The sequence below is a fragment of the Ceratotherium simum genome, chromosome X (genome assembly GCF_057802395.1).
Source record: "Ceratotherium simum simum isolate JZ-2026a chromosome X, ASM5780239v1, whole genome shotgun sequence".
Classification (NCBI taxonomy): domain Eukaryota; kingdom Metazoa; phylum Chordata; class Mammalia; order Perissodactyla; family Rhinocerotidae; genus Ceratotherium; species Ceratotherium simum.
In genome coordinates this window covers 80,808,539-80,952,717 of record NC_141940.1, presented here as the reverse complement: position 1 = coordinate 80,952,717, position 144,179 = coordinate 80,808,539, and the positions used below count along the sequence as shown (strand labels likewise).

Sequence of the window (144,179 nt, the reverse complement as noted above, 5' to 3'; positions counted from 1 at the left end):
GCAGTAATCTCTTTGACATTGGGCTTAGCAGTATCTTTTTGAATACTACATCTTACTAGGCAAGGGAAACAAAAGGAAAAATAAACAAATAGGGCTACATCAAACTAAAAAGTTTCTGCACAACAAAGGAAACCATAAAACCTGTCTTAAAAAGAAAAGCAACACAACAATTTGGAGAAGATATTTGCACATCATATATCTGGTAAGAGGTTGATATATAGAATATATAAAAACTCGTACAACTCAACAACCAAAAAGCAAACAACCCAATTAAAAAATAGACAAAGGAAAATAAACAAATGGGACTACATCAAACTAAAAAGCTTGTGCACAGCAAAGGAAACCATCAACAAAACGAAAAGACAACCTAACAATTGGGAGAAGATATTTGCAAACCATACATCTGATAAGGGCTTAATCTCCAAAATATATAAAGAACTCACGCATCTCAACAACAAAAAAACTACCAACCCAATTAAAAAATGGGCAAAAGACCTGAACAGACATTTCTCCAAAGAAGATATACAGTTGGCCAACAGGTACATGAAAAAGATGTTCAACATCATTAACTATCAGGGAAATGCAAATCAGAACTACAATGAGATATCACCTCACACCCGATAGAATGGCTATAATTAACAAGACAGGAAACACCAAGTGTTGGAGGGGATGTGGAGAGAAGGGAACTCTCATACACTGCTGGTGGGAGTGCAAACTGGTTCAGCCACTGTGGAGAACAGTGTGGAGATTCCGCAAAAAATTAAGGATGGCACTACCATATGATCTAGCTATTCCCCTGATGGGTATTTATCCAAAGAACTTGAAAACACCAATGTGTAAAGATACATGCAGCCCTGCGTTCATTGCAGCATTATTCACAATAGCCAGGACTTGGAGGCAACTTAAGTGCCCATCAAGGGACGAATGGATAAAGAAGATGTGGTATATATACACAAGGGAATACTACTCAGCCATAAGAAATGATGAAATCCAGCCATTTATGACAACGTGGATGGACATCGAGTGTATTATGCTAAGTGAAATAAGTCAGAGGGAGAAGGTCAAATACCATATGATCTCACTCATTAAGAAGTAGATAATAACAACAATAAACAAACACATAGAAACAGAGATTGGATTGGTGGTTACCAGAGGGGAAGGGGGGAGGTAGGAGGGCGAAAGGGATAATTAGGCACATGTGTGTGGTGATGGATTGTAATTAGTATTTGAGTGGTGAACATGAGAACATGATGTAATCCATGCAGAAATACAAGTATAATAATGTACATCTGAAATTTATACAATGTTATAAACCAATGTTACTGCAATAAACAAAAAATTAAAAAAAACAAAAAGTGAAGTTACATACAAAATTACAATAAAAAAGGAATGAAAAGGCAGAAATATAGTCTTCTCTTACTGTACAAATTTAAATGTATACAATTCAATTTGATTGTGTGCACTCTGTAGAGGCATGCAAGCTTAGCTAAAATATTCCATACAGAGACCAGAAATCATATAATGCCTGTAATAATGTAACTTTTACTCTGACAACCATAGGATATATTTTCTTGATTATTAAAGATGTTCAGGAGCCCAGAAATAAACCCAAGCATATATGGTCAATTAATTTACAACAAATGGGCCGAGAATATATAACTGGGAAAGGACAGACTCTTCAATAAATGATGCTGGGAAAACTGGACAGCCACATGCAAAAGAATGAAACTAGACTACTATATTATACCACATACAAAAATTAACTCAAAATGGATCAAAGGCTTGAATGTAAGACCTGAAACCATAAAAGTCCTAGAAGAAACCATAGGTAGTAAGGTCCCTGATATCAGTCTTGGCAATGATTTTTTGGATCTGACTCCAAAAGAAAAGGCAACAAAAGCAAAAATAAATAAGTGAGACTACATCAAATTAAAAAGCTTCTGCACAGCAAAGGAAAGCATCAACAAAATGAAAAGGCAACCTACTGAATGGGAGAAAATATTTGCAAATCATATACTTGCTAAGGGGTTAATATCCAAAATATATAAATAACTCATACAACTCAATAGCAAAAAAAAAATCTGATTAAAAAATGGACAGAGGATCCAAATAGACATTTTTCCAAACAAGATACACAAAGACATACAAATGGCCGACAAGTACATGAAAAGATGCTCAATATCACTAATCATCAGGGAAATGGAAACCAAAACCACAATGAGATATCATCTCACATTGGTGAGAATGTCTACTTTAAAAAAGATGAGAAATAACAAGTGTTGGTGAGGATGTGGAGAAAAGGGCAGCCTTGTGCATTGTTGGTGGGAATGCAAATTGGTGCAGCCACTATGGAAAACAGTATGGTGTTTCCCCAAAGAATTAAAAATAGAACTACCATATGATTCATAGATTCTACTTCTGGGTATTTATCCAAAAACAACTAAAACACTAACTCAAAAGGATATATGCACCCCCATGTTCTCTGCAGCATTATTTACAATAGCCAAGATATGGAAAGAAGCTAAGTGTCCACTGATGGATGAATGGATAAAGAAGATGTGGTATACATACACACACCTATATATATACACACACACACATACATATATATACACATAAATATATATACATACACACAATGAATTACTATGCAGTCATAAAAAAGAATGAAATCTTGCCATTTTCAACAACATGGAGGAACTTTGAAAGCATTATGCTAAGTGAAATAAGAAGACAAAGACAAATACCATATGATCTCACCTGTATGTGGTATTTAAAAAAAAAAAGCTCATAGATTGAGAGAACATATTGGTGTTTGCCAGAGACAGGGGATGGGAAACAGGCAAAATGAATAAAGGGGATCTCAAGGTACAAACTTCTGGTTATGAAATGTCATGGGGATGTAACGTACAGCATGGTGTCTATAGTTTATAATACTGTACTTCATATTTGAAAATTGCTAAAAGAGTAAATCTTAAAAGTCCTCATCACATTAAAACAACTTTTTGTTCCTATGTATGGTGACGGATGTTAACTAGACTTATTGTAGTGATCATTTCACAATATATACAAATATTGAATCATTATGTTGTACATCTGAAATTAATGTAATGTTATATGTGAATTATACCTCAATTTAAAAATGTTTTAATTAAAAAATGGGCAAAGGCTCTAAACAGACATTTTTCTAAAGAAGATATAGGGATGGCCAACACTCACATGAAAAATGTTCAACATCACTAATTATGAGGGAAATGCAAATCAAAACTACAATGCAATATCACCCCACGCCTATCAGAATGGTTATAACTAACATGGTAAGAAATAAGTGTTGGAGAGGATATGGAGAAAAGAGCGCTTTCATACACCGCTGGTGGGAATGTAAACTGGTGCAGACAATATGTAAAACAGTACGGAGATCAAAAAAATAAGAATAGAACTACCATATTATCCAGCTATTCCACTTCTTGGTATATATCCAAAGAACTTGAAAACACTAAGTCAAAAAGATATTTGCACCCTTCTGTTCCTTTCAGCATTATTCGCATTAGCCAAGACTTGGAAGCAACCTAAGTGCCCATCAATGGAAAAATGGATAAAGAAGATGTGGTTTATATAGACAATAAAAGATTAGCCATAAAAAAGATGAAATCTTACCATTTGCAGTAACATGAATGGAACTTGATGGTAATTATGTGAAGGGAAATAAGTCAGACAAAGTTAAATATTGTATGATTTCACTTATAAGTGGAAGGTAAAAACAAAAACAACCATAAACCAGCACATACATACTGAGTTTAGATGGGTGGTTACCAGAGGGGAAGGGGGGAGGAAAGAGGGCAAAAGAGGTGATGGAGCACATGTGTACAGTGACAGATAGAAAATATTCTTTGGGTGGTGAACATGATGTCGTCCACCCAGAAATCAAAATATAATCATGTACATCTGAATTTTATATAATGTTATAAACCAATGTTACCTCAATAAAAAAGAGGTTCTAAAAGAATAAAATGCCTAGGAATAAGTTTAATCAAGGAGGTGAAAGACTTGTACAAAAAAACCTACATGATATTGTTGAAAGAAATTTAAGAACATATAAATAAATGGAAAGGTACACCAGGTTCATATATAGGAAAACAATACTGTTGATATATCAATACTATCCAAAATGATATACAAATTCAATGCAATTCTGATCAAATTTTGAACATCCTTTTTTGCAGAAATGGTAAAGCTGATCTTCAAATTCTTATGTAATCACAAGAAGTCCTGAATTGCCTAAATTTTCTTTAAAGGAGAATGAGCTTGAAGGACACACACCTCCTGATTTCAAAAGTTACTACAAAGTTACAGTAGTCAAAACAGTGTGGTACTGGCATAAAGATAGATGTATAGACCAATGGAATACAATGAAAGTCCAGAAATAAACCTACAAATCTATGGTCAATTGATTTTTGATAAGGGTGCCTAGTCTATTCCATGGAGAGAGAATAGTCTCTTTAATAGATGGTGCTGGGACAACTGGATATCCACATGCAAAAGAATGAAATAGCCTTACCTCACACCATAAACATAATTAACTCAAAATAATCAACCTAAATATAAGATTGTGTGTGTGTCCCAGAAAGTTCTTGGAAAGCAGAAGCCACCAGTTACTCCCCGTTGGCTGACCTTGAAGCCTACTTCGAAAAGAAAGTGAAATGTAAAGCTGTCCCTATAAACTTCCTGAAGTTCAAAGGTGTGCCTCTTCACACAAATAACTGTTCAAATGGCTTAAGACTTACAAGAAAATCATTGAAGAAAATAATCTGACCAATCATCAGCTAACCACTAAGTTATACTGGTCCAGGTATGACTCACAAAGAATCTAGTTTAAATATAAAAACAAGACGTTAAAAGGCAAAAAGCAACCAGAGATCTCATGGCCTTGTAATTCAGGGGTTACATAATCTACATAATTAGTCCAAGCAGGTGACAATAATGCAGCAATAAGAAAAAATAAACAACTTTGGTGGAAATGGAATATAATATCAAACTTTTTACAAGAGATTATCGAAAATGTCCAGCTTTAAACAAAAAAAAAAATTGTGTGACATGCAAAGGAATAGAAAAGTATGTCACATATACAGGAAACAGCAGTAAATTGAAGCTGTCCCTGAGGGTACCCTGATTTTGGACTTACTATACTAATACTTAAATTAGCTATTATGAGTATCCTCAAAGAACTAAATAAAACTACATCTAAAGAATTAAAGCATAAAATGATGTCTCATAAAGTAGATATAATTAAAGAGATCAAATTATCTTTATAAAGAATCAAAAAATAATCCTAGAGTTGAAACATACAATAACTAAAATGAAACAAATTACTAGATTTGTTTAATGACAGATTTGAGTTTACAGAAGAAAGAACTAAAATCAACCAGACCAAACAGAAATCTATAGAACACTCCACTCAACAGTAGAATACACACTCTTCTCAAGTACAAACAGAGCACTCTTCAGGATAGACCATATGTTAGGCCAAAAAGCAAGTGTTAATAAATTTAAAATGGTTGAAATTATGCAATGTGTGTTTTTCAAAAACTTAAAATGAAGTTACGAATCCAGTAACTGAGAAAATGTGGGGAATTCACAAAACCTTTAAAAGTAGACCACAGGCTCCTAAAACCCAGTGGGTCATAGAACAAATCACAAATAAAATAGGAAATATTTTATGAAGAATGAAAATAAAAACACAACATACAAAAACTTGATGCAATGCATGCAGTTTTCAGAGGTAAATTTAAATGTTTATGTGCCCACATTTAGAAGAGAAAGATGTTAAGTATTCTCACCACACAGACAAAAAAAGATAAGTATGTGAGTAATGGATATGTTAATTAGCTTGATTGTGGAAATCATTTCACAATATATACATATATCAAAACATGAAGTTGTATACTTTAAATATATACAATTTTTATTTGCCAATTCTACTTCAATAATGTTGGAAAAAAGCTCAAAAAAAGATATAAAATCAATTAGCTGTCTACCTTAAGAAATTAGAAAAAGAGCAAACTAAACCAAAAACCAAGCTGAAGAGAGACAAAATCAATGAAATAGTGAATAGAAAAACAATAGAGTAGATCGATGAAACCCAAAGTTGGTTCTTTGAAAAGATAAATAAAATTGGCACATGTTTAGCAAGATTGACAACAGAAGAAAGAAGAGTAAAATTACTGATATTAGAAACAAAATTACTAAGGTAAGGGATGAAAGTGGGGACATCACTATTGACCTTACAGAAATTTAAATAATTATGAAGGGATACCATAAACAGCTATATTACAGCAAATTAAGTAACAGATAAAATGAAAAGATTCTGAGAAAGACAGAAACTACTCAAACTGTCAAAACTTGCTGAAGAAAAAGAAATCTCAATAGAACTATAACAAGTAAAGAGATTAAAATTGTAATTTAAAAAACGTCCCACAAGAAAACCCCACTAAGAGCAGGCTTCATTGGTGAAATCCATCAAACCTTTTCAAAAAAAATTAACACTAATTCTTCACAAACTCTTCCATGAAATAGAAAAGGTGAGAAGACTTCCCAACTCATTTTATGAGGCCAGTTGGATCAACATATAAAAATAATTGGAATTAATACAACATATTAATTGAATAAAGGATAAATTGCACACAAATATCTCAATAGAGACAGAAACGGTATAAACGAAATGCTAACAGACCTACTCTACAAGAAATACTAAAAGAAGTTCTTCTGGGGCCAGCCCCATGGCATAGCAGTTAAGTGCATGCGCTCTGCTGCTGGCGGCCTGGGTTCGGCTCCCTGCCAAGCACCAATGCACCACTTCTCTGGCCATGCTGAGGCTGTGTCCCACATACAGCAACTAGAAGGATATGCAGCTATGACATACAACTATCTACTGGGGCTTTGGGGGGGAAATTAAATAAATAAAATTATAAAAAAAAAGAGAAGTTCTTCTAGAAAAAGGAATGTATTGTAGATGAGGAAACAAGACCCACCCCAAAATGAAGAGCATCAAAAACAAAACAAGTGAAGATAAAGTAAAATTTCTTATTTTCTTAATGTTAATTGCCATGAAAGGTAATTGAGCATTTAAAGACTTAATAGTAATGAGTAATGTGTGTCACTACATATGTAAAAGTGAAAGGTATATGTTAACGTGTATATGTAAAGTGGGAAAATGTATTTATAACGGGCCAGCCCAGTGGCATAGTGGTTAAGTTCAAGCACTCTGCTTTGGCAGCCTGGGGTTCGTAGTTTTGGATCCCAGGAGTAGACCTACACACCGCTTGTCAAGCCATGCTGTGGCAGGCATCCCACTTATAAAAACAGAGGAATATTGGTACAGTGTCAGCTCAGTGTGACTCTTCCTCAAGCAAAAGGAGGAAGATTGGCAACAGATGATAGCTCAGGGTCAATCTTCCTCACCAAAAAAAAAAATGTATTTATAAAAGTATAATGTGTAACAGCAGACCTACTGTACAAGAAATTCAAAGGAAGCTAATTGGTCAAAATGAATATGACATAGTCCAAATCTAGGACCTACACAAATAAACGAGTGTTCAGAAATAGAATAAATAAATGTATAATCAAATATTTTTTCTTATTTTTACTTGCTGTAAAATGGACTATTTATAGAAAAAATATATTGTGTTCAAAGTTTATGTGTAATATATGACAAAAATTGGAACATATTGTTATAGAAGTTCTTAAACTATACATGAAACATTATAATACTCTTTCAAAGTAGTTTCAGAGTATTTAAAATGTATATTGAGGGTCGGCCCGGTGGCTTAGTGGTTAAGTGCACTCGCTCTGCTACTGGCGGTCTGGGTTCGGCTCCTGGGCACACACTGATGCACTGCATCTCCGGCCATGCTGAGGCCGCATCCCACATACAGCAACTAGAGGGATGTGCAACTATGACATACAACTATCTACTGGGGCTTTGGGGGAAAATAAAGGAGGAGGATTGGCAATAGACGTTAGCTTAGGGCCAGTCTTCCTCAGCAAAAAGAAGAGGATTAGCATGGATGTTAGCTCAGGGCTGATCTTCCTCACCAAAAAACAAAAAAAAGTTAAAATATATGTTGAAACCTGAGCAAATTTAGAAAATGATTTAATAAGTCAATAGACAGATAAATAGGAAATATAAAAGTGCTCAATGAAAGCTGGAGAAGGTAAGAAGGGAAAGAATTAAAAACCCAAGCACAAAAAATAGTTGCTAGCAAGATGGCAGATTTTAATCCAATTATATCAATAACTACTTTAAAATGAATGCCATTACACCAACTAAAAGACAGATATTATCAGATTAGTTAAAAACAGAACTAACAAGTTGTCTAAGCACAACCAAGCACTGAGTGAACACAGGCCATGCAGCATCAGGGGCAACTCCTAGTAAGCAGGCTTAAAATTAATAGATGATTAAAAAAAGCAGCAAAGAGAATAAGGGCTCCACACTAAGAGAAAAGAGTCTCCACATTATTATTTCAGACAACTCACTAAACAAATAAATGAAGCAATAAAAATCACTCAGACATAGAATCCAGAGTTATCAAAATACATTACCTAAAAGTCCAGTTTCCAACATTATGATAAGCCTAGGACAAATAGGAGAGTGTGCTCCATGCACAGACAACAAAATTCAGTAGAAACTACTCCAGGGGGAATATTAAGATTAACAAAGAATTAAAACAGCTATTACAATATGTTCAAAAAAACTAAAGGAAAGTATGCTTAAATAATTAAGAGAAAGTGTTACAACAATGACGTATAAAACAGAGAATATCAATAAAGAGGCGGACATTATGAAAAAAAAGAACCAAATAGAAATTCTGGACTTGAAATGTATAATAACTGAAAATTTCACTTACGGATCACTACAGCAAACTACTTTTTATAACAGCTTTATTAGGGTATTATTTAAACATAATTTACATATAAAATTCATCTTTTTAAAGTCTATAGATCAGAAGTAAATATATCCACAAAGTTGTACAATGATAACCATGATATGATCTTAGAACATTTCATCACCCCAAAAAGAAATCTTGTACACGTGAGTAGTCACAGTCTCTTATTCCCTACCCCTAGTTCCTGGCACCCACTGAACTAGTTTGGGTTTCAATAGTTTGCCTATTTTGGACATTTCATATAAAGGGAATCATATAATATGTGATCTTTTGTGATAGCTTTGTTCACTAAGTATGTGTTCAAGGTACCGTGGTGCTACGTATCAATAATTCATTCATTTTACTGATGAGTATTTTCTATGAATAGACATACTAAATTGTATTTATTCAATTGACATTTAATGGAAATTTGGGTTGTTTCCACTTACTGGCTATTATGAATAATGCTGCTATGCACATCTTATACTAATATTTTGGAGGATATTTGTTTGAATTTCTCTTTGGTATAGATCTAATGTGTAATTGGTGGTTCATACAGTAACTATGCTTATAATTGTTAATTATGGAAATATACATGTAATGTAAAATTTACCATTGTAACCATATTTAAGTGTACAGTTCAATGGTATTAAGTACATTCATATTGTTGTGTAACTATCACTGCCAATCAACCTCTAGAACTCTTTTTTTGTGTGTGTGTGAGGAAGATTAGCCCTAAGCTAACATCCGTTGCCAATCCTCCTCCTCCTGCTGAGGAAGACTGGCCCTGGGCTAACAACCATGGAAATCCTCCTCCACTTTATATGGGACACTGCCACAGCATGGTTTGACAAGCAGTGCGTTGGTCCACGCCAGGGATGCGAACCTGCGAACCCCCAGTTGCCGAAGCCGAGAGTGCGAACACAACCCCTATGCCACTGGGCCAGCCCCTCCAGCACTTTTTAATTTGCAATACTGAAAATCTTTACCTATTAGTCAATAACTCCCCATTCGACTCTGCCCCCAACCCTGACAACCACTATTCTACTTTCTGTCTCTATGCAATTCACTACTCTATCTAGAAAACTCATATAAGGGGAATCATACAGTATTTGTCTTTTTTTCTGACGGGATCATTTCATTTAGTATAATATCCTCAAGTTTCTTTCACGTTGCAGAATGCATCAGAATTTTCTTCCATTTTCAGGCTAATTTTCCATTGTATGTAATACAACGCATTTTGTTTATCCATTCATGTCATTGGACTCTTGGGTTGCTGCCACTTTTGGCCACAGTGAATAATGCTGCCATGAACATGGATATACAAATATCTTTTTGTCATGCTGCTTTGAATTATCTGTGGTATGTACCCAGAAATAGACTTGTTGGATCTGAATGTAATTCTGTTTCCATTTATTTTTGAGGAATTGCCATACTGTTTTTCACAACAGTTTTACCATTTTACATACCCAGCAACAGCGCACAAGGGTTTCAATTGCTCTAGAATATCACCAACATTTTTTTTATAGGAGCCATCCTAACAGATGTGATTTGGTATCTCACTGCAGTTTTTGTTTGCATTTCCCCGAAGATTAGTGATGTTGAGCATCTTTTCAAGTGCTCATTATCCACTTGTGTATCTTACTTGGAGAAATGTCTATGTGAGCCATTCGCCCATTTTGTTTTTTGTTGTTGAATTATAGGAGTTCTTTATATGCCTTTGATATTAATTGCTTATCAGATATATGATTTGCAAATATTTTGTCCCATTCAAAGGACACACTCTGTTGTGTCCTTTGATGCACAGAATTTTTATTTTGATGCAGCCCATTTTATTTTTTTCTTTTGATGCCTGTGCTTTCTGTGTCATATCCAAGAAATCATTGCCAAATCTAATGTCATGAACATTTTCCCCTATGTTTTCTTCTAGGAATTTTAAAGTTTAGGTCTTACATTTAGATTTTTGATTCATTATAAGTTAATTTTTGTATATAGCATAAGATTAAGTTTCTACTTCATTCATTTGCATATGGATATTGTTTTCCCATCAGCATTTGTTGGAGAGAGTGTTTTCCCCATAAAATAGTCTTGAAATCCGTGTCAAAAAACATTTGACCATATATTCAAGGGTTTATTACTATGTTCTCCATTCTATTCCATTGCTCTATATGCCATTCTTTAGGCTAGTTTCACACTGTTTTGATGACTGTAGCTTTGCAATAAATTTTGAATTGAGGAATTGTAAGAACTCACGTTCTTCTTTTCTCAAGATTGTTTTCACTGTTCAGCATCCTACAAGATTCCACATGAGTTTGTGGACTTGTTTTCTATTTCTGCAAAATAAAGTACTGTTGGGATTTTGATAAGGTTTGCATTGAATCTGTAGATCATTTTGGGCAGTATTGACATCTTAACAGTATTAAGTCTTCCAATTCATTAACACAGCATATCTTTTCATTTATTTGTGTATTCTTTAATATCTCTCAGCAATGTTTTGTAGTATTCAACATACAAATCTATCACCTCCCTGGTTAAGTTTATTCCTAAATATTTTATTATTTTTATGCTATTGTAAATGAAATGTTTTCTTAATTTCCTTTTAATATTGTTCATTGTTATTATATGAAAACACAAACGATTTTGTGTTTCAATTTTATATCCTGCAACGTTTCTGATTTATATATTAATTCCAGCAAAATTTTTTGTGGAAGCTGTATGATTTTCTACATATAAGATCACATCGTCTTCAAACAAATACTTTTACTTCTTACTTTCTAATTTAGACACATTTTATTTCTTTTTCTTACATAATTCCCCTAGCCAGGCCTTCCAGTAGTATGTTGAATATATATAGAAAAAGCATGCATTATTTTCTTGTTCCTGAACTTAGTGGAAAAGCTTTCAGTCTCATCATTGTCATGTTATCTGCGGCCTTTTCATATATGGTCTTTATTACACTGACATAGTTTCTTTCTATGCTTAGTTTATTGACGGTTTTTATTATGAAATAATGTTCAGTTCTGTTAAATGCTTTTTTTCTGCATCCATTGAAATGATTGTGCATTTTTTTCTTTATTCTGTTAACGTAGTGTATTCTTTTTTATTTTATTTTATTTTGTTTTTTTCCCCTGAGGAAGATTAGCCCTGAACTAACACCTGTTGCCAATCCTACTATTTTTTGATGAGGAAGATTGGCCCTGGGTTATCCATGCCCATCTTCCTCTACTTTCTGTGGGATGCCTGCCACAGCATGGCTTCAGGGGCAGTGTGTAGGTCCACCCATATGAACCACGAGCCTGTGAACCCCAGGTCACCAGAAGCAGAGTGTGTGAACTTAACCACTATGCAACCAGGCCATCCTCTATTTTATTTTATTTATTTATTATTTTTTTTGTGAGGAAGATCAGCCCTGAGCTAACATCCATGCTAATCCTCCTCTTTTTGCTGAGGAAGACTGGCTCTGAGCTAACATCTATTGCCAATCCTCCTCCTTTTTCTTTCTTCCCCCAAAGCCCCAGTAGATAGTTGTATGTCATAGTTGCACATCCTTCTAGTTGCTGTATGTGGGACTCGGCCTCAGCATGGTCGGACAAGCGGTGCATCAGTTCACACCCAGGATCCGAACCCCGGCCGCCAGTAGCAGAGCGTGCACACTTATCCGCTAAGCCACAGGGCCGGCCCCTATTTTATTTTTTATTGAAGTATATAGTTATACTTATGTATAAGTGTATAAGTCGACATACAATATTATAAATGTATAGTTGACATATAATATTATATTAGTTTCAGGTGTTTAACACAGTGATTCAACATTTATATACATTACAAAATGATCACCATAGCAAGTCTATTAACCATCTGTCACCATGCAAAGTTATTACAATTTTAATGACTCTATTCCCTGTGTTAAATCCCCATGACTTATTTCTTTTGTACCTTGAAGTCTGTACCTTTTAATCCCCTTCATCTCTTTTGCCCATACCCCCCTCGCCTCCCCTCTGGAAACCACCAGTTTGTTCTTTGTATCTATGAGTTTGTTTCTGTTCTCTTCTTTCTTTTAAGATTCCACATATAAGTGAAATCATACAGTATTCTCCTTTCTCTCTCTGACTTATTTCATGTAGTATAATAACCTCTAGATCTCCAGGTTGTCACAAATGGCAATATTTCATTCTTTTTTATGGCTGCATAATATTTTGTTATATATATATATCTCACATCTTCTTTGTCCATTTTTCTATTGATAGACACATAGGCGGCATCCATAGCTTGGCTATTGTAAATAATGCTGCAATGGACATAGAGGTGCATATGTCTTTTAGAATTAATGTTTTTGTTTTCTTTGTATAAATACCCAGAAATGGAATTGCTGGATTATATGGTAGTTCTATTTTTAATTTTTTGAGAATCTCCATACTGTTTTCCATAGTGGCTGCACCAGTTTACATTCCCACCAACAGTATATGAGGATCCCCTTTTCTCCACATCCTCACTAACACTTATTATTTACTGTTTTTTTATTTTTGATTTTTTATTTATTTTATTTATTTGTTTTTCTTTTTGTGAGGAAGATCAGCTCTGAGCTAACATCCATTGCCAATTCTCCAATTTTTGCTGAGGAAGATTGGCCCTGGGCTAACATCCCTGCCCGTCTTCCTCTACTTTATATGGGACGCCGCCACAGCATGGCTTGACAAGCAGTGGATCAGTACACGCCAGGGATCTGAACCTGAGAACCCCGGGCTGCTGAAGCAGAGCGTGAGCACTTAACTGCTTGCACCAATGGGCTGACCCTGTTGGCTTTTTTAGAATAGTTATTTTCACAGGGGTGAGGTGATATCTCATTGTGTTTTTAATTTGCATTTATCTGATTATTAGTGACGTTGAGCATCTTTTCACGTGTCTGTTGGCCATCTATCTGTATGTCTTATTTGGAAAAACGTCTATTCAGGTTTTCTGTCCATTTTTAACTCATATTTTTTTGTTTTTTGTTTTGATATTGAATCATATGAGTTCTTTACATATTTTAGCTTTTAACCCCTTAACAGATATATCACTAGCAAACATCTTCTTCCATTCAGTAGGCTGCCTTTTCATTTTGTTTATTGTTTCATTCGCTGTGCAAAAGCTTTTTAGTTTTATGTCCGTCTTGTTAATTTTTACTTTTATGGCCTTTGGCTATGGAGACAGATCCAAAATAATATGGCTATGATTGATGTCAAAGTGTTGACTCCCTATGTTTTCTTCTAGGAGTGTCATGATTTCACGTCTAACATTTATCTTTAATCTATTTTTAGTTTTTTTTATATATGGTGTAAGAGAGTAGTGCACCTCATTCTTTTGCTTGTGGCTGTCTAGTTTTCCTAACACCATTTACTGAAGAGACTGTCTTTTCCCCATTGTATATTCATTTTATATTTGACCATACAGATGTGGGTTTGTTTCTGGGATTTCTATTCTACTCCATTGGTCTATGTGTCTGTTTTTGTGCCATTAACATACACTTTGATTACTATAGATTTGTAGTACAGTTTGAAATCAGGGAGCGTAGTACTTCCAGCTTTGACTTCTTTCTCAAGATTGTTCTCACTATTTGGGATCTTTTGTGGTTCCATACAAGTTTTAGAATTACTTCTGCTTCTGTGAAAAATGTCATTGGAATTTTGATAGGGAATGCACTGAATCTGTAGCTTTCTTTGGGTAGTATGGACATTTTAACAATATTATATCTTCCAATCCATGACCATGATATATCTTTCCATTTTGTTGTGTCTGCTTCAATTTCTTTTATCCATGTCTTATGGTTATCATAGTACAAATCGTTCACCTCCTTGGTTAGATATATTCCTGGATATTTTATTCTTTTTTATGCAATTGTAAATGAGATTGTTTTATTAATTTCTCTTCCTGGTTGTTCATTATTAGTGTATAAAAACACATATTTCTGTGTATTGATTTTGTATTCTGCAGCTTTCCTGAATTAATCTATTTGTTCTAATATTCTTTTTGTTGCAGTATTTAGGGTTCTCTATATATAGTACCATGTCATCTTCAAACAGTGACAGTTTTACTTCTTCCTTCCCAATTTAGATGTCTTTTATTTCTTTTTCTTGTCTGATTGCTGTGACTAAGATTCCAAAAAATGTTGAATAAGTGGTGAGAGTGAGCAACCTTGTCTTGTTTATGATTTTAGAATAAATCAATCAAAATTATTTTAGAATAAATGGTTTCAGCTTTTCACCATTGAGTATGATGCTAGCTGTGGGTTTGTCATATATGGCCTTATTATGTTGAACTGTGGTCCTTCTATACCCAATTTATTTAGAGTTTTACTCATAAACGGGTGTTGAATATTGTCAAATGCTTTTTGGATATATTGAGATGATCATATGATTTTTATATTTCATCTTGTTAATGTGTTGTATCACACTGACTGATTTATAGATATTGAACCATCCTTGCAACCCTGGAATAAATTCCACTTGATCATGGTGTAGGATACTTTTAATGTATTGTTGAATTCAGTTTGCTAACATTTTGTTAAGGATTTATGCATCTATGTTCATCAGAGATATGAGTGTGTAATTTTCTTTTTTTGGAAAAGTGTCTTTGTCTGGTTTTGTTGTCAGGGTAAAGTTAGCCTTGTAGAATGAATTGGGAAGTACTCCTTCTTCAATTTTTTGGAATAATTTGAAAACTATAGGCATTAACTCTTCTTTAAATATTTGGTAGAATTCACCTATGAAACCAACTGGACCTGGGCTTTTGTTTGTTGGGAGTTTTTTGATTACTGTTTCAATTTCATTATAAGTAATTGGTCTGTTCAAATTTTCTATTTCTTCCTAATTCAGTCTTGGAAGAATGGATGTTTCTAGGTTTTTACCCATTTCTTCTGGGTTGTCCAATTTGTTTGCATACAATTTTTCATACTAATCTGTTAAGATCCTTTGTATTTCTGTGGTGTTGGTTGTAACTTCTTCTCTTTAATTTCTGATTTTATTTATTTGAGCTCTCTTTCTTTTTCTCCTGATAAGTCTGGCTAAAGATTTATTAATTTCATTTATCATTTCAAAGAACAAGCTCTGACTTTCTTTGATATCTCTATTGTTTTTTAGTCTCTATTTCTTTTATTTCTGCTCTGATCTTTATTATTTCCTTCCTTCTACTAACTTTGGTCTTTATTTGTTCTTTTTCTAGTTCCTTTATGTGTAAGGTTAGACTGTTTTTTTGAGATTTTTTTTCTTTCCAGAGGTAGGCCTGTATCACTATGAACTACCTTCTTAGAACTGCTTTTGCTGCATCCCATATATTTTGGAATATTATGTTTCCATTTTCATCTGTCTCAAGATATTTTTTTAAAATCATTCTTTGTTTAGTAGCATGTTGTTTAGGCTTTATGTGTTTGTGTTTTTTCCAGTTTTCTTCTTGTAATTGATTTCTAGTTTCATACCATTGTGGTTGGAAAAGATGCTTGATATGATTTTATCTTCTTAAATTTATTAAGAATTGTCATGTGGTCTAACATGATCTATCCTTGGAGTATGTTCCATGTGCTCCTGAAAAGAATGTGTATTCTGCTTCAGAATAGAATGCTCTGTATATATCTCTTAAGTTCATCCAGTCTAATGTGTTGCTTAAGCCAATGTTTCTCTGTTGATATTCTGTCTGGATGATCTATCCCTTGATGTAAGTGTAGTGTTATAGTCCTCTATTATTATTGTACTATTGTCAATCACTCCCTTTATGTCTGTTAATATCTGCTTCATATATTTAGGTGCTCCTATGTTGGGTGCATAGATATTTACAAGTGTTACATCCTCTTTTGTGGTTGATTCCTTTATCATTTTTAAATGTTCTTCTTTGTCTCTTGTTGCATTCTTTGTTTTAAAGTTTATTTTGTCTGGTATAAGTATTGCTACCCCAGCACTCTTCATTTTCATTTGCATGGAATATCATTTTCCATCACTCTGCTTTTAGTCCCTGTGTGTTTTTAGATCTGAAGTGAGTCTCTTTTAGGCAGCACATATATAGGTCTTGTTGTTTTATCCATTCAGCCACCCCATGTCTTTTGATTTGAGCATTTAGTCCATTTATATTTAAAATAATTATTGATGAGCACGCACTTATTGCCATTTTTTAAATTGTTTTTGGCTGTTTTCATAATTCTTCTCTGATCCTTTCTTCTTTCACTCTTTTTCCTTGTCATGTGATGACTTTCTTTAGTATTATATTTGTATTTATTTTTATTTATTTTTTGTGTAGCTATTATAAGTTTCTGGTTTGTGGTTACCATAAGGTTCATATATAACAGCTTATGTATATAGCAGTCTATTCTAAGTTGATGGTTGCTTAAGTTTGAGCATATTCTAAAAGCATTACATTTTCACTTCCCCCTTCATGTTTTGTGATTTTGATGTCATATTTTGTTTTTATTTTTTTGCTGAGGAAGATTCACCCTGAGCTAACATCTGTTGCCAATTTTCCTCTTTTTGCTTGAGGAAGATTCACTCTGAGCTAAGATCTGTGCTAATCTTCGTCTGTTTTGTATGTGGGTTACCACCATAGCATGTCCACCAAGTGGTGTAAGTCTGCATCTGGGAACCAAACCCCGGCCACCAAAGCAGAGCATGCCAAACTTAACCAGTAGGCTACAGGACCAGTCCCTACATCTTTTTATTTGTGTATTTCTTAATTAATTATTGCAGATATAGATGATTTTATTACTTTTTTTAACTTCAAATTACCTATATAGATGGTTGATATACTACCTTTACTATATATTTGCCTTGACCAGTGAGATTTTTTTCTTTCATAATTTTCTTACTTTTAGTTATGGCATTTTCTTTTCTATTTAAAGAAGTCCCTTTATCATTTCTTGTGAGTCCACTGTAGTGGTGATAAACTCTTAGTTTTTGCTTGTCTGGGAAACTGTTTATTTCTCTTTCAGTTCTGAATAATAAGCCTGCCAGTTGGAGTATTCAGCACTTTGAATATACTGTGCCAGTCCCTTATAGCCTGTAATGTTTCTTCTAAAAAATCAGCTGATATTATTATGAGAGTTCCCTGTACATAACTAGTTGTATTTCTCATGCTGCTTTTAAAATTCTCTCTTTATTTTTAACTTTTGCCATTTTAATTATAATGTGTCTTGGTGTGAGTCTCTTTGCACTCATCTTTTTTGGGATTCTTTGTGCTTCCTGGACTTGGATGTCTGTTTCCTTCACCAGGTTGGGAATGTTTTCAGCTATCATTTCTTCAAATGGATTTTCTGTCTTTTTTTCTCTCTCTTCTTCTGGGACATTTATAATGTGAATGCTTGTATGTTTAATATTGTCCCAGAGTTCCCTGAAGATGTCCTCATTTTTAAAATTCTTATTTATTTTTTTCTCCTTAGATTGGGAGATTTCCACTGCCTTGTCTGCTAGTTCGCTGTTCCATTCTACTGCATCATCTAATCCGCTGTTGATTGTCTATAGTGGATTTTTCATTTCAGTTATTGTATTCTTCAGCTCTGATTTTTCAGTATTTTTTTGTCTCTTTGTTGAAGTTCTCACTGTGTTCATTCATTCTTCTCTCAAGTACAGTGACATCTTAATGACCATGACTTTGAACTCTACTACTGTTATATTGCTTATCTCCATTTAGTTTCATCCTTTTTTGAAGTTTTGTTCCTTTGTTTGGAACATATTCCTTTGTCTCTTCATTTTACCTAATTTTCTATATTTGTTTCTATCTATTAGGTATATCAGCTACACCTCCCAGTCTTGAAGGGATGGCCTTAAGTAGGTGTCCTGTGTGGCCTAGTAGTGTGATCCCCACTGGTCACCATAGCCAGGTGCTCCAGATATGTAGGCTGTGTGTATGTTCTTGTTGTTCCTGAGCTACAATTGCAGAGACTGTACTTGTGTGTGGTGCTGGCTCCCTGGAGTGGGACCTGCTTTGGAGGGGCTCCGGTGCTGGCCAGGGCCACCCACTGGGTGAAGCAGGCAGGAGATTCACTGGAGAGGCTCTGGTGTCACACAGGCTGCCCACCAGATGGGGTTAAGTAGGAGCCACTTTGGTGGGGCTCTGTTGCTAGCACAACCTACTTGCTGGGTGGGATGGAGTAGAAGCCACTTTGGAGGGGCATCAGTCAGGGTGGATACACAGAGGAATGTCTGGTTGGGGTGAGAAGTGTTTGCAAGTTAGATGAAGCATGTCAGAAATTGCACCCATCAGGGCCGGACCCGCTACATAGGAGAGTTAAAAAATGGCACCTGCTAGCACTTCCATCCTCAGAGAAAGCTCAAATAGATCCCTGTTCCAATGGCATATGCACTAAAATTAGTCAATGAATCTCCATTATATATAATCCAAGCACTTGTCAAACTGCATCTTCTGTGCTGAAACTTAGAATGAGTCAGTTTGTGCACACATTCTTTAAGAGTAGAGTCTCATCTACTCATAGCTTTCTGGGTCTCTTTGATGTAAGCGTCTCTTGTTTTCAAATCCAGACATTATGATGGCTTGTCTTGTGGCAGCCCAATGAGGAGCTGGGAGGACCACCAAAGTTGTGATTTCTGTCCCACTCGTGGGTCATAACACTGGGGCTGTGGGTTCTTATTATACTACATCACTGTCAGTACTACATGTCCCAATGTGGCTTTTTCTTTATATACTTGGTTGTGGAAAATCTGATCTTCTAGGCTTCAGGTCATTCATAGTGATAATTGCACTATATGTAGTTGTAGTTTTGGTATGTCTATGTGAGAAGGTGAGCTAAGGAACTTCCTACTCCACCATCTTGATCTGATTTCTCTGTAGTGCATTATTTTGATCTTTATGTGTTGAACCATCCTTCCATTCCATGAATAAATCCCACCTAGTTGTGTTTTATAATCCTCCTAACATGTTTTGAATTCTGTTTATTAGTATTTTGTTGAGGATTGCTGCACTGTTCATCAGTGTTATTGGTATGCAGTTTTATTTTCTTATAGTATTGTTTTCTGGCTTTTGCATCAAGGTAATGCAACTCTTATAATGAGTCCTTACACACTGTTTGAAAGAGTTTAAATAGATTGGTGTTAATTCTTCTTTAAATGTTAGGTAGAATTTACCAGTCAACCTAATATTCTGGGCTTTTTTGACGTTGTTGGGAGATTTTTTTTATTACTCATTCAATCTCCTTACTAGTTAGAAACTTTGTCAGATTTTCTATTTCTTTATAATTCAGTATTGCTTTTGTGTTTCTAGAAATTTGTCCTTTTTATCTAGTTTATCCAATTTGAAGACAATTTCTCATGGTACTCTCTTATAATCCTTTTATTTATTTATTTATTTATTTATTTATTTATCTATTTTTATTGATTTCTTAATAGTTTTTAACATTGTGAAATTTTGGGTTGTATATTTCTGTTTGTTCATCACCATATATATGTCTCCCTTCACAACTTGTGCCCACTTCCTACCCCCATTGCCCCTGGTAACGACAATAGAGTTTTCTCTGTCCATGGGTTGGTTTATATTCCACGTATGAGTGAGATCATACAGTGTTTGTCTATCTCTTTCTGGCTTATTTCACTTAACATAATACCCTCCAGACCCATCCATGTTTTGCAAATGGGACGATTTTGTCTTTTTATGGCTGAGTAGTATTCCATTGTGTGTGTGTGTGTATATATATATATATATATGTACTTACCACATCTTCTTGATCCAATCATTAGTTGAGGGACACTTGGGTTGCTTCCACTTCTTGGTGATAGTGAATAATGCTGCAATGAACATAAGGGTGCATAAGCCTCTTTGGATTGTTGATTTCAGGTTCAGTGGATAGATTCCCAGTGGTGGGATAGCTGGATCATACAGTATTTCTATTTTTAATTCTTTGAGGAATCTCCATAGCATTTTCCATAGAGGCTGCACCAGTTTGCATTCCCACCAGCTGTATATGAGGGTTCCTGTTTCTCCACATCCTCTCCAATATTTGTTGTTTATTGTCTTGGTGATTATAGAGATTCTAACGGGCGTGAGGTGATATCTTAGTGTTGTTTAGATTTGCATTTCCCTGATGATTGGTGATGTTGAAAATCTTTTCATGTGCCTATTGACCATCTGTATATCTTCTTTGGAGAAGTGTCTGTTCATTTCCTCTGCTCATTTTTTGACCAGGTTGTTTGTTTTTTGTTGTTCAGTTGTGTGAGTTCTTTAGATATTATGGAGATTAACCCCTTGTCAGATATATGTTTTGTAAATATTTTCTCGCAGCTGGTGGGTTGTCTGTTCATCTTGATTCTGGTTTCATTTGTCTTGTAGAAGCTCTTTAATCAGATAAAGTCCCACTTGTTTACTTTTTCTTTAGTTTCCCTAGTCTGGGTAGACACGTCATTCAAAAAGATTCCTGTATGATCAGTGTCGAATAGTGTGTTGCCTATATTTTCTTCTATGAGTTTTAGAGTATCAGGTCCCACCTTTAGGTCTTTGATCCATTTTGAGTTAAATTTTGTGAACGGCGATAGCAGATGGTCCACTTTCATTCTTTTGCCTGTGGCTATCCTGTTTTCTGAACACCATTCATTGAAGAGACATTCTTTACTCCATTGTATGCTCTTAGCTCCTTTGTCAAAAATTAGCTGTCTGTATATTTGTGGTTTTATTTCTGGGCCTTCAATTCTGTTGCATTGATCTGTGTGTCTGTTTTTGTACCAGTACCATGCCGTTTTGATTACTATTGCTTTGTAGTATGTTTTCAAGTCAGGGATTGTGATGCCTCCAGCTTTGCTCTTTGTTCTTAGGGGTGCTTTAGCTATTTGGGGTCTTTTGTTGCCCCATATGAATTTTAGGATTCTTTTTTCTATTTCCATGAAGAATGTCATTGGGATTCTGATTGGGATTGCATTGAATCTGTAAATTGCTTTAGGTAATATAGACATTTTAACTATGTTTATTCTTCTAATCCATGTGCATGGGATATCTTTCCATTTTTTTTATGTCATCTTCGATTTCTTTCAATAATGTCTTGTAGTTTTTATTTTATAGGTCTTTCACCTCCTCGGCAAAATTTATTCCTAGATATTTTATTCTTTTTGATGCAATTGTAAATGGTATTATCTTTTTGAGCTCTCTTTCTATTAGTTTGTTATTAGCATACAGAAATCCAACTAATTTTTGTAGATTCATTTTGTACCCTGTGACTTTGCTTTAGCTATTGATTACGTCTAATAGTTTTCCAATGGATTCTTTAGGGTTTTCTATATATAAAATCATGTCGTCTACAAATAGTGAGAGTTTCCATTCTTCATTGCCTATTTGGATTTCTTTCATTCATTTTTCTTGCCTAATTTCTCTGTCCAAAACTTTCAGTACTATGTTGAATAAGAGTGGTGAGAGTGGGCAGCCTTGTCTTGTTCCTCATCTCAGAGGAATGGCTTTCAGCCTTTCCTCATTGAGTATGATGTTGGTTGTGGGTTTGTCATAAATAGCCTTTATTATGTTGACGTACTTTCCTTCTATACCAATTTTGTTGAGAATTTTTATCATAAATATATGTTGGATCTTGTCAAATGCCTTCTCTGCTTCTATTGAGATGACCATGTGGTTTTTATTCTTTGTTTTGTATCACGTTGATTGATTTGCAGATGATGAACCATCCCTGTGTCCCTGGTATAAATCCCACTTCATCATGGTGTATGATCTTTATAATGTATTGCTGTATTTGGTTTGCCAATATTTTGTTGAGCATTTTTGCATCTATGTTCATCAGTGATATTGGCCTGTAATTTTCCTTCTTTGTATTGTCTTTGTCTGACTTTGGTATCAGGGAGATGTTGTCCTCGTAGAATGATTTAGGAAGTGTTCCATCTTCAGCTATCTTCTTTGAGTGTTTTGTAAAATTCACCAGACAAGCCATCAGGTCCTGGACTTTTATTTTTTGGGAGGTTTTTGATTACTATTTCAATCTCTTTACTTGTGATTGGTCTATTCAGATTATCCATTTCTTCTTGGTTCAGTTTTGGGAGGTCGTATGACTCTAAGAATTTATCCATTTCTTCTAGATTTTCCAATTTGTTGGCATATAATTTCTCATAGTATTCTCTTATAATCCTTTGTATTTCCGTGGTATCCACTGTAACTTCACCTCTTTCATTTCTAATTTTATTTATTTGAGCCTTTTCTCTTATTTTTTCTTAGTAAGTCTGGGTAAGGGTTTGTCAATATGCTTTATCTTCTCAAAGAATCAACTCTTTGTTTCATTAATCCTTTCTACTGTTTTTTTTATCTCAATTTCATTTACTACTGCTCTGATTTTTATTATTTCTCTCTTATGCTGATTTTCTGCTTTGTTTGTTCTTCTTTTACTAGTTCTGTTCAGTGTGATTTAAGGTTGCATATTTGGCCTTTTTTCTGTTTGTTAAGGTGGGCTTGTATTGCTATAATTTTCCCTCTCAGGACCACTTTTGCTGCATCCTATATGATTTGGTATGGTATATTTTCATTTTCATTTGTTTCCAGAGATTTTTTTATTTCACCTTTAATTTCATCAATGATCCATTGATTGTTCAGCAGCATGTTGTTTAATCTCCACATTTTTGTCACTTTTCCAGTTTCTTTCTTGTGGTTGATTTCCAGTTTCATAGTATTATGGTCTGAAAAGATGCTTGTTATGATTTCAATCTTCTTAAATTTATTGAGGCTTGCTTTGTTTCCCAACATATGGTCTACTCTTGAGAGTGTTACATGTGTGCTTGAGAAGAATGTGTAGTCAGCTGTTTTTAGATGGAGTGCTCTGTATATGTCTTCTAGGTCCATCTCATCCAGTTTTTCATTTAAGTCCACAGTTTCTTTATTGACTTTTTGTCTGGATGATCTATCCATCGGTGTAAGTGGGGTATTAAGATCCCCTACTATTATTGTGTTGTTGTTAATGTCTCCTTTTAGGTTTGTTAATAGTTGATTTATGTACTTTGGTGCTCCTATGTTGGGTACATATATGTTTATAATTGATATGTCTTCTTGGTGGAGTCTCCCTTTTATCATTATATATTGCCCTTCTTTGTCTCTTTTACCCTGTTTTATCTTGAAGTCTACTTTGTCTGATATGAGTATGGCAACACCTGCTTTCTTTTGTTTGCCATTAGCTTGGAGTATTGTCTTACATTCTTTCACTGTAAGCCTGTGCTTGACTTTAGAGCAGAGATGTGTTTCCTGGAGGCAGCATATTGTTGGATCTTGCTTTTTAATCCATCCTGCCACTCTGTATCTTTTGATTGGAGAGTTCAATCCATTTACATTTAGGGTAATTATTGATATATGAGGGCTTAATGTTGCTGTTTTGTCACTTAATTTCTGGTTCTTTTGCATTTCCTTTGTTTCTTGTCCCATTTGTTTTGGACTGCCAATTCAATTTGGTTGTTCTGTCTTATGATTCTTCTAGTTTTCTCTTTGTTTATCTTGTGATTTTGTTTTGATTATTTGTTTAGTGGTTACCTTGAGGTTTGTATAAAAAATCTTGTGTATGAGATAGTCCATTATCTGATGGCCTCTTATTTCCTTATACTAAGTCAAGTCAATCTGTTTCCTCTTCTCCTTCTAAGTCGTTCTTGTTATACCTTATTCTATCTTGTGTTGTGGGTGTGTGTTTACAGTGATGAGGTTATATTTATTTTTGGTGAATTCCTTCCTTTGATCTTAGATTTTGGTATTTAAGTGATTGCTAACCTATTGCGGTAAAGATCTACTATTTTTCTGAGTTTATCTACCTATTTTTCTCCTTGCTCCAACCTTTGTATTCCCTTTCTCTTCTTTTTTTCAGGCCTGAGGGCCTTTATTATTTATTATTATTTCCTGTAGTGGGGGTCTCATGGCCATGAACTCCTTTAGCTTTTGTTTATCTGAGAAAGTTACTATTTCTCCATTTTATTTGAAGGCTATTTTTGCTGGATAGAGTATTCTTGGCTGAAAGTGTTTGTCTTTCAGTATTTTGAATATATCATTCCAGTCTCTTCTAGCCTGTAAATTTTCTGTTGAGAAATCTGCTGAGAGCCTGATGGGAGTTCCTTTGTACATTATTTTTTCTTTTAGTCTAGCTGCCCTTAATATTGTTTCTTTGTCATTGACTTTATCCAGCCTTACCACTATATGTCGTGGAGTGGGCCTTTGCCTGTTGACGTATTTAGGTGATCTATTGGTTTCACTTACTGGTATTTTCTGCTCCTTCAGCAGATTTGAGACGTTCACAGCTATTATTTCCTTGAATAGTCTCTCTGTTCCTCTTTCTCTCTCTTCTCCCTCAGGAATACTTATAATTCTTATGTTATATTTCCTAATAGAGTCAGATATTCTCAGAGACTTTCTTCATTTCTTTTTGGTCTTAGTTCTCTCTCCTCTTCCATCTGGAGCATATCTGTATTCCTATCCTCTATAGTGCTAATTCTTTCCTCCATATTGTCAGCTCTGTTCTTTAAAGATTCCAGATTATCTTTTATCGCCTCCATTGTGTTCTTCATGTCTATCTGTACTGATTGGTTTTTCTTTATGATTTCAATCTCTTTTGTGAAAAAACTCCTTATCTCATTGAATTGTTTATCTGTGTTATCTTGTATTTCGTTGAGTTTTTTTATGATAGCTATTTTGAAATTTCTGTTATTTAGGTTATGGATTTCTGTGCCTTCAGGGTTGGTTTCTGGGTGCTTGTGATTTTCCTTTTGGTCTGGAGATTTCACATACCTTTGCATTGTGGTTCCTGTGTTTGCTTTGTTTTTCCTCATCCTGGAAATATCTGGTAGCAATTTCCACCTGCCGCCACTGTGTTGGGGTTAAGGGCTGTATAATCTGAGCCCCCTGCACTCTGACCCGGCTGCTCACTGTGATCAGCCAGCCACTCGGTCTGGTCTGGTCAGCTGAGCTTCAGTGTCAGGCATGGGAGGGCTCTCTCTTTTGCCCACTGGGTCTCTGGAGTGGGGGGCTTCTTGCTCACCCCTCATTATCTGCTCTCCTAGGGTGCTCAGATGTTGATGACACCCCTGCAACAGTTCTGAGTCCTCTGTGTGGGAGTTTCCCACTGGCTCAGAGAGCTATGGTTTCTCCGCAGAGGGCCACCCCTCCCCCTCTCTGGGAGCCACGTGGACCCGGATCACTGATCTGATGGGGTGGGAGAGGATTTCTCTTTACCTCTCCCCACTTCCTCTGGGGGCCCCAGCACGTCCACTCTCAGATGTGCAGCAGTGTGGATCTTTCTGATCTTCCTTTTTGCTGTCTAGGCTTCTGTTGTTGGTCTGTGACTGTTCCTTTTGTTGTATCTTATTGGAGGAAGAGTTTATGGGAAAGCTCACTCCACCATGATGCTGATGTCACACCTCTATTATCCTTTTTATGTCTGTAAAATCAGCTATAATGTCCCCTCTTTCACTTGGGGATGCAAACCCCAAGGCCATTGAGGCAGCCCTTATTTGAGAAACTATGTTCCAGAAAGTGTAGGTAGGAATGCTGTTTGCCCTTTAAAGCATCATTCCACCACTCCCAGTTTCTTATTATAAATGAGTATGAAATCGAGGGGATGAGATTCTTCACCATTGTATTGACACTGCATGTCACAGGAGGGCAGTGGAGTGTAGTTAGGGTTGCTCCTTCAGATACATGACCTGCCTTTCTCTTAGGAACTCATCCCCTAAGGGGGCATCCATCCCCAGGAGGCCTACTCTTAAAGGCTTTGGGATGGGGCATGTCACCTTTCAATGATCCAAACAGAGATAACTGCTAAATTCACATTTTTCAGTCAAGAAAACCAAGTAATATCTGGTAACTGAAGTGAGAGTGAGAGAGAGGAAAGAGGATTAGCCTGGAGGATGTATATTGTTTTTGGTTTTGTTTTTTTAATCAAAATTTTCTGGAGACAGCTCAAACATCTCTCTTTTGTGTCTTAGGTGATATTGTATGGTTCCAGTTGGACTCTTGGTGTTTCCCGTAATTAAGTATGCCTAAATCCTGGAGCAGAAGGGAAACAGTGGAGCAGTCCTGCTCTAAGTTAAATGTATTCACCCCCAGATATGTGCCTCTGTGACCCTTCAATCCCTCCTGCCCTCCACAGCCAACACTCACCAGGTCAACTCCACTCAATGGGTCCTGTCAGGCACCTATAAATGAGCAAGGAATATTATAGATTCCTTAGTCTGGCCCTTTACGTCTTCTATTCCCCCAAAGTAAAGCTTCCATGTCCAGGCTGACCAATCCACTGTCTCCTGATACATACACCTCACACAGCAGGGAGCAGCCTGTGAACCCAACATGTATATACAGAAAACATTTCCTCTCAAGATATTCATGCCTGTTGTTTGGCAAGAAAAGGCATCCAGGAGGGATCTGAATTATTTCCAAGTCATTGCAGGTTTAGTCTCACTTCAAGTCTTCCCCCATTCTCTCCTGGTGCTGTGTTTTAGTGCAAATTCTTATGCTTAGTGATTTGTGGTGCACTCTGCTAGTCTCCAAAGAAGTCAGCTGGTATAGTGGGAAATGCACTGGGCTAGGAGTCTGGAGGAACAACTTCTAGCTGTATGTTGATATGACTTGATCAAATTTGACCTCTGTTTGTGGTGGTTGCTAGATGTAATTTTAAATTCCAGTATCCAAGTAGTGGTTCATTTAGACTGGAACCAACATTGTCAGCATCTGGTTCACCTGTATTTCCTCTCACATCCTGTGCTAATTCCACCCAAGCACTCACTCCACTGTGTAGTCATTGCCAATTATGTCTCCCTCTCCACTAGACTGTGGGCTCCTTGAGAGAAGGGACTATCTTCTTTACCATGATGCAACTCTTAGTGCCTGGCAGAGTGTCTGGCACAAGTGGGCATGAAATATTTGCTGAATGAGTAATCTCTACTGTTTCTATTCGAATTGATTGAGAATATTTAGCCATAATGAATGATTGAATACTCATTCTCCAAATCTCTTATACTAGTTTATAATGTGGTGTAAAATGCCTGAACGTTTAAACAAAGAATGTATTTTGCTTTTACTATTTGATAATCCAATTTCCTTAATCTGTAAAATGAGGTTTTAAAGGTTTGGTTTCAAATTTATTAACAGACAACCCCTTGCCCAAACCCAACCCTTGCCTCCCACTCACCAACTCAACCACATGTTCAAAGGAAAACTAGGATAATGATGACATTCCCAGTCAGAGCTTCTCTGTTTGATGGGAAAGGGGCTCAGCTGGGCTGAACTTCACCTGCTCAGCTTTCCAGGAGTCTTTCACAGGCCCCCTGGATGGACTCAACTATGAAGCACAGATGAAAACTATGGACTAGATGTTTCTCTTCAGCTCCAGAAGTATGCACAACAAACGTTATACCTGCTTCCATGCCCATGTTCTTTTTCTTCAGTTTTTTCTAGCTTTTTGAGATATAATTGACATATAATATTATGTAAGTTTTAAGATGTATGATGAGATGATTTGATACACATATATATTGTGAAATGTTTACCACAATAAGGTTAACACATCCTTCACCTCATATAGTTACCACTTTGTTATTGTTGTCATGGTGAGAACATTAAAGCTCTACTCTCATAGCAACTATCAATACAGTATTGCTAACTATAGTAACTATGCTGTACATTAGGTCCTTGGAACTTATTCACCTTATAACTGAAAGTCTGTACCCTTTGACCAACATCTCATTTTCCATCCCCCCCAGCCCCTTTTGCCCATTTTCTTTTAAATACTTAAATGGTATTACGTCAACTCCATTAAAAGAGAAAAATACAGAGCAGGCAAATTCTGTTTCCAGAGAGCCAAATTTTTTACTTGTCATGATGTTTTGCTCAGCTTTTTGTGTTTTGCCTCATAAAGAACCTAAGCAGTAAGTGTGGATAAGTGGGCCCACCCTCCAGATTTATTGCTCAAATGACAGGGCAGTGAAAGAGGATGAAAAAGAAAGTGATGGAGACACTTCTTCCCTCTTTATGTATTCTAATCCTTTAGAATATCCCTAGAAGTTCAACCCGCAAGTCCAGAATTAGTCTTAAAAGAACAATAGGTATGATGTTTTCTAAAACTGGTTCTGAAAAAGGACTGAAAAGACTTTCTCAATAAAATAATGTGCTGGTAGGCTGAAAAAAAGAGTCAGACAACAGTGATAGATAAAAGCAACATGAAATTATTTATTCAGAAAATGACCACTCAGGTGAATAATATCACACAGAAATGTCAGATAAACTTCACTATCAGATAATTTTCATTGTGTATTAAAAATAAAAATATATTTTTTAAAGTACTTCAAGTAGGTCACCTGGGGACACAGAACAGCAGCTGTGGCCCTGGTTAGATCTTTAAGAAGAATAGATTCAGAGGTGTGCGTGTGAGTGTCTGTGCATGTGTATACAGAAACTACCAAAGCAGATGGTGGTAAGCAGGAATTTAGAAATATATACATCTTATAGTTTATCCTCAAACCTTGGGGAAGGGACATGTATTATTCTCAGGGCATAAATCTAACAGTCAGTGTGGATGTTTGGACTGAGTTGCACCAAAGGTCATCATCTCCTCAAGAGGACATCAGCTACAGCCCAGGGAGTCCCTGGGGAGGAAGGCAGGCTGTTACTCGGTTTAGGCAGCAGAGGGGGCATCTGTGACCACAGCATCCTCCTCATCAGTGGCGCTGCTCTTCTCAGGCACAGCGACAAAAGCGGGCATTTCAGCAGGGCCCTTCCCGATCTCGCTCTCTCTTCCTTCAGGCTCCTGGCCCTGGGAGCCAGGTGCCTGCTGTGGGTGGTGGCACGAGTTGCTGGGGGTGCAGGATCCGTAGCATGGCGGCAGCTTCTGCCGTGGTTCCCTGGCATCGCACCCGCTCTCCTTGTCCTCCTCCTCCAGCTCCTCATACAAGCTGGCAGAGAGTCTTGGACCAGGAGTGGTGGCTCAGCCCAGAAGGCGACTCAGCAGGTAGCTGGAGCCACACTTCCGGCACGGTGCGCCCTTGTGCCTTGTGGCCGGGGCGGCCCAGGGAGGTGGGCGGCCCATGGGCCACTGGTGGGAGTGATGATCAACATGTAGTGGGGCATGGCCGGGCCCCTGCGGCAGATCGAGGAGCACAGCAACCTTTGATCTTAGGGGTGGCTGGACAGGCGGCGCTACCCTCGCCATCCTTGACAGCATCCTCAGCATCCCTGGGACTTCACGGGGGTGGCGCATGGTCGTGGATGTAGAAGTCCCTGCTGATGTAGGGGCGGTTGGCAGCGTAGCAGCTGCCCTTCATTAGGACGCCCGCTGGCCTGGTCACGTTAGCAGCCTCGGTGCCCAGCTCGCCCTGCACCACATCAAACTCCACCGTCTCGCCATCGCCCACACTGCGTTGATACTTGTAAGGGTTGTTCCGTGTGATGGCTGTTGGGTGAACAAACACATCTTCCTGGGTATCCTGCCTGCTGATGAAACCGTACCCATTCTTGACATTAAACCACTTGACAGAGCCTTGCAACTTCTTGGCGATGACCTTCTTGGGCACCTTTCCCTTGGCGCCCACTGCCGCAGTGCCCTTGGGGATCATGTCCCCACTGAGGTTGCCGGCGACTAGGGCCCCGGGAGGATCTCCACCTTCCAAGGACACCAGGTGTTTCTCTGCGGCTTGGGATGGTGACTGAGGCGGCCACCTCTGTGAGGATGGCCTCTCCCGCCTCACTCAAGAGGCCGTCTTTGCACTTGTTTCTCAGAGAATCTGAGGGAAATTTGGCCCTCCGAGATTGGATGGGGGGTGGGGGAGTAGGGGTTGGTCTAGAGGCCGCAGCCTCGCTCTGGAGGGTCGTGGGGTCAGGGCCAAGGACTCTCTGGGTCTGCTCTGAGACTCTTGGAGAGGACTTTGACGTCTCCTGGGGCAAAGGAAGGGAGCAAACAGTGGCTGCCCATGGTGACGTCTCAATGGGCGTCCTGGAGGGAGCTGGAGCTGTGGGCTGGGGACAGATGTGCTCTGCCCAGCGCTCCTGGTGCCACATCACAGCACCTCTTGTTTCCTCCTAAAGAGGGGGCACACTTGAAGCTCTAGGGTATGGTCTTCTTGAAAACTCTCTTGCTTCCTTGAGTGTAATGTGAAGAGAGGACCCACCTTCCATCACTCTCCCTTGGTTGGGGAGATTCACAGCCTTCTAAGAGCACTCTCTAAATACTCTCTCACAAAACCCTGGTCTTCTTCCAACCCCTTGTATGCCCTCTGTGTGGGTTAGGCATTTTGTGTAACTTGAGACAAAATGACAAGCTCATGAAATTAAGACCCAATCATAGAAGCCCACTGTGGTTTTTTGTTTTTTTTGTTTGCTTGTTTGTTTTGTCTTGTTCTCCTGCAGAGGGACAGAGGAAGCCTGCCCAGGCTAGAATGCTAGTACTGAGAGGACACTAAACTAGTACAGGTTTATCCAGACTAGTATTAGGATTGTAAAGTAGTGAAGCTGAGTGGGAACACTTTTGTAACTAGAATATTCTGAAAACCCTATTGAGCTCTGTGTTCTTGCCTACAAAAAGCAAATGATCAGGCAGAGTAAAATAGAGCTGAGGGAAGTTGCCCTTGTGTTTAACTGCAGATCCAAACTTTTTTTCTTTCCTTTTCAAATAGCTTATGTCTGTGATCTTCACCCTAAATTGGGGTTATGACTTAATTATATAGAAACCCTAAGAATTCAGCCTAACTGCATTGCTGCTACAATGCTAAGTTACAGCTAGCTCTCTGAAATAAAACTTTTCTGAAGTGATGACAGAGCATGCTAAATTGGTAGCTTGTAACTGGTCAGAAAACTTGGTTTTCATTTACTAATAAGAAAAATAAAAATAAGCCAAGTTGGCCTACCATTTTAGAGTTTACAGGAGCCTCTCACATGTTGTGCATTTGATCCTTGCAACAACCTACTCTATAGGGAAATGGGACAAGTGCTGTTTTTACTTCACTTTGACAGATGAGGGAACCATGGCCCAGAGATAGGAAGTTGCTTGCTTAAGTTCACATGTTTAGTCTGGGGTGAACTCTAAAATCTGATCTCAGATAGATTTCACTCTGGGTCCAGGTCTCTTTCCACCACATCTCACTAGCCTTCAAGTACACTTTTTTCATCTGTTTCATCTGATGTCAGAGATGAGGGACCTCTTTCAGAGAGATCATGGTCTCATACATTTCAGAAGAGAACTCAAGAAACACCTCTCCTGTGGCTGATCCATCTCCTCTGTGTCCAGGCTCCTGGGCCTGGCCTTCTCCAGGGGCAAAAACTGCATTCATATCAAAGATTTAGAGCCCCCTGTCCCCGCATGCAGTAACCTTCTGCCTGCAGTCGACTAGAAAACAAACTCTACTGTAGACCCAGAAACCATTTCTTCATCATGCTGGTGTATTACACAATGGAAGAAGGGGTCTTGATTTTGACTTTACTGTTTAAAAAAAAACACACTTCTTCAGGTATCATCTCTTTTAGTTTTTACAACAAGCGTGAGAGAGCAGCAGACCACTGTCGGTATCCTTACGTGACAGCAAGTAAACCAGGGCACCAGGGCACAAAGCAGCTAACTGACCTAACCAAGGCCACCCATGTAGTAAGTACAGAGCCAGGATAATACCTTTGGGCCTTCGTGCCCTCTGGTTCCTAGACCATTGTGCCCTCCATGGCCCCATGAGGCCAATTCTATGATGTCATCAACAATTCTTTCTCGCATGTCCTGGTAGCTCTCATTGCTGCCTCCCACGTTTGCTATGCTCATTCCCATCTCTGTGCCTGTGTTCACTTTTTTCCTCATTCTCCTAGGAATACCTTTTCTCCTCCCCTCTAGTCTGTATAAATCTTACCTGCCCTTCTAGTCCTAGTTTTGCAATCTCCTCTCGCCAACTTTCCAAATTCACCTGTCCACCTTGATCTCTTTCTTCTTAGAAATCTAGCTGCACTTACAGCCTGTTGATTAATGGCTACTCTACTTCTTTCCTATGTGTAAGGTTTTCTGTCTCACTATTATTCCCAACTAGATTCTAAACTCACTAAAGCTCACTACAGAGTGAACACTTTAAGTTTCTTCTCTCAGATTCCTTTCTGAGTACCACGGGGCCTGGAACAGTGCTGGCTGTATAAAGAACCACCACAAATGTGTGCTTGTGGATTAAATTTATGGCTTTTTTCCCCTTCGAAGTGGCTACATCATTGAATTCATTATAGTCGCTAGCACAGTGCCATGCACAAAGAAGATGCTAACGAGATTCAGTGAGTGGGACTGGATATGTCTCCTTGAATCTCCTATTGTTGTTTTCATGATATACAGGAAAGTGCTTTGGAGCCATCGTGGAAATCTGTTAAACTTTCTTGGTTTGTGTGTATTTTATACAAAAAGAAAGTCTTTGTGGGGAAAAAAAACAATATGATATGAATTACTAGTTCAAGCTCAAGGTTTAATTTGCTGAGGCTATTGTATTATTTTTATTGAAACCATCAGGTTCTGTCTCTCTCATTTTTTTGTAACTTACACTTCTCTCCATCCATATTGTGAAGCATGTTGTTTAATTTCTATTATTTAAGAGCTGTCAATTAAATGGAGGTTAATTCAGGTTTAAGGTATACTGTCTGATCTTTGGGCTTAACATTTAACAAGTAAAATCTTTGTCTGCTGCTTCAGACACAAAGTGGCACTGAACCCGAGACAGCAGCGTCCATCCAGGCTCATTATAAAAGGTGATAACATTATCTAATGTGAGGCGTAAACAAGATGGCAGCCTTAAGAAGGGAGGAAAATGTTCCAGGCCCCCTTTTCTTACTGACCCACTGGCTCTTCCTGTTTGAAAGGTAAATGGGCTGAATGGAAAGGAAGACCTTATCCATCTTACTCCTTCTGGAACCACACCATCAATTCAAGCATCCCTCGATTGCTGCTAACTGTCCAAGGCAACAGAAAGCTAATATAATACCTGCAGAAATAATGAAAGGGAATCTAGAAAATGGCACTGAGATTGCCCACTCTTGCCCCACACCCTGCAAATGACACATCATAAAAGCTAGGCTGACTCCAGGGATACTATGGATGTCAATAAGAGGTTTAAAATATGGGCACTGTGGCAATCCTCAGTGGGCTCTCAGCTGAGGTTTGGGGAAGTAAAACTCATTAGACAGAGCCAGGAATCTTAAATCAGAAGGTCTAGGTTTGACTCCTGGAATGGCCAAATGTTGGCTGTTTAGCCTTGAGCAGATCATCTCACTTCTCTGAGATGTAGTCTTCTGGCATGTAAAAAGGAAATATAAATGCCTTCTCTATCTAGTTCATAGGGTTGTGGTGGCAGTTACATAGAATATGTGAAAAGAAATATATAAACCATAAGCCATAAACCTCTGGCCATAAAATACTATCTGTGTTAAAAAGAAAAAAAAAAAGAGAAAGAAGGGCATAAAGAAAATGTGATGGTTAATTTTATGTGTCAGTTTGGCTGGGTGCCATATCTGGTGCTCAGATACATGGTCAAACATCATTATGGATGATTCTGTGAGTGTGTTTTTGGATGAGAATAACTTTTAAATCTGTCAATCTTAAGTAAAGCAAATTCCCCTCTATAAGGTGGGTAGGCTTCATCCAATCAAGTGAAGGCCTAGACACAACAAGAGATTGACCTCCCCCAAGTAAGAGGGAATTCTGCAGCAGGTGGCCCTCAGACTTAAACAATAGCATTGGCTCCTCTCTGGGTCTCCAGCTTGACACCCTTTGGGCTTGAAGTGCAGCATTGGCTCTCCCTTTGCTCTCTCTTTGGTCTCTAGTTTTTCAGCCCATCCTGTAGATTTTGGACTTGTTATCCTCCATAATTGCGTGAGCTAATTCCTTGAAATAAATTTCTCTCTCTCTCTTTCTTTCTACACACACACACACACACATTTATACATCCTGTTGGTTCTGTTTCTCTGGAGGCCCTGATTCATGCAGATTTTGGTACCAGGGATGGTTCTAAAGAACAGAATCTTAAGGATGAGTTTTCTGAATTGATTTTGTGGTTCTGGAATTGGCTCTCTAATTTTACTGTATTTAAAGACACTAATGTGGCTATTCAATTCTACCATTTATTTGGTAAGGGTGATCAAAGAATGGTCCATAAAATTAACTCAATTTTTGTCAAGTTCTGAAATGTTGTAAATAAGGGCAACGCAAGCTTACTCTGTTTTCTTTGTAGTGTGGAAGAAATTCTCCAAGGGCCTTCTGATGCACACACTAAAGTTTGCATTTACTTATGCAGCAATGGTATGCTAGAGTCAGCTCAAACAAGCCGGTGATAGTCAATCATGAAAATTTTAGGGAAATTTTGTGAGCCAGTTGGTATGGTTGCATGCCATTAGTAAATATCAAATTTTATAAACTTACAATTAAATAAGTTATATTAAAGCCAAAGATAGTAAACACTGAAAACCCATATTTTCCTAATTATTTTACTACATTTTACAATTAATCTGTGCTATTGAGGTTATTTTCATCTACTAAATCTGCATGGTATGAAAACTACAAATGGTGTTCTATTGCACATCTCTTCCAAAACTCCGCATTCAGTGACATCACATTGATAGCTTGAAACCAGCCATGGTGGGAGAAATTAGATCAAAGCAATTGGCAAGTGTGTGCGCTACAAATTTGTCTTGCTCCCACAGATCTGGTTGTTGAACATCAACAGCACACCATATATGTATGTATATATGTATATATTTATATATGTATGCAGGCATGTTCTTATTTGTAGGGGGGGCAGAGGGTTTAACTGAAGTCACAGCAAGAGAACTAGCTGAAGATATGAGAACAGGAAGGTGGAGTAATGAAAAGAGCACTCCTGTGGGAGTAGGGGGGCTTAAGTCTTAGCTGTTTGACCTCAGGCAAGTCCTGTCATTATTCTCGATGTAAACTGAGGGGTTCAAAGTTGATGATCATAGTACTCCACCCATTTCTAAAACTGTATGAATCCCTGGTCTATAAAATAGCTCTATAGTTACAGTTATTTGTGTGATATATACATGTGTGTGTATATATATATATGTATGATTTTTATGATGATCACATGTATTTTCTTAAATGTTTCACACATACACAAGGGTGTTTAAAACTTTTTTGGGGGGCCCACCCGGTGGCATAGTGGTTAAGTGTGTGTGTTCCGCTTCGGTGGCCCAGGGCTGACAGGTTTGGATCCCAGGTGCAGACTGACGCACCACTCATCAAGCCATGCTGTGGCAGAATCCCATATACGAAATAGAGGAAGATGGTCACAGATGTTAGCTAAGGGCTAATCTTCCCCAACAAAATGAGGAGGATTAGCAATGGATGTTAGCTCAGATCCAGTCTTCCTCACACACAGAAAAAATTATAATTTGCATGTTAAGCAGGCAGAATGTGTGATCACTGCCCTCATTAAGGACCAGAATCTTGTGAGTAACTTGGAGACACCAGTGCAATCCTGCTTCATTGCCCTTTCCTTTCACACACCTGCCTCCAGGGGATAACCACTAATGCGACATTTTGATGTGATGAATTTTCTGCTTCTACTCCTTTGTAATCCCTGCTTCCTGCCTCTCCTCACTCCCTCCAGTCCTCAGGCAACCACTGATCTGTTTTCTGTCAATATATATTAGTTTGCATTTTCCAGAGTTTTACATAAATTTGATCATATATTATTTATTCATTTTCCTCTGGCTTCTTACACTCAGCATATTGAGAATCATTGATGTTGTAGTGTGTATCAATAATAGCTCATTCCCTTTTATTGCTAGGAGTATTCCATTATATGGAAATACCACAGTTTCTTTATCCATTTGTGTGTTGATGGACATTCGGGATGTTTCATTATTTGGCTATTAAAAATCAGCTCTGGGGGCCGGCCCTGTGGAGCAAGCAGTTAAGTGCATGTGCTCTGCTGTGGTGGCCCAGGATTCACCAGTTCAGATCCCGGGCATGCACCGAAGCACTGCTTGTCAAGCCATGCTGTGGCGGCATCCCATATAAAGTGGAGGAAGATGGGCATGGATGTTAGCCCAGAGCCAGTCTTCCTCAGCAAAAAAAAAAAAAAAAAAGAGGATTGGCAGATGTTAGCTCAGGGCCAATCTTCCTCACACACAGAGAAAAAATCAGCTCTGAACATTCATATACATTTCTCTGTTTGTACATGTAGCTTTCCTGTTTCTTGGGTAAATTTCTAGGACTAGAATATCTCAATCATATGGTGTTTGTATGTGTAATATTTTAAGAACCTGCCTGCTATGGTCTGAATGTTTGTATTCCCCCAAAATTCATGTGTTGAAATCCTAATGCCCATGTGATGGTATTAGGAGGTGAGGCCTTTGGTAGGGGATTAGGTCATGATGGCGGAGCTCTCATGAATGACATTAATGCCCTTGTAAAAGAGGCTCCACAGGGCTAGCTCGCCCCTTCCACTATGTGAGAACACAGTGAGAAGGCACCTGGTATGAACCAGGAAGGGGGCCCTCACCAGAACATGACTATGCTGGCTCCTTAGTCTTGGATTTACCAGCCTCCAGAACTGAAAGAAGTATATTTCTGTCGTTTACAAGCCACCCAGTCTGTGGTATTTTACTATAGCAGCCTGATTGGACTAAGACACTGCCAAACACTTTTCCAATTTAGTTTTACCATTTTACATTCTCACCAACAGTGTATTCAAGCTCTAGTTCCTCCACATTCTTTCCGGCACTTGATAAAATCAACATATTTAATTTTAGCCATTCCAATAGGCGTGTAGTAGTATATTATGTGTGTGAGTGTGTGTGTGTGCATAATTTTTAAATTTTTATTTTTTTTAATTATCACACTGCAAATTTTATTTTCTTTTTCCTTTTGGTATAAAGTTCTATGAATTTTAACAAATGTATAGATTAGTGTAACCATCACCACAATCAGGATATGGAACTCTTCCATCACACCACCACCTTGGCCCCAACTCCTGACAACCACTGATGTATTCTCGATCAGCATAATTTTGTCATTTTGAGAATGATATATAAGTGAAATCATATATGACTTATAATCCATCCAAATTGTTGCATGCATCAGTAGTTCATTCAATTTAATTGTATGGATATGCCATAATTTGTTTTATTTGTTCACCATTGAAAGTCATTTGGGTTGTTTCTAGTTTTTGTGAAATATACATAGACCTGCAATAAACATTTGCATACAGGTTTTTTAGTGAACATAACTTTTCAATTTTCTAGGTTAGATACCCAGGAGTTGGATTGCTGGGTCATATGGTAAGTGTAGATTTAAATGTGGAAGAAATTGCCAAACCATGTTCCAGGGTGGCTCCAACTTTTAGCATTCACACCAGCAATGTCTGAGAGTTCCAGTAGCTCCACATCATCCCCAGTACTTGGTAATGCGTGTGTGTGTGTGTGTGTGAGAGAGAGAGAGAGATTTTAGTCATCCGAATAGGTGTGTGTTGGTATCTCATGTTAGTTTTGTTTGCATTTTCCTAATAGCTGATGATGTTGAACACTGTTCATGTGCTTATGTGCCATCCTTATATCATCTTAGTTGAAGTCTCAGTGTCTTTTACTCACTTTACAACCAGGTTATTTATTTACTTATTGTTGAGTTTTAAGAGTTCTTTATATATTCTGTATACAAATCCTTTTCAGATATTTGCAATATTTGATTTGGAAGTATTTCCTTCTAGGCCATAGCTTATCCTTTCCTTCTTTAATAACGTCTTTAGGATAACAGAAGTTTTTAATCTTGAGGTGTCCAGTCTATCAATTATTTCGTTTATGGATCATGATTTTAATGTCACATCTAAGAAGCCCTTGCCTAACCCTAATTTATGAAGATATTATCTTCTGCTTTATTCTAAAAGTCTCATAGTTTTACAGTTAACATTTAGACATTCAATCCACTTTGAGTTAGTTTTTGCATAAGATGTCAGGCTTATGTAGAGGTTAATTGCTTTGCACATGATTAGACATTCCTAACATATAGAAATAAGATTGACATTTGTTTGTTGACCTTGTATCCTGCCACCTTGTTAAACTCCCTTATTGGTTTTAGAAGTTTTTTGTAGATTCTTTTAGGTTTTCTATGTAGACAATCATGTCGACTGTGAGAATCGTTTTACATCTTCCTTTCCAATCTATGCATTTTTCTTTCTTTTTCTTGTCTTATTTCATTGGCTCGGAATTTCAGTGTGATGTTGAATAGCACTGTTAAGAGAGAACTTCTTTACCTTGTTCCTGATCTCGGGGGAAATGCATTCAGTGATTCAACAACCATTAAGTCTAATTTTAGCTGTAGGTTTTTTGTGTGTTTTATCTGTTTGAGGAAGTATTGTTCTATTCCTACTTTTATGAGTTTTAGTCATGAGTGCATCTTACACTTTGTCAGCTGCTTTTTCTGCCTCTATTGTGATGATGATGTATGTTGTTTATCGTCTTTAATATGATAATATGGTGGATTACATTGATTGATTTCCAAATATTGAACCAACCTTGCATTCTCATGATACATTTCTCTTGGTCATGGTGTATCATTCTTTTTAGTATGTTTCTTGATATGATCTGCTAATGTTTTCTTGACAACTTTTTGCATCTATGTTCTTTAGGAGTATTGGACTGTAGATCAATTTTGGTAATGTCTTTCTCTGGTTTTAGTATCAGGGTAATTTCAGCCTCATAAAATGAGTTGTGGTGTTTTGAAGTATTCCTTCCTCTTCAATTTTCTGCATGAGTGTGTATACAGTGTGTATTATTTCTTCTTTAACTGTTTGGAAAGATTTTCCAATGAAATCACGAGTACATGGAGATTTCCTTGTTGGAATGTTTTTGACTACAAATTCAATTTATTTAATAGTTATAGGAACATTCATGCTACCTATTTGATCTTGGAGGCATTTTTGTAGTTTTTGTTCTTTAAGGAGTTAGTTCATCTTTACCTAGACTGTCTAGTTTTCATCTTAGAGTAATTTGTTGTATTTTGTTTTAGTGTTTCCAAGTCTATAGTTATATCTACTTTTTTTATTCTTTGATATTTGTATCTTTACACCTTATATATTTGTCAGTCTTGCCAGAGGTTTATCAATTTATTAATCTTTTCCAAGCCAAGAACAAGTCTTTTGTTTTATTGATTTCCTCTATTGTTTTGCTGTCTCAGTTGCATTAATTTTGACTTTTATCTTATTTCCTTCCTTCTGCTTGATTTGACTTTACTTTGTTTCTCTTTGTCTCCTTTCCTAAAAGTGTATACTAATTTGAGCCCTTCCTACTTTTCTAACATAAGCATTTAATCCTACAAATATATCTATAAGCACTGCCTTAGGTGCTTCCCACAAATTTTGATATATTGTATTTTTATTATTGTTCAGTTCAAAAGAGTTTCTAATTTCAGCTGAGACTTCTTTCTTAACCAAAGTATTATTGTGAGGTGTGCTGCTTAATTCCAAGTGTAAAGAGATTTTTCTGCCATTAATTTCTAGTTTAATTCCATTGTAGTTTGAGAACATACTTCATTTGATTTCCATTCTTTTAAATCTGGTAAGGCTTGTTTCATGAACCAAGGTATGGTCTATTGTGGGGAATGTTCCATATGCTCTTGAATATAATTTGTATTCTTCTTTCCATGGATGAAGTGTTCTATAAATGTCAATACATTTCATTTGATTGATGGCATTGCTCAGTTCTTCTACCTCCTTGCTGATTTTCTGTCTATATATTCTATCTATTACTGAGAGAGGACTGTTGAAATCTATAACTATAATTGTGGATTTTACTATTTCTCCTTGTAATTCCCTCAGTTTTTGCTTCTTGTATGTTGAAGTTCTGTTAGATGCAGAAATGTTTAGGATTTCTATGTCTTCTTGGTGAATTGACCCCTTCATCCTTATGACGCAATCTCCTTTAAACATATTGATATTTTTCATTTTGAGGTCTGTTTAGTCTGAGATTAATATAGCTGCTCCAGGTTTCTTTTGATTACCATTAGAATTATATATATGTATGTTACTTTTTACCTATTTGATTCTTCATATTTGAATTATGTTTCTTTTAGCCAGCACACTGTTTGGTCTTGCTCTTTTATTCAATCTCACGATATCTGCCTTTTATTTGGAGTATTTTGGCCACTTACAGGGGTCTGCAAACAATGCCCACAGGCGTATTTTTACAAGTAAAGTTTATTTTACACCCACGTCCATTCATTGATGTGTTGACTATGACTGCTTTTGAGTCCAATAGCAGATTCGAGCAGTTGTACAGAGAACATAAGGGCTGTGAGTCCAGAATATTTACTATGTGGCCCTTTAAGACAAGGTTTGGCAGGCCTTGACTCAGACCATTTAAATTTAATGTGATTATTGAGATCGTTATGTATTATGCTCCTTGTGTCTTATCTTTCCACCTTTCCTTTGTTACCTTTTCTCTCTTTTTTTTACCTTCTTTTGGATTAATTGAATATTTTTATAATTCCAAGTTCTCTCTTTCATTGGCTTACTAGCTAAAACTATTTATTTTGCTGTTTTCGTGGTTGCTTTAGGGTTTACAATACACAGCCTTACTTTATCATTGTCTTCCTTCAAGTGGCGTTATACCGTTTCAAAAATACTGTTAGAAATTTATAATAGTAAGCTTCTGTTTCTCCCCATATGTCCTTTATGTTATGTTGCCATATACATATTACTATTACATATTTCATAAACTCCACAGCACACATTGTTATCATTTTTGCTTGAAGGCTCAATTATGCTTTATTTTTACTGTGGCAAAATATGCATAACATAAAATTTACCATTTTAACCATTTTTAAGTGTACAGTTCAGTGGCATTAAGTACATTCACATTGCTGTGCAACCACCACTACTATACATCTCCAGAACTTTTTCATCATCATCTACTAAAACTCTGTACCCATTAAACAATAACTCCCCATTCTCTCCTACCCCTGGCCCCTGGTAACTACTGTACTAGTTTCTGTCTCTCTATATTTGACTATTCTATGTACTTCATGTAAGTGGAATCATACAGTATTTGTCTTTTTGTATCTGGTTTATTTCAATTAATGTAGTGTCCTCAAGGTTCATACACATTGCAGCATGTATCAGAATTGTATTCCTTTGTAAGGCTGGATAACATTTCATTGTATGTATATATCACACGTTTTTATTGTGGTACAAACAGTTAACATGAGATCTGCTGTCATAACAAATTTTTAAGTGCACAATATGTTGTTCTTAACTATAGGCACAATGTTGTACAGCAGATCTCTGGAAATTATTAATCTTGTATAAGTGTAACTTTATACCCATTGGACCCCAATTCCCCATTTCCCCCTCCCTCCAGGGCCTGTTAACCACCATCCTTCTCTCTATATGATTTTGACTATTCTAAGTACCTCATATAAGTGGAATCATGCAGTATTTGTCCTATGATTGGATTATTTCACTCAGCATAATGTCCTCTAGGTACATACATGTTGTCAGATATGATAGGGTTTCCTTCTGTTTTTAAAGCTGAATAATATTCCATTGTATGTATATATCAAATTCTCTTTATGCATTCACCTGTTGATGAACATTTTGGTTGTTTCCATATCGTGGGTATTGTGAATAATGCTGCAATTAGCATGGAATGCAGGATATCTCTCTGATATCCTGATTTCAGCTCTTTTGGATATATACTCAGAAGTGGGACTGCAGGACCAAAAGTTATTTCTAGGTTTAAATTTTTGGAAAAACCTATGTTGGGGGAAGAGGGACAATCTCCCTCTGCCCTTTCCCTTAAGGTTCTTCTGGCTGGCCAAATAATCAACAAGACAGGTTAGCAGGAGAAAATAATACCAAGTATAATAACATGTATACATGGGAGAAGCTCAGAAATGAGCAACTTGTCCCTCTGTCTAAGCTGCTTACTTAAGTATTGCAGCTAAAGGCGAGGAGCGTGTTGGGGGTGGGTAGTGGCCTGGGACTTCAGAGGGCAGGAGGACAATTCTTTTTGGGGTCATCTATAGATAATGTGGTCAGGGAGAGACAGAGTTTTTTGATAAAAGAGGCTTGGTGCCTTTGCTATTGTAACCTCTATCCTACATTATCTTTATAGCCATCATGATAGAAGATCTTTTCCAGGAAGGAGCCACCATGTCAAATTTTTTAGGCAGTTAGTAGGGGAGGTCAAATGTCCTTCAGAGAAAACAATCAAGGTAAAGAGATAAATTTCAGGGTGGCCAAATCTTGATCTCCCACACCTACATACCATTTTCCGTAGCAGCTTCACCATTTTACATTCTCACCAACAGTGCACTAAGGTTCAAATTACTCCATAACCTTATGAACACTTATCACTTTTGTTTTATAACAGCATTCTAACAGGTGTGAAGTGATATCTTATTATGGTTTTGATTTGCATTTCCCTGATGATTGGTGATGCCAAACACCCTTTTATATACCTGTTGGTCCTTTATATGTCTTCTTTGGAGAAATGTCTATTCGGAAAGTTCCTTTGCCCATTTTTTAATTGGATTATGTGTTTCTTTGCTATTGAGTTGTAAGAGTTCCTGATATATTTTGGATATTAAGTCCTTTTCAGACATATTGTTTGCAAATATTTTCTGCCTTTCCATAGGTTGCCTTTTCACTTTGTTGATTGTTTCCTTTGCCATGCAGAAACTTTTTAGTTTGTTGTAGTCCCACTTGTCTGTTTTTACTTTTGTTGTTGTGCTTTTGGTGTCATATCCAAGAAATCATTGCCTAGACCAATGTCATGAAGGTTTTTCCCTAAGTTTTCTTCTAGCAGATTTACAGTTTAAGCTCGTACATTTAAATCTTTAATCCATTTTAAGTAGATTTTAGGGTATGGTGTAAGATAAGAGTCTAATTTCATTCTTTTACTTGTGGATATCCATTTTTCCCAACACCATTTATTGGAAAGACTACCCTTTCTGCATGGTGTATTTTTGCCACCCTTGTCAGAGATCAATTGAGCATATGTGTGTGGGTTTATTTCTTGGATTTGTATTCTGTTCCATTGGTCTATATGTCTGTTTTTATGCCAGTGCCATGCTTTTTAAATTATTTTTGCCCTGTAATGTATTTTGAGATCAGGAAGTGCGGTGTTCTCCAGGTAGGGTTTTCCTTTCTCAAGGTTGCTTTGGCTATTCGGGGTATTTTATGGTTCCATATGAATGTTATGATGATTGTTTTCTATTTCTGTGAACAATGCCATTGGGATTTTGATAGGGATTACATTCAATCTATAGATTCCTTTGGATAGTACAGGCATTTTAACAATATCAAGTTTTCCAATCCATGAACATGGGATGTCTTTCCATATATTTGTGTCTTCTTTCATTTTGTAGTTTTCAGTGTCTGTCACCACCTTGATTAAATTTATTCTTAAATATTTTTTCTTTATGTTGCTATTGGAAATGGGATTGTTTTCTTAATTTAATTATCAGAGAGTTCCTTATTCATCTATAGTAACCAACTGATTTTTGTATCTTGATTTTGTATCCTGGTACTTTACTGAATTTATTCATTATTTCTAACAGTGTTTTAGGATTCCTTAAGGTTTTTCTACATATAAGATAATGTCATCTGCAAACAAATAATTTTACTTCTGTCTTTCTGACTTGGATGCCTCTCCTTTCTGTTTTCTTGCTGAAATGCTCTGGCTAGGACTTCCAGTACTATGTTGAACAGAAGTGGTGAAAGTGAGCACTCTTGTTCTTGATCTTAGAGGAGAAGCTTTCTTTTTTTTTTTTTTTTACCATTGAGTAGAATATTAGCTGTGGGCTTGTCATGTATGGCCTTTATTATGTTTGAAGTACAATCCTTCCCAAACTAGTTTGTTGAGAGTTCTTGTCATGAAAGGGTATTGAGTTTTGACAAATGCCCTTTCTGTGTCTATTAACATAGTCATGTGATTTTTCAACCTTCATTCTGGTAATATGATGTATCACATTAGTTGATTTGCATAAGATGAACCATCTTTATGTTCCAGGGATAAATGTCACTTAATCATGCTGTATGATCCTTTTAATGCACTGTTGAATTTGATTTGCTAGTATTTTCTTGAGGATTTTTGCATCTATGTTAATCAGGGATAATTGCCTGTTGTTTTCTTTTCTTGTAGTGTCTTTGTATGTCTTTGGTATCAGAGTAATGTTGACCTCAAAAAATGAGTTTCAAAGTGATCCTTGATCTCCATTTTTTGAAAGATTTTTAAGAAGTGTAGATATTAATTTTTCTTTAAATGTTTGGTGGAATTCACCAGTGAAGCCATGTTGTTCTAGGCTTTATTTGTTAGGAAGGTATTTTTCCCACCAGCTTATTGGGGGTATAATTAACAAATAAAAATTGTATACATTTAAGGTGTACAACGTGATGGTTTGATATACATATACATTGTGAAGTGATTACTATAGTCAAGCTAATTAACACATCGATCACCTCACATAATTACCTTTTTACTCAGCATGGTGAGAACACTTAAAGTCTACTCTCTTAGCAAATTTCAAGGATACAATACAGTGTTATTAACTCTGGTCACTATGCAATACATTGTATTCCTAGAACTTATTCATCGTATAACTGAAATTTTGTACCCTTTGTCCAACTTCTGTCTATTTTCCCCACCCCCCAGCCCCTGGTAACTTTTTCTACTCTCTGGTTCTATGAGTACCATTTTTTATGATTGTACAATTAAGTGAGATCATATAGTATTTGTCCTTCTCTGTATGGTTAATTTCACTTAGCATAATGTCCTCGAGGTTACAGTTGTTATATCACATTGATGAATTGGCACGTTTATCAGTATATAGTGACCTTCTTTGTCTCCTGTGACTGATTTTGAGCGCAATTTTTTTTATCTGAATATATTTTTCCATCCCTTCCCTTTCAGACTATTTGTGTCCTTAAAGCTAAAGTGAGTCTCCTGCATGCAGCATATTGTTGAAACTTGTTTTTACATCCATTCATCCTCACCATGTCTTATGATTGGATAATTTAATTGATTTACCTTTATAGTGATTATTGATAGGTAAGGATTTGCTACTGTCATTTTGTTCATGGTTTTTTGACTGTTTTGACATTCCTTTGTTCCTTTGGTTCTCTCTTGCTGTCTTCCTTTTGGGTTTTTGTCTTGATACATTTTAATTCCTTTCTCCTTACCTTTTGTATATCTACTAGATGCTTTTTCTTTGTGGTTAGGAAGAGGCCTACATTAAACATCTTATAGATATAACAGTTTGATAACAGACTGCTATTTAAGCTGATAACAACTTACCTTTAGTAGCATACAAAAGCTCTACACTTTTACTTCTCCCTCCCCCCACATTTTATGCTATTGATATCACACTTTATATCTTTTTGTATTGTGCATTCATTAACAAATTATTGTAGATATGGTTATATTTAATATCACAGTGTTTTAAATTTTATACTAGAGAAAAAAGTAATTTATGCACCATCATTACAGTATTAGGGTATTTTGAATTTCACTATATATTTACCTTTAACAGCGAGTTCTGTAGTTTTATGTTCTTATAAATATTTTTACACTTTTTATAAGTTTTCATGTTGTTACTTAGCGTCCTTTGATTTCAACTTGAAGAACACCCTTTAGCATTTCTCATAAAGCAGATCTATTTGTGATGAAATCCCTCAGCTTGTGTTTGTCTGGAAAACTGTTTATCTCTCCATTTCTAAAGGACAGTTTTGCTGGGTATCATATTCTTGGTTGGAAGGTTTTTGTTTTTGTTTTTTAATAACTGTATCATCATTCATTTGCATATATCATCTCACTCCCTGCTGGCCTGAAATATTTCTGGTGAGAAATCCACCAAAAGCATTATGGTAGGTTCCCTTGGATGTGATGAGTCATTTCCCTCTAGTTTTCAAATTTCTGTTTATGTCTTTGACATTTAACATTTTGACTATGCTGTGATAATCTTCTTTGTGTTGATCGTTCTGGAAGTCCTATGAGCTTCGTGAAGTTGAATGGCCACATCTCTCTCAACATTTTGGAAGTTTGAGCTATTATTTCTATTCTTTTTTTTATTTTTTGTTTATTGCAGAAACACTGGTTTATAACATTGTATAAATTTCAGGTGTAGATCATTATACTTCTATTTCTGCATAGATTACATCATGTTCACCAGCCAAATACTAATTACAACCCATCACCACACACATGTGCCCAATTATCCCTTTTGCTCTCCTTCCTCCCTCCTTCCACTCTGGTAACCACCAATCCAATCTCTGTCTATATGTGTTTGTTTGTTGTTATTATATACTACTTAATGAAGGAAATCATACAGTATTTGACCTTTTCCATCTGACTTAATTCACTTTGCATAATACCCTCAATATCCATCCATGTTGTCACAAATGGCTGGATTTCATCATTTCTTATAGCTAAGTAGTATTCCATTGTGCATATATACCAAATCTTCCTTATCCATTCATCCTTTGATGGGCACTTAGGTTGCTTCCAAGTCTTGGCTATTGTGAATAACACTGCAATGAACACAGGGGTGCATGTATCTTTACGCATTGGTGTTTTCAAATTCTTTGGATAAATACCCAGCAGTGGGATAGCTGGATCATATGGTAGTTCTATCCTTGATTTTTTGAGGAATCTCCATACTGTTTTCCATAGTGGCTGCACCAGTTTGCACTCCCACCAGCAGTGTATGAGAGTTCCCTTCTCTCCACATCCTCTCCAACACTTGTTGTTTCCTGTCTTGTTAATTATAGCCATTCTGACGGGCGTGAGGTGATATCTCATTGTAATTTTGATTTACATTTCCCTGATAGTTAATGATTTGGAATATCTTTCCATGTGTCTGTTGGTGATCTGTAAATCTTCTTTGAAGAAATATCTCTTCAGGTTTTTTGCCCATTTTTTAATTGGATTGTTAGTTTTTTTGTTGTTGAGATGCATGAGTTCTTTATATATTTTGGAGATAAAGCCCTTATCAGAAGTATGGTTTGCAAATATCTTGTCCCAATTGTTAGGTTGTCTTTTCGTTTTGTTAATGGTTTCCTTTGCTGTGCAGAAGCTTTTTAGTTTGATGTAGTCCCATTTGTTTATTTTTTCTACTGTTTCTCTTGCCCACTCAGACATGGTGCTTGAAAAGATGTTGCTAAGACCGATGTCGAAGAGCGTACTGCCTATGTTTTCTTCTAGAAGTTTCATAGTTTCAGGTCTTACATTCAAGTCTTTAATCCATTTGGAGTTAATTTTTGTGTATGGTGTAATGTAAGGGTCTACTTTCATTTTTTTGCATGTGGCTATCCAGTATTCCCAACACCATTTGTTGAAGAGACTTTCTTTTCTCCATTGTATGTTCTTGGCTCCTTTGTCAAAGATTAGCTGTCCATAGATGTGTGGGTTTATTTCTGGGGTTTTGATTCTATTCCATTGATCTGTGTGTCTGTTTTTGTTCGGGTACCATGCTGTTTTGGTTACTATAGCTTTGTAGTATATTTTGAAATCAGGGAGTGTGATACTTCCAGCTTTGTTCTTTTTTCTCAGCATTCCTTTTTCTATTCGGGGTCTTTTGTTGTTTCATTTAAATTTTAGGATTCTTTGTTCTGTTTCTGTGAAAAGTGTTGTTGGAACATTGATAGGGATTGCATTGAATCTATAGATTGCTTTAGGAAGTATAGACATCTTAACTATGTTAATTCTTCCAATCCAAGAACACGGAATATCTTTCCATTTCTTTGTGTCTTCTTCAAATTCTTTCAGCAATATTTTATAGCTTTCCATGTGCAGCTCTTTCACCTCTTTAGTTAAGTTTATTCCTAGGTATTTTATTGTTTTTGTTTCAATCGTAAATGGGATGGTGTTCTTAATTTCTCTTTCTGTTACTTCGTTGTTAGTGTATAGAAATGCAACTGATTTTTGTATGTTGATTTTGTATCCTGCAACATTACCATATTCGTTTATTACTTCTCAAAGGTTTCTGTTGGGTTCTTTAGGGTTTTCTATATATAAAATCATGTCATCTGCAAATAGTGACACGTTCACTTCTTCCTTTCCAATTTGGCGCCCTTCTATTTCTTTCTCTTGCCTGATTGCTCTGGCTAGGACTTCCAGTACTATGTTAAATAGGAGTGGTTAGAGTGGGCATCCTTGTCTGGTTCCTGTTCTTAGAGGGATAGCTTTCAGTTTTTCACCATTGAAGATGATATTAGCTGTGGGTTTCTCATATATGGTCTTTATTATGTTGAGGTAATTTCCTTCTATACCCATTTTATTCAGAGTTTTTATCATAAATGGATGTTGTATCTTGTCAAATGCTTTCTCTGCATCTATTGAGATGATCATGTTATTTTTATTCTTATTTTATTAATGTGGTGTATCACGTTGATTGATTTGCGAACGTCAAACCATCCCTGCATACCTGGAATAATTCCCACTTGATCATGGTGTATAATCTTTTTAATGTATTGTTGTATTCAATTTGCTAGTATTTTGTTGAGGATTTTTGCATCGATCTTCATAAGTGATATTGGCCTGTAATTTTCTTTTTTTGTGTTGTCCTTGTCTGGTTTTGGTATCAGGGTAATGTCAGCTTGGTAGAATGAGTTACGGAGCTTCCCCCCCTCCTCAATTTTTTGGAAGAGTTTGAGAAGGATAGGTATTAAGTCTTCTTTGAATGTTTGGTAGAATTCACCAGGAAGCCATCTGGTCCTGGACTTTTAATTTTGGGGAGGTTTGTGATTACTGTTTCGATCTCCTTACTGGTGATTGGTCTATTCAAATTCTCTACTTCTTCTTGATCCAGTTTTGGAAGGTTGTATGATTCTAAGAATTTATCCATTTCTTCCAGATTGTCGAATTTGTTCTCATATAGCTTTTCATAGTATTCTCTTATAATCTTTTGTATTTCTGAGGTGTCTGTTATAATTTCTACTCTTTCATTTCTGATTTTACTTATTTGTGCCTTCTCTCTTTTTTTCTTTGTGAGTCTAGCTAAAGATTTGTCGATTTTGTTTATCTTTTCAAAGAACCAGCTCTTGGTTTTATTAATTTTCTCTATTGCTTTTTTGGTCTCTAGTTCATTTATTTCTTCTCTGATTTTCATTATTTCCCTTCTACTACTGATTTTGGGCTTTGTTTGTTCTTCTTTTTCCAGTTACTTTAGGTGCATTTTTAGATTATTTGAGATTTTTCTTGTTTGTTGAGATAGGCTTGCATTGCTATAAACTTCCCTTCTAGATCCGCTTTTGCTATATCCCTTCATTGAGTTTTTAAAGATGACTATTTTGAATTCTTTGTCAGGCAATTCACACATCTCCATTTCTTGGGTGTCAGTTAGTGGAGTTTTCTTATTTTCCCTTGGTGTTGTCTTATTTGCCTCATTCTTCATAATCCATATAGCCTTTCATTGGTGTCTATGTATTTGAAGGAGAAAACACCTCTCCCCATCTTCAAAGACTGGCAGCTAAAGATCTTATCCTATCAGTTCCCTGGGCTGATGGGATTACCTCTGTAATTGCAGTTGTGCTGTGTTGGAGCTGGGTCAAGAAGCTGTTGCTGCATCTGCAGTGGGGTTTGCACTTTCAGGACTTCTTACTAGGGACTTGGGCAACAATAGACCCTGTCTCGTCCCTGGGTGGGCTGCAGTGGCTCCTGGATTTCACTCACTATGGTGGTGCTGGGACAAGTGTCCACTTCAGGAGCCACAGTTGGGTCCTTTGATTGTGTGCCTATTACTAGGTGAGCAGACAGATGTGGCTCCTCTCAGGTCCCTGGGCAGGCAAGACTGCTCCTTGACTGTAGGTGGGAGGGGCTTGAGCCAAGCTACAGGGCCATTTTAGGACCCGTAGTCATATTGAGTTTAGTGGGCTTACCACCAGGGGCCCTGGGCTGCAGCTAAAAGGAGCTAGAGCTGGGTCACAGGCCACTTTAGAGTACAGTCTCAGGACCAAAGTCTTATGGCTTATTACCCTAGACACCAGTGGGTATGACTCCTCTCAGGACCCTTGGTTTATGGTGCTGGTGGCAAGACCAGTGCCAAAATGGGCTGTAGCTGAGTCTACACGAGTATGGAGCTCTTTCCATATATGTAGCCAAGATCACAGTCAGTGTATGAACCACACGGGGGCAGGCCTGACTTCTCAAAGTGGCTCTCCTTGGTGTTGGGATCCACCTGAGCTTCACAGTCTCCTACTTGGAACCAACAGCTCCCACGAATGCACTTCTGTCCCTTAATGGCTGCCGAATTATTGTTGCTGAGGGGGGATATGAATGGGGGACCTTCTATTCTACCATCTAGGTGATGTCACTGCGCTGGCAAGTTTTTTATTACTGATACAATCTCCTCCCTTGCTATAGTTCTGTTCAGATATTTTATTTTTCATGATTCACCCTTGGTAAGTTGTATGTTTTTTGGAACTTATTCATTTTTTTCTAGGTTATCCAATTTGTTGTTCTTTCATTGTTCAAGGTAGTCTTTTTTGATCATTTTTACTTCTCTGTCATCAGTTGTTTATCATTTTTTTGATCTTCTCTGTTTTTTTCTTAGTCTATCTGAGTGTGTCCCTTTTCTTTATCTTTTCAAAAATGAGCTATTATTTTCATTAATTGTTTTTTCTTTTGCTTTTCTATTCTCTATTTCAGTAATTTATGCCCTAATATTTTATTTTCTTCCTTCTTATAATTTTGGTCTTAGTTTATTTTTCTTTCTCTAGTTCTTTGAGGTGTAAAGTTAGGTTATTTATTTGATATCTCTCTTCTTTTTAATGTAGGCATTTATTGCTGTAAACTTCTTTCTTAGAACTTCTTTTGCAGCATCTCAGAAGTTTTGTTATGTTGTGTTTTTATTTTCGCTTGTCTCAATACACTCATGCATCACTTAACAATGTGGATAAGTTCTGAGAAATGCATCATTAGGTGATTTTGCCATTGTGTGAGCATCATAGAGTGCATGTACACAAACCTAGATGGTATAGCCTACTACTTGCCTGGGCTATATGGTATAGCCTATTGTTCCTAGGCTACAAACATGTACAGCACGTTACTGTACTGAATACTGTAGGCAATTGTAACCCAATGATAAGTATTTGTGTATCTAAACATATCTATATATAGAAAAGGTACAGTAAAAATATGGTATAAAAGATAAAAATTAGTACACCTGTATAAAGCACTTACTGTAAAGGGAGCTTGCAGGACTAGAGGTTGTTCTTGGTGAGTCAATGAATGAGAGGTGAGTGAATGTGAAGGCCTAGGACATTTCTTTACACTACTGTACACTTGACAGACACTGTACACTTAGGCTACACTACATTAATATAATATATTTTTCTTTCTTCAATAATAAATAAAACAGAGCTTGCTGTAACTTTCTTTTACTTTATAAACTTTTAAATTTTTTTAAACTTTTTGACTCTTTTGAAATAACACTTACCTTAAAACACAAACACATTGTAGAGCTGTACAAAAATATTTTCTTTATTTATATCCTTATTCTATAAGCTTTTGTCCATTTAATTTTTTTATCATTTTAAACTTTTTTTCGTTGTTGAAAACTGAGACACAAACACACATATTAGCCTAGGGCTACACAGGTTCAGGATCATCAATATCACTGTCTTCCATTTCCACATCTTGTCCCACTGGAAGGCCTTCAGGGGCAATAACACACATGGAGTTGTCATCTCCTATGATAACAATGCCTTCTTCTTGAATACCTCCTGAAGAATCTGCCTGAGGCTCATCTTGAGGAGGTATCACCCTTTTCAGAAATATGTCCATGGTGGTTTGCTTGGTTTGTTTCTTGTGTTCATCATAGATTTCCTTGTAAGCAGATGCTGCATTATGAACATTCCTCTCTATTAATGAAAACGTTTTGGTGTTGGAGTCCATGTTTTCAAACATTTTAAGGAGATTGTGGAGGTCATCAAAAGCTTCTGCTAAACACTTCACTGTCTATTTTCTCAGGGGTTCTTTTTCTTCTCCTGCAGTTTCCTTTTCTCTTGCCTCTTCTTCAGCTATGCATTCCTGTCCCAGTTCCAATGAATCCTCAGCAGCCAATTTTTCAGGAACCCCTTCAGGACCTCCTCAATTCCATCCTCATCCACACCCAGGTTAAAATTGTTTGTCATCTCAACCACAGCTTTGTTGATTTCTGTAATTCCTCATCCTTGTCAAATCCTTTGCAGGCATGGATGAACCACTTGAGTGTCTTCTTCCAGATGCCATTCGTACACTCCCTGGTGACATCACCCCAAGCCCAAGCAAGGTTCTTTATGCAGTCAAAGATGTTGTAATCCTTCCAGACTTGCACCAGTGTCTTCTCGGTGTCTTTCTCAATTGCAGCAATAGCCTGGGCAAATTTCTTTCTCAGGTAGTAGGCCTTAACAGGTGCAATAAATCCTTGATTTATTGGTTGGATCAAAGAAGTGTTGTTTGGAGGGAGAAACACTGCTTTTTTTAATTGAGATATTGGGATGAAGATCACCAATGAAAGGAAGATATCCGACAGCATTATCAACAATAAGCAAAATCTTGAAAGGTACGTCAGTCTCCAAAAAGTACTTTTCAATTTCACTGGCATAGCAATTCAGGAGGGCATCTTGGTAGAGGAGTTGGGTCATCCATGACTTCTTATTGCTCCTATAGCATACTAGCAGTGTGTGCTATCGATATGCTTGAAGGCCCTAGAGTTCTCACTGTGCCAGATCACAAAGGGTTTCAATTTGTAGTCTGCAACATTGCCCCCAAACAAGACTGTTATGCTGTCCTTAAAAGCTTTGAAACCTGGCATTGACTTGGTCTCCTTAAGGATGAGAGTCAATTTAGGCATCTCTTTCCAAAATAGAGAGGTTGTATCCATATTTAATATTTGCTCTGGCAAGTAATTTTTCTCCACAATCAACTTATCTAGAGTTTCCAAAAATTCTTTAGCTGCCTTCACATCAGCAATCACAGACTCACTAGTCGCATTCACGTTATGTAATGAATAACAATTCTTGAATTGTTTAAGCCACACAGTGCTAGCAGTAAACTCAACATCATAGTTGAGTCCAGCCTTTTCTTTCAATATCATGAGCTTTTGGCTTTGGCTGTGATCATCATGGTGCTGAGAGAGATACGCTGTGGTGTCTGGTCTTCAATCCAGGTCATGGGAATTTTTTCCATTTTCAAATTTTTGTTAGTCTCATTGCCTTCAATGAGGCAGGTCCTTTAATGGCTTCTGTCACTTTGTTCTTGTTCTTCAAGATCGTAGCTGTGGTGGAATGAGACATGCCTGAGTGGTGAGCAATAACCATCACTGATTTTCCACTTTCATGGTCCTTAATCACTTTTATTTTCATTTCCAGGTCAATCACTCAATGTGGCATCTTACTGGCAACATTAGCAGTGGATTTTTTACCCTTAGGGGCCACAATGAACAAAACCACAAGATTAAATCAAGCACCAGAGAAAGTGACACACTCAAGAGATGCCGTAAACACGAGATGTATGAGGCTGCATACATATGAGCCGGCATAGCACAGTATACTGTTTATGAGGCGGCATAACACAGTATACTCTTTTATAGTAAACTATTTTTTATAAGCAGAAAGAGTACACTATAAAATAATAAAAAGTAGTATAGTAATTACATAAACCAGTAACACTTAGTTTAATATTATCATGTATTAGTGCTGTACAGAATTGTATGTGCCATACTTTTATACAACTGGCAGCCCAGTAGGCTAGTTTACAGCAGAATCACCACAAACATGTGAGTAATGTGTTGCGCTATGATGTTGCAATGGCTATGACATCAGTAGGTGATAGGAATTTTTCAGCTCCATTATAATCTTATGGGACCATCGTCATATATGTGGTCCATTGTTGACCAAAGTGTCATTATGCAGCACATGACTATATATTCTCTGATTTCCTTTTGATTTTTTCTTGGAATCATTGTGCAAGATTGTGTTGTTTAATTTCCACACATTTGTGAATTCCCCACTATTACTCCTGTTATTTATTTCTAGTTTCATTCTTTTGTGGTCACAAAACATACTTTGTGTGATTTCAATCTTTAAATTTAAGACTTGCTATGTGATCTAACACGTGATCTGTTCTGTAGAATGTTCCATGTGTGTTTGAGAAGAATGTATCTTCTGCTGCTGTTTTGTGGAATGTTCTTTGTATTACTCTTAGTCTCATTTTTACTTTCTGGATTAACTTTTCTCTCTGGGTATTCTGTCTATTGTTGAAAGTGGGAAATTGAAATCTCCTATTATTATTGTATTGCTGTCTGTTTCTTCTATCTGTCCATGTTCGCTTTATATATTTAGCTACTCTGGCAAAATGTATATGGGTGCATATATATTTCTAATTGTTATATCTTCCTGATGATATGTTCCTTTTTTCATTATATAATTATCTTCTTTTTCTCTCGTGATCATTTTTGACTTAAAGACTAATTTCTCTGATGTAAGTTGATGAAGTGATGGAAAAAATAAGAAATTTTCACATATTGAGGTATATGGAGAAGTCATTCTGGTTTAAACCTGATTTGGCCTAGCTTAATTTTCCCAAGAGCAGCCTAACTTATGGCCTGTCAAACATGCATTGTACATCTGCTTTAAACATCAAACATTATCTTAAAGCAAAGAATGCTCTCTTTGAAGATAGGGGTGAATGCCTCCTTTCCTCTGACATGAATACCAATACACTTTTGAAAATGTTTTTCTTCCTAGAAAACAGGGTCAGGTTGACCTGCTGTGCTAAACTGCAGCAAAATATTTCCTTGTGACTTTGAAAAAAATGTATACCTGTCATGCTTATTGTATGTTCTTTGTTCTGAAATGGTATATAATCAAACTGCAAACCACACTTCTCCAGACTGCTTTCTCCCTTGGTAGAGACTGTACTTCCAGGCCATATTCTTCAGCTTGGCTCAAATAAAACTCACCTTATCTTTCCTATATATATATTTGCTGTTGATTACTTGCATTGACAAAGTATAACCATCTATGGCCTCTTTTGTTTACTATTTGCATGGGATATCTTTCTCCATACCTACACTTTCAGCCTATGTGTGTCCTTAAATCTCAAATGCATCTCTTATAGACAGTATATGGCTGTAGCTTGTTGTTTTTTGTTTTTGTTGTTTTATCCATTTTGTGACTCTATGTGTTTAGAATGGGGAGTTTAATAATTCAGGTTTAAAGTAATTATTGATCAGTAAGGACTTACTATTGCCACTTTGTTAGTTGTTTTCTGTCAGTTATGTAGTTCTTTTGTTCCTCTTTTCTTCTGTTATCTTCCTTTGTGATTTCTTGTTTTTTATGTAGTGATATACTGTGATTTTTTTTCTCTTTTAATTTAATGTATATTCTATACTTATTTTCTTTGAGGTTACCACGAGGCTTACATAATATATCTTATAGTTATCACAGTCTATTTTAAGGTGATAGAAATTTAACTTCAATTGAACACAAAAGCTCTATACTTTTATCCTCCTAAACTTTATGTAATAGATGCTGCAATTTACATCATTTTATATGTTTACCTTTTAACAAATCTTTATAGTTATTGTTATTACAACTACTTTTGTATTTTAACTTTTTTAGTAGACTATGTGATTAACAAGCCACCATTAAATTATTACATTTTTCTGAATGTGTCTATATATTTACCTTTCATGATGAGTTTAATACTTTCAAATGTTTTCATGTTGCTGTTTAGCATCCTTTCATTTCAACTTGAACTCCCTTTAGCATTTCTTGTAAGGCAGGTCTAGTGGTGACTAAATCCCTCTGCTTTTGTTTGTTGGGGAAAGTCTTTATCTCTCCTTTATTTCTGAAGGATAGTTTTTCCAGATATCCTATTCTTGATTGGCAGCTTTTTCTTTCAGCTCTTTGAATATATACTAACTCCTTCTGGCCTACAAGGGTTCTGCTGTGATGTCTACTGAAAGTCTTATGGGGGCTCACTTGTACATGTTGTGTCACTTTTCTCTTAATGTTTTCAAAATTATCTTTGTCTTTGACTTTTGAAAATTGAATTATAATATATGTCTGTGTAGCCTTCTTTCCGTTCATCCTGTTTAAGGTTTTTTGTGTTTCATGAGTCTGAATGTCCATTTTCCTCCACCGATTTGGGAAGTTTTCAGTCATTACTTCCTTACAGAAGCTTTTTCTGCCTCTCTAGTCTCCTTCTGGGACCTCTATAATGCATATATTGGTTCCCTTGATGATATCCCATAAGTAGCATAGACTTTGTTTACTCTTTTTGATTCTTCTTCTTTTTCCTCCTCTGACTGGATCATTTCAAATGACTTGGCTTCAAGTTTGCTGATTTTTTTCTTCTGATTGGTTAAGTCTGCTGTTGAAGCTTTATTGTGATTTTTTTCAGTTTATTTATTGCATTCATCAGCTCCAGAATTTTTGTTCTTTTGTGTAGTTTGTATCTCTTAGTTGATATTTTCATTTTGTTCATGGATTGTTTGCCTGACTTGACTTAATTGTCGATTTGTGCTGTCTTCTAACACTCTCAGCTTCTTTAAGACAAATATTTTAAATTTTTTTGTCAGGTATTTCATAGATCTACCTTTCTTTAAGGTTGGTTGCTGGGGGTTTATTTTGTTCTTTTGATTGTGTCAAGTTTCTCTGTTCTTTGTATTTGTTGTAGTTTAACATTGATGTCTGCACATTTGAAGGAACAGCTGCTTGTCATAGTCCTTATGGACTTGCTTTGAGATGGAAAGGCCATCATTCATCAGTCCAGCTTGACACTCTGAGATTCTGTCCAACCTTTTCTATGGATGTTTATGTTCTGGAATTGTGTTTGTAGATTCTTAATTAGAGGAATTTACTGGTTTCTTTTTTTTTCCTGGAGCCCATAATCTTGCTCTCTCTGGTGTCTGACTGCTGTACTGGGGCCAGAATATTGGAGGCACACTCTACTCCTCTCCTCCATTTCCTGTGGAGAAACCTTGAGTTCCAAGCTTTCTCCCGATCTCATAGAGCTGTGTTAGGTACAGCACATCATCCACTCCTTTTCCTTTGTATTTGGCTAACCCCACCAAATTATGCCAGTTTTGTCAACACTTCAAGTGAGGTGTCATAGAAACTGTCCCCTTGCACCAGTTTCTACCACACTGAGATTTCCTGAGATTTCACTGAAATCTCAGGACATTGGAGGCATGCTCTATTCCCCACCATCCTTTCTTGGGGAGAAGTTTGAGGTTCTGAAGTTTCTCAGTCTCACAAAATCCATGTCAGCTTCAACAAGCTAGCTGCCTCTTTTCCTTTATTCTTCCCTGCCCCCAGGCATATGAACTAAGCCAGTTGCATCAGCATTCACATTCTGGTGAGATAGGAACCGGCCCCTTGGACAGCACAAAGAAAGGACAGGATGACGGAGGTACACTTCACTCTTTCTCTCCTCATGAGGGAAAAGTCGCGCTTCTTTGTCTCTTTTTAGCATTTTTACTTTAAAGTCAATTTTGTCTGATATAAGTATAGCTACCCTCTCTTTTCTTTTTTTGGTTACCATTTGCTTGAGTTATCTTTTCCTATCACTTCACTCTCAGTCTATGTGTGTCTTTAAGGCTAAAGTGAGTCTTTTGTAGACAGCATATCATTGGATCTTGTATTTTTATCCATTATGCCCCTCTATGCCTTTTTTTCTGTGTGTGAGATCAGCCCTGTGCTAACATCCGCCAATCCTCCTCTTTTTTTGCTGAGGAAGACGGCCCTGGGCTAACATCTGTGCCCATCTTCCTCCACTTTATATGGGACGCCACCACAGCATGGCTTGCCAAGCAGTGCGTCGGTGCGCGCCCGGGATCCGAACCAGCGAACCCCGGGCCGCCGCAGCAGAGCGCGCGCACTTAACCGCTTGCGCCACCGGGCCGGCCCCCCTTCTATGCCTTTTGATTGAAGAAATTAATTTGTTTAGGTTTAATGTAATTATTGATAAGTAAAAACTTACTATTGCCACTTTGAAAAGTGTTGTCTGACTGTTTTGTAGATCCATTGACCCGTGTTTCTTATCTTGCTGTCTTTTTGTGTGTTTTGACGCCTTGTGGTGTCAGTATGCTATGACTTCTTTATTATCTTCTTCTGCGTACTTGCTACAGGTTTTTCTCTTGTGGCTACCGTGAGACTTATGTAAAATATCTTAAAATTTTAACATCTTATTTTGAACTAATATCAAACTTCAATAGAATTCCTACACTTACACTTTTACTTTTCTTCTTCCTTACATTTTAGCTTATTGAGGTTACAATTTATATGGTTTTTTTTAAATATTGTGTAGCTAGTAACAGATTAATGTAGTTATGGTTATTTTTACTATGTTTGTTTTTTAACTTAAAATAGAGTTGTAAGTGAATTATGCACCACCATTATCATATTACAGAATCTAGCTTTGACTATATATTTACCATTACCAGTGAGCTTTACACTGTCTTCTGTTGGTTTCATGATGTTAATTTGTGTACTTCTATTTCCATTCAAAGAGCACCCTTTAGCTTTTCCTGTAAACCAGGTCTAGTAGTGATGAATTCCCACAGCTTTTGTGTTTTCAGGAATGTTTTTATCCCTCCTTCATTTCTGAAGGACAGCTTCACCAGGTAGAGTATTCTTGGTAAACAGCACTTTTCTTTAAATATTTTGGATATGTCATCCCATTCTTTTCTGACAGTTAAAGTTTCTATTGAGAAATCCACTGATAGTTTTATGGGGTTTTCCTTGTATGTAACTTCTCTCCTTTCTCTTGCTGCTTTTACGATTTATTTTTTGTCTGTGACTTCTGACAATTTAATTATAATGTGTCTCTGTGTAGCCTAATTTAAGTACACTCTATTTGTGCTCTTGGATCTGTATATCTATTTGTCTCCCCAGGTTTGGGTGGTTTTCAGCCACTATTTCTTTAAATATAGTTTCTGTCCCTTTCTCTCTCTCTTCTCCTTCTGGAATTCCCATAATATGAATATTGTTTCTTTTGACTGTTTCTCATACGTCCCATAGACTTTCTACAATCTTTTTCATTCTTTTTTTTCTTTTTGCTCCTCTGATTGAATCATTCACTGATTCTTTATTCTGCAAGATGGAGTCTGCTTTTGAAGCTCTGTATTGAATTTTTAGTTCAGTTATTACATTTTTCAGCTATAGGATTTCTGTTTTTTTGTACTGTTTCTATTTCTTTGTTGAACTTGTTGTTTTGTTCATGCATTTTTTTCTTAATTTTGTTTAGTTGTCTGTCTGTGTGTTCTTGTGGTTCTCTAAATTCCTTTAAGGGAATTATTCTGATTTCTTTGTCTGATGGTTCATAGATCTCTACTTCTTTATTGTCCATTATTAGAGCTTTATTAGTTTCCTCTGATAGTGTCATATTTATATGATTTTTTCTGATCCTTGATTTCTTACATTGGTATCTGCATATTTAAGTGATCTCCTCTTCCATATATTGCAGGCTTGCCTTGACCAAGACAGTTTCTCCCCTATCAATCAGCTCAGTTTGCATTTCTAGATGTGTCTTCTGGTAGCATGCTTGGGCAAGTGGGCCTGGTATGAGGGTCTGTTTTTCAATGAGGCAACTGTTTGAGCTCTGAGTTCAGAGGTAGGGAGGTGTGCCACTGGCTGAGACCAGCTGTGTTTAGGACTGCTAACGTGATTCCCTGCCCAAGTGAGGCTTTAGGATGGGCTCTGCATTTGCCCAGTTTCTCTGGTCAAGCTTAATAAATTGTGAGAACCAGGTACTATACTCAGCAGTAGGCTGGGTTACAAATTAGCCTCCCTGCCCTGGCAGGGCAGCAAGAGGATACTCAGGGTCTGGATGGCTCATTGTTTGTGGACTCAAATGAGGCAAGAGTGTACAATTGATATTCTAGACAGGTGAAGCTACCAGTTTTCCTCTGTAGACAGGTAAAGCCACAGGCTGTGCTTTCTTTTCACATGCCACTGTAAGTAGAGATTTTGGTTGGGCTATTCAGCTTTTCATGTACTGTGGTGTGGTTCACTGATTGAGCAGGCTGAAGTGTGTTTTAAGCAAGAATGGAGCTGGGAGTTAGTTTTCCTTCTCAGGCATAGCAGGAGAAGCAACTCCAAGGCCACTAATGCTCTTTGTTTGTGGTCTTGACTCAAGTTGACCAATGCTCCCAAGTTTTCTGGCTAAACAGGACCACTTACTATGCTCTTTGAGCAATCAGCTGTGCCTTCCTGGTTCTCAGCTCAAGTATTGCCAGGTTATATAGCTGTCAGTTGTTCCCGCCAGCCCTTCCTGTCAGATGGGGCTGGGGTCCATGGTCCACAGCAGGTAGGACTATGACTGGGCTCTCCTGCCTGGGAAAGGATTGGGAGGCTCCACTTTAGACAACTCCCAAGTTTTCCCCAAACAGGTTTTCTTGTTGGGATGGCTGCCAGCTACCTTCTGCAGCAGGTGGGGCTATGACTCAGCTCTTCTTTTGGGCATGGGCAGACCAGGCTCTAGGGCCTGCAAAACTCCCTGTTTGAGGACCTGAATCAGGCAGATCTGCACCCCACCGAGTTCCCTGTTAAGACTGCACCACTGACTTGTTTCTGCTGATAAGCAAAGCCACTAGTTGGAACCACTACTTGGGCTCTGCAGTTCTGCCATATCCAAGTGCCAGTTGTTGGAAACCCCTTCCCACTTATCCATCACAATCAAATTCTCAGTGGTTGAGTCCTGAAGATTTCCCTGGGGAAATCTCCATGGGGCAAGAGCTGAGTAGGTGCTCCCACAAAGTGACCCTCACTGCTGGGGTTCTGGATGGCACCATTAGGCTCTTTTTTCCCCACTGGAGTAACCATAGAATCAGGGCATTGAATCAGGCCATAGAATCAGTGCCATTCTTGGCATTGTGCTGCACCACCCTGGGGGAGGTGCAACGCAGTAAGCATGTAGCCATTCCTCTTCCTCTTCTAATGTAATCTGTCTTGGTCTCTGTAGTGCAGGGAGTGCTTCAGCCTCACGCCCATGTTTTGGTATTCTCTCAGTGATTTCTTGCCTGTGAATATTTGTTACTTGTTCTTCTTGTGAGGGGGAGCAAAGTCAGGAATGACCTATGCCACTATCTTGGTGACATCACTCCTGGAAATTCTTAACTGCATCATAGACTTCTCTTTTTGGGAATGAAGGCTCAGACATCTTTTTCCACTATCTTGCTGATGTCTCTCTCAATAGACCATTTGTTGTTAATCAGTTCATCCATCAAAGAATGTTTTGGTTGTTTCCAACTTTTGGCTCTTGTGAATAAGGCTTCTGTGCATACGGGTGTGTAAATATCTGTTAGAAAGCCTGCTTTCTATTGTGTGGGTATATACCTATAAGCAAAGTTGCTGCATCACATGGTAATTCTAAGTTTAATTTTTTGAGTAATCACCATACTGTTTCCCACAGCTGCTGTGCCTGTTTACATTCCCACCAGCAATGCACAAGGGCTTCATTTTCTGCACATCAATAGTTCTTTTTCCATATAATTGGCTTCCTAAATGTTGTGAGGTGGTCTCTCACTGTGTTTTTGATTTAAAGTTCCTTAATTATTAATGATGACGATTATTGTATCATTTGGTTATTGATCATTTATATATCTTCTTTAGAAAAATGGCTATTCAAGTCCTTTGCTCATTTCAGTATTAAGATGTTTGTTTTCTGTAATTGTTGAGTTTTAGGATTTCTTTAAAATAACAGTAATGTCAACAAACCTTAAGTAGGAATAATTTTTTTTCAGGGTGACCACAATGCATTATTTAAATTTCCATTTTTAAAGAAAAACATGATTCATGCAGAGAAACAGAAAAGTAATTCCCATCCATAAGATAAAAAATAACAAGTAGAAACTGTTCCTCAGAAGTCTTAGACAGTGGATCTACCAGACAAAGATTTTAGTTTATTTTATAAATTTTTGGGGTTTTTTTGTTTTTCCAGTTTTATTGAGATATATTTGCCATTCAGCACCATATAGTTTTATGGTTTACAGTATAATGACTTACATGTATCTTGAAATGATTACCATGATAAGTTTAGTTAACATCCGTCACCTCACATAGATACAAAAAAAAGGCATAAAATGTTTTTTTTCCACATGATGAGAACTTTTAGGATTTACTCTCTTAGCAACATTCATATATACTAAACAAGCAGTAACTATAGTCATCAAGTTGCACATTACATTCCCAGTACTTATTTATCTGATAACTGGAAGTTTTTACCTTTTGAATACCTTCATCCAATGTCGCCCCACACACCACCTCGGATAACCACAAACCTGATCTCTTTTTCTATGAATTTTGGTTTTATTGTTGCTTCTAGATTTCACGTATAAGTGAGATCATACAGTATTTTTCTTTCTCTGTCTGACTTATTGCACTTAGCATAAAGCCCTCAACTGCCATCCATGTTGTTACCAATGGAAATACAGCTCGTCTTTCACTGACCCATCTCACTTAGCATAAAGTGCTCAAAGTCCATCTATATTTTCACAAAAGGCAAGATATCCTCCTTTCCCATGGCTGAATAATATTCCTTTGAGCATACATACCACATCTTATTTGTTTGCTAGGATGATCAACCCTGAGATAACATCCATGCCAATCCTCCTCTTTTTGCTGAGGAAGACTGGCCATGAGGTAACATCCGTGCCCATCTTCCTCCACTTTATATGGGACGCCACCACAGCATGGCATGTCAAGCAGTGCGTTGGTGCACACCCGGGATCCGAACCCAGGCCACCAGCAGCAGAGCATGTGCACTTAACCGATATGCCACAGGGATGGCCCCTACATACCACATCTTCTTTATCCATTCATCTATTGATGGGCATTCAAGTTATTTCCATATCTTGGCTATTGTGAATAACGCTGCAATAAACATGGAAGTGCAGGTATCTCTTTGGAATCCTGTTTTAATTTCCTTTGGGTATATACCCAGAAGTGAAATTGCTGGATCATATGGGAGGCCTATTTTCAATTTTTTAAGGAACCTCCATATTATTTTCCCTAGTGGTTGGACCAATTTATATTCCCACCAACAGTGTATAAGGGTTCCCTTTTCATCACAGCCTTTCCAGCACCTGTTGTTTCTTGTCTTCTTCATGATAGCTATTCTAACAGGTGTGAGGTGATATTTCACTGTGGTTTTGAGTTACATTGCCCTGATGAGTAGTGACGTTGAGCATCGTTTCATGTGTCTGTTGGCCATTTTGAGGTCCTCTTTGGAAAAATGTTTATTTAGTTATTCTGCTCATTTTTTAATTGGATTGTTTGCTTTTTTGTTTTTAAGCTGCATGAGTTCTTTATATATTTTGGGTATTACCCCATTATCAGATATGTGATTTGCAACAGTGTTGTCCTATTCTGTAGGTTGTATTTTCATTTTGTTAATTATTTTTTGCTGTGAAAAAATTTTTGAAATTGATGTAGTCCCATTTTTTTGGTTTTTGCTTTTGTTGTTTTTACTTTTGACATCATGTCAAAAAAAATCATTGGCAAGTCCCACATTAAGGAGATTATATCTTACATTTTATTCTAGGAGTTTCATGGTATCATGTCTTATGTTTAATTGTTTGATACATTTCTTGTTAAGTTTTGTGAGTGGTGTGAGGTAAGCATCCAATTTCATTGTTTTGCACATATATCTCCAGTTTTCCCAGCACCATTTGTTGAAGAGACTATCCTTTCCCTATTGCGTGTTCTTGGCTCTCTTATTGAATATTAGTTGAATGTATAGGCTAGCATTGAATTCTAGGCTCTCTATTCTGTTTCATTAATCTATATGTCTCTTTTTGTGCTGGTACCAGATTGTTTTTTATTACTATGGTTTTGTACTATAGTTTGAAACCAGGAACTGTGATACCTCTGTTCTTTTTTCTCAGGATTGCTTTGGCTATTTGGGGCCTTTTTTGTTCCACACAAATTTTAGGATTCTTCTATTTCTGTGAAGAATGCCTTTGGCATTTTCACGGGGATTGTGTCAAATCTGTCGATGGCTTTGGATTGTATGGACATTTTAATAACACTAATTTTTCCAATCCATTAACATAAAATGTCTTTCCATTTCTTTGTGTGTTCTGTTTCTTTCAGCAAAGTTTTGTGGTTTTCATTGTACAGCTCTTCCACTTCCTTTATTAAATTTATTTTAACTATTTTATTGTTTTTGATGCTATTGTGAATGGGATAGTTTTCTTTATATTTTTCAGATCTTTTATCATTAATGTAAAGGAATGCAAGTGATTTCTGTTAGTTGATTTTGTATTCTGCAACTTTTCTAAAATTGTTCGTTTGTTCCAACAGATTTTGATTGACTTTTTGGGATTTTGTTTTTATGAGATTTTGTCATCAGTGATTACTGACAATTTTACTTTTTCTTTTCTGATTTGGGTGCCTTTTATTTCTTTGTCTTGCCTCATATTGCTCTACCTAGGACTCCCTGTACTATATTGAATAGGAGTAGTAAGAGTGGGCATCCTTGTTTTGTTTCTGATCTTAGAAGAAAAGCTTTCAGTTTTTCTCCATCGAGTTTAATGTTAGATGAGGGCTTGTCACAATCGTCTTTATTATATTGAGATATATTTCTTTTATACCCAATCTGTTAAGAGTTTTTATTATGAAAGAATCCTTTTTTTTGCATCTACTGAGATGATCATGTGATACTTATCCTCATTTTGTTAATATGATGTATCACATTGATTGATTTGCAGATGTTGAACCATTCTTTCATCTCTGGAAAAAATGCCTCTTCTTCATATTGTATGATCCTTTCAATGGGTTCTTGAATTTGTTTTCCCAATATTGTGCTCAGAATTTTGATCTATATTTATTGGGGATATTGGCCTGTGTTTTCTATTCTTATGGTATCCTTACCTGGTTTTGGTAGCAGGGTAATGCGGGCCTTGTAAAATGAGTTTGGAAATGTTCTCTTGTTTTAAATTTTTGAAAGAGTTTGAGAGGGATTGATGTTAATTCTTCTTCGATTGTTTGGTAGAATTCACCAATAAAGCCATCTGATCCTAGGCTTTTGTTTGTTGGGAGTGTTTTGATTACTGATTCAATTTCTTTACTCATTAATGTCTGTTCAGATTTCTGTTTCTTCCTGATTCATTCTTGGAAGCTTCTTTATTTCTAAAAAGGTATCCATTTCTTCTGGGCATATAATATTTTATAGTAGTCTCTTGTGATGCTATATATTTCTGTGGTATCAATTGTAATGTCTCCTATTTCATTTCTAATTTTATTCAAGTTCTTTCTCATTTTTCCTAGTGAGTCTCACTGAACTTTAGTCAATTTTGTTTATCTTTTCAAAGAACCAGCTCCCATTTTTGTTGATCTTTCTATTGTTTTCCTCATCCATTTCATTTATTTCCACTCCAATCTTTTTTATTTGCTTCTATCTACTAACTTTGGTGTTTGTTCTTCTTGTAAAACCTTGAAGTTTAAAGTTAAGTTGTTTATTTGAGAATTTTCTTACTTCTTTGTGTAGGAATTTATTGCTATGAACTTCTTTCTTAGAACTGCTATTGCTACAGCCCATGAATTTTGGTATGTTTTATATCTATTTTCATTTATGTCAAAGTAGTTTTTGTTTTCTGTTGATTTCTTTGTTGACCCAGTGTTTCTTCAGTAGCATGTTGTTTAAACTCCATATGTGTGTGAATTTTCCTGTTTTCTTCTTTTAATTAATTTCTAGTTTCATACCATTGTGATCAGAAAAAATGCTTGTTATTATTTCAGTCTTCTTAAATTTATTATGACTTGTTTTATGGCTTAACATATGATCTATTCTGGACAATATTCCATGTGCACTTTAGAAGAATGTATATTCTGCTGTTTTCAGATAGCACGCTATCTATATATCATTTAAGTCCATCTGATCGAATCTGTCATTTAGGGCTGATGTTTCTTATTGACTTTCTGCCTCTATTATCTACACTTTGATGTAAGTGGGGTATTAAATTCCCCTACTATTATTGAATTGATGTCTATTTCTCTCTTTAGATCTGTTATTATTTGCTTTATATATTTAGGTGCTCCTACATTGGGTGCATAAATATTTACAAATGATATTGTATTCTTTTTTTGAACTGACATTTTTATCATTATGTAATGCACTTCTTTATCTCCTTTTGCAGTTATTGTTTTAAAGTCTATTTTGTCTGATATAAGCATAGCTACCCCAGCATTCTTTTGATTTTTATTTGAATTGAATACATTATTCCATCCCTTTACTTTCAAGCTTTGTTTGTGTTCTTATACTTGAAGTGAGTCCTTGCAGACAGCACATAAATGAGTCTTGTTTTTTTATTAACATTCAGTCTCTCTGTATTTTCATTGCAGAATTTATTGCATTTACATTTAATCTAATTACTGCTATGTTTTTACTTATTGCCATTTTGTTTATTGTTTTCTGGCTGTGTTTTTATTGCCTCTTTTTTTTCTCTTTTTCTTTTTTTGGTGGTTTGATGACTTTTTTTTAGTGAAATGTTTAAATTCATTTCTCATTATCTTTTGTGTATTTACTAAATGTGTTTTTGCTTCGTGGTTACCATGAGGCTTACATATAAGAACATGTATTTATATGTTTATTTTAAGTTGATAACAACATGTGTTTTAAAACATTCTAAAGTTCTGAATTTTTACCCATCACCTTCCATATTTTATGCTTTTGATGTCACATTTTACATTTTTTAATATTTTTATCCCTTAACTAATCATTGTAGTTATACCTATTTTTACTACCTTTGCTTTTTAACCTTCATACTAGCTTTAGAAGTGATTAATCCACTACATTACTATATATTTATGTTTACAAGTGAGATTTATACTTTCATATGTTTTCCTCTTACTAATTAGTGTCTTTTCTTTTCAGCTTAAGGTAATTTCTTTAAGATTTCTTGTAAGGCCATTTTAGTGGTGATGAACTTCTTTAGCTTTTTGTGTGTGTGTGTTTGTGTGTGAGGAAGATTAGCCCTGAGCTAACATCTGTTGCCAATCCTCCTCTTTTTGCTGAGGAAGATTGGCCCTAGACTAACATCTATGGCCATCTCCCTCTACTTTATATGGGATGTCGCCACAGCATGGCTTGACAAGCAGTGCATTGGCCCATGCCCAGTATCTGAACCCAGGAACCCTGGGCCACTGAAGCAGAGTGCACAAACTTAACCACTATGCCAACAGGCCAGTCACTGTACTTCTTTAGCTTTTATTTGTCTCCAAAACCCTTTGTCTCTATTGAAATTCTGAATGTGCCAGGTAGAGTATTCTTGGTTGGAAGTTTTTTCCATCAACACATTGAATATATTGTGCCACTTCCTTCTGGCCTGCAAAATTTCTGCTAAAATATCTGCTTGTTGTCTTATAGGGGTTCCCTTGTACGTAACAAGTTGTTTTTCTCTTGCTGCTTTTAAGAGTCTCGCCTTGTATTTAACTTTTGTAGTTTGAATTATAATGTGTCTTTGTGTGGGTCTTTTTGGTTTCATCTTATTTGGAACACTGTGGGCTTCCTGGACCTGTAAGTGTGTTTTCTTCTACCCAGTTAGAGAAATTTTCAGGCATTATTTCTTCAGGAAAGTTTTCTGCACCTTTCTCTCTCTTCTGCTTCTGGAACCTCTATAATGCAAATGTTATTCTTTCTGATGTTGTCCCATAAGTCCTTTAACCTACCTTTAGTTTTTAAATTCGTTTTTTCTTTTTAATTTTTTCCCTCAATTGGGTTTATTCTGCTGCCCTACCTTCTGGTTCAGTGATCCTTCTGCTTCATGTATTCTGCTGTTGAACCCCTCTAATGTATTTTTCAGTTTGGTTATTGTATTCGTCAGCTCTTTGACTTCTTTTTGGTACTTTATTATATTTTCTATTCCTTTGTTGACGTTCTCACTGTGTACATCCATTCTTCTCTCAAGGTCAATGAGCAACTTTATGACAATTACTTTATTTATCAGGTAAATTACTTATCTCTGTCATTAAAGTTTCTTCTGAGGTCTTGTTATTTTGTTTGGAACATATTGCTTTGTTTCATCATTTTTGCTTGACTTTGTGTGTTTTTTTCTATGTATTAGATGAAACAGCCATCACTCATGGTCCTAAAGGAATTGCTTCATGTTGATGATAAACTTGAGTAATTAACCCTGTTCTAGCTTTTGCTTGTCTCTTGAGCCTTTGTGATTGTCTGAGCAGCCTCATTTATTTTTAATAGCTCTCAGATGTTGAGGGTGTGCCAAGACGTGTCAGTGTCCCAAAGGGATGAATCTCAGCCAGTACCTAGTTTCAGGGTTGTTGGAATCTAGAACTTCAGGCATCAGCTTTTAAAGTATGGTTATATCCAGAGGCTTGAGTCAAGATGGTGGCGTAAGCAGACTCGGAACTCACCTCCTCCCGTGGACACAGCCAATTTACAACTACACGTGGAAAAGTTACCCCTGAGACAGAACTGAAAACTGATAAGAGGAACTCCTGCAACAACGACAATCCTAACTGAGGTAGAAGAGGCAGAGACTCCCTTCTGGAGAGGAAAAACGCCACATTCACAAGCCACTGGCAACAGCTCACAGGTACGCTGCCCTCCCTGGAGGCATGGGGCCCTGAACCAGGGAGAGCCCCCACTTGGGGATTTTGTGGACCAAGCACAATCGAGACAAGTGGCATAATATCTGACTTTGCTGCTACTAAAACACTGGGGAGCACCCCCAGAAAACCCAGTTCACAAAGAAACTAAAACCAGCTCTTAAAGGGCACACGCGCAAACTCACCAGTATCAGAAAGCACCCTAAAATCACCAGAAAGAAAGGTGCAGAGTGCTGTGGTGAAAAGAGACTCACCTAATAGGCCCTGAGTGCATCTCGGTGAGGGGTGAGACCTCTCCATGGACTGGGACATTGGTGGCGGCCCTTGTTGTGGCCTGGTGTGGGGGTGCTGACACAGACGCCATTGGAGTTCTCCCTGGGGCCTGCTAGCCCAGAGTCTGCCCCACCCGCTAGAGCACCAATTTAATCCAGCTCAACCAGGGCAGGCAGCCCAACCTAGAGACTGGCCCCACCCGACAACAAGCCCTCAGGCAACTTGTGGGACTGCATATATTGGTGACCGGATTCTCTGCAGCCTGGCAACTGATCTGACTTTAGCAGGGCAGGGTGTGCACAAGGAGCAGGTGGAGAGTGTGGGGCGGTGGCAGAGTATGTGGGGCTCCCGCCGTGGAGAGACTGGGTCCGCTTCAGGAGGTCAGGGCGCACACATGGGGCAGGACTGTGTTGACTGTGTTTGCGGACCTGTGGGCGGCAGGACTTGTCAGCTGCAGAAGACTTGTGCTTCTCAAAGACCCACATAGGGGGTTTGCCCCACCTTCCAAAGCCTGAAACAATTGGGTGCTCTTGTGACTGAGGCCAGCCTCACAGAGCTGCAATCCTCAGAGAGCTGACAAGAGACCTAATAGGCTAGAGGCTTACAGCAATTGTAAGGCCCTGAGCCTAACAACCTACCACACTGGGGGCCTACTCACTTAAAAGAAATACTGCAACACAAATGTGGTATTAGAACTTGCAGCCAACTGTGCTGGGGCTCCCCACACCTGATAAAGAGACTGAAGAGACTGAAGGGCCCACAACAACTACAAGCAGGTGAGCATTACAACAGCTGGCCAGGAGCATAACTCGGCCTCCCAGGGTGCCTACAGGGAGAGAAAGCAGGGCACAACAGAAGGACACATGTAGCCCACATAGGGGTCACCCCTGGAACATTGAGAACTGATGGAATCACACTGCAGGTCTCCTAAGATATCACTTACATAAGGTCACCTATCCAAGAGCAGGAGACGTAGCTGACCTACCTAATACGTAGACACTAGCACAGGGAAAGAGGCAAAATGAGGCGGCAAAAGAAAACATTCCAAGGAAGGGAACAGGACAAAACCCCAGAAAAGGAACTAAGTGAAACAGAAATGAGCAACCTAACTGATAGTTCAAACCAAGAGTGTTAAGGATGCTCACTGATCTGGGGAGAAGAATAGATGAACTCAGTGAGAATGTCAACAAAGAAATGGAAGATATAAAAAAGAACCAATCACAAATGAAGAATACAATACTGGAAATGAAAAATTCATTCGAGGGACTCAAAAGCAGAGTAGAGGATACAGAAGAACGGATCTGTGAGCTCGATGAAAGACTAGAAGAAATTACCCAAGCTGAACAGGTAAAAGAGAAAAGAATTGAAAAGAGTGAGGACAGTCCAAGGAACCTCTGTGCCAACATCAAGTGCTCTGACATCCGTGTTATAGGTATCCGGGAAGGAATAGAGAGAGACAAGGGGGCAAGGAATCTATTTCAAGAAATAATAGATGAAAACTTCCCTAACCTAAGGAAGGAAACAGACATCCAGGTACAGGAAGAACAGAGAGCCCCAAACAAGATAAACCTAAGGAGGCCCACAGCAAGACACATCATAATCAAAATGTCCAGAATTGAAGATAAAGAGAGAATCCTAAAAGCCGCAAGAGAATGTCAAGTTACATACAGAGGAAACCCGATAAGGCTATCAGCTGACTTCTCAGCAGAAACCTTACAGGCTAGAAGAGAATGGCACGATATATTTAAAGTGCTAAAAGGAAAAAACTTACAGCCAGGAATACTCTACCCAGCAATGTTATCATTCAAAACGGAAGGACAGATCAAAATTTTCCCAGAAAAGCAAAATTTAAAGGAGTATGTCACCAAGAAACCAGTGCTACAAGAAATGTTAAAGGGACTGATTTAAGGGGAAAAGAGAGCACGACAAATATGAAAAATTATCTATTTCCATGATAAGAACGTAATGGATACAAATGCACAAAAAAGAGGTTAGATATGATAGCAAAAACATAAAAGGAGGGAGGAGGGGAGTTACAGAGTACAGCTTTCAGACAGAGGTCAAACTAAAGTGACCATCAATTCTGTATAGAATAAGAAAGGAACAGAGAAAGACTACTAAAACACTGAGAAAAAAAAAGTTAAAAAATGGCAGTAAGTACATACATCAATAGCTACTTTAAATGTCAATGAACTAAATGCTCCAATTAAAAGGCATAGGGTGGGTGACTGGATAAAAAAACAAGACCCATATATATGCTGCATACAAGAGACACACATCAGACCTAAAGACAATCACAAACTGAAAGTGAAGGGATGGAAAAAGATACTCCACTCAAATGGCAATGAAAAGAAAGCTCGGGTAGCAGTACTCATATCAGATAAAATAGACTTTAAAACAAAAACTGTTAAAGGAGACAAAGAAGGGCATTACATAATGATCAAGGGAACAATCCAACAAGAGGATATAACACTTGTAAATATCTACACATCCAATGTAGGTGCACCTAGATATATAAAGCAATTATTAACAGACATAAAAAGAGAAATAGACAGTAACACAATAATAGTAGGGGACTTTAACACTCCACTTACACCAACGGATAGATCATCCAAACAGAAAATCAATAAGGAAACATTGGCCTTAAATGACACACTAGAACATATGGACCTAGTAGATATATACAGAGCATTCCATCCAAAAACCGAAGAATACATGTTCTTTTCAAATGCACATGGAACATTCTCCAGGACTAATCACATATTAGGCCACAAAACAAGTCTCCATAAATTTAAGAAGATTGAAACAATACCAGGCATCTTTTCTGACTACAACGGTATGAAACTAGAAATCAACTATAGGAAGAAAATCAGAAAAGCCACAAATACGTGTAGATTAAACAAAATGCTACTGAATAACGACTGGGTCAATGAAGAAATCAAAGAAGAAATCAAAAAATACCTGGAGAGAAATGAAAATGAAAATACCACATGCCACAATTTATGGGATACAGGAAAAGCGGTTCTAAGAGGGAAGTTTATAGCGATACAGGCATATCTCTACAAACAAGAAAAATCTAACAATGCACCTAAAGGAACTGGAAAAAGAAGAACAAACAAATCCCCAAATCAATAGAAGAAGGGAAATAAGAAAATCAGAGCAGAAATAAATGAAATAGAGACTAAAAAAAAATAGAAAAATTCAATAAAACCAAGAGCTGGTTCTTCGAAAAGATCAACAAAATTGACAAACCCTTAGCTAGACTCACCAAGAAAAAAAGAGAGAAGGCACAAATAAGTAAAATCGGAAATGAAAGAGGAGAGGTTACAACAGACACCTCAGAAATACAAAAGATTATAAGAGAATACTATGAAAAGCTATATGCGAACCAATTCGACAGTCTGGAAGAAATGGATAAATTCTTAGAATCATACAACCTTCCAAAACTGGATCAAGAAGAAGTAGAGTATTTGAATAGACCAATCACCATAAGGAGATCGAGACAGTAATCACAAACCTCCCCAAAAATAAAAGTCCAGGACCAGACGGCTTGCCTGGTGAATTCTACCAAACATTCAAAGAAGACTTAATACCTATCCTTCTCAAACTCTTCCAAAAAATTGAGGAGGTGGGGAAGCTCCCTAAGTCATTCTACTAAGCTGAAATTACCCTGATACCAAAACCAGACAAGGACAACACAATAAAAGAAAATTACAGGCCAATATCACTGATGAACATTGATGCGAAAATCCTCAACAAAATACTAGAAAATCGCATACAAACAATACGTTAAAAAGATTATACACCATGATCAAGTGGGATTTATTCCAGCTATGCAGGGATGGTTCAACATTCGCAAATCAATCAACGTAATACACCACATTAATAAAATGAAGAATAAAAATCACATGATCATCTCAATATATACAGAGAAAGCATTTGACAAGATACAGCATCCATTTATGATAAAAACTCTGAATAAAATGGGTATAGAAGCAAAGTAGCTCAACATAATAAAGACCATATATGACAAACCCACAGCTAATATCATCCTCAATGGTGAAAAACTGAAAGCTATCCCTCTAAGAACAGGAACCAGAGAAGAATGCCCACTGTCACCACTCCTATTTAACATAGTACTGGAAGTCCTAGCCAGAGCAATCGGGCAAGAGAAAGAAATAGAATGGATCCAAATTGGAAAGGAAGAAGTGAAACTGTCACTATTTGCAGATGACATGATTTTATATATAGAAAACCCTAAAGAATCCACCAGAAAACTTTGAGAAGTAATAAACGAGTATGGTAAAGTTGCAGGATACAAAATCAACATACAAAAATCAGTTGCATTTCTGTACACTAACAATGAAGTAGCAGAAAGAGAAATTAAGAATACCATCCCATTTACAGTTTCAACAAAAAGAATAAAATACCTAGGAATAAACTTAACCAAAGAGGTGCAAGATCTATACACTGAAAACTATAAAACATTTCTGAAAGAAATTGAAGAAGAGACAAAGAAATGGAAAGATATTCCGTGCACTTGGACTGGAAGAATTAACATAGTTAAGACGTCCATTCTTCCTAAAGCCATCTATAGATTCAATGCAATCCCTATCAAAGTTGCAACAACATTTTTCACAGAAATAGAACAAAAAATCCTAAAAGACCCCAAATAGCTAAAGGAATCCTGAGAAAAAGGAACAAAGCTGGAGGTATCACACTCCCTGATTTCAAAATATACTACAAAGATATAGTAACCAAAACAGTATGGTACTGGCACAAAGACAGACACACAGATCAATGGAATAGAATCAAAAGCCCAGAAATAAACCCACACATCTATGGACAGCTAATCTTTGACAAAGGAGCCAAGAACATACAATAGAGAAAAGAAAGTCTCTTCAACAAATGGTGTTGGGAAAACTGGATAGCCACATGCAAAAAAATGAAAGTAGACCCTTACATTACACCATACACAAAAATTAACTCCAATTGGATTAAAGACTTGAATGTAAGACCTGAAACTATGAAACTTCCTGAAGAAAACATAGGCAGTACGCTCTTCGACATCGATCTTAGCAACATATTTTCAAACACCATGTCTGACCGGGCAAGAGAAACAATAGAAAAAATAAACAAATGGGACTACATCAAACTAAAAAGCTTCTGCACAACAAAGGAAACCATCAACAAAACGAAAAGACAACCTAACAATTGGGAGAAGATATTTAAAAACCGTACTTCTGATAAGGGCTTAATCTCCAAAATATATAAAGATCTCATGCATCTGAACAACAAAAAAACTACCAACCCAATTAAAAAATGGGCAAAAGACCTGAACAGACATTTCTCCAAAGAAGATATACAGATGGCCAACAGACACATGAAAAGATGTTCATAATCACTAACTATCAGGGAAATGCAAATCAAAACTACAATGAGATAGCACCTCACGCCTGTCAGAATGGCTATAGTTAACAAGACAGGAAACAACATGTGTTGGAGAGGATGTGGAGAGAAGGGAACTCTCATACACAGCTGGTGGGAGTGCAAACTGGTTCAGCCACTATGGAAAACAGTATGGAGATTCCTCAAAAAATCAAGGATAGAACTACCATATGATCCGGCTATTCCACTGTTGTGTATTTAGCCAAAGAACTTGAAAACACCAATTTGTAAATGTACATGCACCCCTGTGTTCATTGCAGTGTTATTCACAATAGCCAAGACTTGGAAGCAACCTAAGTGCCAATCAAGTGACGAATGGATAAAGAAGATGTGGTATATATACACAATGGAATACTACTCAGCCATAAAAAATGATGAAATCCAGCCATTTGTGACAACATGGATGGACATTGAGGGTATAATGCAAAGTGAAATAAGTCAGAGGGAGAAGGTCAAATACCGTATGGTTTCCTTCATTAAGTAGTAGATAATAACAATGATAAACAAACACATAGGGACAGAGATTGGATTGGTGGTTACCAGAGGGGAAGGGGGGAGGGAGGTGGGTGAAATGGATAATTCCGTACATGTGTGTGGTGATGGGTTGTAATTAGTATTTTGGTGGTGAACATGAAGTAATCTATGCATAAATAGAAGTATAATGATGTACACCTGAAATTTTTGCAATGTTATGAACAAATGTTACTGCAATAAACAAAAAATTTAAAAAAAAATGTATGCCGTCCTTTGGGATTGGAATTATGAGCCCTGCCACCTACTAGACTGGGTGATCCGGAGGTGTCCCATGGTTGACAGTTGCAGAAATTCAGGCTCCTTATGAGTGTATATGTTCTTTTCTGGGAGGTAGTATTAAGCTATATTAAGGCAGAGAGAGAGCACAAAAATGGTGTCCCCAAACTTATATTCCCTGAAAGCACCTCCTTAGGCCTCTACATGTGTTCCATGTCTAAATCCTAGTTCTCAGACTGAGACTTCAGGACAAAAAAATAAGCTTCTTTCATAGAAATATGGGTTATGTTTCAGTCTGCTTTCTGTGTAGTGCCCTGGGGGCGGTAGTCTGCCAAGAAGTGTCTCTCTTATTTTTACAGTCCTGTGGATCCCTGGAACACTACTCCCCCGGCCTCCAGAGCCAGGCAATCAAGGGGTTACTCCTGGAATGTAGCTGCAAAAACCAGGGCACCAGAAATGTGCAAAAGCTCCCTTCTGGGAGATAATCATGCTGTGGATCATACCAGAGGGAGACTGTAAAAATGTGACTTGCTAGTTGGAGACTAATGATGGCATCCAGTGAGAAAAAAAAAGTTTAGAGTAAAAAAAAATATGTTGTCTACCAGCTTTAGTAAGGTAGAGGGAGAGCATGAAAATGGCACCTGCCTGTACTTCAGTCCTCAGAGAGGATCCCAACAGGCTCCTGTCCCCCAGGCCAACACTTTAAGATTAGCAAGTGAATTTCTTTCACATAAAGTCTGAGTGCTTTTCAAATGGCTGCTTCAACCTTGAGCTTTGAGGTGAGTGAGTCTACACATAAACCCTTTAAGAGATGTTTCTTAGTTTGCTACAGCCCTTTGGGTCTCATAAATGTGACATCTGTTGGTTTTCAAAGCTAGATGTTTTGAGGGCTTTTCTCGTAGATGCATGTCTTAAAAGTTGGGGTGCCTGATGTGAAGTTAAAACCTTTCACTCCTCAGGGAGAAGGTCCAGGTTTGTGAATTCTCTTCTGTTTGTAGGTTATTGCTTTAGGGATCAGGTTTATTGTGAAACCACATCTTAGTCTCTCGTCATTTGCCAATGTAAAGGAGCTGCTCAGATAGTTTTCAGTTCTTCCTCAGAGGAAATTTTTCTATATGTAGCTGTAGATTCAGTGTGTCCATGGGAGTAGGTGAGTTCAGGAACTTAAAGAAGGGCTGTCACCATCTTTGACAGCCTTCCTTCACTTTATAAATTGGGAAGAAGTATCAGTATCAATCTAATTTCTTTTTTTTAATTTAATAACATTTTATTTAACCCAATATATCCAAAATGTTATCATTTCAACATGAGGTACTGGCTACTTTTCAAGTGCTCAGTTGTCACAAGTGGCTAGTGCTCTCACATTGACAGCACGGGATAAAGCATCAGGGCCTCACTGCTGTTGTGACAGAGGACGTATTACACCACACGTCGGTTATGATAATTCGGAGATTTGCATTTGCACTTAGAACCCGTGGCACAGGATATTTAGACTTCCGCCCGTGTCTCCCTTCCTTTGCACCCACACCAGCCCAACCTCTGTGTCCTTGAACTTGGTCATTTGTCGTATTTCTTTCAGTATTTTTTTCAGAAGGGAAACATGAGTGGAATACTTTCCAAGCTCTTGCTTATGTGAAAATACATTGGTGTTATCTTTACTTGAGGAAGATGTAATAATTTGAAAAAGAAAAGCTCACCCTTAGTGCCGGACATTCCCCTAGAAGCTCTGTGTCTTTCTCTGTTTGCTGGAGGAGGGGTCCAGGGTCAGTCCAGCATTGGTGCATTTCCGGAGAGCATGCCATTTCTTCCTGCGTGGCGATGGGACTGTTCTTAATTCTTTTCATTTAAAAACTTGCCCGGATACGTCTAGGGTGGGCTCTAAAGACCTGATTCTCTTGAAATTTGTGAACTCTTTCCACTCCAGATGCACACATCTTTGTCCAATCAGCTCAGAGTGGTTCACGCTGAGTTATCCAATTTGGTGTCAGCTAAACACACCATCTGTTTACTATATTGTCTCTCATTGCGTTTGTGGGTGTCATCTTTTACCTCTGTGCTTTGGAGGAACTAGCAGTGTTCGTCCTTAATACCATTGAATTGATTCTCCGTGTTGTTAATTTTGCTCCTTCCTGCCTCTGTAGTGAATTTTTTTTATTGAGGTTTTAATGGTTTTTAACATTGTGAAATTTTGGGTTGTGCATTTTTGTTTGTCCATCACCATATATATGACTCCCTTCACCCCTTGTGCCCACCCCCCAGCCCCACTGCCCCTGGTAACCACAGTACAGTTTTCTCTGTCCATGTGTTGGTTTATATTCCACATATGAGTGAGATCATACAGTGTTTGTCTTTCTCTTTCTGGCTTATTTCACTTAACATAATACGCTCCAGGCCCATCCATGTTGTTGCAAATGGGACGATTTTGTCTTGTTTTATGGCTGAGTAGTAGTCCATTGTATATATATACCACATTTTCTTTATCCAATCGTCAGTCAAGGGACACTTAGGTTGCTTCCACTTCTTGGCTATGGTGAATAATGCTGCAATGAACATAGGGGTGCATAAGCCTCTTTGGATTGTTGATTTCAGGTTCGTGGGATAGATTCCCAGTAATGGGATGGCTGGGTCATAGGGTATCTCTATTTTTAAGTCTTTGAGGATTCTCCATACCATTTTCCATAAAGGCTGCACCAGTTTGCATTCCCACCAGCTGTGTATGAGGGTTCCTGTTTCTCCACATCCTCTCCAACACGTTGTTTTTTCTATATGTAGCTGTAGATTCAGTGTGTCTATGGGAGTAGGTGAGTTCAGGGACTTCAAGAAGGGCTGTCACCATCTTGCACAGCCTTCCTTCACTTTATAAATTGGGAAGAAGTATCAGTATCAATCTAATATCTTATTCCCTTATTAAAAGTTGACGGGACAGAGAAGATCTTATTTATAATATTCTAACTTGTCTGGAGACTGCCTGAAGAAGTCGTCTATTTTTTGCCTAACTCAGATCAGGTGAAGAGATGCAGTAAGTGCTGCTCTGGAAAACTACAGCGGAACCAAGACTGAATATAAAAGGCAGGAAATTACAGAAAGAGGTTGTTTGTGTCCCCCCCAAATTCATATGTTGAAATCCTGATTCCCAAGGTGATGGTATTAGAAGGTGGGGCCTTTAGAAGGTGATTAGGTCATGATGGCAGAGCCCTCATGAGTGGGATTAGTGCCCTTAGAAAAAAGGCTTGAGAGAGACTTTCCTTTGGAACTAGGTAATGCATAAAGTCTGGAAGAGTTTTTTGGTGTATGCTATAAAAAGCCTACATTGCTTTGAATGGATCTTTCAAGGTGATTGTTGTTAGGTCTCCAAAAGAAAAGAAGAGTTCTTTAGAGAAAGCCTCAAGCTTCTTAGAGAAAATATAAAAATTCCTGAAAAGAATGTGGTAGAAATATGGATGGTAAAGGCTATTCTGACAAAGTCTCATATGGAAATGTGGAACATGTTACTGGACAATTGAGGATAATCCATCTTTTTTATAAAGTGGCAAATAACTTGACTGAATTGTGTTTGAGTCCTAGTGTTTTGTGTAGGGCAGAACTTGAAAGCAATGAAATTGAATATTTAGGTAATGCAATTTCTAAGCACAGTGTTGAAGGAGGAGCCTGGTTTCTTTTGACTGCTTATAGTATAATATGAGAAGAGAGAAATGACTTATAATGACAAAATTGTCAGTCAAAAGGGCAGCAAAACATAAAGGTTTGGATTATTCTTACCATACCCATATTGAAAAGAATGAGAAAGTCTTCTGAGGAGCCAACATGAAAGGTGTGGTCAAATAACTATTTGATAAAATTAGTCAACCATCTAAACAGAAGGCAGGAGTTATTGTCTAAGACAATGGAAGAATGACCACAGAGGCCATTCAGAGATCATCAGGGCTGCCCCTCCCATCATAGGCTCAGGGTGAAAGGGCTTTTAGGCATAAAAATTGCAAAGGAAGGGCCTCCTGTGCACACAGAACCTCAGATAACTCTGCCTTGTTCCATGCTCCTTGGCCACCCCAGATACTGCACCAGTGGGCCCTGTTGCAGCATGGGCTGCACCCAACAGACCTGTGGTGACATGTCTGCTTCCACCTAGAATTTGAATGATGGAACCACTTGGAGTTGGAGGCTTGTGACCTAGGCAGAGGGCTTCCACAAAGGTGAAGCTCAAAGAAAGCTACAGGTAGTGCAATGCCCAGTAGAGCCATGGAGTCAAGACCACCCAAAGCCATGGAAGCAGGGCTATCCAAAGAAATGAGTGCCCAATTCCTGCCTGGTAAAGCTGAGGGCGAAGAACTCTCTGCCCCCAGTGGGTATGCAATGTTGGACTCCAGCCCCGGTGTGTCTGGAAGGTGAGACCTCCACCCCAGTAGGCCTAGATGGCAGAACATCCAGTCAAAGATTATTTTTGAGGCTTAAGGTTTAATGTTATTTGCTCTGTTTGGTTTAGACTTTCTCAGGACCTCTCCTTGATTTTTACCAATTTGTCCCTTTCAAAATTGGATTATCTATCCTATGCCTGTCCCATCATTGTATTTTAGCAGTACATAACTTCCATTATGTGTACAGAACACTATGTGTTTTTTTATGTTATTGTTTTGTTTTGTTTTTTGCTGAGAAAGATTTACCCCATGCTCACATCTGTTGCCAGTCTTCCTCTTTTTTTGCTTGAGGAAGATCTACCCTGAGCTAACATCTGTGCCAATCTTCCTCTATCTTTTGTATGTGGGACACCACCACAGCATGGCTGGTGAGTGACGTAGGTCCATGCCCAAGATCTAAACCAGTGAACCCCAGCTTCCAAAGCAGAGCACACAGAACTTTAACCACTCGGACACAGAGCTGGCCCCAGAACGCAATGTTTGATTTCAAACTTCCACAGTTGGAAAATAATTTGCCTCAGGTTGAAACATGCCTTGACTCCCATTCATATTTGATTTAGATATTTAGATTAGACTTGGGAATTTAGAATTTTGTGTTAATGCTGGAGTATGTTAAGACTTTTGGGATTCTTGGAAAGCAATGAATGTATTTTCCATGTGAGAAAGACATAAATTTTGAGACCCAGGAGTGAAATGCCATAGACTAAATGTTGGTATCCTCCCAAGATTTATATGTTGAAATTCTAACCCCCAAGGTGATAGTTTTAGGAAGTAGCACCTTCAGAAGATGATTAGATCATGAGAGCAAGTAGGATTATTGCCCTTTTAAAAGAGGACTGAGAGAACCCCTTTCTCCTCTGTCATGTGAGAACACACAAAGATGGCCTTCTACAAATCAGAAAGCAGTCTTTCACCAGACACTGAATCTGCTAACACCTTGATCTTGGACTTCCAGCCTCCAGAACTGTGTTAAATAAGTATTTGCTGTTTATGAGCCATTCAGTCTATGATATTTTTTATAGCAGCTAGAAAAGACTTAGAGAAATAAAATAGAACATCTAAACCTGGGAGGAGAACCTGTGATAAGATTCTTTGGGAAATTTTCATTCAAAAGCAGTAATTAAAATGGGGGAATTAAAAAACCACACATGCCCAGAAAAGATAAATATTCAGAAAACACCTGAGACATCCTTAAGCTTTAACCTTAAGTTGATCTAAAAGCTCACAGCATGGACACCTAATTAGTGAAAGAATTCCCCAACACAGAAGCATCTGCAAAGACTGAGAAAGGTGGATGTAGTTTTCAAATGTGTATTTAAACAACAACAACAACAAAAATTACAAGGCATAAAAAGAAATAGGAATTGTGAACCACTCAAAGAAAGAAAGTAAAGTGGCAAAAACCATCCTTGAGGAATCACAGACATTAAACTTAATGGACAAAGACTTTCAAATAACTGTCTTAAATATGCTCAAAGAGCTAAAGGAAAACACAGACCAAGAACTAAAGAAATTAGGAAAACAAGATATGAAAACAATAAGAATATCAACAAAGACATTAAAATTATAAAGGAACCAAACAAAAATTCTTCAGGTAAAAATACAATAACTGAATTAAAAATTTTACTAGAGTTGCAATAGCAGATTTGAACAGCAAAATAAATAATTAGTGAATATAAGTATAGGAAATTTGAAATTATTGAGTTTGAGAAACCAAATATAAAAAACAAAAGAAAGAATAGAGCCTATGGGACTTTTAGGAAAGTTGAAGTTAATCAATATATGCATTATGAGTGTCCCAGAATGAGAAGAGAGAAAATTCCAGAGAGATTATTTAAAGAAACAACAGCCAAATCTTCTCAAATATGAAGAAATACATGTATCTAAAAATGAAAGTTCACAAATCCAAAAAGTCTCACACTGAGACATATTTTAATGAAAGTATGAAAACACAAAGACAAAGAATTTTGTAAACAACAAGAGTAACACAACCCATCATGCACAACGGACAGGAGCCCAGAAGTCAATGAAATGATATATTTAAAGTGCTGAAAGTAAAAACCATCAAGCAAGAATCCTGTACCCATCAAAAGTGTTTCTCCAATATGAGTTAGAAATTAAGACTTTCCAGGATAAACAAAATCCATAGAAGTTCATTACCCCTAAACCTACCCTACAAGAAATGATGATAAAGATATTCATCAGGAAGAAATGAAAGGATTCTAGACAGTAACTCAAAGCCATATGAGGATATAAATATCATCAGAAAAGTAAATGTATGGCCAAATATAAATATAAGTATTATTGTAGTTTTGGTTTGTAACTACAATTTTTATTCTCAGCGGGAAACAAATAAAATGTATAAAAATAATTTTAAATCTATATTAATGGGTACACAATGTATAAATGTGTAATATGTGAAATCAATAGCAAAATGTGGGGTGTAAGAGCTGTAGAGTTATAAATTTAGGACATTATATATAATCCCCATAGTAACTAGAAAGAAAATATCTGTAAAATATACACAAAAGGGCATAAGAATTAATCAAAACATGTCACAACAAAAAATCAACTGGACAGAAAAAAGGCAGTAATTCAGGAAATGAAGGACAAAAATCTATGACATATAAAGGAAACAAATAACAAAAGCAAGTCTTCCCCTATTGATAATTACTTTAAATGTAAATGAATTAAATTCAACAATTATAAATTCAACCATCAGAAGACATAGATTGGCAAAATGGGTAAAAAAAATCATGATTCAACTACATTCTGTCTACAAGAGATTCACTTTAGATCTAAAGATATGAATAGGTTAAAAGTGAAATGATGGAAATATACTATCAATGCAAATAGTAACCGAATGTGAGCAGGGATGGTATACTAATATCAGACAAAATAGACTTTAATTCAAAAACTATCACAAGATATAAAGAAGCTCATTACATATTGATAAATTTCAATTCACCAAGATGATATAACAATAATAAATGCATATGCACCAAACAGCAGAGTTCCAAAATACATGAGGGAAACACTGATAGTATTTAAATGGAAAACAGCCAGCTCTACAATAATAGCAGGAGCTTTCAATACCTTATTTTCCATATGGATAATATGTACACTAAAGATCATAAGAAATAGAGGACTTGAGCAACACTATAAACCTATTGGACCTAACAGGTATAAACAGAATACTACCTACCAAAGTAGAATGCAGTTTTTTTTTAAGTGCACATGAAACACTCACCATGATAGACCATTTTTCAGGCCACAAAACAAGTTAATATATATTGAAAGAACAAAGTTGGAGGACTAACACTTTCTGATTTCAAAACGTACTGTAAAGCTATAATAATCAAAACATTGTAATACTGGCATAAAGACAGACATACAGGCCAACTTAACTGAAAAGAGAGGTCAGAAATAAACTCTGCCATATATGGTCTAAAATACGGGTGACAACACCATTCAATGGGCAAGAACTGTACTTTCAACAAATAGTCTTTGCATGGATGTTGAAAAATCAGTATCCTTTTGTATTGCTAGTGAGAATGTAAAATAGCACAGCCACTGTAGAAAACAGCATGGCAGTTTCTCAAATAATTAAACATAAAATTACCATATGATCCAGCAAATCTACTTCTGGGTATACACCCAAAAGAATTGAAAATAGACGTGAACAGATATTTTTACACAAATGATCAATTGAAATATTATAGTATTATATGTATACACATATATAAGCAATCTTGCAGTAAGAGGGTATGTTCTCCACTTGATAGAAGTGTGTAATATTGAATGGTGAGAAACTGAACAGTTTACTCTTGAAACAAAAACAAAGCAAGTATTTTTTATTGTTATATATATTATTATACATGTAGAATGTAAGTTGGATTTTGCCACATTTTTGCTTTATTTAAGATAGTCTTATTTTTTCTATATTAGTCTATTAAAATGATCAATAAACTTTATTGAATTTTGAAAGTTAAATAAACCTTTTATTCCAGGGATTGTTTCTACTTGGTCATGAGTAGTTTTTTCTTATATGTGGTTATGATGATTTCTACTTATCTAATGCTGGCTTAAATTTTATAATATTTGGTTGAGGATTTTTGTCCCCATTATCTTGAGGGATATTTGTGTGTATTTTTCTTACCTTTACTTGCAATGTTTTTGCCTGATTTGGGTAGCAGGGTAATGGTAGTTTCATGAAATGCTTTGTGAAGCATTCTCTTCCTGTCAACATTCTCTAAATATTTATGTACAATTGTATTATTTTTTCCATGAATGCTTCATAAATTAATCAGTGAATACATCTTGGCCTACAATTTTCTTTAAGAGATAATGTTTAATAATAAATTTAATTTGTATAATAGATATAAGGCTATTCATGTTATATTTTTCTTGAGTGAGCTTTGTTACTTTGTGCCATTCAAGGATTATCCTTATTTAAGTGAAGTTGTTTAATTCATTAGCATAGAATGGCTAATAATATTTACATATTATCTTTTTTTTTTTGCTGAGGAAGATTAGCCCTGAGCTTACATCCATGCCAATCTTCATCTACTTTATATGTGAGTTGCAGCCACAGCATAGTTGATGCATGGTGTATATCTGCGCCTGGGATCTGAACCCGTGAACACAGGCCACCAAAGCAGAGTATGCCAAGCCCAACCACCATTCCGTGGGTCCAGCTCCCTTATTATCCTTTCAAAACCTGTAGAATATTCAGTAATGTCATCTCTTGCATTCCTGATAGTGTAATTTGTGTCTCTTTTCTTTTTTGTTGCCTGACCAATCCAGCTGGAAGTTTTAAGGCTGAAGCATATACTGTTGTATGTACATAGCACATTTTCTTTCTTTATTTATCTATCAAAGGACTTTTGGGGTTGTTTACATATCGTGACTGTTGTGAATATTGTTGCAATGAACATGATACCACAGATATGTCTTTAATATCCTGATTTCAATACTTTTAGATATGTACCCAGAAGTTGGATTGCTGGATCATATGGTAGTTCTATTTATAATTTTTTGAAAAACATCCACACTTTATATTCCATCAACAGTGTAAAAGGGTTCAAATTTCTCCACATACTCATCAATATCTTCTATTTTTTGTTTTGTTTTGTTTTTGATGATAGCGATCCTAAAAGGTGTGAGGCCGTGTATCATTGTAGTTTTAATTTTCATTTCCCTGATTATTAGTTATGTTGAGCATCTTTTCATACATTTGTTAGCCGTTTGTATGTCTTCGTTGGAGAACGATCTGTTCAAGTCGTGTGCTCATTTTTTAAATAGGGTTATTTGGGTTTTTATAATCGAGTTATAGAAGTTTCTTATATGAGTTGGATATTAACTTTTGTCTGATATATGGTTTACAAAGATTTCTCTCATTCTGCAGGATTCCTTTTGATTCTATTGTTTCCTTTGCTGTAGAGGAGCTTTTTAGTTTAATGTAGTTCCATTTCTCTATTTCACGTTTGTTGTCTGTGCTTTTAGTGTCATATCTATGAAATCATTGCCAAGACCAATGTCTAAAAGATTTTCCCCAATGTTTTCTTCTAGAAGTTTTACAGTTTCAGGTCTTAGAAAAAATCCTTTTTGAGTAGACTTTTGTGTATGGTTTAAGATAGGGGCCAATTTCATTTTTTTTCTTGTGGATATCTAATTTTCCTAACACTAAGAAACTATCCTTATTCTATTGTGTATTTTTAGCATCCTTGCTGAAGATGAATTGACTGTTACTGCATGCGTTTAATTCTGGGCTCTCTATACCCGTGAATTGGTCTGTGGGTCTGTCTTTATGCCAATAACATACTGTTTTAACTACTGAAACTTTGTAATATATTACAGGAAGTGTAACACCTCCCTCTTTCTGCTTCTTTCTCAAGATTGCTTTGGCCATACTCAGTCTTTTGTGGTTCCAGAAGAATTTCAGAATTGTTTTTCCTATTTCTGTAAAAAAATGTTATTGGGATTTTCCTAGGGATTCCACTGAGCCTGTAGATCTCTTCAGATATCATGGACATTTTAGTAATGTTAAGTCTTCTAATCCGTGAACATGGGATATATTGCCATTTATTTGTGTCTTCTTTAATTTTGTCAATATTTTGCAGTTTTTAAACAATTCTTTCACTGGCTTGGTTAAAATTAGTCCTAAGTGTTTTATTACTTTTGGTGCTGCTGTAAATGGGAGTGTTTTATTAATTTTATTTTCAGATTGTTTATTGCTAGTGTATAGAATCACAACTAATTTTTATGTAGTGATTTAGTATCCTGGAACTGAATTCCTTCATTATTTCTAACAGATATTTTTCCTGTGTAATATTTAGGATTTTCTACATGTAAGATCATATAATCATCAAAGAAGGATAATTTCACACTTACTTTCTGATTTGGATGCCTTTTGTTTCTTTACCTTGATTAACTGCTTTGGCTAGGATATCCAGTACCATTGAAGAGAAGTGTGAGTAGCTCTTCTTGTCATGTTCCTGATTTTAAAGGAAAGGTTTCAGATTTTCACCATTGAATATGGTGTTAGCTATGGGCTTCTCATGTATAGCCTTTATTATGTTAAGATATACTCCTTCTATACTTAGTTTGTTGAGTGTTTTTATCATGAAAGGATGTTGAATTATGTCAAATAATTTTTCTGCATCTATTGAGATCATCATGTAATCTTTATCATTGACTCTATTAATGTGGTGTATTACATTGACTGATTTGCTTATGAGGAACCAACTTTACATCACGGATAATTCCCATTTAATTTAATGTGCTGTTTAATTTGATTTGCTAGTATTTTGTTGAAAAATTTTGAATCTGTTCATCGAGAATATTAGCGTGTGGTTTTCTTTTCTTATAGTGTCTTTGTCTGGCTTGGTGTTAGGATAATACTCACTTCACAAAATGAGTTTGAAAGTGTTCTATGTCTTTAATATTTTAGAAGAATTTGAAAAGGATTGGCATTAATTATTCTTTAAATGTTTGCTAGAATTTATGACTGAAGCCATCTGATCTTTGGCTTTTCCTTGTTGATTGGTTTTTGATTACTGTTTTAATCTACTTACCCATTATTAGTCTGCCTAGATTTACTATAACTTCATGATTCAGTCTTGGCATGTTGTGTTTCTAGGAATTTATACTTTTCTTCTAGGTTATCTACATAGTTGGTGTACAATTGTTTATAGTATTCTCTTATGACTCTTTTTATTTCAATAGCATCAGTTGTAATGTCTACTCTTTTATTTCTGTTTTTATTTGAAAATTTTTCCTTTTTTTAGCTTGTCTAATGTGTCAATTTTGTATATATTTTTTAAAAACTAGCTCATAGTTTTGTTGACAATTTCTATTATTTTTAATCTGTATTTTGCTTATTTCTGTGCTAATATTTATTATATCCTGCCTTTTTCTTACTTGGGGCTTTTTTCTTCTTTTTCTCATTTTTGAGGTCAACATTCAGTTGTTTTTTTGAGATCTTCATTTTTTCCAGCTTTAGTAAGACACATTGACATATAACACTGTGTAACTTAAATATGTAAAATGTGATGAATATATATGTGTGATTATATCAATAAGTTTAGTTAACTCATCCATCACCTCACATAATCACGTTTTTCTTTGTAGTGAGAAGTTTTAAGATAAACTTTTATCAGCTTTGCGTCTACAATACAATGTTGTTAACTATTGTTTCTATGCTCTTCATTAGATCCTCAGAATTGATTGATCTTATAAACTGATGGCTGTACCCTTTGACCAACCTCACCCATTTCCCTCGCCACCCCACCCCTGCCAACCACAAATCTACTCTCTGTATCTATGAGGTTTTTTTTTTAGATTCCACATATAAGTGACATTATATAGATAAATACTATATACTTTCTCTGTCTGACATTTTTTACTTAACATAATGTCCTCAAGGTCCATCCATGTCATTGCAAATGGCAGTATTTCCTTTTTGATAGCTGAATAATATTCCAAAGTATGTATATATACCACATTTTCTTTATCCCTTCATTCATCAGTGGACATTTAGGTTGTTTCCATGTCTTGGCAATTGTGAGCAATTCTGCAATGAACTTGGGTGTATAGATACCTCTTTGAGATAGTGATTTTATTTCCTGCAGATATATTCCAAGAAGTGGGATTGCTGTATCATATGGTAGTTCTATTTTTATTTTTTTGAGAAACCTCTCTATTGTTTTCCATAGTGGCTGTAACAATTTACACTTCCACCAACAGTAAACAAGATTTCCCTTTTATCCACATCCTAGTCAACTTTTGTTATATTTTGACTCTTTGATGATAACCATTCTTACAGGTGTGATGTGATATCTTATCGTGGTTTTGATTTGCATTTCCTTGATGATTATTGATGTTGAACATCTTTTCATGTACCTGTTGGCCATTTGTATATTGCAAAGACCAATTTCAAGAATGTTATTTTCTCTGCTTTTTTTAAAGAAGTTATATGGTTTTAGTTCTTAAGTTTATATCTTTAACCCATTTTGAGTTTATTTTTTGTGTATGGTGTAAGATAGAGGTTTATTATCATTCTTTTTCATGTGGCTGTTCATATTTCTCAGCACCATATATTGAAGAGACTGTCTTTGTCCCATTGAGTGTTATTTCCTCCCCTGTCGAATATTAGTTGACTGTATATGCACGGGTGTTTATCTGAGCTCTTGATTCTGTTCCACTGGTCTTTGTGTCCATATCTTGGCCAGTACAGTACTGTTTTGTATAGTATAGTTTTGTAGTATAGTTTGAAATTAGGAAGTGTGATAACTCCAGTTTTGTTTTTCTTTCTCAAGGTTGCTGTGGCTATTTGGGTCTTTTGTGGTTCCATAAAAAGTGTAGGATTGTTTTTACTGTTTCTGTAAAAACCGTCATTGGATATTTGATAGACATTGCATTGAATATATAGATGGATTTGGGTAGTATGGATATTTATGCAATATTAATTCTGATTCATGAAAATGAGATATTTTTTCCATTTATGTGTTTCTTCTTGAATTTATTTCATCAATGTCTTAATGTTTTCAGGGAACAAATCTTTCACTACCCCAGTTAAATTTATTCCTAAGTATGGTAATGTTTTTAATGCTATTGTGAATGGGATAGTTTTCTTTATTTTTTTAGACAGTTTGTTAGTATATAGAAATACAATTGATTGTTGTATGTTGCATTTGTATCCTGCCATTTTTCTGAATTCATTTCTTAATTGCAACAGTTTTCTGATGGAGTCTTTAGGGTTTTCTATGTAAGGACATGTCATCTGCAAACAGAGACAATTTTACTTCTTTTCCAATTTGGATGCCTTTTATATATTTTCCTTGCCTGTTTTATGTGGCCAAAAGTTCCAATACTATGTTGAGTAGGAGGGGTAAGAGTGGGAAGACTTGGCTTGTTCCTTATCTTAGAGGTAAAGCTTTCAACCTAACACTGTTGAGTACGATGTTAGCTCTGGGTTTGTCATATATGACTTTTATTATAGTGATTTTCATTCCTTCTATATCAGATTTGTTGAGAGTTATCATAAAAAGATGTTGAATTCTCTCAAGTGTTCTTTCTGAACCTTTTGAGATGTTCATATGATTTTTATCTTTCATTCTATTAATGTGATGTGTCACATTTATTGATTTGCATTTGTTGAACCATTCTTGCATCCCAAGGATGAATATCACTTGATCATGGTGTATGATCCTTTTAATGTGCTATTGAATTTGGTTTGCTAGTATTTTGTTGAGAAATTTTTTCTCTATATTAATCAGGGATATTATCCTGCAGTTTTCTTCTCTTGTAGTGTCCCTATCTGGCTTTTCTATGAGGATAATGCTGGGAGTTTGGGAGTGTAACTTACTCTTCAATTTTTTGGAAGTGTTTGAGAAGGATTGGCATTAATTCCTCTTTAAATGTTTGGTAGAATTCACCAATAAGACATTCTCTTCCTGGGCTTTTATTTCTTGGGAGATAGTTGCTTACTAACAAAATCTCTATACTCATTATTAGTCTGTTTTTATTCTCTGTTTTCTTCATGATTCAGTTTTGATAAGTCATATATTACAAGGAATTTATCCATTCCTTTTAGGTTATCAAATTTATTGGTATATAATTGTTTATACTAGTCTATATGATCCTTTATATTTCTGTGATGTAAGTTAATGTCTCCTTTTTTATTTTGAAGTATATCTGAGTTCTTTTTGTTGGCTTGGTCTAGCTAAATTTGGTTAATTTTGTTAATCTTTTCAAAGAATCTACTCCTACTTTTGTTAATCTTTTTTACTGTTTTCTTATTCTCTATTTTATATACTTCTACTGTAATATTTATTATTACTTTCCTTCAGTTAACGTTGGGCTGTTTGTTCTTCTTGTTCTAGGCCCTCAAGGTGTAAGCTCAGATTGTCTATTTGAGACTTTATCTTTTTTCTTAAAGTATGTATCTCTATAAACTTCTCTCTTAAAACATAAAATTTCGTATTTGTGTTTTTACTTTTATTTGTCTCAAGATATATTCTGATTCCTTCTTAATTTCTTCTTTGAACCATTGGATTTTAAGGAGGATGTTGTTTAATTTCCACTTACTTGTGATTTTTCCAACTTTCCTCTTGTTATTCATTTATAGCTTCATGCTGTTGTGGCTAGAAAAGATACTTGATATTATTTCTATCTTCTTGAATTTGTTGAGACTTGTTTTCTGGCCTAAAATTCACCTATCCTAGAAAGTGTTCTGTATGTGTTTGAGATTAATATGTATTCTGCTGCTGTTGGATGAAATGTTCCGTAGGTGTCTGTTAAATTCATTTGCTCTACAGTGTTATTCATGTCTGCTGTCTCCTTATTGATTCTCTGTCTGGATGTTCTATGCACTACTGTGACTGGAGTATTAAAGTCTCCAAATACTATTTTACAGGTATTTATTTCTCCTTTTACTTACGTATTATTTGCCATATATATTTATGTGTCCATTGTTGGGTGAATAAATATTTAAACTTATTTGTTTTTGATTAATTGACCTCTTTGTCATTATATAATAATTTTCTTTATCTCTTATCATTTTTTCTTAAAATCTATTTTGCCTGATACAATTATAGCTATCCTGGCTCTCTTTTGTGTACCAATAACTTGGAATATCTATTTTTATCCCTTCACTCTCAGCCTATGTGTGTCCTTAAAGCTAAAGTTCGTCTCTTGTAGGCGGCATATCCATTGATTCTTGTTTTTTTATTTCATTCAGCCATTCTACGTCTTTTAATTGGAGAATTTAATCCACTTACTTTAAAATAATTATTAATAGTTAAGGACATACAATTGCTATTTTGTTCATTGTTTCTGATTTTTTGGAGAGCCTTATTTCCCCTTTCTAGTTGTTGTTTGTCTAGATTTTCTATAACTTCGTGGTTCAGTCTTGGCATTTTGTATCTTTGTGGGAAGATATATTTTCTAGGTTAACCAATGTGTTGGCTTATAATTTTCACAGTACTTTTATATGATCTCTTTTGTTTCTGTAGTTAAATTGCAATATCTCATCTTTAATTTTGATTTTATTGCCTTCTATTTTTTTTCTTAGTCTTCTAAAAGTTTGTCAATTTACCTTATACTTTCAAAAAACTAACTCTTGGGGCCGGCACCGTGGCTTAGCAGTAAAGTGTGCATTCTCTGCTACTGATGATCCGGGTTCAGATTCTGGGCGTGCATTAATGCACCACTTGTCCAGCCATGCTGAGGTGGCCTCCCACATACAGAAACCAGAAGGATGTGCAACTATGACATACAATTATCTACTGGGACTTTGGGGAGAAAAGGGGAAAAAAACAGAAGGATTGGCAATAGATGTTAGCTCAGGGCCACTCTTTCTCAGCAAAAAGAGGAGGATTGGCATGAATGTTAGCTCAGGGCTGATATTCCACAAAAAAAAAAAGAATAAAAAACATGTAACTCTTCATTTCATTGATTTTTTCGATTATTTTTTTTTAATTTTTTGTTTATTGAAGTAACATTGGTTTATAACATTGTATAAATTTCAGGTGTACATCATTATACTTCTATTTCTGCATAGATTACATCATGTTCACCACCCAAATACTAATTACAACCCATCACCACACACACGTGCCAAATTATCCCTTTTGCCCACCTCCCTCCACCTTTCCCCCGGTAAACACCAATCCAATCTCTGTCTATATGTGTTTGTTTATTGTTGTTATTATCTACTACTTAATGAAGGAAATCATATGGTATTTGACCTTCTCCCTCTGACTTATTTCACTTTGCATAATACCCTCAATATCCACTCATGTTGTCACAAATGGCTGGATTTCATCGTTTCTTATGACTGAGTAGTATTCCGTTGTGTATATATACCAAGCTTCTTTATCCATTCGTTCCTTGATGGGCACTTAGGATGTTTCCAAGTCTTGGCTATTGTGAATAACACTACAATGAACACAGGGGTGCATGTATCTTTACGCATTGGTGTTTTCAAGTTCTTTGGATAAATACCGAGCAGTGGAATAGCTGGATCATATGGTAGTTCTATCCTTGATTTTTTGAGGAATCTCCATACTGTTTTCCATAGTGGCTGCACCAGTTTGCACTCCCACCAGCAGTGTATGAGAATTCCCTTCACTCCACATCCTCTCCAACACATGTTGTTTCCTGTTTTGTTAATTATAGCCATTCTGATGGGCGTGAGGTGATATCTCATTGTAGTTTTGATTTGCATTTCACTGATAGTTAATGATTTTGAACATCTTTTCATGTATCTGTTGGCCATCTGTATATCTTCTTTGGAGAAATATCTATTCAGGTCTTTTGCCCATTTTTTTTTGTTTTTGTTTTATTTATTTATATTTTCCTCCCAAAGCCCCAGTAGATAGTTGTATGCCATAGCTGCACATCCCTCTAGTCGCTGCACGTGGGACGCGGCCTCAGCATGGCCGGAGAAGCGGCGCGTGGGTGCGCGCGCAGGATCCGAACCCGGACTGCCAGCAGCTGAGCACGTGCACTTAACTGCTAAGCCACGGGGCCGGCCCCTGCCCATTTTTTAATTGGGTTGTTAGTTTTTTTGTTGTTGAGATGCATGAGTTCTTTATATATTTTGGAGATTAACTCCTTATCAGATGTATGGTTTGCAAATATCTTCTCCCAATTGTTGGGTTGTCTTTTCGTTTTGTTGATGGTTTCCTTTGCTGTGCAGAAGCTTTTTAGTTTGATGTATACCCATTTGTTTATTTTTTCTACTGTTTCTCTTGCCCGGTCACACATGGTGCTTGAAAATATGTTGCTAAGACCGATGTCGAAGAGCGTACTGCCCAAGTTTTCTTCTAGAAGTTTCATAGTTTCAGGTCTTACATTCAAGTCTTTAATCCATTTGGAGTTAATTTTTGTGTATGGTGTAATGTAAGGGTCTACTTTCATTTTTTTGCATGTGGCTATCCAGTTTTCCCAACACCATTTGTTGAAGAGACTTTCTTTTCTCCATTGTATGTTCTTGGCTCCTTTGTCAAAGATTAGCTGTCCATAGATGTGTGGGTTTATTTCTGGGCTTTCGAATCTATTCCATTGATCTGTGTGTCTGTCTTTGTGCCAGTACCATGCTGTTTTGGTTACTATAGCTTTGTAGTATATTTTGAAATCAGGGAGTGTGATACCTCCAGCTTTGTTCTTTTTCCTCAGGATTCCTTTTGCTATTAGAGGTCTTTGGTTGTTCCATATAAATTTTAGGATCCTTTGTTCTATTTCTGTGAAAAATGTTGTTGGAACATTGACAGGGATTGCATTGAATCTATAGATTGCTTTAGGAAGTATGGACACCTTAACTATGTTAATTCTTCCAATCCAAGAGCATGGAATATCTTTCCATTTCTTTGTATCTTCAACTTCTTTCAGCAATGTTTTATAGTTTTCAGTGTACACCTCGTTCACCTCTTTGGTTAAGTTTATTCCTAGGTATTTTATTAATTTTGTTGCAATTTTAAGTGGCATTGTATTCTTAATTTCTCTTTCTGCTACTTTGTTGTCAGTGTATAGAAATGCAACTGATTTTTGTATGTTGATTTTGTATCCTGCAACATTACTAAATTCCTTTATTAATTCTAAAAGTTTTCTGGTGGATTCTTTATGGTTTTCTAGATGTAAAACCATGTCATCTGCAAATAGTGACAGTTTCACTTCTTCCTTTCCAATTTGGATCCCTTTTATTTCTTTCTCTTGCCTGATTGCTCTGGCTAGGACTTCCAGTACTATGTTAAATAGGAGTGGTGACAGTGGGCATCCTTGTCTGGTTCCTGTTCTTAGAGGGATAGCTTTCAGTTTTTCACCATTAAGCATGATATGAGATGCGGGTTTGTCATATATGGTATTTATTATGTTGAGGTACTTTCCTTCTATACCAATTTTATTCAGAGTTTTTATCATAAATGGATGCTGTATCTTGTCAAATGCTTTCTCTGCATCTATTGAGATGATCATGTGATTTTTATTCTTAATTTTATTAATGTGGTTTATTACAGTGATTGATTTGTGAATGTTGAACCATCCCTGCATACCTGGAATAAATCCCACTTCATCATGGTGTATAATCCTTTTAACGTATTGTTGTATGCGATCTGCCAGTATTTTGTTGAGGATTTTTGCATCGATGGTCATCAGTGATATTGGCCTGTAATTTTCTTTTTTTTTGTGTTGTCCTTCTCTGGTTTTGGTATCAGGGTAATGTCAGCTTCGTAGTATGAGTTAGGGAGCTTACCCCCCTCCTCGATTTTTTGGAAGAGTTTGAGAAGGATAGGTATTAAGTCTTCTTTGAATGTTTGGTAGAATTCACCAGGAAGCCGTCTGGTCCTGGACTTTTATTTTTGGGGAGGTTTGTGATTACTGTTTCGATCTCCTTACTGGTGATTTGTCTATTCAAATTCTCTACTTCTTCTTGATCCCGTTTTGGAAGGTTGTATGATTCTAAGAATTTATCCATTTCTTCCAGATTGTCGAATTTGTTCTCATATAGCTTTTCATAGTGTTCTCTTATAAGCTTTAGTATTTCTGAGGTGTCTGTTGTAATTTCTCCTCTTTCATTTCTGATTTTACTTATTTGTGTCTTATCTCTTTTTTCTTGGTGAGTCTAGCTAAAGGTTTGTCAATTTTGTTTATCTTTTCAAAGAACCATCTCTTGGTTTTATTAATTTTTTTTATTTTTATTTTTTTGGTCTCTATTTCATTTATTTCTGCTCTCATTTTTATTATTTCCCTTCTTCTACAGATTTTGGGCTTTGTTTGTTCTTCTTTCTCCAGTTCCTTTAGGTGCATTCTTAGATTGTTTATGTGAGATTTTTCTTGTTTGTTGAGATATGCCTGTATTGCTATAAACTTCCCTCTTAGAACCGCTTTTGATGTATCCCATAAATTCTGGCATGTCGCATTTTCATTTTCATTTGTCTCCAGGTATTTTTTGATTTCTTCTTTGATTTCTACATTGACCCAGTCATTGTTCAGTAGCATTTTGTTTAATCTCCACGTATTTGTGGCTTTTCTGATTTTCTTCCTATAGTTGATTTCTAGTTTCATACCGTTCTGGTCAGAAAACATGCTTGGTATTATTTCAAACTTCTTAAATTTATGGAGAATTGTTTTGTGGCCTAATATGTGATCAATCCTGGAGAATGTTCCATGTGCATTTGAAAAGAACATGTATTCTTCGGTTTTTGGATGGAATGCTTTGTATATGTCTACTAGGTCCATCTGTTCTAGTGTGTCATTTAAGGCCAATATGTCCTTATTGATCTTCTGTTTGGATGATCTATCCGTTGGTGTAAGTGGAGTGTTAAAGTCCCCTACACTTATTGTGTTACTGTCTATTTCTGTTTTTATGTTTGTTAATAACTGCTTTATATATTTAGCTGCACCTACATTGGGTGTGTAGATATTTAGAAGTGTTATATTCTCTTGTTGGATTGTTCCGTTGATCATTAGGTAGTGCCCTTCTTTGTCTCTTTTTACAGTTTTTCTTTTAAACTCTATTTTGTCTGATATGATTACTGCTACCCCAGCTTTCTTTTCATTGCTGTTTGCATGGAGTATCTTTTTCCATCCCTTCACTTTCAGTTTGTGAGTTTATTTAGGTTGAAGTGTGTCTCTTGTATGCAGCATATATATGGGTCTTTTTTTTCATCCAATCAGCCACCCTATGACTTTTATTTGGAGGATTTAGACCATTGACGTTTAAAGTAGCTATTAATAAGTTTGTACTTGTTGCCATTTTTTAACTTTTTTTTCTTCTTCTTTTTTCTTTTTTCTCAGTGTTTTAGTAGTCCATCTCTGTTCCTTTCTTCTTCTATACAGAATTGATGGTCTCTTTAGTTTGATCTCTGTCTGAAAGCTAAAGTCTTTAACTCCCCTCCTCCCTCCTTTTATATTTTGGTATCATATCTAACCTCTTTTTTTTGCATTTGTATCCATTACCTTCTCATCATGGAAATAGATAATTCTTCCTATTTGTGGTCTTCTCTTTTCCCATTAAATCAGTCCCTTAACAATTCTTGTAGCACTGGTTTCTTGGTGACAAACTCCTTTAATTTTGGTTGTCTGGGCAATTTTTGATCTCTCCTTCCATTTTGAATGATAACCTTGCTGGGTAGAGTATTCTTGGCTGTAAGTTTTTTCCTTCTAGCATTTTAAATATATTGTGCCACTCTCTTCTAGCCTATAAGATTTCTGCTGAGAAGTCAGCTGATAGCCTTATGGGGCTTCTTTTGTATGTAACTTGACTTTCTCTTGTGGCTTTTAGGATTCTCACTTTATCTTTAATTCTGGACATTTTGATTATGATGTGTCTTTGTGTGGGCCTCTTTGGGTTTATCTTATTTGGGGCTCTCTGTGCTTCCTGTACCTGGATGTCTGTTTCCTTCCTTAGGTTAGGGATGTTTGCTTCTATTATTTCTTGAAATAGATCCTCTGCCCCTCTGTCTCGCTCTTCTCCTTCCAGGACACCTATAACATGGATGTTAGTGTGCTTAATGTTGTTCCAGAGGTCCTTTAGACTGTCCTCACTCTTTTTAATTCTTTTCTCTTTTACCTGTTCTGCTTGGGTAATTTCCTCTAGTCTTTCGTCCAGCTCGCAGATCTGTTTTTCTGTGTCCTCTAGTCTGCTTTTGAGTCCCTGTAGTGAATTTCTCATTTCCAGTATTGTATTCTTCATTTCTGATTGGTTCTTTTTTATATCGTCCATCTCTTTATTGACATTCTCACTGAGTTCATCTATTCTTCTCCCCAGATCAGTGAGCATCCTTAACACTCTTAGTTTGAACTCTCTGTCAGGTAGGTTGCTCATTTCTCTTTCACTTTGTTCCTTTTCTGGGGTTTTGTCCTGTTCCCTTACTTGGAATGTATTCCTTTGCCTCCTCATTTTGCCTCTTTCCCTGTGCTTGTGTCTACATATTAGGTAGGTCAGCTAAGTCTCCTGTTCTTGGATAGATGACCTTATGTAAGTGATGCCTTAGGGGGCTTTCAGTGTGCTTCCCTCAGTTCTGAGTGTTCCACGGGTGACCCCTATGTGGGCTACGGTTGTTCTTCTATTGTGGCCTGTTTACTCTCCCTGTAGGTGCCTAGGGAGGCCGAGTTATGCTCCTGGCAAACTGTTGTAATGTTCAGCTGCTTGTAGTTGTTGTGGGCCCTTCAGTCTCTTTATCAGGTGTGAGGAGCCCCTGTACAGTTGGCTGCAAGTTCTAATACCACATTTCTGTTACAGTATATCTTTTGAGTGAGTAGGCCCCCAGCGTGCAGGTTGTTAGGCTCAGGGCCTTACAATTGCTATAAGCCTCCAGCCTTTAGGTCTCTTGTCAGCTCTCTGAAGAGTGCAGCTGTGTGGGGCTGGCCTCAGGCATGGGAGCACCCAATTGTTTCAGGCTTTCGAAGGTGGGGCACACCCCCTATGTGCGTCTTTGAGAAGCACAAGTCTTCTGCAGCTGACAAGTCCTGCCGCCCACAAGTCCACCCTCACAGTCAACACAGTCCTGCCCCATGTGAACGCCCCGACCTCCCAAAGCGGACCCAGTCCTTCCACGGCAGGAGCCCCACACACTCCACCACCACCCCACACTATCCTCCCCCTCCTTGTGCCCGCCCTGCCCCACTGAAGTGGGCTCAGTTGCCAGGCTGCAGAGAATCAAGTCACCAATCTATGCAGGCCCACAAGTTGCCTGTGGGCTTGTTGTTGGGTGTGGCCAGTCTCTAGGGTGGGCTGCCTGCCCTGGCTGAGCTGGATTAAATCAGTGCTCTAGCAGGTGGGGCAGAACCTGGGCTAGCAGGCCTCAGGGAGTACTCCAATGGTGTCTGCATCAGCACGCCCACACCAGGCCACAACAATGGCCACTGCCAATGTCCCAGTCCCTGGAGAGGTCTCACCCCTCACTGAGATGCACTCAGGGCCTAACAGGTGTGTCTCTTTTCACTAAAGCACTGTGCACCTTTCTTTCTGGTGATTTTTGGTTGCTTTCTGAATCCAGGTGAGTTTGCATGTGGGCCCTTTAAGAGCCAGTTTTAATTTCTTTGTGAACCAGCTTTTCTGGGGGTACTCCCTGTTGTTTTAGTAGCAGGCAAAGTCAGATATTATGCCACTCGTCTCAATTGTGTTGGGTCCACAAAATGCCAACCGTGGGGGCGCTCTCCAGCTCGGGGCCCGCACCTCCAGGGATGGCTGTGTACCTGTGGGCTGCTCCTGGGCGGCCGTGAAGCTGGCGGCTTATGAAGGTGGCATTTATCCTCTCCAGATGTGAGTTTCTGCCTCTTCTACCTTAATTAGGATTGTGCTTTGTTGCAGGAGTTCCTCTTATCCAGTTTTCAGTTCTGTCTCAGGGGTAATTTTTCCATGAGTACTTGTAAATTGGCTGTGTCCGCAGAATGAGGTGAGTTCAGAGTCTGCCTATGCCGCCATCTTGACTTCATCCTCGATTGTTTTTTCAGTCTGTATATCATTTATTTTTGTTCTAATCTTTACTATGTCCTGCCTTCTCCTAACTTCAGGCTTAGTTTGCTATTTTTTAATTTTTCCTTTTGGTGTAAAGTTAGGTTGTTTGAGATCTTCCTTTTTAGTGTAGGTGTTTATTGCCATAAATTTCCATTTCATATTGCATCCCGTAAGTTTTGGTATTTTGTGTTTTTATTTTCATTTGTATCCATACATATTCTGATTTTCCTCATGATTTCTTCTTTGACTTATTAGTTGTTTGGAAGGGTGTTGTTTAATTTTCACATATTTGTGATTTTTTTCAATTTTCCTTCTGTTTTTCATTTCAACTTTTATATCATTGTAGTTGGAAAAGATACTTGGTATGATTTTAGTCTTCTTCAATATGTTTAGATTTGTTTTGTGACCTAACAAGTGATATTTTACAGGGAATGTGATCTGTGCTCTTAAGAAGAAGGTGTATTCTGCTGCTCTTGGGTAAATTGTTTTGTATATGTGTGTTAATTCCATCTGGTCTATAGTGTTGTTCAAGTATACTTGTTCCTTGTTGAATTTTTTGTCTGGATGTTCTATCTGTTTTTGAAAGTGAAGTATTGAAGTATCCTATTATTATTGTATTGCTGTCCATTTGCCCATGCAGCTCTGTCATGTTTGCTTTATTTATATGTTTAGATGCTCTGATATTGGGTGCACATATAGTCAATTTTTTTTATATTTCTGATGAGTTAATCTTTATATAGTGCCCTTCTTTGTCTCTTGTCCATTTTTGACTTAAAGACTATTATGTTGGACATAAATATAGCCAGCCCTACTCTCTTATGCTTACCAGTGTGTGGAATATCTTTTTCCATCCTTTCACTTTCAGCCTATGTGTGTCCTTAAATGTAAAGTATTTCTTTTGTAGATAGCCTATAGTTGTGTCCAGTTTTTTTCTTATTATTCTGCCATTCTGTGACTTTTGATTTGAGACTTCAGTCTATTTACATTTAAATCAATAATTGATAGCAAAGGACTTATTATAACCATTTATCTTTAGTCTTATTGTTATTTTGTTTCTCTTCTCCTGACTTGCTGTCTTCCTTTGTGTTTCATTGATTTTTTTTTGTAATGTTTTTTAAAATTCTTTTCTGTTTTTCTTTTGTGTATCTTTTGTAGGTATTATATTTTTGGTTACCATTCAGTATATATACTACAACTTACAGTTATAATTGTCTATTTCAACCTGAGAATATGTTCAGTCACATAGAAAAGTTCTACACTTTTATTTCTCCTCTCCCACGCATTGTCTTAATATCACAATTTTCATTTTTTACACTGTGTATCTTTTAATAAATTTTGTAGTTGTAATTACTCATAATGTTTTTCTTTTAACTTTTATACTAAAATTAAAATATTTTACTCAACCCATTACAGTATTACAGTATTTTGTACTTTATTTATTTACTTTTAGCTATTAGTTTTATTGTTTCATATGCTTTTGTATTATTGTTTTGCATCCTTTTGCTTCAACTTGAAGAACTCTAGCATTTCTTGTTAGACAAGTCTTCTAGTGATAAATTCCCTTAGCTATTATTTGTCTGGGAACAGCTTTATCTCTTCTTCATTTTTTTTTGTTTTTTGTGAGGAAGAATAACCCTGAGCTGACATCTGTTGCCAATCATCCCCTATTTGCTGAGGAAAATTAGGCCTGAGCTAAAATCCATGCCCATCTTCCTCTACTTTATAAAGGATGCCGCCACAGGATGGCTTGACAAGTGGTGCATCAGTCCATGCCCTGGATCTGAACCCTCGAACCCTGGGCCTCTGAAGTGGAGCATGCAAACTTAACCCCTATGCCACCGGGCCAGCCCCTCTTCTTCATTTTTGAAGTACACTTTTCCACAGTATGGTATTATTCTTTGGCAGGGTATTTTTTTTGTTTCAGCCCTTTGAATATATCTTGCCGTCCTTTCTGACATAACAGGTTTCTGCTGAGAAATCTGCTTATAGTATTATGGGGCTCCCTTATACATGGCGAATTACTTTTATCTTGCAGCTTTTAAAATTCTCTCTGTTTTAACTTTTGACAGTTTTGTTATATCTCAGTGTAGACTTTTTGTAATCATCTTATTGGTGGATATTATGGGCTTTAGGAACCTGAATATCTATTTTGCTCCCCTGATTTAGGAAGTTTTCCATAATTATTTAATTAAGCTTTCTGCCCCCTTACATTCTCTTTTCTTCCTCTGGAACTCCCATAATGCTTATATTGGTCTTATTAATGATTTACTATAAGTTCTATAGGCTTTTCTTCACCATTTTTTTATTCTTCTTTCTTTTCCTCTGACTGTATAGTTTCAAATCACATGTTCAAGTTCTCCAATTCTTTCTTCTGTTTGATTGATTATGCTTTTGAAGCTCTCTATTGACTATTTCAGTTTAGTTATTCTATTCTTTAGCTCCCAAATTTTTGTTTCATTTGTTTTCATGGTTTCTCTTTCTTTGTTTATATTCCCATTTTGTTCATGTATAATTTTCCTGATTTCATTTACTTGTCTATCTGTGTTCTGTTGTAGCTCACTGAGCTTCTTTAGATAATTATTTTGTATTCTTTCTTGGGGAATTCATAGATCACCATTTATATAATGTTGAGTACTGGAGATTTGTTTTGTTCCTTTGATTGAATTATATGTTCCTGACTTCATGATCTGTGTAGCTTTGTGCTATTATGCACATTTGAAGAAGTAGCCATTTCTTCCAGTATTCACAAACTAGCTTCTGGCTAGAGATTCTGGGGACCTCTCAATAGTTTTCTATGGCTATTCGTACTCTACTCCTCTCCTTCCTTCCTCAGGGAGAAGTTTCAGGTTTGTGTGTCTTCTCCCAATTTCACAGGACCATACTGGCTGCTGAAAGCCACTCTCCTCTTTTTCCTAGAGCAGTGCAGCAAAAGACTAAGATGTTGAATGCACATTTCACTCCTCACCCTTCCCCCTGAAGGAGAACTCTCAGTATTACATGCCATCTCACAACGCTGCAAATTCATGTGGTTCTCTGTAAACAACCCACCCAATTTACCTAGGGAAATACACTGAAACACTGAACAGTAAAGGCCAGAACACTGGGTGCAAGGCCCACTCCTCTCCCTCACTCCTAAAAGAATCTAAGGATTTTGCACCTTCTCCAAGTCTTGTAGAGCTGTGAGGGCTTTATAAACCACCTACCCCTTTTCCCTAGGTCAGTGCACTGAGAGTCTGGGGTTATTGATGTCGGTTCCACTTCCCCCTCTTCCTCTTGAAGGAGAAGTATCAAGGTTGTACACTTTCTTATTTTACAGAGTTGTGCTAGCTACTGAGAGCCACCTGCTCCTTTTCACTAAGGCAGTATACTGAAATGCTGAGGCCTTGGGTGCTTCCTCCACTCCTCTCCCTCCCTCCTTAAACAGAAGTCTCGGGGTTGTGAACTTTCTCCCAATCTCACACAGCTGCATTGGCTGTGAAGAGAGACTTGCCCCTTTTCTTTGTTCTTAGCTGTTCCAAGGCTTTTAAAATATGACAGTTTGCTCAGCACTCTGGGTGAGATGAGACAGAAATAGGTCACTGGTGTAGTGCCTCAAAAACCTAAGGATGTTGGATGCATGCTTTACTTTCTCTTTTCCCCAGAGGAGAAATTGTGGGCTGAGGGGATGTCTCTTGGTGCTGAGCTGTGTCAGCTTGGAGGAGAGGCTGACATGGATCAAGTTAAACTGCTGTTTTTCCCAGTTTCACTATGGTTTTTTTCAGATATGTGCTCATTTGGAGTGCTGCAACATTTTTACTGGGTTCTGGAGTTCTCATGTAGGTATTTTGTCCATATATCTATGGTAAATCAATATTTCTTTTGGGGGACAAGGGCTGAGACTTCCTATTCAAAAATGTTGTTGACACCACTACCTCTTTTAATTATTTTGATTTATAAATTTGCATCTATGTATTGCATTAACTGCATACCACACAGTTTGATATGTTGCATTTTCATTTTCATTTAGTTAAAAATATATTCTAATTTCAATTCTGATTTCTTTTTAGGCCAATGTGCTAATTTTTTTATGATGGTAACAATGGTTTATAACATTGTATAAATTTCAGGTGTACATCATTATACTTCTATTTCTGCATAGATTACATCATTTTTCATGGTCACCACTCAAATACTAATTACACTCCATCACCACACGTATGTGCCTAATTATCCCTTTCACACTCCTCCCTCCCCTCTTCCCCTCTAATAACCACCAATTCGATCTCTATCTATCTATGTGTTTGTTGTTGTTTTTATCTACTACTTAATGAGTGAGATCATGTGATATTTGACCTTCTCTCTCTGACTTATTTCACTTAGCGTAATACCCTCAATGTCCACCCATGTTGTCACAAATGGCTGGATTTCATCATTTCTTATGGCTGGGTAGCATTCCACTGTGTATATATACCACATCTTCTTCATCCATTCGTCCCTTGATGGGTACTTAGGTTGCTTCCAAGTCTTGGCTAATGTGAATAATGCTGCAATGAACAAAGAGGCGCATGCATGTTTATGCATTGGTGTTTTCATGTTCTTCAGATGAATGCCCGGCAGTAGAATAACTGGATCGTATGGTAGTTCTATCCTTAATTTTTTGAGGAATCTCCATACTGTTTTCCATAGTGGCTGCACCATTTTGCACTCCCCACAGCAGTGTATGAGAGCTCCGTTCTCTCCATGTCCTCTCCAAAACTTGTTGTTTCATGTCTTGTTCATCATAGTCATTCTGACAGGTGTGAGGTGATATCTCATTGCAGTTTTGATTTGCATTTCCCTAATAGTTAATGATGTTGAACATCTTTTCATGTGCCTGTTGGTCAACTGTATATCTTCTTTGGAGAGATATCTCTTCAGATCTTTTGCCCATTTTTTAATCAGGTTTTTATTGTTGAGATACATGAGTTCTTTATATATTTTGGAGATAAACCCCTTATCAGGTTTATAGTTTGCAAATATCTTCTCCCAATTGTTAGGTTGTCTTTTCGTTTTGTTGATGATTTCCTTTCCTGTGCAGAAGCTTTTAGTTTCGTGTAGTTCCATTTGTTTATTTTTCTATTGTTTCTCATGCCCGGTCAGACATGGTGTTTCAAAATATGTGGCTAAGACCAATGTCTAAGAACATACTGTCTGTTTTCATCTAGAAGTCTCAGGGTTTCAGTTCTTACCTTCAGGTCTTTAATCCATTTTGAGTTAATTTTTGTGTGTAGTGTAAGATAATGGTCTACTTTCATTTTTTTCCATGAGGCTGTCCAGTTTTCCCAACACTATTTGTTGAAGAGACTTTCCTTCCTCCATTGTATTTTCTTGGCTCCTTTGTTGAAGATTAGCTGTCCATAGATGTATGGGTTTATTTCTGGGCTTTCGATTCTATTCCATTGATCTGTGTGTCTGTTTTTGTGCCAGTACCATGCTGTTTTGGTTACTATAGCTTTGTAGTATGTTATGAAATCAGGGAGTGTGATACCTCTAGGTTTGTTCTTTTTTCTCAGGATTCCATTAGCTATTTGTGGTCTTTTGTTGTTCCATATAAATTTTAGGGTTCTTTGTTCTATTTCTGTGAAAAATTATTTTGGAACTGTGATAGGGATTGCACTGAATTTATAGATTTCTTTAGGAAGTATGGACATCTTAACTATGTTAATTCTTCTAATCCAAGAGCATGGAATATCTTTCCATTTCTTTGTGTACCTTCAATTTTTTTCAACAATGTTTTCTAGTTTTCAGTAGACAGATCTTTCACCTCTTTGGTTAAGTTTATTCCTAGATATTTTATTCTTTCTGTTGCAATTGTAAATAGGATTGTATTCTTAATTTCTCTTTTTGCCACTTCATTGTTAAAGTATAGAAATGCAACTGATTTTTGTATGTTAATTTTGTATCCTGCAACTTTACCATAGTCATTTATTATTTCTAAAAGTATTTTTGGAGGATTCTTTAGTGTTTTCTATATATAAAATCCTGTCATCTGCAAATAGTGACAATTTCACTTCTTCCTTTCCAATCTGGATCCCTTTTATTTCTTTTTCTTTTCTGACTTCTCTGGCTACGACTTCCAATACTATGTTAAATAGGAGTGGTGAGAGTGGGCATCCTTGACCAGTTCCTGTTCTTAGAGGGATAGCTTTCAATTTTTCACCATGAGGATGATATTTGCTGTGGGTTTGTCATATATGGTCTTTATTATATTGAGGTGCTTTCCTTCTATATCCATTTTCTTCTGAGCTTTTATCATAAATGGATGCTATATCATGTGAAATGCTTTCTTTGCATCTATTGAGATAATCATGTGATTTTTATTCTTCATTTTATTAATGTGGTGTGTCATCTTGATTGATTTGCGACTGTTGAGCCATCCCTGCATCCCTGAAATAAATCCCACTTGATCATGGTGTATGATCTTTTTAATGTATCATTGTATGAGATTTGTTAGTATTTTGTTGAGGATTTTTGATCAATGTTCATCAGTGATATTGGCCTATAATTTTGTTTTTTGTGATGTCCTTGTCTGGTTTTGGTATCATGGTAATGTTGGCTTCAGAGAATGAATTAGGGAGCTTCCCTTTCTCTTCAATTAATTGGAAGAGTTTGAGAAGGGTAGGTATTAAGTCTTCTTTTAATGTTTGGTAGAATTCACCAGAAAAGCTGTCTGGTCATGGACTTATATTTTTAGGGAGGTTTTTGATTACCATTTCAATCTCCTTACTGGTAATTGGTATATTCAAATTCCCTAATTCTTTTTGATTCAGTTTTGGAAGGTTGTCTGATTCTAAGAATTTATCGATTTCTTCAAGATTGTCCAAGTGTCGGCATATAGCTTTTCATAGTATTCTCTAATAATCTTTTGTATTTCTGAGGTTTCCATTGTAATTTCTCCTCTTTCGTTTCTGATTTTACTTATTTGAGCCTTCTCTCTTTTTTCTTGGTGAGTCTAGCTAAAGGTTTGTGAATTTTGTTTATCTTTTCAAAGAACCAGCTCTTGATTTTATTATATTTTTCTATATTTTTTGTCTCTATTTCATTTATTTCTTCTCTGATTTTTATTATTTCCCTTCTTCTACTGATTTGGTGCTTCATTTGTTCTTCTTTCTCCAGTTCCTTTAGCTGCACTTTTAGATTATTTGAGAATTTTTGGTTTGTTGATATAGGCCTGTATTGCTATAAACATCCCACTTAGAAATGCTTTTGCTGTATCCCATAAATTCTGGCGTGTCGTATTTTCATTTTCATTTGTCTGCAAGTATTTTTTGATGTCTCCCTTGATTTCTTCATTGACTCAATCGTTGTTGAGTAGCATTTTGTTTAATCTCCACGTATCTGTGGCTTTTCTGATTTTCTTCCTACAGTTGCTTTCCAGTTTCATACCATTGTGGTCAGAAAGTATGCTTGGTATTATTTTAATCTGCTGAAATTTATGTAGACTTTTTTGTGGTCTAATATGTGATCGATCCTGGAGAATGTTCCATGTGCATTTGAAAAGAATGTGTAGTGTTTGGTTTTTGGATGGAATGTTCTGTATATATCTACTAGGTCCGTCTGTTCTAGTGTGTCATTAAAGGCCAATGTTTCCTTATTGATCTTCTGTTTGGATGATCTATCCATTGGTGTAAATGGAGTGTTAAAGTCCCCTACTATTATTGTGTTACTGTCTATTTCTCTTTTTATGTCTGTTAATAACTGCTTTATATATTTAGATGCTCCTACATTGGCTTCATAAATATTTACAAGTGTTATATCCTCTTGTTGGATTGTTCCCTTGATCATTCAGTGGTGTCCTTCTTTGTCTCTTGTTACAGTTTTCGTTTTAAAGTCTATTTTGTCTGGTATGACTATTGCTACCCCAGTATTCTTTAATTGCCATTTGCATGGAGTTTCTTTTTCCATCCCTTCACTTTCAGTTTGTGTGTGTTTTCAAGTCTGAAGCATGTCTCTTGTATGCAGCATATTTATGGGTCTTATTTTTTTATCCAATCAGCCACCCTCTCCCTTTTAATTGGAGTATTTAGTCCACTGACATTTAAAGTAGCTATTGATAAGTATGTACTTACTGCCATTTTTTAACACTTTTTCTTGGTGTTTTAGTAGTTCTTCTCTGTTCCTTTGTTCTTCTCTTGCTCACCTCCCTTGTGGTTAGATGGCTTTGTTTAATATTATGTTTGGGTTCCTTTCTCTTAGATTTTGTGTATTTATTATAGGTTTCTGGTTTATGATTACCATCGGGTTCATATATGGTAACGTACGTGTATAGCAATCTATATTAAGTTGATGGTCTCTTTAGTTTGACGTCTATCTGAAAGCTCTAGTCTTTAACTCCCCTCCTTCCACATTTTATGTTTTTGATGCCATATCTAACTTGTCTTTTGTACGTTTGTATCCATTAGCCTCTTATCATGGAAATCGATAATTTTTCCTATTTGGGGACCAAATTTTTCCTATTTGGTCTTTTCTTTTCCCCTTAAATGATTCCCTTTAGCATTTCTTGTAGTACTAGTTTCTTGGTGACAAAATCCTTTAACTTTTGCTTGTCTGGGAAACTTTTTATCTCTCCTTCCATTTTGAATGATACCCTTGCCGGGTAGAGTATTCTTGGCTGTAGGTTTTTTCCTTCTAGCACTTTAAATATATCATGCCACACTCTTTTAGCCTGTAAGGTTTCTGCTGAGAAGTCAGCTGATAGCATTATGGGGTTTCCTATGTATGTAACTTGTTTTTCTCTTGTGGCTTTTAGGATTCTCTCTTTATCTTTAATTCTGGACATTTATATTATGTTATGTCTTGGTGTGGGCCTCTTTGGGTTTATCTTGTTTTGTTCTCTCTGTGCTTCCTGTACCTATATTTCTCTTTCTTTTCTTAGATTACAGAAGTTTTCAGCTATTATTTATTCAAATAGATTCTCTGCTCCTTTCTCTCGCTCTTCTCCTTCTGGGACATGTATAACATGGATGTTAGTTTGCTTGATGTTATCCCAGGTGTCCCTTAGACTGTCCTCACTCTTTTTAATTTTTTTTTCTTTTATCTGTTCAGCTTGAGTGATTTCTTCTAGTCTTTCATCCAGATCGCTGATCCATTATTCTGTATCCTCTATTCTGCTTTTCAGTCCTTTTAGTGAATTTTTCATTTCCAGTATTGTATTCTTCATTTCTGTATGGTTCTTTTTTATATCTTCTGTTTATTTGTTGATGTTCTCACTGAGTTCATCCCTTCTTCTCCCAAGATCAGTGAGCATCCTTAACAATCTTTGTTTGAACTCTCTGTTGGGTATGTTGCTCATTTCTTTTAGTTCCTTTTCTGGGGTTTTGTCCTGTTCCCCTACTTGGAATGTATTCCTGTCCCTCCTCATTTTGCCTCTTTCCCTGTTCTTGTGTCTAATTATTAGGTAGGTCAGCTACATCTCCTGATCTGGGAGAGGTGACCTTATATCAGTGATGCCATATGAGGCCATGCAGTGTGCTTCCCTCAGTTCCGAATATTCCAGGAGTGACCCGTATTGGGGCTATGTGTGTCCTTCTGTTGTGGCGAGGTTGCTCTTCCTGTAGGTGCCCAGGGGGGCTGAGCTGTCTTCCTTGTCAACTGTTGTAATGCTCAGCTGCTTGTAGTTGTTGTGGTCCCTTCAGTCTCTTTACCGGGGCTTGGGAACCCAGCACAGTTTGCTGTAAGGTCTAATAACACATTGCTGTTGCATTATTTCTATTAAGTGATTTAGCCCTCAGCATGGGAGGTTGTTAGGTTCAAGGACATACAATTGCTATAAGTCTCCAGCCTTTAGGTCTCTTGTCATCTCTCTGAGGATTGCAGCTGAGAGGGGTTGGCCCTAGGCACAGGAGCACCTAATTGCTTCAGGCTTTGGAAGGTGAGGCCAATCCTCTATGTGGCTCTTTGAGAAGCCCAGGTCTTCTACACTGACAAGCCCCACCTCCCACAGGTCCACATACACAATCAACACAGTCCTGCCCCATGCGAACACCCCAACCTCCTGAAGTGGACCCAGTTTCTCCAAGGCAGCAGCCCCACACACTCTACCACCACCCCACATTCTCCACCCCTCCTTGTGCAAGTCCAACCCCACAGATGTGAGACCACTCACTAGGCTGCAGAGAATGCAAGCAGTTCACTTATCAGGCCCACAAGTTGCCCAAGGGCTTGTTGGGATGGCCCAGTCCCTAGGGTAGGCTGCCTGCCCTGGCTGATCTGGATTAAATTGGTGCTCTAGTGGGTGGGGCAGACCCTGGGTCTGCCAGCATCTGTGTCAGCACGCCCACACCATGTCAGAATAATGGCCACCGCCAATGTCTCAATGAGACCCTGGAGAGGTCTCACCTCTCACTGAGATGCACTCAAAGCGTATCAGGTGAGTCCCTTCACCAAAGGACTGTGTACCTTTCTTTCTGGTGTTTTTGGTTTGCTTTCTGAAATGGGTGAATTTGTGCATGGGCCCTTTAAGAGCCAGCTTTAATTTCTTTGTGAATCAGCTTTCCTGGGGGTATTCTCCAATGTTGTTAGTAGCAAGCAAAGTCATATATTATGCCACTTGTCTCAGTTGTGCTGGGTCCAAAAAATGCCTATAGCGGGCACACTCCCTGGCTCAGGTTCCCCACTCCTCCAGGGAAGGCTGCATACCTTTGGGTTGCTCCCGGGTGGCCCTGAAGCATTGCAGATTGTGAAGTTGTAGTTTTTTCTCACCAGAAGGGAATTTCTGCCTCTTCCACCGCAATTAGGATTGTCGTTTGCTGTAGGAGTTCCTCTTATCCGGGTTTCAATTCTCTCTCATGGGTAATTTTTCCAAGAGTAGTTGTAAATTGTCTGTGTCCATGGGAGGAGGTGAGTTCAGATTCTGCTTACACCATCATCTTGACTTCTCTCTCCAATGTGCTGTTTAGAAGTGTGCTATTTAGTTCTTAAATATGTGTTATTTGTAAGGTATATAGGTTATTTTTACTTTGATTCCACTCTATGAAGTGAATTTGCTTTATATGATCTGAATTCTCTAAACTTATCAAGACGTTTTATGTTCAAGAATATGGTCTATTTTTATAAATGTAATGTAAGTACTTGGAAGGTGTATGTGTTCTCCTGTTGAGGAAGTATTCTATATGTGTCAATTAGGTCAAATATATTTATAGTATGGTTCAAGTCTTCTATAATGAGATTTTGTTGCTGATTATGTCAATGATTGAGCAAGGGGAATTGAAATATCTTAATATAATCCTGGTTTTGTCAATTTCTCCTTGTAATTATATCAGTTTCTGCTTCGTGTAATTTGAAGCTCTGTTATCAGGTCTTAAACATCTCAAATTGGTTTGTCTTCTTGATGAATTGGACGCTTTATCATAGTGAAATAAACATATATATTTCTGGTAATACATTTTTTTCTCTGAAATCTATTTTGTCTGACATTAATATTGCCCTCCAGTTGCCTCTTTACTAGTGTTAGCATAGTATACCTTTTCCCACAGTTTTACTTTTAACTTTCTTGTGTTTTTATATTTAAAGTATATTTCTTTAGACAGCATATATTTAGGTACTGCTTTTTTATCAAATCTCACAATCACTACCATTTAATTGAGGTATTTATGCCTTTTAAATTTAACCTGTTTTTTGAAATAATTAGGTTAAAATCTGTCTTGCTATTTGTTTTCTTTTTGTCCTGTTTGTTGTTCTAGTTTTCTCTTTTTTCTTCCTTATTTTGGATTAATTGAATACTTTATATGATTTTAATTTTTAATCCTTTTTTGCCTTGTTAGCTAAAATATTTATTTCTTATTTTTCATGTTTGCTTTTGGGTATTTATATACACCTTTAACTTATCACACTCAGCTGTTGATTTATTTTATACAATTTACTTCCTGACTAGGAATCTTACAATAGTATATTGTTGTTTTTTTCTTTCCAACCCTTATGTTATCATTTTCATACATTTTTCTTCTAAATTTGTAATAAATTCCACTATACATTGTTATAATTTTTGCTTTAAACAATCATTGTTAATGTGTATTACATAATAAGAAAAAATATTTTATATTTACCAATGTAGTTTTAATTTCTGGTGTTCTGTATTCTTTTGTGTGTATCAATATTTCCATCTGGTATCGTTTCCTTTCTGCAAGAAGGACTTTTAACATTTTTTATAGTGCAGGTCTACAGCTGATGAATACATTCAGCATTTCTATAACAGCAAATATCCTTATTTTGTCTTTATTTTCAGATCTTTCCCTGGTTAAATAATTATAGATTGATACTTTTTATTCCTTCTGGTGATTTAAATATGTTGCTCCTCTATCTTCCTCCTTGCTTTGTTTCAAAGTAAACCATTCTCTCATCTTTATCTTTGTTCCTCCATATGTTGCATGTCTTTTTTATTTGGCTTCTTTTAAGATATTCTCTTTACTAATTCTTTTGAGGAATTGTATTATATGCCTTGGTTTAGTTTTCTTCCTGTTCTTTATGCTTGGAATTTATAGAAATTCTTGGGACTGTGGCCTTATAGATTTATCAAATTAAAAAAATTATTGTTCTTTATTTATTCAAACATTTTCTGTTCTTACCTACTCCTTTGGAAATCAATTACACATATTTTACTGCTTGAAGTTGTTCCACAGCATACTAATGTTCTGATCTCTTTTTTTTCTCTGTATATTTAACTTTTAATAGTTCCTATTGCCACATTCTCATGTTCGCAAATCTTTTCCTCTGCAATGTCTATAATGCCATCAACCGCATCCAGTGTATTTGTCATCTCAAACATTGTAGGTTTATATCTCTGAACATTTAATTTGGGTCTTTTTTTTATCTTTAAATACTCTACTTAACATGTTTGATCTTTCCTTTATCTTTCTGGAAATATGGAATATCATTATAACTTCTTTCGTTTCCTTATCTACTACTTCTAACAGCTGCATCAGTCCTGGAACCTTCTCAGTAGATTGATTTTTCTCATTATGAGTTTTATTTTCATACTTCTTTGAATACCTGATACTTTTTTATTAGGTGCAAGACATTGTGAATTTTCCTTTCTTGGTGCTGGATATTTTTGTATTCCTATAAGCATTCTTGAGCTTTATATGTAAATATTAACACTGGCCTGGAAAATTATAAGTGCATAATAAAGGGTAAATACTGTCATTCTTAAGGGGGGACAAGGGGATTTTGTCTGAACACTGAAAATTTGAACTCCTAAACAAAGTTGTAAATGCAATAGTGCTCGTAAGTTGTTATATTTCTAAAAGTGTTATAATGTTAGTAATAATTTTATAAGATAGGTGAGTTGTTTGAAAGTGTTTAGTCTTTCTTGGTTAAGAGCTATGACTAACTCTATTAGTCTCACAAAAGCAGAAGCTGTCTAATCATCCTCCAGGGACAGATTGAATGTCTCCTTTCCCATGTCTCTGCATTTAGTGGGAACCACACACTGCCTGCAAAAGTTATAGATTTAAGCATTACTCTCCTATGACTCAGTTGTGTTTGCATTTTTCTCCAGTGGAGTTAGGGGCTGACAGAAAACCATCTGTTTCCACTGGTAGAGATCCACTGTAAGAGGGTAGAAATTTTGCTCTTTCCTTCTAGAATAGTGGTTAGCAAACTGTTGCCAAATTAGACCCAATATCTGTTTTGTAAATAAAGTTTTATTGGAGCACAGCCATGCTCATTCATTTATGCATTGTCTATGGCTGATTGTACACTACAGCAGCAGAACTGAGCAGTAGCAACTGAGACCATATGCACCATAAACCTTAAAATATTTACTATATGGCTCTTTACAGAAAATATTGGGTCACTTCTGTTCTAGTGAAAGCATATTTTGTGTTTTACTGGCTCAGGCATTACATCCAACTTATTGAAATTCTGGTTCTTCTACTTATTAGCTGTGTATTTTTGAGCACCTATATATTCCTTCTGTGTTTCAGCTACCTCATCTAAAAAATGGGATTATTTTTTACCCACTTGCACATTGACATCTTAAAGATATCAACAGGTTTAAATGAGATGAAAGATGTAAATCCCTTGGAGAAAGCCTGGCACAGTGTAAATACCCAAGAAACATAAGCAATTATTTGTTCCACTCGTCTCTAGGAAATTAGTCTTTAACCAAATAAATGGGCCTATTTGGGATTTTAATATTACTTCTATATGAGGAGTTGACTTGCTTCAGTCTACAGCCCAACCAAAGGGGATGAGGAATCCCAGAAAACCTGAATACTTCGTTTGGAATTGCAGAATTGCTTATAATAGCAGTATTAGTCCCATAATGGCCCAAAACTTAACACAGATATTTATCAACAGTAATATACAAAGATAATTTGAGATATATTTACAAAATGCAATACTATGAAACAATAAAAATGAGTGAATCCCCCAAGTAAGAATACGGATAAATTTCACATGCATAATGTGGAGTGAAAGAAGCTAGATGGTAAAATATATAGACTATATGATTCTATTTATTTAAAGTTCAAAAACATAAAAATCATATCTATGGTTTTAGAGAGCAGGATTCTTGTCACTTTTGGGTGATGGGAGCTTGGGTTGCTGGTAATGCTCAATTTTTCATTTGAATGCTGGTTACACACGTGTTTGCACTTTGTGATAACTTATTGAGCTGTAAACCCATGATGTTTGCATTTTTGTCCAAAAAATTATCCATTTCAATTCAAATATTTATTTAAAATATGTATAGTTTTTTACTACTAATATTTATTTGAATAAAATTCCTAATACAAAAGGAATAAATAATACCATATCGACACAGGTATGAAATTGAAGAACTTTTTTCATTAATATATTCATACATGAATCCATATTCAGTGCCTCTATGGTTCAATGTCAAACTCCAAAAGTATTTTCTCTTTATCTCAGACAAAGGCATGGACCTACATTAAGAGTATTAATTTGGCTTCCTAGACTGATGGAGTAGTTGGCAGGAGTACAGACTTTAGGATCAAATATTTTTAAATAATAATAACATACCCTACACTAAAAAATTACCATTTATTTACTAAAGTTGGAATTATTCATAAATAATAGAAAGGCAGAAGTAATTATAGGTATGTCAGTTAAACCAGTTCTGTGCATGCTTATGATTTGAATCACAGTCAGATGGTCCTGGGATTCCCTTTATCCTGGAGGTGAAGGAGAGCAACAGGGCTTAGACTTGTGAAATTTTGACAGTGATATTAAAACCATACAGCAAAGGCATCTATAGAGAAATAATATGACTAATTTAAATATAATGAGTATTATTTTGAACAAGTAATGTTTTTATTCCCTTGAGAAAATTACAATAATAATGGAGAACCAGGACAGTGTCTGCAGATGGTACAGCTAATTTAGCAGTATCCACAATGGCTCACAAACACTGGGGAAAAGTGTTGGCAAAAAAATCAAATATATGCTTAGGTAAGTGCTGCACATATTAGAAAAACTAGCGCGATTGCCAAAAATAACCCATTAACTCCAAGGAACCCTTTGATTTTCTGTCAGTAGTTAGTTTTGCTCATTTTTAAATTATTTCAATTTATGAAGATGACAAGATATGAGTTTTGGTCAAAAATTTATTGCTGATCTAGACAATGGAGATTTTCTTGGCAGAATTGCAGTCTCTGTAAGCTTTATATCTTTTTTTGTATTAACATGGTAAATATAGACTCTACTTGAGAATAAATACATTTGCTCAACATAACGTCAAATTGTCTACATATGGGATGAAGGTTAAACCTACTTGAATGCTTAAAATCATGAAAAAAATTACACCAGAACTACAATTAGATTAATTAAATGTTGAAAATCTCCCCAAAGTAAATTTCCAAGTAAAATCACTAGCTCAAAGTTCAGAAATTACAAAACTCAGAAGATTAACGGTACCATGAATGAAAGCCAACAGAAACAATAGTTAGCAAAAACAGACATTCAACAGCTTTCATTTTTTAGAATTATCATAAAACCAAATAAATAATTTATTTAATTTAAAAATATAAACAAGAAGGTCAAAAATAAGAGCAAGAGTAGAGTAGATAGAAAAAAAGCAACTATATTTTTTAAAAAGTAGAACCTACAGAAATGAAAAAACAAAATAAGTAACACTAAATACAACAGATAAATAGTGGATTAAGGATGTGAAAAATATTTCTGAAAAAATACTTATCATACAGTATAGAAAACAATGATAGAAAATATGAGTTTAAGAACATGGAGAATCCAATGAGAAGGTAAAACATACATTTCTGGTATATTTGTTCTTGTAACATAAAAAAAGAAGGAGAGGGGCCGGCCCAGTGGTGTAGTGGTTAAGTTTGTGTGATCCACTTCGGCAGCCCAAGGTTCACAGGTTCAGATCGCAGGCAAGGACCTATGCCCTGCTTATCAAACCATGCTGTGGCAGTCATCCCACATATAAAGTAGAGGAAGATGGGCACAGATGTTAACCCAGGGCCAATCTTCCTCAGCAAAAAGAGGAGGATTGGCAACAGATGTTAGCTGAGGGCTAATCTTCCTCACCCAAAAAAAAAAAAGGAGAACAATGTAATATTCAAAGAAATAATGGAAAAGAACTTTGCAAAATTTTGAAAGCCATCAATCCTCAGATATGGGACGATCAACAAATCTTAGGGATAAATAATAAAATAAAAGTAAGTCTAAATCTTCACACATTACCTTGATACTTCATAAGGCCAAACACACAAAAAAATGTTATTGAAAGTAGAGTGTCACATAGCATACAACTACCAAAATAAAAAATTCCAAGCAGATTGAGCAACTTATCAACATGCAGAGTTCCAAAATGAAATGAGAAAAAGAAAGAAGATAATTATTTAAAAAAAAAAAGGAAGGACAAATGACCTCAGTGAAATCATGGGGTAGACAGCTGCAAGCTCTTATTGTACAGAAACAATGAAAAACAAGAAAACTGTCAGAAACAACTTTTTCAGAATTCTGGAAAATAGTCAAATATTTACAGCAACCAAGAAATTCTGAATCAAGAAAGGGGCAAATTAAAAAAAGTTATAAAAGATTTGTAGCAATTTTACATGCCTTTGCTTCACCTTTTTCCTGGCATGAAGGTAGTGTAGGTAACCCATTTTCACAGAGTGAGACACCAGTCCTTGGTTTCAGAGGAGGAAGAGCAAGCCTTTGGAAATTATTATGCATATTTTTTCTAACTTATCTGGGGTTACCTGAAGGACTGAAGCAAAGTGCTCATCTCAGTTTTTCATAACCCAGAACTAAGACCAATAAAGTGGTTAGCATTACTTGAAAATACTGCAAGTTAAAAGTAACAACCTGAATATGCCTGGTGCAAGAGATTACAGTTGCTACATACAATAGACTGCCTAACTGGTGAGGAAAAATGGGATTTCTTTTGGAAATTAGGACATTCAAAAGCACCCATGTATACAGAGAAATTTAGAAAGCCAGGCATAACTCCAAGGAAAGATGTATGCTCAAAAAAGACTAGAGACAACCCTAAGCTTTTCTCTCAGGCTGACCTCTAGGCTTAGTGTAAGCCTGACTAATTGTTGGAATGCCACAGCAGAGAGCAAATCAGCAATGACTGGGAAAGATAGTGGTCTTTTATATATCTTGTGTGTCTGTGTATGTTTTAATGTGTGTTTTAGTGAGAGATAAAGAGAGAATTTAGCTCCAGGCATCAAATGAATTCTTTCTAAAATCTTTGAACATTAGCTAAAGGAAAAGAGGATTCAGTGACCACACATGGAAAAGAATACAATCTTTGCAAAAATAGATTGAAAAAGTCACTAAACAAATAAACATCAACAATAAAATAAAAAATCAATCCCGAGGGAAGAGAAAAGCTGCTTTCTAGACTTTAAATATTATGCTGTACAAATTTCCAGTTTTCAAAAAAAATCACATAGCATCAAAGAAACAGGAAATTAAGACCAATACAAAGGGGAAATATAAATTGATAGAAACCATTCTTGAGGAAACCCAGACATCAGAGTTACTAGACAAAATCATTAAAACTACCGCCTAAAATATACTCAAGGAGATAAAAGGAAACATGCAAAAAGAACTAAAGGAAATCAAGAAACGAGTATATGACCAAATGAGAATATCAATAAAAAGATAAATGTTATGAAATGTGCTAAACAGAAAATCTGGAGCTCAAAAGTACTATAGCTGAAGGGAAAATTTGTTAAAGATCTCAACAATAGATTCAAGCAGACAGAAGAAAGACTCAAGTGAATTTGAAGATAAGACAATTGAAATTATGAAGCATGAGGGACAGAAAGTAAAAAGAGTTAAAGAAAATGAATGGAACTTAAGGACTCTCTGGGATACTATAACGTGGAACAACATAGAAATTATGGGAGTCCCAGGAGAAGGAGAGATAGAAAGGCAAAAAAATATTTGCAGAAATAATACCAACTTACAAAATTTGATATGACATAATTCTATAAATACAAGAAGTTCAATGAACTCCAAGTATGATAAACTCAGAGATCAACACTGAGACACATTGTAATCAAAGAGTGGAAAGACAAAGAAAAAGAGAAAATCTTGAAAGCAGTGAGAGAGGAGAAATAAAAGATCCTCAAGAAATTAATGGCCAATTTTTTATAAAAATTCATGGCGATCAGAAGGTAGTGGGGTGACATTTCAATGCCAGAAGAAAACTGTCAACCAAGAAATCAATATTTGGCAAAATTGTCCTTCAAAAATGGGGAAGACATTAAGACATTCCCAGACAAAAGTGGAAGGAGTTTGATACCAGCTAAAGCAGCCCTACCAAAAAATGCTGGAGTGTTCTTCAAATTGAAATGAAAGGACACTAGAATAATGTAAAGCTGTATAAAGAAATCTGGTAAAGGTAAATAGATGAAAAAATTTTAAAGCAGGTATTATAATTCTAGCTTTTAATTTGAAATCTTTTATTTAGAACATGATTTTAAAGACAAATGCATGGAGAAAGGTCCTGTATGTGGGTACCGTGAAAACCTGCAGCAAGAAAGGTTTGGGAGGGGAATGGCCAAATTAAAATAACTGTAGAAAGCAGAGAGAACACTGAGCTCTTTAACTTCCCTTGGCTGGCTGGGACAAAGAGAGGAAATCTTACCTGCCAGTAGCCATAAGTGAGGAGGACCATGGAAATGGGGACGGTGGCACTAGAAAACATGAGTGGAGGGCATGCTATACTTAGAGTTGTAAGAGACCTTTACCATAGGAAGCAAGGTGGGCAGTAGCCAGGGGATGATGTCCTTCCAGTGGAAGTACAGGATGTAAAAGTGTTCCTTGCTCAGCTCAGTGCTGACACAGAACAGGCTGAAGTTACCAGCTTCCTTCTGTTGAATATTGACTTGGAGAGGCCATGATCCTGGTGCAAGCTTTGGTAGCGCCAGTTGTCAAGCACTGGATATGTTGTTGGCACAGAATCAAATGGTGAATGGTGAATAAAGGCAAAGTAAGCATGTATCCAGAATCATTTGACTCAAGTAATTACAACACTCTCTTATGATGATTGATGTCCCAAAAGCCACGTGCCAATTCACCAGTGGTGGCAAGACTAGATGTAGATCTCAGGACAATACTGCGTCAATTGATCAAATATCTTGGTATAAGAAAAAAGATCATGGTTATTCTTAATGTAAATGTAGAATATCCTTTTAATAAATTCTAATAGCTAGGGGGCTTGCAGAGAAGAAATGTTATTGGTGGCTTAATGCTGTATGTAGATTTTTCATTTAATAAGGCTGATTTAGAGACTTAACTTCAATGTCTCACAGGTTAAAACTTGACTTTTAGAAAGAATAGTTTTTATTAGGTCTCTGAACTCTAATTCCAAAAGTTTATTTCAGGTAAAGTGAATGTCTATAATTAAAGAATTTGAAATTCCTCCAAGAAACAGGCTAGAAAATTCCCTTGCTTTTATGTCATTAGAAATATTTTTATTTCCCATGCAGGGTTATTCTCCTACTACTACTCCACTTGTTAGGCTGTGGCCATAGAAGAATGAATAAATTGTCATCCCTGACTCAAGTTGTACAGAGTATAAATGAGAGACAGAGATAGGTTCACTTCTAGATAACAGAGCAGATGGGTAAGTGCAAAAATAGAGACATAACATTCCTTGGAAAAGAGAAGAAAAGTTCATTGTGGATAGCAAGAAAGATGTTCAGGAACGATCCTATTGAGCTGGATTTTAATTAAAGACAAAGATATACATAGATATAGCAGCCCATCATAGGAAAAGAGATAATGAATAAATACAGGGGAGGGGAATGTGCAAAGATGTGTTTTGTAAATAATTAATACCTCATAGAATACAGAGTTGGAAAGGTAAGTGATTGGAATGGGGTTAGAAAGGGAAGATACTACCAGATTTTATAGACCTTGAATGCCAAGCTGAAGATTTTCTTTTTTAGGCAGTGGGGAGCCATGGAAGTCTTCTAAGCAAAGAAGTGACACCATTAGAACTGTGTTTTAGAAAGATAACTGGGAAGGAAATCACAGATGAATTGCCAGAGGTCAGAAACCAAAGGCCAGGAAAATAATTTCAGTAATCAAGTGAGAGAGGATGAGGGCTTGAACTAGAACCATGGTTCTGAGTATTGGAAGGAAGTGGATAGATTTGAACAGGATTTTGGAACTAGAAAAAAGTTAAAGCATTTCATTTAAATTTATATGTCTGCAGGCAAATACTAGTCCATCGCTAATTGGAACACATTGTTTCTAATATTGAGGAATTTACAATGTAGTAAAGGAGACAAAACATGAGAAAAACATGCAAGTATATGCAAAGAAGATGTAAAGCCAGGTATACCAACCAGCACTAGGAAATGAGACACAAGCATTCACTACATGGAATAAGCAGGGAGATGGTATTGAGTTATCTATGAATAGTTTTGTGAAATAAATGACTGGTTGACATTTGAAAACAAGAAGCTACTTGATTTGTAAAGAAAAGGAAGGGAACATCTTTGATGACTCAGTTCACACGTGCTTTTCCATCAAAAAAATTTGTTTGCAAGGGAATTTTTCACCCAAGAAATTTCCAATTCTGGGGGCTATTTAGCTCAAAGATAGCAGAGAAAGAGGAAAGTATGTAAAACAAAGTAGAAGGTGATCTTTACATTCCATGGCTAAATTATGACTACTTCAGCACTGGCATAATTCATCAGAAAACAATATTCTTTTTAAAGATAATGTGGAGAAAGATGATGGGAACAAAGGAATTTGATCTATGACTGAACTAAAGAGAAAAACAGAACATGAGATGACAACACTTGAAGGGGTGTCAACTAGTACTGCTGGTGCAATAAATCTTAATAATGAGAAGAATTTAGCTATAAACCAAAGAATCATGGTAAAAATATTAGTAGCTCAAGATGGTGGCATAGGCAGACTCTGAACTCACCTCCTCTGATGGACACAGCAGACTTACATCTACTCTTGGAAAAATTACCCCTGAGAGAGAATTGAAAATTGGATAAGAGGAACCCCTGCAACAAACAACAGTCCTGACTGAGGTGGAAGGGGGAGAAATTCCCTTCTGGAGAGAAAAACACCACCTGCACAAGCCACAACACTTCATGGCCATCCAGGAGCAATCCAAAGGTACGCAGCTTTCCCTGGAGGACTGGGGGTCCTGAGCCAAGGAGCATTGCCACTATAGGCATTTTTTGGACCCAGCACAACTGAGACAACTGCCATAATATCTGGCTTTGCTGGCTACTAACGACAATGGGGAGTACCCTCAGAAGGGCTGAGACATAAGGGAATTAAAGCCAGCTCTTAAAGGGCCCATGCACAAATTCACCCATTTCAGAAAGCAACCTAAAATCACCAGAAAGAAAGGTGAACAGTCCTTTGGTCAAAAGAGACTCATCTGATAGTCTCTGGGTGCATCTCAGTGAGAAGTGAGACCTCTCCATGGACAAGGACATTGGCAGTGGTCATTGTTGTGACCTGGTGTGGGTGTGCTGACACAGACACTGGCAGACTCCATTGGAGTTCCCCCTGTGACCTGCTAGCCCAGGGTCTGCCCCATCCACTAGAGCACGTATTTAACCCAGCTCAGCCAAGGAAAGCAGGCTGCCCAAGGGACTGTCCCCACTCAACAACAAGCCCTCGGGCAACTTGTGGGGCTACATAAGCAACCTGCCTGGAATCTCTGCAGCTTGGCAAGTAGGTCAACCTGTGTGGGGCAGGACATGCCTGAGGAGAAGATGGAGAGTACTGGGCATTGGTGGAGTGTACGGGGCTTCTGCTGTGGGGCAACTTGGTCCACATCAGGGGGCCAGGCAGATGCACAGGGCAGGACTGTGTTGCCTGTGTGTGTGGCCCTGTGGGTAGTGGGGTTTGTTAGCTACAAAAGACTTGTGCTTCTCAAACAGCCACATAGGGGATCAGCACCACTTTCCAAAGCCTGAAACAATTGGGTGCTCCCATGCCTGGGGCCAACCCCATAAGGCTGCAATCCTCAGAGAGCTGACAAGAGCCTTATAGGTTGGAGGCCTATAGCAAATGTAAACCCCTGAGGCAAACAGCCAGTCTCACTGGGGGCCTACTCAATAGAAAAACTGCAACAAGAATGTGCTAGTAGACCCTGCAGCAAATTGTGCTGGTGCTCCCCACAACTGATAAGGAGACTGGAGGGCTCACAACAACCACACACAGCTGAGCATCACAACAAGCAGGCCAGGGGGACAGCTCAGCCTCCCTGGGCAGCTATGGCAAGAACAACCCAGTCACAAGAGAAGGACACACACAGCCCACACAGAGGTCACTCCTGCAACATTTGGAACTGGTGACTAGAGGGAAGCACACTGCTGGGCCTCATAAGGCATCACTTACATAAGGTGAGCTCTCCAAGATCAGGAGATGTAGGTGAACTATCTAATACATCGATACAGGCACAGAGAAAGAGGTAAAATGAGGAGGCAAAGGAACATGTTCCAAGTAAGGGAATAGGACAAAAGCTCAGAGAAGGAACTAAATATAACAGAAATGAGCTATCTGCCTGACAGAGAGTTTAAACAAAGAGTCATAAGGATCCTCAATGATCTTAGGAGAAGAATGGATGAACTCAGTGAGAACATCAATAAATAAATGGAAGATACAAAAAAGAAACAATCAGAAATGAAGAATACAATACTGGAAATGAAAAATTCACTAGAGGGACTCAAAAGCAGAGTAGAAGATACAGAATAATGCGTCAGCAATTTGGATGAAAGACTAGAGGAAGTCATCCAAGCTGAACATATAAAAGAAAAAAGAATTTAAATGAGTGAAGACAGCCTAAGGGACCACTGGGACAACATCAAGTGCACTAACAACCGTGTTAGAGGTTTCCAAGAAGGAGAAGAGAGAGACAAACGGGCAGGGAAACTATTTGAAGAAATAATAGCTGAAAACTTCCCTAATCTAAGGAAGGAAACAGACATCCAGGTACAGGAACCACAGAGAGCACCAAACAAGATAAACCCAAAGAGGCCCACACCAAGATACATCATAATTAAAATGTCCAGAATTAAAGATAAAGAGAGAATCTTAAAAGCAACAAGAGAAAAACAAGTTACATACAAAGGAAACTCCATAAATATATCAGCTGACTTCTCAGCAGAAACCATACAGGCTAGATGAGAGTGGCATGATATATTTAAAATGCTAAGAGGAAAAAAACGTACAGCCAAAAATACTCTACCTGGTGAGGTTATCATTCAGAATGGAAGGAGAGATAAAGAGTTTCCCAGAAAAGCAAAAATCAAAGGGATTTATCACCAAGAAACTAGTCCTACAAGAACTGCTAAAGGGACTTTTTAAGGGGAAAAAGAAGATCACAAATAGGAAAAATTATCTATTTACATGATAAGAGGGTAACAGATGCAAACATACAAAAAGAGGTTATATATGATATCAAAAACATAAAATGTGGGAGGAGGGGAACAAAATAGTACAGCTTTTAGAAAGAGGTCAAACTAAAGAGGTGATAAACTTAATATAGATTTCTATATTCATATGTTACTATACATGAACCTCATGGTAATCACAAACCAGAGGCCTATATTATGTACACAAAAATCTAAGAGAAAGGAACCCAAACATAATACTAAAGAAAGCCATCAAACCACAAGGGAAGAGAGCGAGAAGAAGAAAGGAACAGAGAGAACTACTAAAATGCCCAGAAAAAAAGGAAAAAAAAATGGCAGAAAGTACATACTTATCAATAGCTACTTTAAATAAGTCAATGGACTGAATACTCCAATCAAAAGACATAGGGTGGCTGATTGGATAAAAAACAAGAGCCATATACTGCATACAAGAGACACCCTTCAGACTTAAAGATGCTCACAAACTGAAAGTGAAGGGATGGAAAAAGATAGTCCACGCAAATGACAATGAAAAGAAAGCTGGGGTAGCAATACTCATATCAGACAAAATAGACTTTAAAACAAATACTGTAACAAAAGACAAAGAGAGATATGACATAATGATCAAGGGAACAATCCAACAAGAGGATATAACACTCATAAATATCTATGCATCAACATAGGAGCACCTAAATATGTACAACTATTATTAACAGACATAAAAGGAAAAATAAACAGTAAGACAATAATAGTAGGGGACTTTAACACTCCACTTACACGAATGGATAAATCATCCAAACAGAAGTCCAGTAAGGAAACATTGGCCTTAAATGACACACTAGAACAGATAGACTTACTTGATATGTATAGAACATTCCATCCAAAAATCGAAGAATACACATTGTTTTCAAATGCACATGGAAAATTCTCCAGGATTGATCACATATTAGGCCACAAAACAAGTCTCCATAAATTTAAGAAGATTGAAATACTACCAAGCATCTTTTCTGACCACAACAGTATGAAACTAGAAATCAACAACAGAATAAAATCAGAGAAGCAACAAATATGTGGAGATTAAACAAAATGCTACTGAACAACGATTGGGTCCAAAGGAGACATCAAAAAATATCTGGAGACAAATGAAAATGAAAATATGACATGCCAGAATTTATGGGTTACAAAAAAATCAATTCTAAGAGGGAAATTTAAAGCAATACAAGCCTACCTCAACAAAAAAGAAAAATCTCAAATAAACAATCTAACAGTGCACCTAAAGGAATTGGAAAAAGAATAAACATACCAAAATTTGTAGAAAGAGGGATAGAATAAAAATCAGAGCAGAAATAAATAGAGACTAAAAAAACACAGAAAAAATCAATGAAACCAAGAGATGGTTCTCTGAAAGATAAAGAAAACAGACAAACTTTAGCTAGACTCACCGTGAAAAAAAGCAAGAGGCTCAAATAAGTAAAATCAGAAATGAAAGAGGAGAAATTAACATGGACACCTCAGAAATGCAAAATATTATAAGAGAATAATATGAAATATTATATGCCAACAAATTGGATAACCTAGAAGAAATGGATAAATTCTTAGAATCATACAACCTTCCAAAACTGAATCAAGAAGAAATAGAGAATTTGAATAGACCAATCACCAGTAAGGAGATCGAAAGAGTAATCAAAAACCTCTCCAAAATAAAAGTCCATGACCAGATGGCTTCCCTGGTGAATTCTACCAAACATTCTAAGAAGACTTAATACCTATCCTTCTCAAACTCTTCCAAAAATTGAAGAGGAAGGGAAGCTTCCTAACTCATTCTATGAAGCCAGCATTACCATGATATAAAACCAGACAAGGACAACATAAAGACAGAAAATTACAGGCCAATATCACTGGTGAACATCAATGCAAAAATCGTCAACAAAATACTAGCAAATCAAATACAGCAATACGTTAAAAAGATTATACACCATGATCAACTGGGATTTATTCCATGGATCCAAGTGTGGTTCAACATCCGCAAATCAATCAACATGATACACCACATTAACAAAATGAGGAAAAAAAAAACATATGTTCATCTTAATAGATGTAGAGAAAGCATTTGACAAGATGCAGCATCCATTTGTGATAAAAACTATCAACAAAATGGGCAGAGAAGGAAAACACCTCAACATAGTAAAGGCCATGTATGACAAACCCAGAGCCAACATCATTCTTGATGGGGAAAAACTGAAAGCCATCCCTCTGAAAACAGGAAAAGACAAGGCTGCCCACTCTCCCCAGTCTTATTCAACATAACACGGGTGGCTGTGGCCAGAGCAATTAGGCAAGAAAAAGAAATAAACGGGATCCAAATTGGCAAGGAAGACGTGACACTCTTGCTGTTTGCATATGATGTGATTTTATATATAGAAAACCCTAAATAATCCGTTAGAAAACTCTTAGAAAACTCTTTGCTGCAGCTACAGCAAAGTTGCAGGTTAAAAAATCAACTTACAAAAATCAGTTGCATTTCTCTACTCTAGTCATAAACTAAGATAAAGACAACTCAAGAATACAATCCCATTTACATTCATAGCAAAAAGAATAAAATATATAGGAATAAACTTAACCAAAGAGGTGATGTTCTGTACACTGAAAACTATAAAACATTGTTGAAAGAAATTGAAGAAGATACAAAGAAATGGAAAGATATTCCATGCTCAAGGATTGGAATAATTAACATAGTTAAAACATCCATACTTCCTAAAGCTATCTATGGATTCAATGCAATCCCTATCAAAGTTCCAACAACATTTTTCACAGAAATAGAATAAAGAATCCTAAAATTTTATGGAACAACAAAAGAGCCCAAAGAGGCAAAGGAATCCTGAGAATAAAATAACTAAGCTGCAATTATCACACTCCCTGATTTCAAAATATACTACAAAGCTATTGTAGCCAAAACAGCATGGTACTGGAACAAAAAGAGACACACAGATCAATAGAACAGAATCTAGAGCCCAGAAAGAAACCCACATATCTATGGACAGCTAATTTTGACCAGGGAGCCAAGAACATAAAATGGAGAAAGGAAAGTCTCTTCAATAAATGATGTTGGGAAAACTGGACAGCCACATGCAAAAAAATGAAAGTAGATTATTTTCTTACACCATACACAAAAATTAACTCGAAATGGATTAAAGACTTGAATGTAATACCAGAAACCATGAAACTTCTAGAAGAAAACATAGGCTGTACACTCTTCGACATTGGTCTTAGCAACATATTTTCAAGCACCATGACATGGTCATGGGCAGGCCCTAGTCTGGGCCAGGTAAACAATAGAAAAAATAAACAATTGGGACTACATCAAACTGAAAAGCTTCTGCACAGCAAAGGAAACCATCAACAAAATGACAACCTAACAAATGGGAGAAGATATTTGCAAACCATATATCTGATAAGAGGTTAATCTCCAAAATATATAAAGAACACATACATCTCAACAACAAGAAAACTAACAACCCAATTAAAAAATGGGCAAAAGATCTGAACAGACATTCCTCCAAAGAAGATATACAGATGGCCAACAGGCACATGAAGAGATGTTCAACATCATACACTATCAGGGAAATGCAAATCAAAACTACAATGAGATATCACCTCATGCCCATCAGAATGGATATAATGAACAAGACAGGAAACAACAAGTGTTGGAGAGGATGTGGAGAGAAGGGAACCCTCATACACTGCTGGTGGGAATGCAAACTGGTGCAGCCACTATGGAAAACAGTATGGATGTACCTCAAAAAATTAAGACTAGAACTACCATACAATCCAGCTATTCCACTGCTGGTACTTATCCAAAGAAAATGAAAACACTATTGCATAAGGGTACATGCACCCCTGTGTTCATTGTGGCATTATCCACAATAGCCAAGACTTGGAAGCAACCTATGTGCCCATCAAGGGAAGAATGGTTAATGATGTGGTATATATACACAATGGAATACTACTCAGGAATAAGAAATAATGAAATCCAGCCATTTGTGACAACAGGGATGGACATTGAGGGTGTCATGCTAAGAAAAATAAGTCAGAGGGAGAAGGTCAAATATCATATGATCTCACTCATAAGTAGAAGATAAAAACAACAACAAACAATCACATAGAGACAGAGATTGGATTGGTGGTTACCAGAGGGGAAGGGGATAGGGAGGAGGGTGAAAGGGATGATTAGGCACATGTGTGTGGTGATGGATTGTAATTAGTATTTGCGTGGTGAACATGATGTAATCTATGTAGAAATAGAAGTATAATGATGTTCATCTGAAATTTATACAATGTTATAAACAAATGTTTCCACAGTAAAAAAGAAGAGTATTAAAAATAATAATAATTTTTCATGTCCAGACTAATAAAAATGTTAATTCTGAAAGTATTCTGTCAAAACTTATCTTCACATTTAGAAATAATAAATTAATACATTGTCTTAAAAAATATCGAGTAGTCCTATTGACATTCACTCTGATTTTTCCATAACAGAATCTCTTAAAACTTAATAGAAATTTAACTATATCAAATGATTCAAATATAAACAGTTTGTGACAGTAATTTTTATAACAAATCACAATTTTTTTGTGTGTGTGAGGAAGATCAGCCCTGAGCTAACATGCGACGCCAATCCTCCTCTTTTTGTTGTGGAAGATTGGGCCGGGACTAATATCCATGCCCATCTTTCTCTACTTTATATGGGACACCACCACAGCATGGCTCGACATGTGGTGCATCCGTGCATGCCAGGGATCCGAACCTGTGAAGCCCGGGCCATCAAAGTCGAGCGTGTGTACTTAACCATTATGCCACTGGGCTGGCCCCAAAGCATAAACATTTTTAAAAGAAAAAATATTACTGCCAGCTAAGTATATGACTATCCCGGTGTGATTCAACGTCTTGCCTGCAAAGCCAAATGTCTTAGTCCCTGCTTCATAATTAGGAAGTTAAATACATTTTGTTATATCTTTTACGTATAATAAAAGAAACAAATGCATAGAAGTAATTATAAAACTATAATATTGAACACAAAATGTATAAAGATTTAATTTGTGATAACAATAATTAAAAAGTGGTGGAGGAGTAGAGAAGGAGAGCATTTTTATGGTATTAAAGTTAAATTAGTATCAATTAAAATTAGATTGTTATAAATTGAGGATAAGTGCAATCCTCATGGTAACCACAAAGAATATACTTAAAATATATATATGAAAAGAAATGTGGAAAAAAATCAAAATTTTCACTACAAAAGGCAATTAAACACAAAAGAAGGCACTAATGGAGGAAACAAAGGACAAAAAAGGTATAAGATATATGTAAACATATAGCAAAGTGGCAGAGGAAATGCTTATTATTAATGATTATTTTAAATGTAAATTGGTTAAAGTCTTCAATCGAAAGGGAGAGATTGGCAGAATGGATAAAAAATGATCAAACTGTATGCTGTCTACAAGAGACTCACTTTATTTCTTTTTTCTTTCAGTTTTGTTGAGATATAATTGATATACTACACTTTATAAGTTTAATGTGTACAGCATAATGAGATGCATATATTGTGAAATGATTACCACAATAAATTTAGTTAACATCCATCACCTCATATAGTTCTAAATTTTTGGAATGAGAAATTTTAGGATTTACTCTCTTAGCAACTATCACATACACCAGACAGCAGTGTTAACTATACTCATCATGTTGTACATTACATCCCCATTGCTTATTTATCTTAAAACTGGAAGTTTGAACTTTTTGACAACGTTCACACAATTTCACCACCTCCAATTTTGCATGTTTGGCAACCAAAAATTTGATCCATGTTACTATGAGTTTTTTTCTTAATTCCACACATAAATTTGATCATACGGTATTTGTCTTGCTCTGTCTAACATTTCACTTATCATTATATCCTCAAAGTCCATCCATCTTATCAGAAATGGCAGGATTTCCTTATGTTTTTTAGCTGGATAGTATTCCTTCCAGTAGCGCCCAAAGGTTTCCTTTTTCTCCACATCCTCACTAGCATTAGTTATCTTTTGCTTTTTTTGACGATAGCCATTCTAACAGTAGTGAGGTGATATCTCATTGCAGTTTTGATCTGCATTTCCCTAATGATTAGTGATGTTGAGAACCTTTTCGTTCACTTGTTGATCATTTAAATATATTCCTTCAAAAATATCTATTCAGGTGTTTTTCTTCCATTTTTAATTCGATTATTTATTTTGCCATTGAGTTTTATAAGTTCTTTATATATTTTTGATATTAACTCTTTATCAGATACAAGAATGGCAAATGTCTCTCCCCTTTTGTAGGTTGACGTTTCATTTCATTGATGTTTCATTTGCTGTGCAGAATCATTTTACTTTGATGTAGTCTCACTTGCTGATTTTTGATTTTGTTGCTTGTGCTTTAGGTGTCATATATAAAAAATCACTAAGACCCATGTCAAGAAGCTTTTGCTCTGTTTTCTTCTATAAATTTTATAGATTCAGGTTTTACGTTTAAGTCCTTAATCAATTTTCAGTCAATTTTTGTGAGTGGTGTAACATAGGAATCTAGTTTATTTCTTTTACATGTGAATATCCAATTTTCCCAGCACCATTTATTGAAGAGACTGTCTCTTCTCCATTGAGTATACTTGGCTTCCTTGTCAAATATTAGTTGACCATACATGCCTGGGTTTATTTCTGGGCTCACAATTCTGTTCAGGCAGTTTATGTGTCTGTTTTTATTCCAGTACCATACTGTCTTGATTATATTGCTTTATAATATAGCTTAAAATCAGGAAATGTGATGCTTCCCACTTTGTTCTTCTTTCTCAAGATTGCTTTGGCTATTCAGGGTCTTATGGTTTCATGTAAATTATAGGATTGTTTTTTCTACTTCTGTAAAAAAAATGCCATTGAAATCTTGACAGGGATTTCATTGAATCCAAGGTGGCTTTAGATAATGTGAACATTTTAACAATATTAAGTCTTCTGAGCCATGATCATGGTATAAATTTTGATTCATTTGTATTTTCTTCAATTTCTTTTATTAATGTCTTGTAGTTTTCAGTGTAGAGATGTTTCACCTCCTTGGTTAAATTTATTTCTAGATATTTTATCTTTTTGAGGCAATTATAAATAAGATCATTTTATTATTTTTTTAGTTAATACATTGTTATTGTATAGGAACATAATTGATTATTTAATGTTGAATTTTTATCTTGCTGTTTTCCTAAATTTGTTTCTTAATTATAACTGTTTTTTGATAGAGTCTTTGGGATTTCTATATATAAGGCCATGTTATCTGCAGAGACAATTTTATTTCTTTTCCATTTTAGGTGCTTTTCATATATTTTTCTTGCCTGATTGCCATGTCTAAGACACCCAATACTATATTGAAAAGGAGTAGTAAGAGTGGGAAAACTTCTCTTGAGCCTAATCTTAGAGGAAAATCTTTCAGCCTTTCACCATTGAGTATAATGATAGCTTTTGGCTTGTTGTATATGGCATTTATTATGTTTAATTATGTTCCTTTTATAACTGATTTGTTGAGCTTTTTTTATGACTAAATGTTGAGCTTTGTCAAAAGCTTTTTCTGCATCTATGTTGATGTTTATATTAATTTGTCTTTCATTCTATTAATTTGATATGTCACAGGTATTGATTTGCATATGTTGAACCATCCTTGAATCCCAAGGATGAATGCCACTTGATCATGGTGTATGATTCTGTTAATCTATTAATTCGGTTTGCCAGTATTTTGTTGATAATTTTTTCATCTATATTCATCAAGGATATTTGCTTGTAGTTTTCTTTTCTTGTAGTATCCTTCTCTGGCTTTGGTATCAGGGTAATGCTGGCCTTGTAAAATCAGTTTGGAAGTGTTTCCTCCATTTTGATTTTTTGGAAGAGATTGAGAAGGATTACTATTCTACTTCTTTAAATGCACTTCTACCACTTCTTTAAATGTTTGGTAAAATTCACTAGTGTAACCATCTGGTCCTTGGCTTTTCTTTATTGGAAGATTTTGATTACTGGTTCATTCTCATTACTAGCAATTGGTCTGTTCACATTTTCTGTTTCTTCCTGGTTCTGTCTTGGTTTGTTTTTAGGAATTTATCCATTTCTTCTAGATTTCTCAGTTTGTTGGTGTGTAGTTGTTCATAGTAGCTGCTCATAATCCTTTGTATTTTTACAGTATCAGTTGTAATGTCTACTCTGTCACTTCTAATTTTATTGATTTTGGTTTTCTATCTTTTTCTTGATTAGTCTAGCTAAAGGTTAGTAAATTTTGTTTATCTTTTCAAAGAACCAACTCATTTTGTTAATTTTTATATTGTTTTCCTTTCATCTATTTATTTATTTCTGCTCTAATTATCATTATTTCCTTCTTTCTGTTAACTTTGGGCTTAGTTTGTTTTTCTTTTTCTAGTACCTTGTGGTGTAAAGCTAGGTTGTTTATTTAAGATCTTTCTATTTTCTTGATGTATGCCTTTATAGCTATAAACATTCTTCTTAGAACTGCTTTTGTTTTGTTTTATCTCATATTTTGGAATGTTGCTTTTTTTCCATTTTTGTTAGTCTCAAGATACTTTTTGTTCCCCTTTTAATTTTTTCTTTGATTCATTGGTTGTTCAGGAAAGTGTTGTGTAATTTCTATGTATTCATGAATTTTCTAGTTTTCCTCTTGTTATTGATTTCTAGTTTTGTACCATTTTGGTCAAAGAAGATATATGGTATGATTTCCATGATATTGAATTTGCTAAGACTTGTTTTGTGGCCTAACATATGATCTATTCTAGAAAATGTTCCATGTGTGTTGAGAAAAATGTGTATCATGCTGTTTTTGAATAGAATTTTCTGTATATGTCAGTTAGGTATATTTAGTCCTTGTCATTCAAAGCCGCTGTTTCCTTATTGATTCTCTGTCTGGATGATGTAGCCATTGTTGAGAGTGGGGTATTAAAGTCCCCAACAGTTATTGTATTGCAGTTTATTTCTCTTTTTAGTTCTGTTAATATTTGCTTTATATATTTAGGCACTCCAAATTTGGGTGTGTATTTACAATAGTTATATCTTTCTGGTGGATTGACCTGTTTATTATTATATAATGACCTTTGTTACTTTTGACTATTTTTATCTTAAAGTCTATTTTGTCTAATATAAGAATAGCTATCCCTGATTTTTTCTTCCTATTTGCTTGAAGTATCTTTTCCATCCCTCCACTCTCAGTCCATCTGTGTCTTTAAGGCTACAATGAGTCTCTTGTAGGCAGCATATGTTGGACCTTGTTTTTTTATTCATTCAGCCATTTATGATTTGATTGGATAATTTAATCTATTTATGTTAAATTAATTATTAATAGGTATGGACTTACTATTGCCATTTTGTTAATTGTTTTCTGACTGTTTAGTAGGTCCATTGTTCCTTACATCTTATCCTGCTTCCTTCTTTTGTGATTTGATTATTCGTTGTGTTACATCTTATCCTGCTTCCTTCTTTTGTGATTTGATTATTCGTTGTGTTAGTATACTTTGACTTTATCATTATAATCTTTTGTGTAACTACTACTGGTTTTTCCTTTGTGATTTCCATGAGTCTTACATAAAATATGCTAAAATTATAACACCCTCTTTTAAGCTGATAACAATTTAGCTATAATAGCATGCTTAAACTTATAGCTTTTACTTCTCTACCTCTCACATTTTATGTTTTTTATGTTTATATATTTTTTATATTGTGTACCCAATAATAGATTTGTTAGTTATGGTTATTTTTAATACATTTGTTTTTTAACTTTTAAACTATAGATGTAAATAAATTATGCACCATATTTACTATATTAGCATCTGACTTTGACTATATATTTACCATTACCAGTGAGTTTGACAGCACCATCATATGTTTTTATGATGTTAATTAGCATTCATTTATTTCTGCTTGTACAACTCCCTTTAACATTTATTGTAAGGTAGGTCTAGTGGTAATGAACTCCCTCAGTTTTGGTTTCTTTGGGAAAGTCTTTATCTTCTCTTCATTTCTGAAGGACAGCTTTGCCAGATATAGTATTCTTGGTTGAGAGGTTCTTTTTTCTTTTAATATTTTGAATATTTCATAACATTCTCTTCTGGCTTGAAAAGCTTCTCTTGAGAAATCCATCATTAGTCTTATGGGTATTCCCTTGTAAGTAATTTATCTTTTTTCTCTTGCTTCTTTCAAACTTCTTTCTCTGTCTGTGACTTGTGAAAATATAATTATAATATGTCTTGATATAGCCCTATTCAGTTTCAAACTATTTGAGTTCTTTTGGGCCTCATGGATCTGGACATCCATTTCTCTCCCCAGGTTTGGGACATTTTCAACCACTATTGTTTTAAATATACTCTCCTGTACTTTTATTTTTCTCTTCTCCCTCTGGAAGTCCAATCATGTGTATATTGTTTCTCCACATGATGTTCCATAAGTCCCTGGGTTTTCTTCACTCTATTTCATTATTTTTACTTTTTGCTACTAGGACTGGATAATTTTAAATGCCATATTATCTAGATCACTTATTCTTTCTTCTGCATGGTGAAGTCTGCCTCTGAAGCTCTCTATTGAATTCTTCAGTGCAGTCATCGTATTCTTCAGCTCTAGAATTTGTTTGATTTTCTCTGATATCTTTTTCTTTGTTGAACTACTTTTTGTTTATGCATTGTTTTTCTAATTTCATTTAGTTGTCTGTGTGTTCTTGTCGTTCACTAAACTTTAGGAGGATTATTCTGAATTCTTTGTCTGACAGTTCCTTGATCTCCATTTCTTCATGGCCAATCATTGGAGTTTTATTAGTTCCCTTTGGTGATTTCATGTTTACCTTATTTTTTGTGATTCTTGATTTCTTACATTGGTATCTTCACATTTGAGTAAACAATCTCCCCTTCCAGTCTTTACAGGTTTACTTTGGCAGAGACAGTTCTTCACAGGTCCACTCAGCTGGGTTCAGGACCAGGTTTCTAGATGGGTCAGTTGGTAGTATTCCTGGGCAGCAGGGGTTGCTATTAGTGTCTATTTTGGGCAAGAGAACTGCCCAAGTTCTGAGGTTGGGGGGATGACACTGTCTGAGAACCATTGGATTGGATTATTAGCTTGGTTCCCTGCACAAGTGCACCTGTAAAATGGGTTCTGTGGTTGCCTGGATTTTCTGGTTAGGCTTCCTAAGTGAGTAGAACTGGGTACCTTACTCAACAGTAGGCAGGGCTATAAATTAGCTTGTCTGGGCAGGGAAGGAAAATGGCTCCCAAGTCCAGAATAGGTAGCTGTTTGGGGATACAAATATGACAGAACCTTGCTCTAAATTTCCTGGTCAGACAAGGCCACAAGTTTTGCTCTGCAGATAGGTAAAGCCAGTGGCTGTGCTCTGTGCTCATGTGCCACTGTAAGCAATGTTGTAGGATGAGCAATGCAGCTTCCTGTGTACTCTGGTTAGGTCCCTAGTCAGGCAGGTTGGAGGCTGTATTTAGCAGTGAGCAGGGCTATAAATTGGCTTCCCTGCCCAGACAGGACCACAGAACAGACTCTAGGGCCCACAAGGTTATTTGGGGACAAAAACCAGGCAGAACCACACACTAAGCTCCCTGGCCAGATGGAACCATCATCATGGCTCTGCAGATGCAGGGCTGCAGGCTGGGCCACAACAATCAAGGTTTCAAAATGAGCTACACGGATTCCCAGGAGCATTGGTTATACTTCTTGGTTGGCAGTGTTGGGTGCTGTATTCAATAGTTTGCATGGCTATAAATTAGCTTCCTAGCCCAGGGAGGGCCACAGAACAGGCACTGAGGCTGTCAAGGCTCTTCTGTGGGGAGCAAATCAGGCAGAACTGTGCACCAAGATCTCTGTGCAGACAGGGCTTCTGGCTTGGCTCTGAGACAAGCAGCACTGCCAGCTGGGCTCTCTCCTCAAATGTCTTGCCCATGAATAGTTGTTACTTGGTCTTCTTTTGAGATGGACTCTTACTGGGAATGATCTATGTCACCATCTTGATGATGTCATTCCCAAGAGACTTTTACATTAGATCTAAGGACACCAATAAGTTGACAGTGAAATATTAGCAAAATATATCTCATGTAAATAGCAACCAAAAGAGAATTTGGATGGTGTATTAGTCAGGTTTCTCTAGAGAAACGAGAATTATATATATTTTTTGTGTGTGTATGTGTGTATATATATATATATATGTATATATATGTGTGTGTATTTATATATATATATGCAAACATACGAAAAAGGGAGAAATACTCATAATAACAATCATATGGTATTTATAATTACCTTCTTCCACTGCCTATTCCATATTTCCTTTGTGTTCATCAAGCAACTCAGCAGACTGTGGTTCTTTACCAAGTGAGGTGATACAAACCTGTATCCTGAGTGGTCTCGGCCGTTAGTATTCCTGCCTTTTGGTTTTTGTAGTTTAGCATTGACTGTTATCACAGAGTATGATAATACTAAGAGACACCTTAAGGTATCTGCTGTATTCCAGACTTCCACTTTCTCACCTCTATTATGGAGTAGCTGTCCAATTTCTGTGTGGTAGTCAAAATCAGTAACCTCAGCCAGCACTGTACCTTCCTTCTTTGCCTGTTGATTCAGAGGCATGATGAGCCCAAAGTGGGAAGTTGGCAGTCTTAACTTTCAGTTCAGTGGAATTATTGTTGTGTCCTCTGGAGGAAACTTTCTTCGCTTCAGATCAAAGACTTCTAGGCCAGAATAATACAAGGTTGTGAGATCAGGAAGAAAAAATTTTGCCAGTGATACACTAGGGGTAACATTCCTGTTTCCACTCCCACTCCCATTTCCATCTTTTATTCCTGGACCCATGAATCTTAGTTATGCAAGAAATAGAATCATATATTAGACACTGATTCAGAGCATATAGATCTTCTTGGAGAACTTTGCCCCAACCCTCCAAGGTATTGCCACCTAGCTGACACTGTGACTGAGTTTTCAAAATGCCAATCCACTGTTCTATCAAGCCATATACTTCAGGATGGTAGAGAACATGGTAAGACCACTACATCCCATGGGCATGGGCCCATCAGAGCAATGATGTATGGAATATCATGATGCTGGAAAAGGCATGCTGTATATACATGGATGGTAGTTTTGGCAGAAGCATTGTAGGCAGGGAAGTCAAATATGTATACAGAATATGCCTATTCCAATAAGAAACAAATACTGCCCTTTTCCTGATAGAAGTGGTCCAATGTAATCAACCTGCCACCAAGTAGCTAGCTGATTACCCCAGGGGGTGGTTCCATATTAGGAATACAGCGTTGGTCTCTACTTCTGGTCAATTGGGCACTCAACAGTGGCTGTAGCCATGTCTGCCTTGGTAAGCAGAAGTCCATATTGATAAGCCCATGCATAAATAACCTCTAACCCTGCCACCATGACTACTTTGTTTATGGGTTCATTGAGCAAGGACAGAGATAGCTGAAGAAAAAGGCTCAGTGATATCCACAGAATGGGTTTCTCTATTTATTTTATTATTAAAATCCTCCTATACTGAGGATAAATAAGCGTTTACATGGGACACAAATATCTTCAGGTTTTTCATCAATTCAGAGGTCTATCCATATACCACTGCCTAGAACTACTTGTCACAAATATCCTAATTATATTCTTTCCAAGTCCCTGACCAGCCAGCCAAAACATTGGCCACAGCCCATGATACAGCATATAATTTCATGTCTGGCCATTTATCCTCCCAAGTGAAGTGAACAACCAGGTGCACTGCTTGATGTTCTGCCCACTGGGAAGATTTCCTTTCACCACTGTCCTTCAAGGATGCCCCAGAAAGGGGCTTTAGTGCTACAGCTGCCTACTTTTTAATGGTGCCTGAATATCTTGCAGTGTCGTCTGTAAACCAGGTCAAATTTTTCTCTTCCTCTATCAATTGGTCTTATGGAACTGCACATGATGTCGTCAGCGCAGGCTCAGAAAAAGAAAGTAGTGTATCTTGAGTGGGGACCATGGGTATTTGGGCCACATTTTCCTGTAAATTACTTGTGCCTCAGGGCCTACTTGGACCCGATCTCATATATTCTACTTCAGTTTGATGATAGAGTGTTGCTATGCATGCCCAAATTTGTGGCTTCATGGGTCAGATAACACCCAGTTTGTGGTGGGCAGCTCGGGTCATGTGGTAAATTGTTGGTCATGGTTAAGTGTTCAGTCTCCACTAATACGCAGTAGCAGACAAAGAGCTGTTTCTCAAAAGGATAGTAGTTATCTGCAGAGGATGGCAGAGCTTTTATCCAAAATCCTGTCTGTGCTGCAGTTCCCTCAGAGGGGCCTATCAAAAGCTCCAAACAGCATCCCTATCTGCCACTGCCACTCAAAACACAATTGGATGTTCTGGATTATATGGCCCAAGTGGCAGAGAAGCTTGCACAGCAGCTGGGACCTGTTTCAGAGTCTTCTCTTGTTCTGGACCCTACTCAAAACCAGCAACTTCTCAGATCACTAGATAAATGGGCCAGAATAACACACTAAAAGGAATATGTTGCCTCCAAAATCCAAATAGGCCCACTATGTATCGTACCACTTTCTTAGTTGTAGGAGACCCCAAATGCAACAATTTATCCTTCATCTTAAAAACAATATCATAACATGTCCCACACCACTGGACATCTAGAAATATCACTGAGGTAGAAAGCCCGTGAATTTTGGCAGACTTATTAACTACCTTTTGACACACAAATGTCTTGCCAACTACCTTAGATTAATTGTTGCTTCTTTCTCACCAAGTCGAATCAGCATAATGTCATCAATGTAATAGATCAGTATGATATCTTGTGGAAGGTAAAGGTAATCAAGATCTCTGCAAACTAAATCATGAAAAAGGGCTGGATAGTTGATATACCCTTGAGGTAGGACAGTGAAGGTGTATTTCTGGCCTTGCCAACTGAAAGCAAACTGTTTATAGCGATCCTTATTAGCAGAAATGAAGAAAAAATAATTTTCCAGTTTAGTAGCTTGATAATAGGTACTGAGGGAAGTGTTAATTTGCTCAATGAAATCACATCTGATACAGGAGCTACAATTGGAGTCACCACCTTGCTAAGGTTATAATTATCCACTGTCATTCTCCAAGATCCATCTGTCTTCACACAGGCCAAATAGGTGAGTTCTATGGGGATGTGGTGGGAATTAGCACCCCTGCATCTTTCAAGTCCATAATGGTGGCAAGTATCTCTGCAGTTTCTCCTGAAACACAGTATTGCTTTTAGTTTACTAGTTTTCTAGGTAGAGGGAGTTATAGTGGCTTACACTTGACATTTCCCACCATAGTACCCCTCACTCCATGGGACAGGAAACCAATGTGAGAATTCTGCCAGTTACTAAGTATGTCTATTCCAATTGTGCATTTCAGAACTGGGGAAATAACCACAGGATAGGTTCAGGGACCCATTTTGCCAACTGAAAGATGGACCAAAGCTATAATTACATTGATCACCTGACCTCCACAACCCCTACTCTGACTGGTGGACCACAGCAACATTTTGGGTCTCCTGGAATTAGTATCATTTCAGAGCATATGTCTAGTAATCTCTCAAAGAGCTGATTATTTCCTTTTCCTCAATGCATAGCCACCCTGGTGAAAAGGCTGAAGGCCCTTTTGGGGAAGCTGGGAGAAACAGGAACAGTGTAAATTTTAGCAACGTACCATGATCATTCCTCAAAGGGACCAGACTCCCCTGCATTCAAGGAGTTTTATGTCTGTTCACTAGCTCATCTAGGAATTAATTGAAGGATGTGTGAGTGTGTTTTTATGATACAAATGAGATTTTTTATTTGATTTAGAAATTTCTGCTTATGCAAATTAAGAATTTAGTGAGCTTCCTATATATTTTACTTCTATGAACACCATGATCAACTAGCCAATACCATAGGTCTCTGTGAATCAGTGTTCTAATTTCTGCTTTAATTCTGTTATCAATTACAATAGCCATGTCCTCTTTGCCCTTGGAAGATGAGTGCCGTCACTTGGCCCCTGTCAACCCAGGATAAAATTACTACCATAGCATTTAAGTTTCCCTAGTTAATGGCAGCAGTTCCCACTGTAAGTTCTGATCTAGAAAGGAGTGATCATAGAACCTTTCAAAATATGGAGGTTCCACCTCATAAATTTATTTCTCACAGCCATAGTGAAAGTTGTTTCCTGCAGAACCTCCCGTTGTGAGTGAGTATGTCTTAAATGAGAAAACCATTCTAACAATCCAGTCTCCTTAAACCTTTGTATCCCTTCCTCTACAGTAAATCAAAGCAGGTCTGGTATTTCTTGTTCACTTACTATGTGCCATATTTTGGTCTATGTTTCAGCCAAGACAACAAACTCTTAGAGCCCTTTCTAACTTCTTGAATTGCAACATTAAGAGCAGAATCCGTGCTTAGTGGGTCCATATAAATAAATTTAGACTCAACAAACTTTATTTTCTTTCCATCATTATCCAATACTCTTAATATCCATTTCCACATATTTTATCCAGAATTATGTTTGTCTCATTTAGAAGAACCAAGTATTTCTTTTGTAATGTAATGAACCTCCTCATGGATTACACTTTGTACCTCATTTTAGGGGCCTTCTGGTATTTAAGTCTAGTTATAGGGTTAGAAGCAAAAAGGGATGTTAGGAGTGGGTCCTGTGGAGAATCAGTAGTTTCTTGTGAAACAACTACCTCACAGGATGCCATTACATTCTCCTCAGGCAATGTAAGGTTACTCTCAGACAAGGGTAGAAAGGCTCCTTCTACTGGCAAAGATTCATCAGAATTTAGGGGTTCAGTGTCTCCAGACTTATCAGAGTCTTCATATATGCCTCCATTCCAATTTTCAGGATCCCATTTCTTTCCAACAATTGTTTTTACTTTAATTGTATAAAACTTGTGATGTTGGGAATTCAATTTTCATTGTATCTCAGCTACTCACTGAATGAAAGTCTGGTTTTGGTTTTCAGCAATCTCAACTCTGAGGCTATAGGAGATAAGAGTATCTTTCAAGGCAAACTGAAAAACTTTAGATCATTTATGAAAACTTCAGATGAAAATTCAAATCCCTGAGCATATCCTTTCCTTTCTCATTTTGTCCAGCAACATTCAGAGCAACAAGCCAATCTCATTATACTCATTAGTTTGACAAAAATATTTGAAAGTATCATATACATGGTGAGATCCTTGTCTCCTATAAGTGTTTGAATGAGAATATCCAATGGTGATATTTTTTCATATCTCTATTGCCACATTACAGCATGGAATATCACTGTTCTCTTTATTACTAGAAGCAGAGTCATCAGTGTCTTTAAATATAAACAGAAAAGATAGCCAATTCTAGAACACCATAACCAATTAAGAAAACACCGTAAAGTTTCTATTTCTCTAGAATCACTCCTGGTACTAAAATCTATATTAGGTTTCTCTGAGAGAGAGAGAGAGAGACAGAGACAGAGAGAGAGAGAGAGAGAGAGAGATTTTAAGAGATTGACTCACACAATTGAGGATACTTGGCGAGTCTAAAATCTACCCGGTTAGCAGGCAAGCTGAAGATCTGGAGAATAGTTGCAAAACTCTTGTACTCAAGTCCCAAGGCAGTCTGCTGGCAGAATCCCTTCTTGTTTAGGAGATATTTTCTTTGTTCTCTTAAGGTCTTCAACTGATGGGTTATTCCCACCCATGTTATGGAGAGTAATCTGCTTTACTCAAAGTACACTGATTTAAATGTTAATCTCATTCTAAGAACATCTTCACAGAAACATCCAAAATAACTTGTGATCAAACACCTGGGCACCATGGCTCAACCAAGTTGACACATAAAATTAACCATCTTTGGTGGTTACATGACTATCAAACAATATTGACTGTAAGTTAAAAACGGTTACAAACCACATAAAAGACATTATATACTGATAAAAGTGTCAGTGCATCAAAAATATATAACTGATATGAACAGGAGTGACACAGTGAAATGGCAGAAGAAGCCCCAGCAATTGTCCCTATCAGAAACACTAATTTAAAACCATTACATGGACCAGAATATATTTTTGAGAACATCAGAATCAAGTTAAGTTGAATTCTGAAGATTAAGAAGTAGCATCAAACCATAGGAACACAAAGCTGAGAACAACCACATTGAAACAGGTAAGAAGAGCAGTTTTACTTTATCTATATTTCCCCTTCCCCTAAGTTGATACAACTCAGCACTGAGAAATACCACCTTGGCCCATGAATTCCCCCATGGGGAAAAGGGGAATAAGGAATGCATTCAAAGTCCCCAGGTTTCTGGAGCACTGTATGAGAAACTACTGTCTTGTCTCAGAATGCTCAGCAACGTAGCATGATTCTAACACATCAAATTAGCTATGAAGAAGGAAGGAAACAGAAGACTCTCAGCATTTAGTTCAGCCTCCAGTAGTCCATCAAGCCCCCAGGAGCTTACATGGATTACAGTTGCTGGTGCAAATTGAAACAGTTGGCACAGCCCCCGGCAGCCAGAGCAAATCCCAGTGGTCAGTAATACTATCAGCAGCAGGTGTGGAACTCAGCGGCTAATGAAGATAACACCAGGGTGACTAAGCTCTGCAGGATTGGGAGAAGGTAAACATTCCTGAGACTTATCAGGAGGGAGAAAGAAAAGTGAAGCTTATAGTCAACACCCTGTATGTCTGTTCACTATCCTATTTCAAAGGGGATGATATCTCCCCATACCCAGGACTGCTCAGCAAGATTGTGTGAACGTACACAATTCTGGGTTTTCTCCTACAGGAGGGGGAGAGGGAAATGGAGCTTACACTCAACACCATGACATTTAGGTTAAATTTAGTAGGAAAAATAGATATGTGGCTCTCAGTACCTTGCATGGTTCTGCAAGTTTGGAAGAAGGTATATAATCCTGAGAATTCTCCCACAGGAAGGATAAAAAGAGCAGTACATTCATTTGCATAAAAAACATTGAGTGAGTTTCAGAATCCCTAGCTGGGCTGACTAGTGAAGGTATTTTCCTGCAAAAATCAGCCCATAAAGACTGGAATAGGTAGCTGCTTCTTTAAATGCACAGACACACAGAAAATCTACAAAGAACAAGAAAAATCAGAGAAATATGACACTACTAAAGGAAAAAATAAGTTTCCAAGAACTGACCCTAAAGAAATAGAGGCTTATGTATTACCTGTAAAAGAATTCAAAACAACTATCTTAAAGAAGTTCGATGAGTTACAAGAGAACACAGACAATTAAACCAAATCAGTAAATCAATACATGAACAAAATGATAATATGGAAAAGCGATAGAAACTATAAAAAGAATCAAACTAAAATTTTTGAGCTGAAGAATAAAATGGCTGAACTGAAAAACTCAAGAGAGAGCTTTGACAGGAGAATTAATCAAACAGGAGAAAGACTCAGAAGACTTGAAGACAGGACATTTGAAATTATCCAGAGAATAAAAAAGAAAAACAAATAAAGAAAGCCTAAGAGACTTATGGGATATTAACAAGATGACCAATATACATATTATGAGACTCCCAGAAGAAGAATATTTTGAAAAGAGAAGAAACCTTATTTAAATAAATAACATCCTAAAACTTCTGAAATCTGGAGTGGAAAATTGACATCTAGATTACTGAAGCCCTAAATACCCAAACATGATGAACTTAAAGAAATATACACAGATAAATATTACAACCAAATTGTCAAAAATAAAAGGCAAAGAGAGAATTTTGAAATCACCAAGAGAAAAGCAACTCACCATGTACAAGGGAGCCCCTTGAGACCATGAGTCTGATTTCTCCTGGTTCACAGGAAGGGAGTGGGATGATATATTCAAACTGCTTAAGAAAGAAAAAAAATTGCCAACTGAGAATAATTTACACAGCAAACCTGTCATTTTAAAAAATAAAGGAGAGATAAAGATATTTCCAAAAAGACAAAAGCTGAGAGATTTCAGTGCCACAAGACCTGCTGCTATAGATTGAATATTTGTGACCACTGAAAATTCATGTGTAGAAATTCTAACCCCAAAAGTAATGGTATCAGGAGGTGGAGACTCTGGTGGATGATTAGGTCATGAGGCAGAGACCTCAAGAAAGGGATTACTGCACTTATAAAATAGGATCCAGAGAGATCCCTCACTTCTTCTGCCATATAAAGACAGAAAGGATATGGACATCTATGAACCAGAAAGTGAGCCCTCACCAGATACTGAATCTACAAGCACCTTGATCTTGGACTTCTCAGCCTCTATAACTGTGAGCAAAGGTTTCTGTTGTTAATAAGCCACCCAGTCTGTTGTATTTTGTTATAGCAGCCCAAGTGGACTAAGACATCTGCCTTATAAACAATACTAAAGGGAGTTCTTCATATTGAAATGAAAAGACACTAATAAAAGAAACACTAGATAAGTATAACTACAAAAATTTGTAAAAGAGCACATGATACAAAAAGATTTAAATTATGACAGTAATAAAAATTGTAGATGAGATATAAAGTGTAGAAAGAATTGAAGTAAAAATGTTCTTAGCTTAAAATAGACTGTTAAACTATAAGATATTTTATGTAAGCCTCATGGTAACCACACAAAAAATATTCATATAGAAGATACATAAGAGAAAAAGAGAAAGTTATCAAGCAATATCACTATATAAAAAAATGAAACATAAAGGAAGACAGCAAGAGAGAAAAAGAGGGAAAAAAGATCTACAAAGACTGCCATAAATAATTAACAAAATGGCAATATTAAGTTCTTACCTATCAATAATTACTTTAAATGTAAATGGATCTCCAATCAAAAGACACAGAATGGCTGGATGATAAACAAAAGAAAACAAGATCCAACTATATACTCTCAAAAATAGACACATTTTAAACTTATGAGCTCCCATAGGCTGAAAGTGAAGGGCTAGAAAGGATATTCCATGTAAATGATAAGCAAAAAAGAGCAGATCTGGCTATACTTATATCTGACATAATAGGCTTTAATTAAAAAATGGTCACAAAAGACAAAG

At 36.6% G+C, this 144,179-nt stretch overlaps 1 pseudogene; it reads right to left on the bottom strand.

Annotated features, from left to right (window-relative positions):
* Positions 1-29,508: 29,508 nt before the first annotated feature.
* Positions 29,509-32,667, bottom strand: LOC147911908 (uncharacterized; annotated as a pseudogene).
* Positions 32,668-144,179: the final 111,512 nt, after the last annotated feature.